The 119,675-nt window shown below is 41.2% G+C and overlaps 5 protein-coding genes across 12 annotated transcripts; 1 reads left to right on the top strand and 4 right to left on the bottom strand.

The window, feature by feature from the left end:
- Nucleotides 1–1,451: 1,451 nt before the first annotated feature.
- On the bottom strand, nucleotides 1,452–25,486 carry MARF1 (meiosis regulator and mRNA stability factor 1). 3 transcript variants are annotated; one of them, XM_033073662.1, is made up of 27 exons: nucleotides 25,460–25,486; nucleotides 24,108–24,315; nucleotides 21,988–22,656; nucleotides 20,824–20,998; nucleotides 19,261–19,487; nucleotides 18,344–18,461; nucleotides 17,476–17,648; nucleotides 16,265–16,699; nucleotides 15,577–15,746; nucleotides 15,316–15,477; nucleotides 14,873–15,062; nucleotides 14,009–14,187; nucleotides 13,022–13,102; nucleotides 12,445–12,681; nucleotides 11,541–11,660; nucleotides 11,027–11,202; nucleotides 10,569–10,789; nucleotides 9,798–9,940; nucleotides 8,435–8,568; nucleotides 7,741–7,943; nucleotides 7,034–7,261; nucleotides 6,052–6,282; nucleotides 5,733–5,945; nucleotides 4,941–5,001; nucleotides 4,713–4,853; nucleotides 4,024–4,194; nucleotides 1,452–3,886 (listed from the first exon to the last, which is right to left on the bottom strand). In XM_033073662.1, the coding sequence occupies exons 2-27, from the start codon at nucleotides 24,252–24,254 to the stop codon at nucleotides 3,654–3,656; spliced, it is 5,238 nt and encodes a 1,745-aa protein (XP_032929553.1). In that variant the 5' UTR covers nucleotides 24,255–24,315; nucleotides 25,460–25,486; the 3' UTR covers nucleotides 1,452–3,653. The 3 variants fall into 3 exon arrangements, with proteins under 3 accessions (XP_032929553.1, XP_032929555.1, XP_032929556.1); XM_033073664.2 differs by having other exon boundaries at nucleotides 24,108–24,312; nucleotides 25,460–25,475; XM_033073665.1 differs by lacking the exon at nucleotides 25,460–25,486 and having other exon boundaries at nucleotides 21,988–22,652; nucleotides 24,108–24,196.
- Nucleotides 25,487–29,872: 4,386 nt separating this feature from the next.
- NDE1 (nudE neurodevelopment protein 1) lies at nucleotides 29,873–51,931 on the top strand. Of its 3 annotated transcripts, none has more exons than XM_033074385.2 (9): nucleotides 29,873–29,910; nucleotides 42,283–42,410; nucleotides 42,961–43,114; nucleotides 46,222–46,370; nucleotides 46,686–46,822; nucleotides 47,864–48,040; nucleotides 48,466–48,557; nucleotides 49,549–49,685; nucleotides 50,759–51,931. In XM_033074385.2, the coding sequence occupies exons 2-9, from the start codon at nucleotides 42,325–42,327 to the stop codon at nucleotides 50,850–50,852; spliced, it is 1,026 nt and encodes a 341-aa protein (XP_032930276.1). In that variant the 5' UTR covers nucleotides 29,873–29,910; nucleotides 42,283–42,324; the 3' UTR covers nucleotides 50,853–51,931. The 3 variants fall into 3 exon arrangements, with proteins under 3 accessions (XP_032930276.1, XP_032930275.1, XP_032930277.1); XM_033074384.1 differs by lacking the exon at nucleotides 29,873–29,910 and adding an exon at nucleotides 29,925–30,027; XM_033074386.2 differs by lacking the exon at nucleotides 29,873–29,910 and adding an exon at nucleotides 30,068–30,169.
- LOC117003982 lies at nucleotides 30,825–38,131 on the bottom strand. 3 transcript variants are annotated; one of them, XM_033074382.1, is made up of 2 exons: nucleotides 37,757–38,131; nucleotides 30,825–33,208 (listed from the first exon to the last, which is right to left on the bottom strand). In XM_033074382.1, the coding sequence occupies exon 2, from the start codon at nucleotides 33,079–33,081 to the stop codon at nucleotides 31,156–31,158; it is 1,926 nt and encodes a 641-aa protein (XP_032930273.1). In that variant the 5' UTR covers nucleotides 33,082–33,208; nucleotides 37,757–38,131; the 3' UTR covers nucleotides 30,825–31,155. The 3 variants fall into 3 exon arrangements, with proteins under 3 accessions (XP_032930273.1, XP_032930272.1, XP_032930274.1); XM_033074381.1 differs by having other exon boundaries at nucleotides 36,731–38,131; XM_033074383.2 differs by having other exon boundaries at nucleotides 33,083–33,208; nucleotides 36,731–38,131.
- Nucleotides 51,932–53,304: 1,373 nt separating the features above from the next.
- On the bottom strand, nucleotides 53,305–108,737 carry MYH11 (myosin heavy chain 11). Its single transcript, XM_033073698.1, has 42 exons — nucleotides 108,677–108,737; nucleotides 101,814–102,172; nucleotides 97,366–97,522; nucleotides 90,646–90,673; nucleotides 83,604–83,706; nucleotides 81,948–81,968; nucleotides 79,637–79,729; nucleotides 78,646–78,709; nucleotides 77,366–77,464; nucleotides 76,249–76,392; nucleotides 74,767–74,862; nucleotides 74,267–74,385; nucleotides 73,952–74,104; nucleotides 73,619–73,792; nucleotides 73,277–73,450; nucleotides 72,736–72,850; nucleotides 71,936–72,129; nucleotides 71,656–71,777; nucleotides 71,482–71,551; nucleotides 71,178–71,338; nucleotides 70,260–70,368; nucleotides 69,235–69,366; nucleotides 68,746–68,952; nucleotides 68,218–68,355; nucleotides 67,449–67,572; nucleotides 66,839–67,010; nucleotides 66,054–66,266; nucleotides 65,784–65,928; nucleotides 65,483–65,689; nucleotides 64,572–64,676; nucleotides 64,317–64,469; nucleotides 63,643–63,891; nucleotides 63,192–63,404; nucleotides 62,325–62,537; nucleotides 61,518–61,679; nucleotides 60,652–60,780; nucleotides 60,044–60,132; nucleotides 59,691–59,814; nucleotides 59,308–59,516; nucleotides 58,665–58,773; nucleotides 57,918–58,090; nucleotides 53,305–53,990 (listed from the first exon to the last, which is right to left on the bottom strand). Exons 2-42 carry the CDS (start codon nucleotides 102,153–102,155, stop codon nucleotides 53,852–53,854), a joined length of 5,943 nt encoding a protein of 1,980 aa, XP_032929589.1. The 5' UTR covers nucleotides 102,156–102,172; nucleotides 108,677–108,737; the 3' UTR covers nucleotides 53,305–53,851.
- A 5,338-nt stretch (nucleotides 108,738–114,075) lies between these two features.
- On the bottom strand, nucleotides 114,076–118,438 carry CEP20 (centrosomal protein 20). Of its 2 annotated transcripts, none has more exons than XM_033073697.1 (5): nucleotides 118,383–118,438; nucleotides 117,776–117,973; nucleotides 117,090–117,174; nucleotides 116,092–116,231; nucleotides 114,076–114,513 (listed from the first exon to the last, which is right to left on the bottom strand). In XM_033073697.1, exons 1-5 carry the CDS (start codon nucleotides 118,408–118,410, stop codon nucleotides 114,437–114,439), a joined length of 528 nt encoding a protein of 175 aa, XP_032929588.1. In that variant the 5' UTR covers nucleotides 118,411–118,438; the 3' UTR covers nucleotides 114,076–114,436. The 2 variants fall into 2 exon arrangements, with proteins under 2 accessions (XP_032929588.1, XP_032929586.1); XM_033073695.1 differs by having other exon boundaries at nucleotides 116,092–116,234.
- Between the last annotated feature and the right edge of the window lie 1,237 nt (nucleotides 118,439–119,675).

Below are 119,675 nucleotides of genomic sequence, written 5' to 3' on the forward strand. Positions count from 1 at the left end.
GCCATGTCAAAGCATGCTTAAATAACATGCTGAAATAGCATTTCAGAAGTTTCTTGTAAAATGGCATTCTCTATTTAGATCAGTCTGCTTTCTGCAGCATACATATAGCACTACAAACCATTTTGATAATCACTTGAATTAGAACTTTTTGTCTTTATCCACCTAAGTAATACTAAACAAGCACAGTCATACAGGAAGACAGCATTGAAAGCAATGCTTGCTAGAAAAATGCTAATAGGAGTTAAACCATAGCTCACCTTGCAATTAGTCTGTCCTGTTACATTAGGACAAGCAAAACAAGCTATATTAATTTTAGAAAAAAATGAAAGCTATTTCCATCACAACTTCACTAATTTAAAGCAGATGGCTTAACATAAAATGAGAATGAAACAAGTGGAAATGTTTGCAGCACAAAACCAAAGCAGCATTTAAAACCAAACTCAGCTTTTGAAGGTAATAACATAGCAGGTGCTATAATGGATTTTACTCCTTCATTTACTTAAAAACATTCACAACTACCAAAAAATGAAATTACAGAGTGGTGATTATAGGGTCTGTGGTGCTGCTCTAGGAAGTTTTTACAAACCACCTGTTCCTCCTTTCAAAGAGGAATAGTCATTATTTTTGATATTACATATTTATTACACTGTTTATGAAGAGTTTCCTGCTAAGTTTTTTTAACTTGAAAATTGTTTACTGAACAAGTACTCTGTAAGGTCAAGTGATTGCTTATCTGCAGCAGGCCTGACATTTACTCCAGCAGACTCCACTTAACACTTCAGTTGAGTGAGACTATGTCACAAAACCAAAAAAAAAAAAAAAAAAACCCCAAACAAACTTTCCCCCAAAGTCTGGAGCAGCTCATCCAGTCTTTACTTTTGTCCATGAAGCTGTGAGATGACAAGAGTTCAGTTTAGTTGTATTTTTTTATTCTGTTAAGATGCTGAATTTCAAAACACTCCAGTGAAAGAAACTTGTCACATTTGTAGTTCTGGAATAATTACCATCTTCAAGCTGGAAAAAGCTATTTTAACTCATTAACTTTACTAATGGTCACATGACCTTATTTGCAACAATTTTAACTCTCAAAGGGAGAGACACCCAGAGGATAAACGCCTGACATCCACCTGCTGAATTTACACCCCTTTCCCCATTTTTTCTCTTTAGGCTGATAAACAGCACAGCTTCTTTTCAAAATGAACCCTACACATGACTTTGCATGAAGAGCAGTAAAAGACACTGACTGCATCTGCAAACAGCTCAATTGCAAAAACTGGGAAAGGCCTCAATATCCAGAATTTATGGTGTTTTTTTAGTCTTCATTGAAGCCCAGCTCTGTTTTTTCCTCAATACTTAAATCTAACATGACACAGCAAGTTAAGTATTCTAGCACAGGTTGGTTTGTTTTGTTGCTTTTCCACCCCCCACAGGTCTTGAGACAAGGACAAGAGTTATGCTTGCTTGAAAATTTTATTGACAACTGTTTGGTCCCAACACACAAAACAGCACTTGAGCCACAAAAGAAAGTGTCCAAACAAAGAAGACAGCTAAGAAAAGAAGTCTTTCTTCTCTCCCATTCCAAGGAAAAAAATAGTGCATAAATTGAGGGCTTCAGTGACATTTTTTCTTTTAAACAAACATGAATCTGAAGTAGTACATTTATTCGCTAAATTAAAGACTTTCATGGTTGCAATGCTTTTAAATCTGTAAGTCACATCATTCATTTAACCCTTTGGATAAAAAAATATATTGCAATTCAATTAGCTATTTTGTTACACTATGAACACAACTTCTCAAAAGTATTATTCTATTACTTTCAAACAGCAATTTCAGCAGAATCACACATGAATCCAGATAAGATATGCTGACCTCCATATGTGGTACAACCACCACATTACTTGGATAAACACATTTTCCTCTGAAGCAAAAACCTGGTTTTCTTTAGTACTCCAAATGACTTGTAGCTGCATCTCATGAAAATATTATTTCAGGCTGGTCTCTTCTTCAATACATGCTCTTCTGAAACAAAGATCTATACTGACCACTGTCAATCTTAAAGTTAAGGTGAAAGCAGATTTTCTTGCATTTGACTCACTAAAAACATTCCAAGAAAACTTAGTTCTAAATTTCTTCTTCTATAGCAGTATGTCTGTAGAGGTTTACTGTGGACTCAAAATACTGTGCCATAATGCTCAGAAAAACTTCCCAGTGTTTCTCTGCACTTACAATGGCTATAAACTCACTACTGGTAATAATTGCCTAAATATAAAAGATTTTATAACAAAATCTGACTAGTAAAATTCTGTCCATAGCCATTGTTCAGTGGCATTTCCTGTTGCTGGCTGAAAAATTAGAGCCTGTGTTCCATCCCTTGCATATTACAATAGAATCCATCTTAAAAAAATACTCAGTCAGTGGAAAACTTCTAGTATAGGTTCTTTCAATACTACAAGCATTTATTTGCTGCCTGGCAAATACAACCCATTGTAAATGCCATGGTTACCCAGAAAGGGTAGAAAGTCTCACACACTGGACACTTCTGCTAACTAGAGTTAAGATCATCCACTGACTTAGCCTCTCTCCCAAAGCTGGCCCTTGCAAAAGCCAACACAAGATACCACAAATTCAAAAAGCTGCCAACACTAGGAGTCAGTCTTAGAATAAAAACAGACACAGCTAAAAGAGAGCACATCAAAGAACAAGCTTCCCATTTACTGAACATGCTTAAAAAGAGAAAACAAGGTTAAGAAGAACAACCTTAGCATTTCCACATGTAGCTAGAACTTTCCTTACAGGTGGAAATAGCATCAGTACCTTCCATCACCAACCATTTTAATAAGACCTGCTCCACTATCTGTAATTTATGCATTAGATGCATATTTCAGAATCTTCCTAACTTGATTTCTAGACACAATGAAAATGTGTGTGTCTGTATCTTATACTCATGACATCAAGACAGTCTTTTCCTTAACCAAACTCATGCCAGACAAACTAAAGATGAGGGAAGCTTAAAGCATCAGTGTCCTAGAAAGCTCCTAAATAGAACTGAAAGCTACAGCAAAAAGCATTTAAAACAAGTTTTACACAAGACCCACATAATCTTCTACAGATACCTTTAGACAAGCATTTCCAATGCAGTTACAAATCATCTGAAAGGTCAGAACAAGTTTTCTCTCCAGAGGACAATCAGCTCCCCTCACTCTTGTCATCCCAGGTCAGCGAGTTAAAATTTCTCAACAGGCTTTTGAAAGACAAATCATGCATTTCATTAATACTGTCTGAAACAATACCAGTAAGCAACAGCCTATAGAATACAATATGCTACATGTATGATTACATCACCAACAAGGCTTAAAGAAAATAAAATCTGTTCCATGTTTGAATTAATATTTTGCTTTTACTGAACACATTTATGAAAAACTGTAAAATTTAAGAATAATTTAACAAACGCCAGATTTTTTTTTTCAAAATAATAGAAAAAAATCTGCTCTGCTAACAGCTGTGTTCAGTGTAAAAGGGGAACAAAATCTTCACAGAATACATTAAATACAAATTAATTCCTCTAGGTTTTCCATTAAAATACACATGGGTTAACAAACAGCTTTACTTTGTGCACAGTCCATAGGTATTTGTCTTTCACACTAAAAAGAAAGTTAAAGCTTGGTTACAGGTGCGAGTGAGAAGTTGGCTGCCAATTTGACCTTGTTTTTGTGTTGCTTTTTGGCTGGGCTGTCCGTTGTTTCTTTGTTTACTTGGGTTTCAGAGGACTGACAGGGAGGCACTGAAGCATTCTCTGTGGCATCAGACACCACAGAACCAGAGATCAGATTTTCTTGAGCTGTGGTAACAATTCTCTGTTTTTCTTCTTCTGTTAAAATCATTATCTCTAAAATCAATGAGAGAACTCAATTTACTGTTGCTCTGTTTTTGTAAAAAAAGAATATTTCTCTGCTGTTAGGCAATAAATACTTAAATAGTACTCATTAGCCTGATTTGAAGCAACAAAGGGAGGCAAACTCTTACCTGGGAGGGGTGCAGGACGTTCCTCAAACTGAATGAGGTCTGCAGACTCAAGAACCACAGGATCAGGTCTCAGCTGGGGGGATGGCAGGCAGGAAGGTACTGGCTCACACAGGAGATCAACAGGAGATGTGTTTGTGAGGCAAAGAAGTTCTTGCTCTGTTTGATTAGAAACTACAAAAAATAAGGGAACATCTTTCAGAGCATCTGTAAGCTGTGAAGGGGTCACTAAGGTCACAGGTAAATGTAAAGTCTCCAGATGCAAATCTGAGGATCTGAGAACTATGCTCAATTTGAAATATTAACATCAAACTGATTTAATTAATGCTAATTAATCTCAGGTTCATTTGCTGCATATCAAGAGCCACTAAGCAAATTCTCATCTGAATACAGGAGACACTGCTAGCAAAAGCTGCTGCTGGCCCTCCTTTCTCATTAACTCTATTAATTTCCACCAAATCCCCGGGAAGCAGCACCCAGCTCTCTCCCTCTCTATATACACACACATTTACAGACTAGCAGCTCAGGACACAAGCCTAAATACAAACTCAGAAGTTCAATAAGCCTTCAAGCCAAAATGCACATTTACACAAGTTCAGATTTACCAACTCGCCTTTCTCCCTGCTGCTTCAATTACTCTGCTTATTTTCCCCAAGACAGTAAGTTTCTTATATAAACCTATTTTGCATTACCATTGCTAGGCTTTCCTAGATCTAGCTCCATTGATGAACTGGGTCCTTGGGTCTCCATAATATGTCCATTATTGTCAGCAAGTTGATTTCCATGATCATCGACATGATCAGCAGGGGGAAAACTAGGTGAGCTAAAACGAGCTAAAAAAAGCAAGGTAATTTGGTTAGTTTACTCAAGCTGCCTTTTAAAATAAAACTAAGATACTGCTCAGAATTGAAATGGCTTACTTTTCATATCATTCTTCAGGACTACAATTCTCTTATGGCCGTGTCCTTTAATCCAGACCACCTTTTAAGAGGGAAGCAGAATTAAACATCAGCACATACTAAATTGAGAGGATTTGCTCACTGCCTTTCATCTAGCTTTGCACTGATATGATTTCTAACAGTAAACTAAATCACATAGCTGATTTGTACTACACTACCCAAGTAAAGGCTCAAAGTCACTGATACCAAAGGCAAACTACAGTGCCAGAAAGTATACTAAATAAACATGAATGAAATGAAATGTTTAAACATAGAGCTGAAAAATTCCTTTTTGTTACTCTTCAGATTGGCTTACTTTAAGGAAATATTATTGCCACAAACTAGGTCACAAAATTACCCCAGACATTTAGGATATGTGGATGAAAAGAACATGGCACTTCTGACAAGGTTCCAGAATTCTTCACTCCAACCCAATAATGCACTCTGATCAAAATGAGGGCTCAGTACTGCACAGCCATTCATCCATACAGACAGGAAATCAATTCTCTCACTCAGACACCAGGGATGTTTACAGCCTTACTAGGAACGGTTCTTAAGCAAAATTTCACCAGAGCATATGTGCTAGTTTATTCTTTTTCTTTTCCAGATTTCTCAGAAGCGTATAAAGATACAACTGGTATAAGCTTCCCTGAAGTAGGCAAATATTCCAGTAATTCACCTCAACTAAGAGAAACTGTGGTTGTGTAACTACTTTTAATCCATCTCAAAAAGCAGAAATCTCAATGCAATTGTGCAAAACTGAGTTCTTCACACCTGTGGAATTGCTCCCAAGAGCTCTTCTAAATTATTGCATCCATATGCTTTAGGCTGCAGCACTTCTCCTGTGTATTTGCTGTATGCTACTGGGAATTCATGAAGAAAAATTTGCTGATAATGGTAGGTGTGAAGTAAGGACCTCACATTCTTTGCAAAAACATACAGATTTGTAAGCCTGACATATTCTTCTGCCGTACCATTGGTAAAAACCTAGCAGGAAAAGAAAACAATTAAGGAGAAAGAATTAGAGCACATACTTGCATAGCCTCTAGACATAATGGCTTTTCAAACACATCAAAGACAAGAGCTCACACACCTCAACCAAGTAAGGCAGACTCTTCAGGAGTTCAGTTAAGGTCATAAATCCATATTCACATGGATTAAGTGAAGTACTGTGGACTGTTTCATAATGTTGCTTAAGCTGTTCAACCGAGAGCAAGGATGTTCCATCCCAGGACATCAGCAAGACCAGCAACTGGGCAGTCAGAGTCCGCAGAGATTTTCTATTTATCAGCTGAATTTGCTTGCCAGATTCTGTGTCAACCACCTAGAAAATTTTATTGGGAAAGAAGTTAGGGACACAGAAGAGACTGAATTCAAAAGATGTCTATCTGGGGTTTATTTGAGCATAGCTGTATCTGATATTCCCCTAGCCAAAACCACACAAAATCAAGCACCCTATTACATGGAAATATTTACTTTAAATATACAAAACCTGTACAGCTGTGCAGCAGTTTCTTTCCACTGGTAGATATGATCTTACTCTGTTTACAAGCCAGTTGGTCCTGACTGAACTCCAGCCTAAAATCAGCTGCTAAGTCAATAAAACTGGAGCAACTAAACCAATGTGCCCAAATTAATCTAACTGTAACCTCTCTTCTCCACTGGGTAGAAAACCACCTATATATTTACAGTCAGAGTCAAAGTCTCAAACTACAGTTAAAACAGAAAAAAGGAATTGAAAACATTAGAAAACTGAAAACTACTACTACATTATCAGAAAACTTGTTAACAGGTGGTGGGGAAAAAAAACCAATTTGTACCGTTAACATAAGTAACAGAATAGAATATTTTACTTATAATTTTCTAAATAAACATGAATATTCACAGAATGGCGCAAGGTGACAGAGAACATAACAGGAATATAGAAACTACTTAAAAACCCTTTTGGAATTTCCCCTTCCTGACTTAACACTGTACTCCAGAAACAACACTTCATTACGCATATTGGAGACAAAACTCCTTAACACAATCCCCACACGTTTCCAGAGGGAAGAGTGCCAGGGCCAAAGGGCTACCTTTACAACATGGCAGAGTTTCTGCATGAGGGCTGGCACGGAGCTGACATCGAAGTCGTGCAGGCGCAGGGCGTAGCCGAAGGTTTTGCTGTACTCGGGCAGCAGATCTGCCAGCAGCAGGGAATTGTCCTTCTGAGCCCGCAGCAGCTTCACAAACTGGGCAGCCACTGCCTTCACCTGCTCCACCTCTGTCAGGGTGAGAATCTTCTCCTCCCCACACTCCAGGACCTACAGAACACAAGGGACACTTGGCTGAGGGGATTGGTGCAGTCTGGATGAACAAAGTGTAAGCTGCAGCTCAAACTCAGGGCCTGCAGGCAGGCATTGGCTGTGCACCAGGGCTCAGCCACCTCACAGCAAGCAAAACCATCTAACTTCTGAAATACAACAAAACAAGCAGTGAAACAGTTAACTTTTAAAGTTAACCTTTTTAAAGTAAATTGAACAGAACTATAATAAGAGTCAGCTTCAATTTTGAGACACTGAATTTTGTTTGAATTTGTTAATAAACAGCCTCCTGAATATCCCCAAAAATCACAGACCATTTTACCAAAATGGCATTACTATTTTTTTAAATACAGTTATCCAAGCATCATAGGTGCAGAGTTTATAACTCATACTAAAGTTTGAGAAATATAACCTCTGCTGAAACACTTGTGTACATTCCAGAAAAATGCTTCAGTCCAGCTTATGATTTTGGAACTTACAACTAAGACATCTGGTATGGCTTCAAAGAGTTCAAGTAGTTTTGTAAACCCATAGTAAGCGAGTTTGCACTGGCGCCCAAAGTGGTGGTGGTAACAAGGAATAAATTTATTGAAGGGCATTCGAAAGTGGGGCTGGTGCCGCAGCAGATCCACCACCTCCTTGGAAAACTGCTTGGTTCTTTCAATTTCTTCCTGGGTACGTTCTAAAATGAAAAATAAAGCAAGAGCTACATCCCAAAGTGCTTATAAAATGTGGCAAAATGCAATAAGCAAATGTAGTGGCTCATTGTGAGCATGATCATGTATTATCCCAAGGTTTTCTTCTACCACTGAGACCTTCACCAGGCTTACATGTTCAAAAGCCCAAAATAGTTACCAGGCCTTTAGATGGTTTTTAAATAACCAAATATGTTGGCATTTTTTTCCTGTATAGAAACAATTCACAGCCTGATCAGAAAGCACAACTACATGCAGAAGCAGTAACATTATTTTATGCTTTTTGTCACCTGTTTTCCTGTCTGTTCTATTATAAGTGTTCAGGGAATCACATTCTTCATTTGCTAGAGCTTAGCAACTTATAATGGTAGAAACACAAATATAAAAAATCCAAGTCACTCCTACACACTGACTAAAGCTTTAAAACAGTCAAAGAACAATCTATTTAGAAATAGCACAAGTAGTTTCATGGACATACCTCTTTTAGGGATACAAATCACCATTTCATTGTCTTGCTGCGACAAACAGATGGTTGTATCTGGAATTTCTGATATAATATCAGCCAGTTCACACACTCCATACTCAGTAACATCCCAATCCTTAGAAAAACACCTGAAAGTTTTTAAAAATTGTGTGGAATACAAGCATTAATGCATGCAGAAAATAAATTTTTTTGAGAGTTGAGAAAGCCAGCCTCAAATTCTAAAAAACATAAGGACAATTTCCACATTGGCAATAACAGTATCCTGGGAAACAAAGGGACACTAGAAATCCATTCTAGCTAGAGAAATAAGATTTACTGTCATGTGAACAGCGTAACAAAGAACTGTATGTATCAACTAGTGGTTTTAAGTGCTTTAGGAAGAATGTAATTATCCTGTGTATACAGCTCCAGCTGGCTACACCTCTAATGGTCTGTATTTGCTTAACAGTTACAGCCATAGACTCTTAAGAGGTCTCAAGAGAAGGCAAAGACCATCTCCTGATAAACATTATATTAATCCTCCCAATACTGTGTAATATATGAAAATGCACTTCTCCAACCAAAACCTCTCAGGAGTGAGAACACTTCACAAACACTTACTCAACAAATAGCCTGTGCTGACTTTACATTAAGTAGATTTATAAACAACCAGTGGTGTATTTTTGCCAAGAGTGGAAATTGGAAAGTGCACTCCCCAGGAGGAGCTGTTGGCACATAATTTACAACAGTACATGCACATAAAGGTGGATTCACAGGTAGTTCCATGATGTCATGGTTTGTTTAAAGTACAGAACTATTACTTTCTATCTTCCTACTAAAAAAAAAAAAAAGCATCAATCTTTGTTCTTAAAAAAACCCAAATAAAGCCCTACTCTTTAGAATGCTAGCACAGAATATTTCAGATAAGCATTACTCATTTTTGCCACTGCTAGATCCAGTTAAAGCAGTAGAAGTAGCTCCTGACAGTTAATCTATTCATTTTATATTTCCTTCTGAAGAAAGTCTAGCACTAAGTTTTCCCTTTACTGTTCATGTTAATGTGCCATGAACTACTTGCTTAAATCCAACCTTGCAGTCAGAGCTTCAAAGAGAACTGATGAAATACAATAACCCATTTCCAACTCCAAAGAAGTTAAGTGAACCTAAAGTACTAAAGGAAGCAGTAAAATATGGCAGAGAGTTCTTAATGTTTGTTTTCATTGGAAGTGGAACTTCTATACTGCAATGAAAAAACAATGTAGTTGCCACAGTTTTGTACTGAAACTTTAAAGTGTTGACTCCTCTTACACTGGGTATTAAAATCATCATTAATACACAGGCCCTACACAGCTGTTCTTGTTTCATTAGGGTAACTTACCAGTGATAAGCCTGTAAGAATTCCCTCACAATAACTTGCTTACTGGCCTGGGATTTGAGCAGCTTCAGTAAATCCTGAGTGAAACGCTTCACCTGAGCTCTGTGTGTCAGTGTTAACAAGCGTTTGGAACCCATGCCAAGAATCTGAAAGAAAAATCAGATTTGGTCACTTACATCCAGCACCCTCAGTAAAAGGTATTCAAAAGCCAATATTAGTATAGGTAGGCTAGAAAAAACATGAGACACCATCTGGAATGGCAGCATCATGAGGCCACCCACTTGCTGCACTAAGAGCTATGCCTTGCAGAAATTCAGTATTTCACCCATGAGTGCTACTGCAACTTCTGCACATTTGTGTTGGTTATTTAAAAATCCTACAACCAACTGGTGCTCAAAATTGTAAGCAAATGTGACCAGAGGGGTTTTGTAATAAGGTCACATGACTTACTCCTCTAGAAATCCCTTCAAGCCACAGGCTACACATCTCAGCCCAACTCATGAGCACTCAGCATTTGCAGTGTTCTTACGCTGCACGCAGCACAACTAAAAGCTGCTTCCTGAGCACCAGCCATAGGTTAAAAGCTTTCCCTTTGAAAGGGTGGGCACAGAAACAGCATCTCAAAAAAGAACACACCCACCAAGGTTCAGTCAACCATCTCTTTCAAGAGGCACTAGGCAATTGCCCAGCATCTATTCTACAACAGCAAGCAGGAATTCAGTTGGCTGCAGCTACAATTCCCTAGGTCAGAGTGGCCAGTACCACATCCCTCACCTGCAGCACATGAGGCACTGCTTCCAGCAGCTCCATTAATTTGGAATAGCCATAGTCAGACACTCGGCATTGCTTTGCAAAGTGGTGGTGGTAGGTTGGGATGAATTTGCTGACAGGGATGACACAGGATGGTTGGCTCTTGAGCAGATCTATCACTTCTCGACTGAACTGAATGAGCTGGGGATTACCTACAGGGCTCTTGGAACGCAGAAGCCAAGGATCTACAAACAAAAAAAGTCATATTACTGTACCTCTCACAAGTATTCTACTAACACTGCACCTTACTTATGAATTGAAGCTACAGCATAGGATAAAAATATGAACATTCAAGCTGAAAGTTTCTCCTTATAAAAATTTTACAATTATACATTTTCATTTTATTAGCAGAACTTACTCGCTTAGTTTTTTAGCATTAAAAAAATGAGCTAGGAGAAAAGGTTTTAAACAGAAGTATTTACCTGCAGTAGGAGGTGGTGGTTTGTTATGTATCCATTTGATAACTTTAATGCCATTTTGGGCAGTGGCAATGTTAACTCCAGGAACACAGGTAATCAGATGTTCTAAGGGAACACCACCTTGGCCTTCTGGCACCATTTCAAGATCATTGAACTCTGACATGTAACAATCAGGAAAACTATGGAGAAAAAAAGAGCTTCCATTATACACTAAAATGCCACTACAATAATTGTCCTTAAAACATTATTTTGAGGTATTTCATGAATGAGAGATTTCAATAGCTTACTGATACATTACAGAAATCTTCATAAAATGTGTATTTTAAAGTGTGCATATATAAGTGTGCTTTTTTGGTAAACAAAAATTTTAAAAGTGATCACTTCATAGTGTATTCATTTATTATAAAGGATATCATTTTACGTAAGAACTGAGTTCATATACAACAGGTAATTTCCAAAAAGTTTTAAGTCTTCAACCTATCAGACCTTACTAAAAACAGAAATTGAAATACTTTACCTTAGTAAAGGCACAGTACCCTCATGTGTCTGTAGAAGACTGTGAACTTGGGGAGCAAATGTCTTCAGAGACAAAACCACAAAAGGAATTCGATAGGAATCTGGATCAAACTCATGTTCACTGCAAAAATGAGAGGCTCAGGTTTTTATGCTTCCTTTACACACAGTATCTGTGCTCACATAGATAATAAACATTATGCTATATGCACATAATGTACTGCTGGGAATAGCACTTGTATTACAGTACAAGCAACTTCTATGATTTTTCCCCAAAAGTAATACAGCTACAGCAAATTTCCAGAAGTATCATGTAGAAAGCCATATTTTTATTACCTATTAAAACTTCCAAATTAAATTTTAGCAGCACATGCCAGGCAGTTAACAGTGAACACCTAATAGCCTGCTCTACTACCATGACCTGGCAGCTGTTAAATTAAACAAAAAACATAATACTTGGCTTCAAGAAACCTGCAACTCACTATGAATCACATACTAAATATAGCTAGAGGACAAAGAAGAATGATCAGCTACAATCATGTAATGAAATTCAGGTAATAGAAGTCTCTAATATGTATAACCTTCCTACATAACCAGAGGAATGCAGGGAACCTTCCAGCTTCTATTAAAGAGGTGTTCAATCCTGGCAGCTGTGCTAGAACACAATCATCTTATCTGGAAACACCAACCAATGAGAACTGCATAGAAAATCCACTGGCACATCTCACTATTTTCTGCCTTATACTTGTAAACATATGAGGAGTGACTAGAGCACATTATGAGAACACACACCTCGACTTTACTATATAAATACACATATTTATGTATATAAATACACATATTACATGGTTCAGTATAAATGCCATTCAAATATTTGTAAGATTTATAGTATTTTATACACAGCTTACATAAAGTCTTTATTCAGGCAATGCTGCTTACAAACAGGCTCATGATATTCCAACTCTTCAAATATGATTGGACTGCAGTTTGCTGAGGAGCCATCGTGTGACTGTGAAGATCCCAGGGGGCTCTGCCTGGCTTGGCTGCTGGGCAGGAGGCACACGAGCCTCCCACTTCCCTGGTCACGGATGGCCACGGTGTCTGTGAGTTTGTACAGGTCTGACACAACCAGCTTACGGCCAAACCTAAAAGAGAGAGGAGATTGAAATAAAGGCACTTTATAAGGACAGGTAAGGCAATGCTGTAATCTGCCTTTTTTGTTAAATAAACCAGAAGGTGCCAGAAACCATTCAATGCAAACTGTTAAGGCAACTAACGTATTCAACCAATGCAGAAGAATTGAGTAAAATACTGAAAGCAGAACCCACCAAAAAAAGGCCAGTTTTGCCATCATTACCCCTGGATACAAAATATGCTGCAGCACCCAAGAACAAAAATGCGTAATTCTCCACTCTGCTACTCTAAGTCACTGCAAACAATCATATTTTTTTAGAAGCACTGGAGAAGAAACCACCAGGAACTTACTTTTTTTCATAGATTTCTGTGAATTTGAACACAGGCAAACAACAAGCAGGTGCATCCTGCAGAATGGACATTGCTTCTGAGCTGTAAAAGAAGTTTTGCAGCATTAGCACAAAATTAGTCTGTTGTAATTAGACTCCAGCCTAAATTAGTGAGATATTTACAGATGCAGTTTATGAACTACAAACAAAACAGGACAAAGGGTGTTCCATTCCAGCACTATAAAAGCTGTCATTTTAGGTCAGGAAGTGCAAGTAGTAACACTTCTGCTAATTCATCAGATCATGTCTCTGAAAGAGTTGCATCTTTCACAGGTAGTGCTAAAATCCAAACTTCCATAAAATGCAACATCAAAGCTGCAGCATTAGAAGTTACCAGTCTGATCATTACATCACAAACTTTGATCAGGCAAGAATGAAATAAAGCTGTAAATTATACAATGGCAAGTAGCACACAATTATAAAATACTCCACAGTCTCAGAACTACTTTCCTTCTGTGAATAAATGATGACAACTCGTTTCCTAATGCTTTGATTTGGTAAGAAAAAAATTCCCAAACTTGTATTCTCACTAGCATCAGCACTCCTAAGTTGTATCATATGAAATGCTGCTGGTGTTTCCAACTATGTACCACCCTCAAAAACTAAACTCATACACACTTGCTGGGAAGAAAGAAGAAATAAAGATGCCCAGTGTAATCTTAACTCAGAAGCACACATTAAGTTAAAGGTATATCAGTATTATGCAAGAGTAATACAGCAGCTATTATACCCTCTTAAACAGATCCAGGAGTCCTCAGATGGACCTCAGAATATAAGCAGTGTAGAAATGCTAAACTAAAAACTAGCCTAGTTGTATTTAACACATTCATCAGGTCATACAACAGATTTTACTTTACTTCCCTAATACCCCTTTAAGCAGTATTTTAAATCATCTTTTAGCTACTAATACATGCTAGGACAATTAAGAAGATGCCGAAGGGCTTATTACCTAAGTAGAGAGAGTGATTTACTAGCAGCTCCCGTTGCTAATGAGACCTGGATCCTCTTACTGCCAATTTTGTATCTGTGCAGACTGTTGACAGCACTGATAGCTTCTTGCAGATTTTCCATCTGAACCATAGCCTTCAGCTGGTAGTCTGTATGGGGACTGAGCTCCACACTTTTTACCTGAGAGGAAGAACACACCTCATACATTTACATCTCATACATTTAACCCAAGGCAAATCACCACTAGAGCAGTCTTGCTTTGGCCAAGGGCCAAACACAACAAAAGGAAAAGGAGTGTGATGAACCACAGCCATCAGGGCAATGCCAACAAGAGCCAAGGAGATCCTGGACTCAGGCAAGCCCATGGTATTTCATTAACACAAACATCATCTTCTCGTGTAAAGATTATGCCAGAAAAATGTCATCCACAGATCAGACAGAAATAGGACATCTGACCTCACCTTCTATAATTGCTTTTTACCAATTCACACTTCCCCTACTTCTGACTCTGAGACAGTTTTTAATGGGATTAAGTTGACATTACGAATTCAGCTTTACAGTTTAAAAAGGTTAACCTGTTAAAGCTTACATCCCTACATACTAATGAGCCACTTAGTAAGAATTTTATATACTAAACTTCAAAATACCAGCTCTGTGAAGACCACACACAAATTAAAAACCTAGTACAAGTGGCTATTTGGTCCTTTTAAAGAAAACAAAATACAGCACATCTTTTTAATAAGGTTTAAAAGTCCTGCTCCAATACCCTCCTCTTTCTGCTCATCTGAAACCACAAACGTGCCCCTAAATACATAACTAGGAACTATTTTAAAAACAGATTTAATACAAGAATTTGAGCCTTTACCTTGCCATGTCTTGAGAAGACTTCTTGTAAGTTTTGCTGCAACTCTTTTCTGGATAATCTGTAATCTATGTTGCTGATCTGAATGTCTGCACCATTTGCAAAGGGATCAGGACAATCTGTACCACTGGCATGATTCACTACATTGAATGTGAGTGGAGATGATCTATTTGAAAGGTTGGGAGACATACTCCTGGGTAAAATAAAAACATTTATGAGCTGAAGCAACTGCACAGCTCCAATATATACATCTCAAAGTCAGATAAGACACAGATCAAGTGCATACACATCTCCAAGTCAGATAATAAGACACAGTATTTAAAAGGGATTTTCCCAGTACACGTGCACAGGTTAAATAAATTCCAGCATATGCAAGTCAGCTGTGAATAATCAATGTATACATGGTTGTAGTGTCACTTCCCCTCCCAAGACAGAGGGACACTTACCGAGATGACCAGCAACTCTGAGACATGAGTAAAGGACTGAGCTGTCTTGAAGCTGTCAGCTTACTGAAAGCAGAGGGATAGCTGACCTGAAATACAGTTTCATCTTTATCTTTTTTATCTACAGGGGAATTGGTAATGCTCCTGGAAGCAGAGGTCTCTTTTCTATTTACAAATAGATAGAAGAAAAAGAAAAAAACATTGTGTTGCAGAACTTGCATTAAAAACTACGTAACTAAGATCAGCATATATTTTTAAACATACTTCTGACTGTTTTTGGAGGATGATTCTCCTGCTCCCATTTTTTTGGCTGCCAGAGACACAGAAATTGCTGCATTAGAGTTACTCTGAGGAGAAGGTATTTGTTCTCTTAAACGTTCTTGCTGGTTTTCAGTATTTTTACTGATGTTCTTCGATTCAAGGCGGCACAGCTCCTATATGAAACAGATAAAAGGTCAGTATAAAAGTACCAGACATCCTTGCCAGAGGCCTTCTTCGTCATGGAAGGCTAGAGGACTGACCATTTTTTCTTTAATAGTGTTTTCATTGGTTTTTCATAACAAGGAATTTTTGATTTTCTGTGGCAGAAGACAGACTTAATTAGTTGAAATGTTTTGGCACACTGTAGGTCTAACCCCGCTTCTCTTTGAAAGGATGAAAATGGATCACTCTAGATGTTACTCATCACCAGATCAAAAGTCAAAAGTGGCTAGGATTTGAGAGCAAGTATCAGCAGTATTTCCAAATTGACAAAAACAGGGCAGGGAGGGGGAACAACCACCACCCTCACATGAATTGTCTGCTTCCCAAGCAGATGAACACAGCTCTCATTCAGCAATGTCAACACACATTAAACTTATTCATTTATTAGGACTGACAAGTTAAAGCAGTAACAGAAACAATCCTCAGAACACAAAGAAAAGCAAGAACACAGAACAAGGTAGAACAATACCTGTAAACTTTTGACATTTGTGGGTTTGATGACAGATCCATGAACCTGGAATCCTCTCCCAGCAGGGCCTTTGGTACCAGCAGACTGATCATTTGAGTCTTTGTTGAGGAGGCACAGCTTCGTGCTCTTGCTAACTTTTTTGGGAGACTTGACCTTGTCAGTTCCCACAAAGTTGGAGCTTTTTGTTTCATTGAGTTCTTTGTTTTTGGGAGTAAAAGACACTACAATCCTGTTACCAAAAACATCTTCATTTTCCATTCGCTTGCGAGCCCGCTCCGCACTCTCCTGGTTTAAGAAGCGGAGAATTGCGCTGCTTCCAGAAATGCTCAGCACCTTCCCTCCACAGTTGTCTGACAGACGCCTCAGGCGATTGCTGACACTTTTGCTGTCTCTGTTTGTTGGCAGATTATAGACATATAACAGTGTATGACAAGCCTGTTAAAAGGGAGGAAGATTTTAATTTGATTATGCCAGAACACCCTCTGGTTCAAAACCAGTAGCTCTAACACTGGTTCTGGTGATTGTGCCCTCCTCCCACCACCCCCATCCCATCATCAACTCATTCCTTCTGCAGCACTCAACTTGTTTGAAAAGCTCTCATATCAAGGTACATTCCTCAAACTTCCATCTCCAATATAATTTAAAGTTAAAATAGACTACAGAGTCCTTGATCAAGGGATCAATACCTGATCAACTCTCCAGATGAGAAAGCACCATTAACTATTTAATAACCTAATATTCTAAACATGCATGTGAAAGCATAAGTCAGGAAGTTATTTCAAGACACCACAACATATCCAGAGGGAATAACCAAGGAAGGCAAAAATCCAAGGAAAGGTTAAGAAAACTTAAGAGTGCATCACTAGGATGTCTTAATGCACAACTAAGTTCTTACCCAAACTTTCTGCAAGGGAAAGATGTAAACATATAAGATAATGTATCTGGTAAAATATTTATTGGTAAGAATGTGCCTTTATTATTTCAATTTTTAGTTAACTACTTTTTCTGTTTAGTATTTCATTCTTCCTGCCTGAAAGCAGAAAGCAAACATTCACATGGTAATGACTGAAATAGACAGTGGCCAAACACACAGCAGACATCAGACCCCATCATAATTAACAAAATTTCCACCTGTTCTCCTCCTAACTTACAACAAAAACTGCAATTTGACACTTGGAAATGTCTACTGCATCAAGAATTAAAATCTTTACCGGCATTTTCAGTGGTAACCTTGGTGGCAAGTCTGAAATAAACTCTTCAAAACAAATAAGTTCATGGGCATGATGTAAGAGTGCTTCTGAAGCTTGGTTTTTATGTACCAAAATGATTCGGAAACCATGTCGATGTCTCAGGTCACTCAGCTCCAAAGCAAAGTTCACATCCGCTGGAGGGGAAAAAAATTAAATAGGTAAGGAAACACTTAACATCTAAAAAATGATTGAAGGAAAAAACTCCACAAATCTCACTCAAGTTGTGTTCTCATTGGAAATTTCAAATGAAAAACAAGCAACAGCAACAAGCCTTCTCAGACATTATTTAAATCAGCAGTTCACATTCAGTCTCAAGACAAGGGCTTCCTTTTAACAGCAGCTTGCAGCAATTCATCAGCAGGGCATTGGACTGGTACTGGGTATTTCTATAGCAAGCATTTATTTAGCTTTAGGGAGAAAGCCAAGGCCAACACATGGCAATTCAATAGTTCAGTGGATGGCAGATTTAACTGTGTAATACATAAAATGCTGTTAAGATAATTAAAAATATACATTTTGCTCAGACCATAAATACAACTCCATGAGTTTTAATTTATGAGCTTCCTGCTGAAGCTAACTTTAGACAGTCACACACATACCTACTGACACTCAAAAAAGCATCAAGTCATAACAGTGACTGAACTGAGCCAAGTTCTCATCTTACTGTCCCTGCTTTTTCTTTGCTGCCACTGACACTAAGAATTCTTCAACAGTCCAGTTAAAGCTGGTTCTAAACACCACCCTTGGAAATCAAAGTAGTGCCATATGTAAAAATAGTATGTAAGAGGAACTGAATCCAGCACTGTAGCTGAGTACCACAAAGACTTACTTGACACAAGAACCACAGTGGCAGGTGCAGTGTGTGTATCAGCAAATCTCCTCAAACTCTGTCTGAGTTTGTCATCAGCAGCATTCTTGGCTGTAGCATTGATGTGTGCAACAGTCACCTGTGGAAATACAGATACACTTTGAAGAAAAGCTTCAGTGTGAACTGTGCTTACTTCAGTGAAATTTAAAAATAATATACAAGCTATCACATGCACTTTTAATTTAGTTAAATTAATGCACAGATGCATAGAATAGAACATATAGGAATCAAAAACTGCTCTGTGAGCAGTAAACTTCAACCCTAGTAGTTCAGCAATGTCTTAGGGGTGACTTCTGCTATTGTGTTAGGGATCACAATTCATACACTTCAAAAACATTCCAAAAAACTGTCAACCTGTTATATCTGCTATTTAGAGGGTGGACATTTCTGACATAGAAACCAGCACAAAAGTTATTAAAAAATACTAAGAAACAGAAGGTATTGATGGAAAATGTAGCGTTTAAAAGATGCTCCAAACAATACCACTGATCTACAGGTGTCCTTACCAATCAAAACAGTATTCACTAAAGTAAAAAAGTTATTTTCACAGAATCGTAATTCTTTTAGGTTAATCATCTGATCACAGATTTGAAGGATAATAAAAACTCCACCACATTTTACTGGGTGAGATAAAGACACTCTTGTGAACACTAAAACTAAAGTGAAACCCATTACCTACAGATAACAGAATGCAGATTCACTTCTAAAAACCATCAAGGTAGCAAAAATAGAAGAAATCAACTTTAGAGGCCCCACCCATAAACTAAAGATGCACTAAACCCACAGAAGCAAACAAAGTTTTAATGAACATTAATCAATCTTGTCTCAAAGTACACAAATTCTCAAGCAAGAACATCAAGCTGGTGCAGGTTGGATACCTGGCAGTTGTTCAGCTCCTGAATAACTTCTTTATTTTCTTTACTGATGTCACACACACAGATGAACTCTGCCTCTCTGTGACCTTTAAAAAACTTCTCCCGAATCCTCTGCACAACTGCTATAGCTGAACGGCCAGTGGGAACTGAGCAGTTCTCAATATCCCAGAAGACTCCAATGGGGGGCAAATTTTCCAGAACTTGGCCTGTTATTGCAACTTCTGGGGACCCTGTACAGGTGTAAGAAGACAGTTCATTTTTATCTCCAAATTACAAAAATGTTGAATTTGGCACAGTGTGATCGTTGTATGTGGGAAGCCTTATGAACAATATGCCCAGGAATGCAAGTTCAGTTTTACTTTAAGAAATCCAACCAACTATCAGTCTTAGACAAAAAATTTAGTCACTGTCAGATTAGGATAAAGATGCAAGAAAACTTTGACTTTATTTTTAAGCTCTGAAACAATCAAGTACTGTATTTAAAAAAAAAGCCAAAAAAACCCTGTCTAAAGTTGTGCAACACTTGGTGCTGTATCAGTAACAGAAGCAAAACATGGAAGTTGCTGAAATTTACACTGTGGATTAGGTAAGAAATCTAAACAAAACTGGATAAGATGAACCAGTACCATGACTGTGTTAGTTCTACACTGCCTTGATTTTCTGTATCCTACAGCTCAGGACAGTGAGCTATAGAGTTTTTGCTATTGCAGGCTAAGCTGGTGTTTCAGCACTCTGAAAATCTACTTTGATTTCAAGTAATACTATACAACCATTCCATCCCCACGAAACAACTTGAAAAAAAAACCATGAGGAATGACACAGAATCCTCACAGCTCAAAAACAAACTACAAATTAATGTTACCTGAGAATTTAAAATAAGGCATGTCTGATAATCATAATTGTTTGTGTGTATGTTGGTTGGTTACCCAAAAGATTCACTGAAATTGCATTGGTAAAAGACACTTGACTGGGGTGTCTCACCTTAAAAACCTTAAAATGGATGTAGCTTTAACATAACAGTAAAACTATCAATTTCTTAATATTTTGTGACTTTATAACTTTTATACTAGTTTTGCAGTTGAAACAGTACTAACATTGTAGAAAGACCATGCAATTATCTAACACCATATTTTCCTCTTAAGAGTACTTGAGAAAGTTCTACTGTAATTATAAATGTTACACCTTTACTGCATATAGAGTAACAGACACTCGACTATAAAGATGCTCTTCAAATATGGCTGAAGATGATTTCTTTACACATCACCAGAACAAAATAGCTTCCAAGTCTGTAGAATTTTTTTCCTAGTTCTTCAAACAGTAAAAACAATAATAGTAAAATCAAAACTCTATGTAAACAATACAGTAAGTTACCTAAGTAGTCAAAACATGTAAAGCCAAGTAATGAATTTTCAAAACAGAGACAAGGTATTTTTTTTTACTGTTTAGTCTTCTACAACTTTATAGAAGTTTCCAGATAATAGTGCAATCTAAGAGAACTCTTGCTGCACAACAGTATCTAAAATGAGAACATCCACTAAATGGAATTTTCAAACAAATGTGGTTTACCATATTTCTGTGGTGATTTGCCAAGGCTGCTTGCCAGTATCAAACTCTTCTCATTTCCTGTTCCTTTGGTTCCACAGCCATTACAGATTGGGATAGGAACAGGTGCAGTCTGTGCACTTGGAGGAGGAATATTTGGCCAGATTTTAGCAGCATCAACTAGGCTGTTTCTGGTTGGCTGTTGGGACAATTTTTCAGAACACATGTTCATTTAGTATACAATATTATCACATGCTATTCCATGCTAGAAACACTCAGCTTCCCTTCTGCAACAAATGCTAGTTCAGATGTGCTTTACAAAGCTAATTAACAACAGTACAATGGCATGAAGGAAGTTTCTATCCTTCTATCACAGTATATTCAGCTTTACATGCAAGGAAAGACTCTCCTAAACTCAACTTATCAAGACATGCCACCTTTAAGTAGTACTAATAGGTTTCCTTTAAAAAAAACCAAAAAACAAAGCAGAAGCCTAGGACACAGAACCTGCACATGAAGAATAGAAGGTGTGGTAATTCCCAAATATATTGAATTCACCATTGAATTCATTCAACTGACATTTCACTTTTATATTGGAAACTTAAACTTAGAAGTTTGAGTAACAGATCTTGCAAAGTTGAGTACATTATTTCACAAGAAATTCCTAGTAATATTCAAGCACAGTTCTAACAAGTCCTGGATTTTACTAAATTGGTACTAAAGTATAACTTACAAATTTGGGAAGACTGAACTAAGACCTATCAAACCAAACCAAGACTAAAATATCCTTGTAGCATAAGACATATTGCCTGACTTACAAATGGGTCTTTACTGATCAGCTGCTCAAGGGTACATCTTAACTGCTGTTAGCCTTTTCTCAGAGTCCCTACCATGGAACAGTTTAATTGGAGCTGTAAAGAAGAGATTACTAGATTTGAAAGAAGTTAAAACTCCACTTGAGTACATTACAGATCCCCTGTAGGCTGAACATGGTGATAGCTCTTTTGTCTTCCCATTGCCCTGAACATTACCCCAAAAAAGAGCTCAGCTTCATAAAGGCTGTCACACACTTGGGACTGTGCATCACCAACCAGGGGGACACAAGCTGCACCCACAGCAACACACAATTCCAACACGAACCCCACACACACACCAGAGAAAGGAAGGGGAAGGGTGGGGTGTACAAACCTTGCTCAAGCAGTCAGTGCAGTAGTGAGAGCCCTTCAGACACACGGGGGGCACCACGTTTAGGTGCAGAGGGTTGGCGCACACGCGTGGCGGCAGCTCCGGCTGTGCAATGTGCTCGTCCAAGTGCCCCGCAGCCCCGCTCGTGAACTCGGGACAGGGGAAATAGCCAGAGGATGGGCAGCTCGGCAGGGCTGGGAACTGATGCAGTTTGTGCACGTTACCATGACAGGGCTGGAAATGGAGTTTTCCACAACAGGCCAGATGCTGACAGGAAGATACACTGTTTTCTACGCACATACCAGAGAACTCACTGGAAATTCCTGCCAAATTGCTTCTAGCTGGAGGGTTCTTCAGTGAAGATGCAGACTGATAAGCAAATCCTGACCCTACTTGACAAGTTATCGTCCCAGTGCTTTTTGAGTCTAATATTGTGCCAGGGTGAATCAGGTTCCCACCTCCACCACCACCACAATGCATTTGTGGAGTACAAGAAGAGTCAGAGCCATGAGCACAGCAGCTTACTTTGGGGCCAGGGGAAAGCTGTAATTGCTGTTGCTGAAGAGGATGAACATCGGGAAGCGGCACTGCTGGAAACAATTTAGAGCCAGCATGAGGAGATGAAGCATCCTTCAATCCTACAGCAGCTTTCTTGTTCTCCATGTAATCTTTCTGGAAAATGAAATCTCAGTTACATTCATGGACATGAATAAAACAATTTTAAAGGGTAAGAAGCACATATTTTTAGACTAGTATGATTTTACATTTCAAGTGCTATCTACTATGAGAACTGTGTCAGTTACATGTGCCAGCCTCAGGTATACTGGTATCAGTGGATTTTGGAAGCAACAATCCCAAAGAGCTATAAACCAAATAGCAATGAGAATCAGAAAAGCAAAAAAACTGTAAGGCTAAAGCTGAGAGATCCCTATTTCTTATAAGGACAAACACAAATGAATGCGACAGAGCTTCAAAGTCTGCAGATATGTAAGTAGTCAAATCTTAGTTTGAATGAAGATTTTAAAATTGTAATAAAATTCTGAAAGTAACATATTAAAAGAGTATGACAAATTTTAAATTACATCAAGCAGGTAATATAGCAGGGGGCAAAGAAGGCTAAAATTTCACAACAAAGGGAGTTTTGTCTACGCTGATTTAAGATATCAAGATTACAAACAGACACAGAGAGAAAGATGAAGTTTTTTAAAATGCCAGCTGTGAAAACCAAGTAAGGTTAAAAGAAGCACAGAATAGTCAAGGTCAGTAGAAGTAACCTGCACAGAACACTGCTACCAAACTTCTAAACAACTTATTTTCCAAATTGAATTTAATGCATTTCTTACTACACATAAATGATTAATTAATTACTCATTCCTCTCCACTTGATGCTGCAATCTCATGAAGATGAACATGCCAAAAATCTGTCTGGAACTGATTTACATACTGAATTCCAGATTATATGGCAGCTCCCTTGCTAACTCCCAACACATGAAAACAGCAACATGCTCATGTGTTTCTCTTGTGTCTTTAGTCAGATTAAACCTGTCTAAATGAGTGTTACTGAATGGCTGGAGCTCACTTGCTCAAGTACCTAATTGTGTAGTACTACTCCTTCTAATCCTTGCATCTTAAATGTATAGAATTATGTATGTGACAGAAAAGGAACATTTAAAAAAATGGAAACAAAGAAAAAGTAAGACATTGTGAACAAGAGTATCCACAACTGCTGTAGCTACTACATAATAATAACTCAATTTGCCTCCAAACTAAACAGATAAATTGGAAGCATGACTTCCCTACTCTACTCTTCAGCAATAACTTGGCAGAGCTCCCCAGAAGCTCCTTACACACCTTTCAGGCAGCCACCTGCATTACCCCAAACAGCTATGGAGAGTAAAGCCTGACAAGCAAAGCAGCTTGCCTGTTCTCACCAACACTGGTGTGAGTGCTGTGAACACAACTGAAGGTTCTAAATCCCCAGGCAGGTTTTGTACTTACCTTGGTAGCTGTTGCCTCCTCTTCCTTCCCTCCCCACCCCTTTCAGTCAGTAACACCACTGGAGTCAGGCTCCCGTGCCCTCTGCACTGGGAGCCCAACCATCTCTTGGGGAAGGCAGAAATTACCGTTTTCGCACCACAAGGCAAAGCCTTCTCAGCAGCAGAAAAGCAATTGGAAAGTTTCCAGAGCCATGGCTTAGCATCATTCTCTTGTCTCTGAAGCCATCCCAATGATCTATTGCAGAGGTTCTCCGTCCTGTTTCCTTCCATCATACAGCCAAACAAAAAGGTTCAACATCCTTTCATCCCCCCTTCCTTTCATTCTTCCCACCTGCTAAGAGGAAAAAACCAAGAAGCACACTTTAAATAACTTTTAAAGCAAGACAGAGAAAAATCAGGGAGGTCTTAAGAATTCCATGACTGCTCTATCAGTACACCTGCATTGATTATGTTAAATTTAATTATGCCTATGGCCAAGGCCTTAACTACCCCTTTTAATACAGGCATGCTCCTCATGACCCACAGCACAGAATAACTAGTCTGAAGAGAAACCACCTTGAAGTTTATGGCATTAGCAGGAGTCACACAGCTGCTAACATGAAAAAATACCCCCAAACTTTCAGTCCACGCTCCTAGAAAGCGAGCCCAGGAGGCAAGACAGCTCAGCTGTAAATACACAACAGGTGCAACCAAACTCAGCTGAAAAAATTGAGCTATATATTCACTGTTTTTCCATTGGCTAAGAAAACCTATATACAACACAGTATTTAGCATTTAAACAGAGCTTCAAATTATTAAAATAATTTACAAATACTTCTGCTAACCCTCAAGCTACCCCACCGCACATCAATTTAGCTTTACAGAGCCAGGAAGCAACCTAAGGCTCAGTACCAGAAAAGCTATGGTTAGCAATGAAGCTTTCTCACCCTCCAACTACGTGCTGGATTCATTAGACTACACTCCTTCCAGTTCTTTTGTATTTAATGTTAAACACTGTAACCATAGAACACATTACATAGCACTACATTCACCTCTGCATTGTCTTTAACCTCAAAAGAAGTTTCACTATTTTTTGCTTAAAGCAGAAATGTTTATTCGCGCGAATCCTAGATTTTCAAGAATCATACTGTACACAATATCAAGTTCATCAAGTTTTACAACTCTAGAGTACGTTACTTTTAAGTGTGTCTGATAGCAGCGGTTACTTCAGAATTAAAACGGTAACTGAGAAGAGTAAGCGTTACATTAACCACACATGCCCGCGCCTTGCCCTCTGCGTCCTGAGGCTCCCGGGCGCTCCCAGCCCGACCCTCCCCACACCGTCCCACCGGCCCCAGAGCGCTGCGGGGCTCCGGCCGCTCCGGGCCGAGGCCGCCAAGGCTCCGGCCGGACAGCCCGTGCCGTGCGGGGCCGGTCCTTGGCTACCGCAGCAGCACCGCGCTGCCGGGAGCCCGGTCGTGCCCCCCCGGCCGCCTCACCTGCGCCGGCCCCGCCGCCCCGCGCCCGCCGCCGCCGCGGCCCCTCCGGCCCTTTGTTGTCCTCCCTCCTCCCGCTCCGCTCCTTCTGCCGTCAAGCGCCGCCCCGCGCCGCAAAGCAGCGCGCTGCCGCAAAGCCGGCTGTCGTAACGCCCGCGCCCGCCTCCTTTAAGCGGCGGCCTTGAGGCGGGCCCGGAGCGGTGCGAGGGCGGTAAAACACACACAGGTTAAAAAAACTCACGAACTCCTCATGAAGCAATGCTGAAGCCGTGACATGAACGTGTAAAAGTGTCTGCAGGGCGGGCTCAGAGCAGGGACCGGGCTCTGCTTCCTGAGGCCCAGCAATGGACAGGAGGAACGGGCAGGAACTGATGCCCAGAATTTCCACATGAACACGAGGAAGAACTTCCCTGTGATTGCCGAGCACTCGGACAGAATGTCCAGGGAGGCTGTGGAGTCTCCCTGGCTGGAGGTGGGACCAGGTCACCTCCTGTGGTCCCTTCCAAGCTGACCCATTGTGGTTTGGTGACAGCGGAGTGTGGGAGGAACGCAGAGTCCCCAGGTGCAGAACGCTACAAATCCTTATTTCCTGACAACTGATTGATTGTTCAAACACATTCAAGCAGAAACTAACAGAGTATAAGGTTAAATAACAACTTGGTGGCAGCTGTTAGGATTAAATAATATCTCAAATTAAGCTATTATAATGCTAAAAAAGGTCCTTGACTTTAGACAAAAATGTCTTAGCAAAAACCCAAACATCAGTGTGTTATCGGCACCATTCACATTCCAAATCCAAAACACAGCACTGTACTAGCTACTGAGAAGAAATTAACCCTATCCCAGCTGAAACCAGGACAGTGACCAATCCCCTGTTTCTGTATCATTCTTTCTTTGTTGCCATTTTCTATAAAACACTGTGCTGCTTTCCTCAAAGGTGCAGCACTTGACACCCTGTTCTGCAGATTGGTAACAAAACCGAGTATGCCTCAGTGCCTTGGTGTTGCTTGGTTCTTGCACACTGGATGAAAGAACAAAGGGGTAACAAAAGGGGTCTCCAGGAAATCCTGTGGAGTGGCCTGGCCACCCAGCAGGTCCTTGAGCAGGTGTGGTCATGGCTCAGACATGTGGCAGGCAATAAGGGAATTACCAGGGTTCTGAATTGGGCTCTTGTAAGTAACAATTTTGAACACCTTGCACAGAATTTAAGGTTTCACACAGAACTTAATTCACACACAAAAAAATCCGGGTAGGTTGTCAGGGACATGCACTGTTAAGTATTTTTAGAAGCCTGTTCCCTTAAAGGCAGTTTATAGTCCCAAGAACAAGGACAGCAGTTAAATGTCAATACAGTTCAGAAATCTGCTGTTTGCTTATTTTAACAGACATGTCTGACCTCTCTGTACTTTCTCTGGGTGCCTTGGGCATCATTAGCTATTCCCCAAGTCAGATGTACACAGCTTGAAAATACAAAGCAATAACTGGCTAACAAAAAAAGAGCAACCCTCTAAGAACCCACTGGATTAGGCATTAGTGTGTCCCCATCCCTTGACAAAACACCTGAAGTCTGCTGGCCAAAGAAGCATCAAGAAAGCTGTGGGCATCCACTCATGGGTCACTGGTCTGTTGATGTGGTGACACTGGCAACTCACGAGAGGCAACTGGGCTTTCTCACTTTAGGATTGTGTATCTTTCCACATTGGTATTTTTCCTCGTGAATCCTTGTGCTGCTAATAGTCCTTGTGTCAACACCCCTACCTCTATTTTTAATTTTCCTGTTCTCTTTCTACAGACACGGCTCTGTCTCGCAGTTTATCAGCTCCCTCAGAAGGCTGGCCCAAAGTCATGCAGCCAATCCATGTGATCCAGGCTGGGCCTGCTCCTCAGCTGGTGGCTGAGCGCCCTAGGAGGGAGGTTAGTGACAGCACAGGGTGGGGATCTGCTTTTTGGTGCCTCAGTATCTTTTGATCATAATCGTGGTTTTAGGCTAGGCTGGAACTGACTTGTACCTTTGCCTAAGAGACTGCAGCCAGCAACACGGACAAGCTGTAGTGACAAAGCTCAGAGCCACAGCCAGGCTTGCCAGCCAGGGTCACTGGGGGGGTCACTGCTGTGTGCCAAGGCTGGGAGAGCTGCTGTGTTCTGCTCTGCTTAATAAACCAGTGCTATTAATGAGCATTTGACAGTGTCATCAAAAATGTGTCAGCTCAAGATATCAGAAGGTTTTTAAAGTAGTGAGAATCTGTTTCTTGCTTAAGCATGTGCAAATCTGATTCTGTATATATAGACTGCAGAGAATTATGTAACATCTTTAAAGAGATGGAAAAATGGTTTTATTGATGTTAAATACTTGCTCTTCAGTGATAGCAATATTTCCATATGATATTCACATGTCACATTTTATGGATGTCAGTAATCTATTTGAAAAAAATAAAAAAGCAGTTCAGTAGTTGGTAATGACAATTGGTGAGCAGTTCCTGTTCCACCCATAGAGTAGGGGGTGTGATGAGTTATTTAATTCTCTAAGCAAAGCAAATATATTTTCTCAACAGAAGCTTATTGCCAAAAGATAAGGTGTTACTTGCCAGAACTTACAGTGGATGAATTTTTGTCCACTTAGTTTTCTTGAAAGAATCAGTGAGGCCTTCTCATTAAAACAACCAGCACATGAATCCTAGCACCATAAAGATCTGCCAGTTATTAATTATTAATCAGCAAACTAAAAATAAATGCATAAAATAATTTTTCCTCCTCTGCTAATTTTAAAATAGACAAGTGTTCTTGTTCTTCTTGAAAACAAGACATTCACAGTGATTACAGTAACCTTTTTTAAAGAATATTTATTGCTTGTGTACAGTAGTGTCTCCGGTAGTGCGTCTGACCCTGGCATTTGTTAGGGTGCTGTTTCCCTGTTTCAGAATTGGATGAGAGGCTCTCTTCTTCCTCTGAACTCTCAGAAATTTTGATGTGTTTTACAAGTATTTCAAGATGAGAAATATTAAAAATACTCAGGTGTACCTTTGACATAATCTGTATAGTCATACTATCCTCAAAAATTTGCTTGAAGTGTTGAAGTAAAATGTCCTTTGTCCCAAACTTGTGAACGATGCATAATTTGTTTTAATTACTGGGAACATACTACAATAGTATGTGGTTTATTTTCTGCAACTTATCTGATAATAAAAACATTCTTGGGTAATGACAGAACTGCAAATGCTATTAACCCAATTTTTGAAACGCCTTATTTAGTTTTCTCTTCATAGTTGTATGATAGTTAGTCTCCATTTATTTCTGCTGAACATCTGACCTGAAAATATAGTTATTTTGCTGAATGCCTGACAAGAAAGTAGAATAGTTTTGCTCACCCTTTTCAGTTAAAGTTATTTGAGTTATGGACAGATTCCTTCTAGTGCAATATTTATAGAAAAGCATCCATCCTCTTCCTTACAGTCCAGCCTTACAAAGCCTTTGGGAGAGGCGTATTTCCAGATTACACAAGTCTTTTCAGAGCCAGACTGTGCTCCAGGCCTGGTGCTACATCAGAGTAAATGAAACAGACTGCAGCACGTGGGTGCCATCAGCAGCATTTTGGGAGGCGCTGCCGGGCTGTGAGGTGACACCCGGTGACACACAGCCCTGCCTGTGCGGGCTGCAGTGATACACGTGTGATAATTTGTGTTTTTGTTTTGGCTCCGGGAGCTAATGCCAGGCAGCACTAATGAGCGAGTGTTTGTGTGCACGGCTGGCAGGAACACACCCGGGGCGCTTGAGAAAGCCCTGCAGAGCTCGGGTCCCTTCTACCGACCCTGCCTGCGAGGAAACCACGGCTGCAGCGAGCTCTGCCCCATTGTCTGCGGGAGCTCCGCTGCCCTGCGGATGCCAGGGATTGTTTTCTGGAGTGATGACATCATGCTGGGATGGAGATGAGTGGAAGTGTCTAATATTTCATAGACTGCGGCACAGAAACCTGTCCTTGCTTGGGAGAAGGGCACTTTGGTCTGAAGATGTTGGGCTGGCGTTAAAAATAGATACGGGCTGCTTGCTTTTGCAGCAGAGAAAAAAAAAAAAGAATTAATGTAAAGCTTTTTCTCTTTCAGATAATTTTAAGGTAAATCACGCCTTTAAAATTATATGCTGGTTTACACGCTTAACACCTCAGAAGATGAGGAGCCTTGTGTGTGTGAGTGTAGGTCATTGAGCGTGGCCAGGGTGTTTAGCGAGGCTGACGAGGGAATGGGAACGGGAACAGGAATGAGAATGGGTACGGGAATGGCAAGGGGCCCGGGAGCGGCCGCAGCCGCCGCCCCTCGGCGCCGTTTGAAAGTCACCAAAGTTTCCGAGGCGCGTTCCGGCGGCGCTGATTGGCGGAGCGCCCCGCGGCACGTGACCGGCAGCCAATGGGGCGGCGGCACCGGCCGGGCCGGGAGCGGCGGTGCGGGAGCGGCGGGAGCGCGGTGAGAGCTCGGCACGGCCGGGGCAGCGGCACCGGGGAGCACGGGATAGGAACGCGGGACTCTGCCCGGCTGCGGCCCCGCGCAGACCTGAACCCCCTCCATCTTCTGGAGTTGTTGGTGCGGGCGCTGGTGGGGCGGGGAGCGGAGCGTGGGAGCCGTAGCCGCTGGGTTACCCCCGCCCAGCTGCGTGCTCCGCATGGGAATGGGGCTCGGGAGCGCTGCCCCGCTGACCTCCCGGCTTGCAGCTGGAACCAGCAAGGTCAGGCGTTTCAGCGGAGAAAAGTGCGGAGTTTCCTTAGGAGTCGCTGGAAAGTTGGAAGTATCGGAGCTGGACTGGTCACTGGGAAGAGCAGGGTTTTGCTGAAATCAGCGCTTTGGTAGAGGAGCCCCGGAGAAGCTGATAACTTTCCAGTGCTGGCTGTGGGATTCTGTAGTGATCCTGGTGTTGCCCGACAGAGAGACACGAAACAACTAGGTTGTTTAGTGCGGTGCTTTATTGAGGGCCCTGGGGTCTGAGGACTAGTGTCCAAAGTCAGAGCCCACCATACCCCTTTTCCGACAGGTTTTTATATCCTTTACAAAGTGATTTACATACAATAGTACAATAGCATATATTCTTCAAGACAATACAGTTACGTAAATCTCATAGATATTATTTCTATAAAGTCATAAATTCTACACGCTTGTTTACTCAAAACTATAGGTTACCCCCCTTTAATCCCCCTTGCTTGTCATCCCACCACCAGAACCCTTTATCATTGATTATACATTAACCTTTATCATTTATTTATTTTACTGTGTTCTACATGCCCTGCTAGATCCTTTAATTATTTATTTTGCTGTGTTCTGCATGCCCTACTAGATCCTTTAATTATCAGTTTGTGGTTCTTAGTACATTCCCAGGGCCTGCTTGTGAACTGCTGCTTTCTAAGCCTTAGCATAACTACTGCTATTGCTATATCTACATTAGCTCTTTTCTTGTTATTTTTGGTATCAACTCCCCCCTTTTGAGCATTCTTCAGATTTTCTGCAAGGATGCTCAATTCTTCAAGTAATGGTTTCTAAGTAGGATGGTGAGTCTTCTCTTTGACTTGGTAGAATTACTTCTTTCCGGGTTAGTGCTCTCATGACACGTCGAGTATGAGTTCCTTCTCTAGCAATCATTCCTAAAAGACATCTATACATAATCATGCAGACTACAATAATCAATACAATCATTATTACATATTGTACAATTGATGATATTCAACCAGAGACCTGGATTCCTAGGGAGCTAAATAGTGCTCCTACCCAATTATGTTGAGCTTCTTCCTGGACTTCATGCACTTTTATTTCAATTTGTTCCAATTGACTTATATCCTTTTCTACTTCTTCTGTGACATTTGGGATATGTACACAGCAATGATCAACCTTTTCTTGGAGGTATCCACAGACTCCGTGTTCTTTTAATAAGAGCAAATCTAATGCCATTCTATTTTGGACTGTCATTCTTGTTGTTGCTTGCAACTGTAAGTTTAGATCCCTAAATCCTTTCTTTGTAACTGCGGCTAACCTCTCAGTTTGTCCCAATAATTTATACAGCATCTCCCGGTTTCTATATGTAGAAATTTGTGCAAACAGGGATTCCAGTACCCATCCAAATTTAACTCCTGATGAGGGTTCATGCCACTCATCTTCATCTCCCAATCCTAGTTCTTCTGCCACCTCATTTGTTTCTCTCTTTGTTCGTGGCTGTATCTCTCTTTGTGTTAATTTAGACTGTTTCCAGAGAGGGCAGAGGGTAGGGACCCCTAACGTAATCTGTGTGACTGGGCCGTTAATGGGCATATGGGTAGTCCATTGTCCATGCCCCATTACCCACACCGAATGCCCTGGACTCCTGACGGTAGTCGCCTGACAATCTTTCCAAGCCCCCTTTATTTCTCCTGTTATTGTATGATTATATCTTTGACATTCACAGCCCCATTTTAGTAGTATCCGGACTGGCACTAAACCAATTTGGGATTCAGGGGTATCACATGTGATGATTTTGCTACAATTCCAGCTAGGTGTAGGGGTCATTCGATCCCGTCTTACTGCTTCGGTCCCTAGCATTCTTAAATGTTTTTGTTCCCTTTGGCCTGACCATTCGATACACCAATGTACTGGTCCTATGTAGCTATAAGATTCTAACAAGCTGGGACCCCAAATCGTTTTCCACTGTTCCCATTCTTCCTTCCCTTCTTGACATACTATCTCATAAGAATATTCAGTGACTGGTTTTTGTCTTTTTTTCTTTATGTCATAAGAACACCATCCTACATCCTTGAACCGCCCAATTTTTGAAAAAACTGCATTTGGTAATTTTTGGCATTCACTCCTTTGTCCTGGTGATGACCATTGCCCTCGAACTGTATAGGTTTCCTCTACCATCTTAGTATGGTTCTGCATTACTTTATTACATCTTTTTGTCCCATTTATGGTTTCTGGAGGCATTTCCCCAACGGGAATAATGCCCCATGGTATTGGATCTCCCGCTGCTTTAGGTAGAGGTAAACATGCAGTGATGGACGTAATATTTTGTACTTGCCCAAAATCTCTAACTAATCCCACTATTAAATTTTCTTGTCCCAATTCTTGTTGTGTTTTTCCAACTTCTGTCACCTGTCGTACTCTCCTATTCTTTTTTAGAATATCTACATTTATTTCTCCGTAGTCAAAGCTTTCTCTAATCCACACAACACATGAGAATTGTCCTACCTGGTCAGCTTGCATATGAGATATCATCAATGTGGTGCTACCTCTTTGCTGTTTCATATCCCAAAGTGTCACGATCCCTTCTGTAAATACTTCGTCTGTGGTGATTTGTCTCCAAGCTGTATTTACTTCTTTTAATCCAGCTCTCTGGTTGCTAGAAAACAGACAGGTTAAATTTACTCCCACACCTTCCGGCACTATTACATCTGGCTCTGGAACTATGATTTTAACAAACGCTTCTCCCACCTGCATTATACAGACTAATGTTAAAAGAACTAAGGCCTTGCCCTGAACACCATTTTTGTTGCTGACAGAGGCTGTACTTCCCATCTTGGCTGGACCTTCTTGATTCGAGTGTAGTGAATCCAATTTTCGATCCCTTGGACTTTCACTGCCGTGTAGGTGGTCATGATCACCTGGTGAGGACCGTCCCATACTTCTTTCAAGGGTTCCGTATTCCAGTTCTTCACATATACTTGATCTCCTGGCTGGATGTCATGGACAGGATTTTCCAAGGGCAGAGGCCGGTTCCACTGCAATGCTCCTCGCAGTGCTGTAAGGACTTTATTTAGAGACAAAACATAACTTAGCAATACTTGATCTCCTACTAAGTGAGGGTCCCCTTTGTAGGTTGCAGCATGATATGGCTTGCCATACAAAATTTCGTATGGACTTACTCCTATCCTTTCTCTGGGTTTAATCCTGACTCTTAGCAAGGCTAGAGGTAGTGCCTGAGGCCACTGTATCTTTGCTTCCTGACAAATTTTCTTAATCTGCCCTTTTAATGTCTGATTCATCCGTTCTACCTGGCCGCTAGATTGTGGTCTCCAGGGCGTATGGAGATCCCAGGCTATCCCTAATACTCTGGCTACCTCTTGGACTACTCCAGCTACAAAGTGAGGTCCCCTATCTGAGGACATTCCTAATGGGATCCCAAATCTAGGAATAATCTCCCGTAGTAAGGTTTTAATTACTTCCTTTGCCTGGTTAGTCCTGCATGGGAAAGCTTCTGGCCATCCTGAAAAGGTACACACATACACCAGTAAATAACGGTACCCTTGTGCTTTTGGTAGCTCTGAGAAATCTATTTGCCAATAGTCTCCCGGTTGCGGCCCAACTCGTAGCTTTCCTAATTGTATTTGCCTTCGTGTCACTGGATTGTTTTTAATACAGACTGGACACGTGGCATTAATCCGTTTTGCCATTGTTAACATCTGGTTGGAAATCACCTCATGTTTTAAGAATTGTACTAATGCGTCTGCCCCCCAATGGCACTTGTTATGTTCGATTTCTAAAATTGTTTTCATTACCTTTGTTGGCAACACAACTTGACCTACAGCTGTGACATACCATCCTTTTTCATTCTTCTGGGCCTGGAGAAATTGAGCAAGTTTCTCATCTTCAGGTGTATAGCATGGTTTCTGCTCAAGAAAGGAAGTGGCAGGGTTAAATCGTGCTGGTAATAAAGCTAATTGTGTCCATACCTCTCGGGCAACCTGTTTGGCAACTCTGTCAGCCAACTGGTTTCCTTGGAACGCTTTTCCTTCTTCGTTTTGATGTCCTCTTACATGCATCACTGCTACTGCCTGAGGTTTATGCACTGCTTCCAATAGTGCTAATATTTGTTCTTTGTGCTTAATTTCTGATCCTTGAGAATTTAACAGTCCTCTTTCTTTCCACAGAGCTCCATGTACATGTATTACTCCAAAGGCATATTTTGAATCAGTCCAAATATTTACTCTTTTCCCTTGGCTCAATTCTAAGGCTCTTACCAGAGCTTGTATCTCGGCCTTCTGGGCTGAAGTTCCCGGGGTTAAGGCTCGAGCTTCTATTATTTGTGTCAAAGTCACTACTGCGTATCCCGCATACCTGGTTCCGTTTTCCACAAAGCTGGATCCATCTGTAAACAGTTCCCATTCCGGATTTTCCAAAGGCTCGTCTTTCAGGTCTTTCCGGCTGGCATACACCTGTTCAATGATTTCCACGCAATCATGCGTCAATTCGCCTCCTTCTTCCTGGCTGCTGCTCCTAAGAAATTCTGCTGAGTCCTTACCAGCTGAGCTTTTTCTTTCGATACTCGGTATCCAGCTTGTCCCAGCATATTAAGTAATCCGATAGTGAGTCTGAGGCAAACATCCTTTTCTGTGGAAGCTATAAAGATGTCATCAACATATTGTAGGAGAGCAAATGAGAAAGGTGGTTCTTTTACCTGAGTCGTCTTCCATTCTTCTAACTCTCGAGCCAATTGATTTCCAAAAATAGTTGGTGAGTTTTTAAATCCCTGTGGTAGACGCGTCCAGGTGAGCTGCTTCTTGCGTCCTGTGTCTGGGCTCTCCCACTCAAAGGCAAAGTATTTCCTACTTTCAAGTGCCAAAGGGATACAGAAAAATGCATCTTTCAAATCAATCACTGTGAACCACTTAAACTTTTCCGACACAGCTGTCAACAATGTATACGGATTAGCTACAACTGGGTGTATATCTTTAGTGATGTTATTAATTGCTCTTAAATCTTGAACTAATCTATACTTACCATTTGGCTTTCTGACTGGGAATATCGGAGTATTGAATTCTGACTCACATTCCTGTAAAATTCCCAAGCTAAGAAATTGTTCAATCATGGGTGCTATTCTTATTCGTGCTTCCAATTTCAAAGGGTATTGTCTTACCCTTACTGGGGAGGCTCCTTCCTTTAGTTCTATTACGGCTGGTTGTGCCGCCTTTGATTTTCCAGGTACTCCTGTTTCCCATACCCATGGTACTACAGCTTGCTCTATTTCTTGTGGTATTTCTGCTGCCTCAACTTCTTTTATTACAAACAACTTAGCAATATTCTCCTCGGGAAATTCCAATCTTACTCTACCCTTTTCAAATATTATCCTTGCCTGTAACATTGACAATAGATCCCTCCCGAATAGCGATTCTGGGCTATTTGGCATATATAAAAATTGATGGTCAAATTCTTTCCCCCCAAATTTTATATCTAATGGACGCAAAAATGTTCGTTCCTCAACTTGTCCCGTAACCCCCACTACTTGGATAGTAGAATCACTCAAAGGTCCTAGCTTAGTGTTAACAGCTGAGTGTGATGCCCCCGTATCTACTCTAAATTCTAACTGTTCCCCATCTACTTCCATTACTACTTTCAGATCCTCATCTAGTCAACTTGAATTTTGATAATTCCCCATCATAAAGGCCTGGGCGACACCTTGCGGATTTCCCGGGAAAGCACCTGTATTATTCATCATTCCCTGATTTCCATCCCCACTAGCTATAATTCCTCCCCCAGAATTCATTCCTTGGTTGAGAGGACACTCATTTTTCCAGTGCCCTCTGTTTTTACATATAGCACATTGATCTATCCCTAGCTGCATTCTTCCTCTTCCCACGTTCAATTGACCCATAAGTTCTCCCGTACCCATCAGCCTCCCCCCCCTTGCCATCCCTCTTCCCCCTCTTAGTCCACGTCCTCCTCGGCTCCCTCCTCTCATATTGTTTCCAGCCACTTGCTGTAACGCTGCTAACATAGTAGCCTGCTGTTTCCTAGCCGTTTCTTTTTCCCTATTATTATATACCTTCCACGCAACTTCCAATAGCTTATCTAAATTCCGAGTATCTTCTCCCTCCAATTTTTGTAGTTTCTTTCTAATATCTTCCTGAGACTGCCCCATAAAAATTAATGCTAGCTGTAATTTTCCCGACTCTCTTTCAACTTCTAAATTAGTGTATCTACGAGCTGTCTCCTTAAGCCGCTCTAAAAAAGTTGACGGAGACTCATTCTTTTCCTGCCTGACCGAATACAACTTAGACCAATTCAAAGTTTTTGGTATTCCATTCCGTATCCCTTCCGTTAACAATTCCTGATAAGCTTTAAGTCTCCGAGACCCGCTCGTCGAGTTGGGATCCCACTCCGGATCTTCCCTAGGTACTAAATCATTTACTGTACCATCCACAAGCCGTAACCTAATCATTTCTCGTGCTTTCTCTGTCATAGCTTTAAACACCATTTCCTTTTCAGTAGAATCCATTATTGTGTCTAACAAAACTTGTAAATCATTCCAGTCCGGGTTCTGAGTCTTAATTACCATCTTTACCACCCGCGCAGTCCGTTCAGGGTCCTCCCGATACGCCCCCGCTGATTGTTTCCAGATTAGCAAATCATTCGGAGAAAAGGGAACTTTCACTATGACTCGTTCCCCCTGCGGCCCGACTGCTTCACGCAGTGGGACCATTAAATGGGCACCCTCCTCCTTTTTCTTTCTTTCTACCTCCCACCGCCCTCTCCGAGTTCTTTCACTTAAGGGGGTTCGTGGTATATCTGCGGTTTCTACTTTTGCTTCCCGATCCTCCCTTTCTACTTCTGGCATGCTTTCTCCAAAGTCACGTTCCTCCATTGGAGGGGCACTAGGGGCTACCAACAAAGAAACATCCTCCTCAGGTTCCGAAAACCTAACCGAGCATTCCTTCTCTTTTTGCCATCCCTTACATCCTTCACAATTCACCTTTAATGTTTTCAAAACCATGATCCCGCACTCCTTTTGCCACTCTGGTTTGTCTTTCAAATAATAAAAGAGGTCTAAATACGGTATTTCATCCCATTTTTCATTACTTTGTAGGAAATGCATCAAAGGTGTAATAATGTCAGAATTCAGTGTACCATTTCTAGGCCATTGCATACCATCGGGTTCATATAAAGGCCACACATTATTACAGAAATCAATCAATTTCCTTTTACTTAGTTCTTGACCAAAATTCCCCGCATTCCAATGTTGTAATAAGCAGCCCAAAGGCGAATCGTCCGGGATTTCTATCCCGGAACTTGCTAGAGTTTTAAACGTTTTCAAAGGCATCATTCCTAAACAGAATAGACAGAAAAAGAAAGAAAATCTATACAGATAGAAGGATAGACCAACCAACCAACCAACTTGTCACCCTCCGACGCCGCGGGGGAACAAGTGCCGGACCAGCGCAGCTTTCGCCGCGTCTTACAGCCGGCGCCTAGGCTTTACCCAATTACCCAAGACGTCTTTAGCCCAACCCAGCGGAGCCGATGCTTCGTCTTACGGGCAGGCACCCAATACCACAAAAAAATAAAGCACCTTCGGGCTTACCTCCTGCAGTTGTCCGACAGGCGCGGGGTCGGGCACGAACTGATGACTCCCCGAGAATCACTCGGTGCCGGCGTGGAGTGGATCAGGACGCGAACCGCCCCAGCAGCCCTCGGAGTCCTGCCGCGGTCGCCAGAAAACTGTTGCCCGACAGAGAGACACGAAACAACTAGGTTGTTTAGTGCGGTGCTTTATTGAGGGCCCTGGGGTCTGAGGACTAGTGTCCAAAGTCAGAGCCCACCATACCCCTTTTCCGACAGGTTTTTATATCCTTTACAAAGTGATTTACATACAATAGTACAATAGCATATATTCTTCAAGACAATACAGTTACGTAAATCTCATAGATATTATTTCTATAAAGTCATAAATTCTACACGCTTGTTTACTCAAAACTATAGGTTACCCCCCTTTAATCCCCCTTGCTTGTCATCCCACCACCAGAACCCTTTATCATTGATTATACATTAACCTTTATCATTTATTTATTTTACTGTGTTCTACATGCCCTGCTAGATCCTTTAATTATTTATTTTGCTGTGTTCTGCATGCCCTACTAGATCCTTTAATTATCAGTTTGTGGTTCTTAGTACATTCCCAGGGCCTGCTTGTGAACTGCTGCTTTCTAAGCCTTAGCATAACTACTGCTATTGCTATATCTACATTAGCTCTTTTCTTGTTATTTTTGGTATCACTGGTGCTCCCGTGACCTCTCCCTTCTCTTTCTCTTTTGTGGTGATTTTCTTTTGTATGGCTTAAACAAAAGAAAGGCCCATGTGTTACAGGAAGACCCCTTCAAGGGGAATATTTTAAGCAAATCTGATTTTCATAGGATGGGATAGCTACTTTTTGGGAGTAAAGAGGTGGTTTGTTTTGCTTTACATTTAGGAAAAAAATGTTCTAATAGGAGCTTCATCACCTCTGTTATGGATATTTCAGTAGTTGTGGTACTGTTTTACTTTTTGTTACAATACTAATTTCTTTGACTTGGACTATAAGGTAGGCCGACATTGTTCACCGAGCTAAATGTTATTTTGTGACGAAAAAAGTTCAGTATCAGGGTTGTTTTGAGTCCTTTGTTCTAGGATTGTTTCAATCTAGATTGGGGCCCTCATGAGTTTGGGTGAATTCAGACTGATTCCCAAATTGAAGTTCCTTCAATAATTTAGTGTGTTGCTTTTCTTGATACTTGCTTTTTTTCTTAGGAATTTTGCAATTCTGCTCTCACTGGTGCGAAATTGTTTTCCGCAGCATTTATGCTGCCGTGTTTTTGTCATTGCTAAATTCCAGTCCCCACCCATGATCGCTTCCACTTCCTGCATGATGTGGAGGTTTGTAATGCCTGTGACCAGTTCGTGCTGCCTGCACGCAGGAAGCCTGGCCAGATGTTTCTTCTGGCTGCATGTGTGTGAAAACAAGCAAGGTGCAGCCAGTGTGTGCCTCTTACAGACTCTTTCTCTCCTTTTCCAGCGTTTAAACAAACATTTCTAAAACCTCCTTTAACCCCTTTGCTCTCTCTGCTTTTGTAGTGAGCCCAGACAATGAGGAGTTCCTGATTAATTTCTCTTCAGGCATTTTGCATCTTGTTTCCAAGTTATTAAAAGTCAAGTGGAGAAAGCAACTGGGGAAAACCAGTCATAGCCCTAGCCTTTCTACAGGTAGTTTAACAGGACTTACATGGTTTTTATTTGCACTCTTCTTAGACAAATTTCAGAAAAAAAAATTAAAAAGCTTTAATACTTTGTCTCAAACTTGGAGTTTTTCTTTTCAGCTTAAGTTTGTATTTTTCATCTTTGGTTAGTTTGAAAATCCCAGCTTAGCTTGAGCTAAGATGTAGTGCAGGGAAGGAAACTATCAGGTCTCCCTTGAATATTGCTGCAAAAAATGTGTGCCTGAACAGTAGCCACATCTCTGGAATAAGTACAGGTCCAGTGTCCTTCCATGTATTTGCAGTTGAACAATTAATTTTAAATTACAAGTACTGTTTATTAATGGTAACCATGAAGCAGAGTGAACTCTTAGTGGATGATGTCCTCAGTGGGCCCATAATCTCATGTTCACAAAGACAAACCTGGCACTGAAGGGTGCAGCACCTTTGTGCTGCTGGGAACATTCACAGGGCTCTCTGGAGGCCTTATGGATCAGTTAAGGAAAATTTTACTCTATGCAGCCCTACAATCTCAAAAAATGCCAATTACTACAGTCTTTTAGGTCTTTCAAAGTGCACCATGAGAACACAGGAGCCAGATCTGAGCATATTCAAGATTTTGAAGCTGATCAAGCTGTCCCTTGGTTCCAAAGCATTGTTTGAAAGCTTTTCAGAGCAAGATGTCTTGCAGTTCATCTTTCCTGAATCCTTCATTTTTATCTTTCCTGAATTACTTTTGTTGACTGTCCAAACACAGATACTGGATTTATTATGGTGATTGTGTCAGAAAAAATCCTTTTTGGATTTTTTTTTTCTTCACAAGTGTCTGCAAGGATTGGTGTGTGTTTACACAGTGCCTTGTGCAGAAGGACATGCTTATTAACATCAAAGGCATTTTCAGTTCACTTAAAAATAACAGAGTAGATGTGACATAAACTATCCTAGGTCAAGAATGTTAATTATGCTTGGTCATGATTTTCTTTTTAATGGGCAAGAGTACTGTTTGGAAAATCACTCCTTGCTCACACTCCTTTTCCTTTTTTTTTTTTTGCCCAGTGCATTCTTTAGCCTTGAGACCTAATGCTGGAAATGTGTCAATAGATTATATAGTGATTTTTTTTTTGTTTGAAGGAACACATGTAGCTTTGTCTAATTAATATTTTGTGTCAAACTCAGTTATAAAAACTAAAGCTTAGTAACTTTTCTCCTCAGTTGCCAACTCCCCTTTTAAATAACACTGTGATTTCTGTCAGTGAGTAGCTGATACTGCACTGAGGTATGCAGGCACAGCCCACAGCTGTGCTGTGACTCTGCTTGTTCCTTGCTCAATAATCTGGTAATTACTTGGGCTGTGAAGAGGAATTGGGCTTTGTGGTATTGCTTGGGTATGTAAGAATTGGCCTTTAGATTGCCAGACTACTTTGAGTAGTTTTGTCCATGGTAGAGGTAAGAACTACTTGGGTTTGTCTCAGTAGAGTTTCTAAATAGGTGGCTGTTACTCAATCCTGTTTATACCTGATGGTTTTTTGGAGAGGAAAGTCTTGACACAGGTTAAAGGTATTTTCTTCCCTAGAGTTCAGAAGATGTGCAGTGTATGCTCATTTTCTTTAGGTAAGACCTGCTGCTCAGAGGGTCTACTCTACTATTTTATGAGTATCATAAATAGAGTAGAAGGCAGGGCTGGCATCTGAGTTGTCTTTCAAGGCTTCAACCATCCCTTCTTTGTTCCATGAGAATTCCCTCTAGGAAATGTTTTGCTCAGCAGAACTGGAGTTGGAACTTGGTAGAACTATTTCTTCAGTCATTAGATTTCCATGATGCAGTATTTTGACAACTGCCACTGTCATGAATTGTTCAATTCCACCTCTGTTGTTCTTGATCTTATTTGGTATGAGTTTGGTTAAATTGATAATGTCTGAGTGGCATCTTTGCCTCACCTAGGGCTGGACATAGGCAAATTATGTAGAGCACTAGGTTTGATGTTTTTCCATTGTCAAGACTTAACTCATATGAAATTATGTTTGCTGCTGACCCGTTTGACAGAGTGTGTCATGCACATCACAGAGTGTTTATTTTATTAAATTGTGGTGTTTAGATACTTAAGTCCTCAAGTGGGAGTGACCAACTTAAGGTTCTTGATTCCCTTGTGGCTCTTTCATGTGTCCCATTTGGGACTGTGTCCTGTGCCCGGGTTTGTGCTGGCACAGGGACAGCTGTATTGCTGCAATTTTATCTGCATACTTAACCCAGCACTGGTATCCTGCTAAAACCTCTGGGGAGCTTTTACCCTCCCTTCTCCCAAGGCTCTCTGAGGTATCCAGATATATTGTAGCCGTACAAGGATTTTGGTATTTCAGGTTTAAAGTTGGGTAGCTTTGTCTATGTTGACCTAGGAAGAAATTTTTCGCGTGTCCAGCAGTTATGTCCATAAAAAGTTCATGTGGTCCTTGAAATGTTAACTCAGGGAATCAGTATCTTGAGTACCTAATCTCTGTCTCTTTGAAGTTTCTCTTTAATTTCATGATAGGTGTCTTTAGGGCTGTTGAATGCAGTGTGTTTGGAGCTAGAGTTGTGCCTGAGATGTCTTCTTTCCCTTGTGTTCTCTGTGCATTGGCACAGCTGCAGCTCAGGTTTGGAGTTTTGTGTAGTTCGAGGTGCTGAAGGTGCTCGTTGCTGGGAATGTGGTGTAAGCCTGCAGCAGCCTTGGGAGAGCTGGGGAAAGTGACTTTCACATTTATGGTCTGACAGAGCCCTGTCAAGGCTGATCTGTAGTTTGGTCTCCAGGCGAGCAGTGTGTGGGAGGAGGGGTGTTCTGCTCTGCAGCAGGAGGGTGAGGCTGCCCACTGCCTTTGTTCTTATGCTTGACCCTTTAATCTTTCAGGGGAGAAAATGAAACAGGAGTTTTAGACTTTGAGGACTCATTATGGAAGACTCAGAAGGACATCACTTTAGCTCAGTAGAAGAGGAAACGAGATACTGGAAGGAGTTGGCTATGAAATACAAGCAGTGGTAAGGCAGTAGCTTCATTCCTCCAAGTGGGTGGATAAGGTGCATAACACTTCATGCAAAGACACAGATCTTTCATTGTTGCTTGTTTAGTTTGCTGGAGTATTTTTTCAATAGAATTGTTCATGAATATAAAACACTTCTTTCATCTTCCTCTCTGTTCCTCACTTTTTGTTGCTAATCAATAACAGCTTTGTTGATATTTCCAAATAAATAATAAGAATTGAATAGTAGAATAAATGTGCGATGGCAGTGGACAATTGGCAAACTAAAGAGTTGCCACATATCCTCAACATCTACAGTGTGAAGACAGATTCTGGGGTTTTTCTGTTTATTTGGATTTTTTAGTTTGTTTGCCAGTTTGCTATGGGGTGACTTCCCATGCATGGCAGGAAACATTTGCATGTATCTCTCTTCCTGTTGAATACATATTTTGGAGGAGGATATATAGCCTTCTGTGTTCAAGAACAGTGTTGTTTTTACCTTGAGTGTACAAGGGATGTTTTTTTCATTGTTCATGATGATGAGTTCTGTTGCTGCAATTTCTCTCTAGTGCTGAGAATACACAGGAGGAATTGCGTGAATTCCAAGAGGGGAGCCGAGAGTATGAAGCTGAACTGGAGACTCAGCTGCAGCAAACAGAGTCCAGGAACAGAGACCTCCTGTCAGAAAACAACCGTCTGCGCATGGAGCTGGAGTCAGTGAAGGTGAGAGCTGCAGGTGCACGTGTGTGCACATCCTCAGTGCACAGGTGAACAGGGCAGGGGTTTGCAACCTCTGCCCTGTGGTGTCAGCTCAGCATTGTAGAAAAATTGACCAGGAGACTGCAGAAAGGAAAGTCTTGAAAAGTAAAGAAATGCCAACCTGTTGTCTGCCCTGAGGATTCTGTATTCCTTGGTAGTGTCCCTGGAGCCCTTTCACAGGCTGTGGCTGTGTCTCAGGATAGATTTCAGATGGGAGAAAATTGTCCACAGTGGAGTAGAGACTAAGTGTGAACACAAGAGAGCTGCTGTTCTATTCCTTCTTCCATCTATTTAGTGCTTTTGTTCATAGCTTTCTTGCTGTGTGCATCATGCAGTCACAGATAATATTGCAGAACAGTCAAAGCACAAACACTGCAGCTGTGTTTTTGCATTACGTAAGGAAACTCAGTTTTAAACCCTTTTTACATAGTTGTATATTTATTATCTGATATTCCAGATAAGCTGGCAAGCAGCAGCCCGTGGGTAACACATAGAATTGAGAGTTATAAAACAGTTTCAGTCCTGGTTTTGTTATTGAATCTGTGTATCCTTAGGAAAAAATGAGTTATCCTCTTTGCACTTGGTTAGCATTCTGTAAAACTAAGAACCAGCAGAAAGGCATTAACTTCCAGAATTATAAAACATAAAGGATATGAACCTATTGAGATGGGGCTTCTTAACACAATAGCTTGAGAAACAATGAAGCTTTCCAGAGTGTGAAGAGTGGCAAGTGCCTCGTTTCAGTCTCTCAAAGATGGTGCTGTGCTGACTGAGAGGTTCAGGAAATACTGGTGAGTTCTCTTAAATTTGGAAAAAAAAAGTCACTGAAATTGGTGTGACTTTTTAGTTTTAGTTTAGGCCTTTTGTTTACAGATGAGTTACAGTCACCCAAGAAATACTACAATGTGTTTTGTAGGGCTAGCTCAATCTCTGTGGAAGCAGAGATTAGTGTAATTACACTTCTTCTATTCAATTGCTTGCAATAATGAGCTAATGGGAGTGAAGGTATTTGTATAAGTGATTAATCACCAGATGAATCCAGGTTTGCAATGCCTTTTGTTCAAACTGATGTCCAAATTATTGTCTTAAGGAAATACTCTTCTGTGCCAGGCAGATGTCTGTCCCTCTAGCACCAGCATAACCATTTCCTCCACTCCCTGCTTTTTGAAAGCAAAACCTCCAAGACTTTAATTGTATTTACATTGCTTTAATCCTTGTTGTTCTTTCTTAGCACCTTAGAAATATTAAATGTTGTACATGTTATATGCACTACTGGTTTGCTGTTCCAGGTAGCCACATAAACCCATGGAAACTGATGGGTTTGGAGAGAAGATAAAAGTTTTAAAGATAAAATCCATAGATCATTTAATTGAGGGGTGTGTAGACTATTTTCTTTCTCTAGAGTAGCTGGAATGAGAGGAAGGGCCAGTGAGCCAGGCAAAACAGTGAAGAATGAACATAGCAGAAGCAATACTGAGCCTAAAAAAGTGGAGGGTAACCATGTTTTAGAAAATCTGAAATTGTTCTTCACAGTAGATAACTTTCTTAAAATATATTCTGCTTAAAATAAACCATTCAACAATTGGCTATTCATGCAGCCTGAAAACTGCTGTAGCAGCCTGCAGTTAAGGAACAGAGCGACCATTGAGGGCCAGATCAGCTGATAGTTTATTACAATTGGCTAAAAACAAAGACTCAGACCTTGCAGTTCTGGTCTTTTATCTGAATCAATTCAAGAGCAAAGCATTAATCTCATGAAGCTATTGAACAGCAGTGTTAACTGAGCCCATCAGGGGTTGGGATCTGCATCTAGGTCAACACCAGTGAACTTTGCCAGGCCCACACAACTTGTGGCTCTGAGCTGACCAAGCCAGTGTGTGTGTCTGCTCCCCCTCAGAAATCAGAGCTCACACTATCCAAAAACTGATGGGAATACTGCTTTGGAGGGTTAGTTTAGAGACTCCTGAGAAACTAAATGAAAGCAAAAGGTGCCCCTTGAAGCTTAGAGGCTCTTAACTGTGTCTCAGAGATTTGGAATTATAGCAGTGTTACCACACTGCAGTCAAATAAGGATTTCTTAGTTCAGGATGGATCTCCCTCCCTCTGTGCACTTCATGTGCTAAAATAGCTGTCTTCACATAATTATTCACACTAGACTACTTGCCATAGTTCTCAAATTCCAGTGCATGGATTTGTTTCCTGTGACTTAAGTGTTTTGTACTTGAATTCTGTCTGGAGAGCACTTCAGGAATGTTGCTTACACAGCAATCTTGGAGTTTCCAAGAAACCTCTGGCATGTTGAAGTGGTCTGGTAGCAAGGTGGTTGAGTATAAAGCATTGTAATAGTGTGCTGTGGAGCTTTCCCTGTCACATGGGAGAGCTTTTCACGTCACATACTGTGGAACTAACTCTGCGTTTAGTGACAGTGCAGGAGAGAGAGATCTGATGTGGAAATAAGTCTTCCTCCCTGCCTATGCCTGTCTTGAATGTACCCTTGTGTATGCGGTGTAGAGGGAGACAGAGTTTGGTTCCCATCCAAAGTGTACCTGTACCTGAAGTGTTCTGTCATCTTGAATTCTGAACCTGCTTTGGGCTAATAAAACCACATGGGCAGTGCAGAATCTTCCTGATTTAAACACACCAGCATTTAACAGTGTCACACTTGGAATTTTTAAAAAATTCTTGTTGCTTTGGCTCTTAAATACTGCCTGACTTCATATTAGGGTTGAAAATAAATGGCTTCTCTTGTACTCTGCTTTGTGTATTGTTAAATTATGCTCAATCAGGCTGTCTGGGAGAGGGAAGGAATGGCCCTGTGCTGTGAGTGTTGGGAACTGTTCCCCAGCACTTTCGGTTGATAAGGAGTGACAGGAAGAGCTCTTGTCTGCTGGCAGCCCAGAAGTATGTGAGCAATTGAATTTGAATTTGTTGGCATTTTACCATATATAAAGTCACATTTCTCAAAAATCTTCAGAGCATCTGTCTTTGCTTTTGACGGGGCTCTGACAATGCTGCAAAAAGAGAACGTGTTGTTAAGTACCTGCTGTGCTGTTTGATTTGCCTTTGAGTAGGAAAAGATTGAGATGCAACATTCAGAAGGATACAGGCAGATCTCTGCACTGGAAGATGACTTGGCACAGACAAGAGCTATTAAAGAGCAGCTTCAGAAATACATTCGAGAACTCGAGCAAGAAAATGATGATTTGGAAAGAGCAAAAAGGTGATCTGCTTTTTGTGGTTTTTTATTTATTTTTCACCTCTATTCTGTCCTGCAAGCATGGTGGCACTGTTTGTGACACTACTTGTTAGCGTTACCATTCTGAACTATCACTTGTCTGATGATTGTGTTGAAGATTTGTTGCAGATGGGCAATGTGATACTTTTTTTTTTACCTCTTCTACTCCCCTGACTACACTCTTTCATATCTTACAAACTAAAATAAATAATAATAATAAAACATAGCAAACCAAACAAAAATCCTAGTGTCCATTTTCTTGAAGGATCTGATAGTGACACCTAATGCACTCTTTTTCAGAGCCACTATAATGTCCCTGGAGGATTTTGAACAGCGTTTAAACCAGGCTATTGAAAGAAATGCTTTTCTGGAGAGTGAGCTGGATGAGAAAGAAAACCTTCTGGAGTCTGTGCAGCGCCTGAAAGATGAAGCTAGAGGTTAAACAGAAGTTACTTGTATATTTTCCTTTCTCTCCCATTACCTTGTAGCTGTTCAGTGCTCTCCATATTCCCTAGAGCTGGGCTTTTAACTTTGCTTATTTAAAACCTGCTATCTGAAATGTAGAAACAAGTAAGAAAACGTAAGAATGTTCTGTCCCCAGTCCCTGAACTCCTGGCATTGTTCCAGAGCACTCTCAGAAACAAAAGTTTGTTCCAGCCTTTTCCTAATCAGGGCTTCAGGGAGTCGAGCCAGTCCAGCTGGGGCATGTGCTGGTGTGACTTCCCATGAAGGTCAGCTTTAATACGCACTAACCTCATTGTTTCCTGGCCTTGGAAAGTAGAGTCAGTTAAGCACTAATAGGGAAGTAAAACAGGAGGGCTCTGAATTCTGGTTGCCTTGGAATGCACTGGCTTTTTGCTGTCTGTCAACAAGGCCCAGTGAGAAGAGAGACCCTCCAGCTGGATAAATATCTGTTTTCAGATCTTGGATTCTGTGCCCTTCGGTGATACATAAGCTGCAGCCAGGCTGTAGGGACATAAGTCCTGTAGGGTTGTGGGACAGAAGTGCTCTATCCCTTGGCCACATAATGATGTGGGTTCCACCTGGCCTCAGCTCAAGTTCATGTGGAAACCAGCATAGAAAAGGGCACAGCAGGTAGGATCTCAACCTTGCAGGGAGCCAGAATGTAGCCAAGGTGTCCAACTGCCAAGCCTCAGACTTGATATGCTTTGTCTACCAACCTGTGACATTTGGAAAGGAGTTAATTCCCTGTCTGAAGGGGAACTTTGTGGAAGGGCTTGAAAATGAAAGCCAGGTAATACAACTGAACTAACACTACTAAAACATCTTGAGTTACAATCTTAGAAAGATCTTTAGCTTTCTGGATTTGAAGGTATGCCTGGAGTAATCTTTTACAAGGATAAGTGACTTTACCTCACCTCTGTGAGGAGAAAAATCTTTGAAGCAAAAGATTACCTCCTGTTTTTATTTTAGTGTTTGCATACTCCAGCATTTGCTATGTGTTGCTTCCTTCATAGATCTACGACAAGAGCTTGCAGTGCAGCAGAAACAGGAGAAACCCAAGACACCAATGAGAGCTCCCCTGGAAGCAGAAAGAACAGACACTGCAGTCCAGGCCTCCTTATCTGTGCCCTCAACACCTGCAATGCGCCGGACACCCATGAGCATACCCACCTCTGGGATGTATAGGAGAGGTGACTGCCAGGGAACCAGCTCACAAATACCATTTGATACTCCTGTTTTTGCTATAGTTTGGTCTCTTCTTTCCATTCCTCCTTTAGCCACAGAATCAAGTGTGTAGTGTAGTGTCATCTAAATCAAATCACCATGGTTTTTGTATTCATAGACTGGGACTTTTGTAATTTATTCATAGTTTGTTCTTTTCAAGTTGACTTGAACTGTCTGGTAATAGTGAGGGATAAGATGAGCTGTTGGGGTTTTCTGTTAATTCACAACTGTCCTAGAGATGTTGGTCTAATTTAGGGGAAAGGTTTTAAAAACCTGTATGATCTTTAATTGTGTTCCTTGAATTGTCTTCTCCAAGACAGTAGGGTCAATCTTATTTTATTTTTTCTTTTCTTTCCATGAGTAACATATCCTTCTTTAACCTGCAATATAGGTCTTGAGGACAGTTATGGTGCAACCCCTCTCACACCAGCTGCAAGAATATCTGCACTTAATATTGTGGGAGACTTGCTGCGAAAAGTAGGGGTGAGTGATTACCTGCCAGGCAATGCTTTTGGAAAGCTCTTGGAAACTGTGGCCAGCACTACTTGTCCTGCTGTTCAGGGCAGACTGAAAACAGTCTCTGTCCCCTAGGTTAGTTAAGTGTGGCCTTGGGATTGGTCTGGACTCCAGATGTTTCTGACCAACCCCCAAATAAAAATGGACCATGCTTGTTTTTCTAAGTTCTAGTCCAGATGGGGATAAGATCTCTCTCTGTGAATTTCTGGAAGTGTATGTGCAGAAAAAATAAGTCAGCATGAGTAAATTGAGAAGGGATCTGTTCCCATGAAAAGCAGAGAAGTCAGCAGGCTGGTACCTGGTGTCCAAAAGGCTTCTGGTGAAGCTTGCCTTAAGGGTCCAGTGGTCTTTTGAGCAAGGCCTAATGTCCTGCTGAGCTGTAGTGCTGATGCTGGGAAAGTTATCCCATTACTTGTGTATCCCATTCCTTATCCCTCAGTGCTGTGTTGTTACAAGCATTTGTATGAGACTTTGATGGGCTGAGCTGCAGAACTGATACAGCCAAAAAGCAACTCAGTAAAGGTGGAGTGATCTAGAATGGGAGCATATGATGGAGAATAAGATATCTGTGACTCATTCCCTCTGGTGTACCACCTAATACATATCTAGGGAAGCTGACAGCTCATATGAATGTTTAGTAATCTAAAAATTTATTCCTGTAAGAAAGATGTAAAAATCAATCTGAGGAAAGTGAAGGTTTTGTGTTCCTGCTGATGAAGAGCATCAGCTCCCTAGAGAAACAAAGATTCATCTTTAGAGAGATGACTGTCTTCATATCTTCACAAATTCAGAACTCATGTGGCACTAGGGTCCAACAGGTTCCTCTACTGGACAGCTCACTCTTAAAGAAAGAAAAATGTCCCAAACCCACACACTTCAATGCCATTTTGGTGGGCCATGATCCCATCTTCTGAAAGAGAATGGTCAATCTGACACTTGCCTCATCTGTTTACTTCAGGCTTTGGAGTCCAAGCTTGCATCTTGCCGAAACTTTGTGTATGACCAGTCTCCAAACAGACCTTCAGTGTCCATGTACATGAACAGAGATGTCCTTGAAACACGCCTGGGTCCTCATCAGCCTCTTTGTGATACAGGGTGAGTGCTGGGCTCTACTGGGGTCTTAGTGACAGCTGTTGCTGTTGGAACTTGAGGACTGATATTTAGTATAGAAGTCTTTGTTTTGGTGGAGACAGATTTGTTTTCAAAGTATGTGAATTTCAGTTATTCAAGATTATGATTTGAATGTTTCAGGTCTGTTTAAAATTTGGAGTTGCTAGTGGCTGAAATTTGAAGGCTAGCTGCTATCAAGTTTAAAATATCTCAAATCTGAAGCAAGTGCAAGACGTGCTTTGTTATAAATCAGTGTTTAAATGGGACAAAGTACAACAGTTCTTGCTTATTGGTTCAATATGTTCTTGTACAAGTGGTGTCTCAGGAATGTTATGGCATTCCCTTATCATAGTTAAGATTCTCACTTATGGGAGAACTTGAAAAAAGGTGAGTAGTGAGTCCATTTAAAATGCTTTAGAGTTGCTAAGATGTGTTTTTAAGTAGCAACTGACAGGAAGTTATCTTACTCAACGTACAAATTTCTCTGAATGATTGAACCAGTTGTCTTTTTTTAATCAAATGAAGAAAAATCAGCAAGGTTATTGCAAGTTGCCATTCAGTGTCTCCTTAAACTCTGTCAATCCTGTACTGCACATTCTTTAGGTTCTGTGTAAGTTATGTGCCTATAGTACATTATGTTTCAGACTTAATTATTTAGCCAGAGCCTTGTGCTGGTTTGTGCTGGTACTCAGTGTCCAGTGGTATTGTTTAGGAGTGTTCCACATTGTACTTGCTCTCCTAGCCTGGGAAGAAACCTCATAAAAGCTCCTGCAAGAAAGCCTCAGGGGCCATATATTTACATATTCATGCAGCTCATTATCGATCTACTTCTGCAATGCTGAGCTGAAATTCCAACACCTGTAAAAGATGTGTTCAGTACTCAAAGGGAAATGGAGCCCTGTGCTACAGTGAAAACTCTGCCAGTTAAGGAATGGGTTCATGCAGTGCTCAGAGTGATGTTCCCTGATCCCAGCTGAGTGATTTGTTCTGGAAGTGAGAAGTTCTGAGCATGGTTACACTGAGTGAGAAGTGCCCTGACTTCAGTTTTGCATTTGCAGGTTGGTGAAACGCCTGGAGTTTGGATCACGGCCTTCACACATTCCAGGACCCGTGAGCCATCCCTCACAAAGTGTTGTCAAGATGCTGCTATGAAAAGCCTGGCTGGCTTTGAGAAAAGAGAAGAAATGTGTATTTCAAGCTTTAGTTTTAAAGAGAGTATCAATGAGCAAGCAGACAGCAGTGTCAGGGTAGGTGAGAACTGAACAAGAAGTCACAGCTGACAGTGGCTTCCAGTGTGGCCTCTGGGCAAGTTCTCTGGGTGACAAAGTGTGACAAAGCAATGCTGTCTGTGGCAGTGCAGGACTGGGAATTGCTTCCTGCATCAGCTGCTGTAAATAGCTCCTTGAAGATTGCTTTTGACACTGCCAAAGCCATTGTCCTTCTGCCTACAACGCAGCAATATTCACTATGCAGCTCCTCAGGCTTTGGCTTTTGGTGTTAATACGCCACCAGTGGTGGCTGGAATTCTGCTTTCTACCATGGGTATTGTGTGCTGAAGTCACCCAAATTAAAGGAGTGTTTTTATGTGGAGAAAGGTGTATTTCTGCAGGGAAGCTACTGAGCTCCTCATGGGATGTTTGCTGACCAGGGTGTTGCTGCACAAAATCCTGCCTCTGTAGTGGCAAGATGTTTCTGTAAGCAATGATTTCTCGCTCAGAACAGGTCATGGTTAAAGGTGAGACATGTCTAGTGCTGAGAGTGCTCAGGAGATCCCAGAGCTAATAGCATGTAGACATAATCTTTTAAATTTTTTTTAACCCCATAGTGGCTGGTGACTGTAGGAGGCCAAACCTGGTCAAGTTTCTAGTTCTAACATCTTGATAGGTGGGTTTTACTGCTTTACAAACCTCCCTTCACTAAGGTGCCTTGGGTGTTAGTGATTTTTAAATTGTTTTATTTTTCATTATGAATGTATCAGCTGTTACTAATTTAGAAATGCTTGTTTAACCTGAAAAGCCCTTTATGTTAGAGAAGTGTATATGAGTAGAGAATTATTTTCAAATAATTTTTCCCCCTGTAGAATATTACTGCATTTGTTTTTAAATGGAGTAGATTCATTCCCAGTGTTAATGTATTTTATGGAAGCCTGAACTTGTAAAACTTATCATGACTAAACAATTTTTATGTTTTATTTTTTGTGGCAGGAGGTGGGTAGAGCTTTCTTGATAAAAGAATACATAAATTGATTTGGTTTTTTGGTTTTTTGTTTTTTTTAAGGAAGAGCTGTGAAAACAGCCACTTCCTTAAAAGGAGGCATCTCTTTCTCTAGAATGTGTAAACCACAGATGATTTCCATTTCTCAGTCTACCTATGAAGTTGGTTTAACTGAGGAGCAGAATAAAGCTTATTTTGAATGGGAGTTGTTGATGCTTTTTAAGTTTTTTTGCATTATTACTGTGGTGTATGGTGTATATGTGTTCGGTTTGCTGGTTCTGCTCCAAGCACTGGTGCTTAAGACCATTTAATATGAAGTCTGACTAACTTGTCTCCTTGTTCCCACACATGCAGCCTCACAAACTGTGTTGACAACCAGCTCTTGAACATCTTTACATAGCTGGGTTCTGTGCTTGATCAAGCAATGACCAAGTCTTATCCAGTAACTCCTAACTCCTCTCTGCTCAGCTTGTCATCTTAATTGCTCTAAATGGATTCTTCTTTTACTCTTTCATGAGCAAAGAGCATTCTCTGGGCTCTGGTTCTGCTTGCTGAATGGTAGCTAGTCTGAATCCCTGGTTCATGATCTCTGCACTTGTCAAACAATGCTTAGATTTACATAATTGCTTTAGCTGTCAAGGTGGATGTTTGTGCTTGATTTGCCCTCCCTGTAGTCACAGTACTTCAGGTTCACTTGCTGTTCAATTAAAGGCATCAAGTAAGCTCTCTGCACTGGATTTAGAGTGATTTTACGTCCTGCTTTGCTGTGCATGGCTCCCTACTGCCCCTCTGTGACCACAGAGATGCTGCTGTCTGAAAGTGCTTGAGCTGCATGGCTTTGTGGTAGGTTCTAGTAGCTCCCAAGAGTAGGTTGTGGTCTTGCTGGAGTGCTCCAAAAATAAAAAGCAACTGCATGCTGATCCCTTAGTGCAGAATAGCTTGGCTTGGATCCCTGCATTCAGTGTGGGCTGCTGTTTCTAATGGTTTCAGCCTGCTCTAGAGGCTTTGGTTGGGAATGTTTCTGCATGTAACAGACATCAAAGGGTGTGCTCATTGCCCACACACAGGTTGGGCCCTCACTGCTACCCAGCTCCTGCACCTGAGTGCTGTGAGTCTCTGCAGGTCCTGTGTCTGTCAGCTCTTGGAGGCATCCCGGGGCACCTCAGCACCACCATTCCCTGATGGAATCAAACCTGTTCCATGTGGTTATGCTGTTTTATTTCCAGCTCAGTGTAGAGACTTTTTTGTATATCTTCAAAAGCATTACTTTGAAAAAAATCAGGATTTTGTTCTAATGATTACAGATGAACTTTTGTAAGAAGTGTTTCAGTTTTAGAGAAGTTCTGCTGCATCCCCCCTTCAAGTGACAACTGTACACAAGAATAGTGGAGTCATTTTTATAGCCTTTTATTAGTGTGTAAGCACATCCATGGTGCATATAAAACTGTAACAGTTGACTTAATTTGAACAAATGATATTTTTCAGTAAGTGATTAAAAAGGCACTTCCACCTTGTGAATTGTGCATCAGGGGTGTAGTAACCAGGAGAAAACCCTATATTAATTGAATACTCAAAACAAAATGAAAGTTTAAGAAAAGATTAACTGACCAATGCCTTTTTTCCCCCTGCAACAATCTCACAAATCCTCTGTAGACTATAGTTTACTGGGATTTAAATCATTTGAGCTACTGGAACTCACTTTCTGCAAGATTCACAAAGTGAATTACTCTGTTAGAAATCCCCACCTTTTACGCTTCACGGTAAGAAAAGTTTTGGAGTACTTTTAGCGTCAGTCTATACATTGGAGACAAGGCAGTTGTGCTTTTATCTGTCAGAGGAGTGGGTGTATGTGACCTTGACACTAAGAGTAGACTTACACAGTGCTAAATATCGTCCTCCCTCCCTTCCCTTGCTGCAGTGCAATTTTTTAAGCGTGTTTATTCACTGGCTTTTGTTCCATTGAAATCTCCGTCTCTTGCATCCATTTCGTCATCACCTCCATCTGTTGCATTCTCAATTATCCTTCTGCCTCCAGATCTACGGGGTGGGGCAAAAGATGCGGGCTCATTTCCCCTCCTGCAGTAAGAGGGGAAAAAATAGAAAAAAAAATCAGGTGTTAGGTCAGTGGGAATCCTCATAAATAAGCAGGGTTTTGTAACAGGACCTGTGGGGCTGATGGTTCTAAATGCAGAAAACCCAAGAGCTGTGAGCCTCTAATTCCACTTTCTGTTCTGTAACTTGTAATAGTAATTTGTGAACAGACTGAGATTCCCAGTTGTTTGGAAATGAGGTGGGTTTCCTGTTCTTGTGCTTGTGTCCTTGTCCTCTAAACAGTCTCATCAGCCCCAAATCACCCCCACTCTTCCTTCATTTCATTGTTTTCCCCTATGGGAACTGCAACTGGAGATACTGGAAAGGAGTGGAGAGAGAGCTGCTCATACATCACAGCAGAGGAGTGTCCCTCCTGTCCCTCTGGAGGAGCAAGCAGTTTGTACAGAATTTCTGCCCACCAGTTCCTGAAGGGCAGTGAGCCCTGGGGCTGGGGCAGTGCTGTTGATTCAGCAGACATTTCTGAGCTCACAGCTCCTCTCTGCACAGAGCACCACAGGTGCTGTGACAGGTGTGACACCCAGCTTCTAAGTAACTCCAATCTCTTTCCCAACAGAGAGAGGAAACAGTCATTGCTTTGGAACCGTTGTAACCCAGGGACTGGTGCTTAGCAGTGCAAGTGTGCTACAGGAAATGCTTTTCCCACTTTATCCCCTTTTCCTCTCCCATCTCCCTCCCATCCCCATATACTTCACAGGCACATCCCAAGGCAGGGACACTTTGGTCCTCAAGGTTAATTTTTGAGGAGGTGTGAGCAAGTGAGACAGACAATGGGTTTGTCCCATGGCCTCCATTGCTGATGTGCTACAAAGCATTTCAGTTTTGTGACATGGCCTCTCACTTGCCCCTCATTAAGCAAACCTTTGTAAAGGCTTGAGACCACAGATTTAAGCAATAAAATAAATTAATGATCACTGGATATTGTGTCAAAAATACTAATTTGGTGTTAAATAGATCCGAGACTGCACTTTTGGGTACCAGCAATCATGCATAAATATTTAAAGGCTTGTCTTGTCCTTGCAAAAGACTAAGCCAGTGCCCTTTCTGAAGCAGCTACCAGAACTTTTCACTTAATCTTCCATATGAGGGAAGAGGGGAGGAACATTGGCTGGACTAACTTAGTTCAGAGGCATGAATGTGCATTTCCAAGATGGAAATATGACGTGTAGTCTGTTTTCCATAATTCTGCCCTTAAACTTCAGTGTGAGCAGGCACTTAGCTAGCTAATAAAGCTTCATGTAAGATCTGCTGATAATTAACCATGGGTGTTCTGGTGCTGCTGACATGTATTGAACACAAGGGTGTGTCATTTCTGTCCTGGTGTGTGCTTGGCAGGGTCTAACAGCAGGGTCTCTTGTTTTACATCAGCAGAGATTTGTTATTATTATTTAGCAAAAAAGTTCTAATGAAGTTAATAAATTTGTTAATTCTTGTTAATAAAGGAAGAGCTCTCCACCCCCGTGGACTTGTGCTGTCTAGACTCAGTTACTCACAAATCATTTGTGATGCAGTATTTCACTGCAGTGCTGTAAGAGAACACGGGACTGGGGGGATAACAGCAAGAGTGTCCAAAACTGCACTACAGTTTTGGCTACAAAGTGAACTCCATATCATACACTACTAACTAAACTGCAGTATGCATGAACTTACCAGTACTTTTAACTGGTATTGGTCCTGTGGGTAAAAACCTTTTGTTTATATCTGTTCCTCTTAAAGAAGTTTATGTGTTGTAATATTCATGTGGTCATTGGTATTAGTACCTTTAGAATAATGTATCTGGGACAAGCCTTCAGCACCAGTGTTTGCTTAGCACCTCTGTATTTAATCTGCCTTTGAACAAGTGCTACTGGAGTGGTGCTTGAGTAACAGTCTGACTGGAAATATGACTAAAGGGCACATGCAAGGACAAGACATCATCTTTAAATATTTGTGTATTCACAGCAAAATCCAGCATATGTAAAATAGAAAATATACAAATATTACAAGGCAATAGCTCTTTAATTTTTGCAGTGCAGGTATTATTCCTATCTCCAGAGAATGTGCTAATAAGTGTAACATAATGCTGTGCTAGGTTACAGTGTCAGCTTTAATGTCCGTGCTCTATGCTTTAACACAGTAAACAAGCAATGTAATATCTGTAAAATAGCTCTAAAAGCCTCAGTAATAACTCTTTGTAAGCAATACAGGCACAGAGTGCTCTGTAATGAAAGGCAAGACTTTCTTTTTTGTCTGTGATTGTGTGGTGTGTGATAAATCACATGCAAGTAAGGTCTTCCCAAATCTCAGGTGAATTAGATGGGCTCTTACCTTAGGTCAGCATTACAGTAGGCACCAGAAATACTGTGACATTCTAATGACATGCTGTGACACTCCATATTCATTAGTCCTTTTAATCAATTTTACTAATCAATGGTGTATTTTATTTGAAAAAAAAAACTACTCTTCGTGGCAGTGCACAAAGATGATGTGCAAAAAAAATTCATGCAAAAAAAATCAGAGCACTTGCTTAGGTACTCTGTTGGTAGAGCTTGTGAGAATGCAACGTTGGTAAGTCTATGTCAGTACATAACCTACTTGTAAGAAAGATGTATCACTGATGGACAGCTGATGGTAGCTAGATTATTGTAATATTTGTCTTTTTTGATAAAACAAATTAATGCCAAGATATCCAAGCCTTCACAGTTTGCAGAAACCTCACATAATTTTAACCAGGGCCAAAGAAAATGGAAATTTGTGCAATACAAGCTAGCTGCAAAGTTGAAGGCATGGTACCTGCTTAGTCATGCGAAGGTTCCTGTGTCCCTCTGAAACAGAGATAAAGAGTCCTGGGCAGTTAAACTATGCACATGGTCATGATCAGAGGTAGGTAATTACTTTTAATTAATTAAACAAAGTACATTACAGCCAATTACATTACATTTAGATAAAACAAAAATGAGCTGTATGGTGTTCTATGTAAAAGGGCTGGACACAGCCACTGCTTCATAAAGCAGCCAGAAGCATGTAACTACCCAAGGTAATGGAAAAGGCTGCTACACCCACAACTCTTCACTTGGAAGGGAATCCACATCCAGTAACAATGAGGATTGCTACTGGTAAATACTCTGGCAAACTACTTAGAGAACACAAGTAGCTGGGTAGCTTTTTTTTCATCTGACATACTGTTGGTATTAGAAGGCAAAATTTTATGGTCCAGTGATGCAGATAGTGCAATTTCTTAGTAACTCTTATTTCAGTAAGTTCATGTTTTCAAACCCAGTGGGTGCAGAACTCAGGGATGTAGCTGACTGATCACAGCTTTATCTTTTTCCCATGCAATTTTAACAAGAAAATGCAAAGGGATGTTTTAATCTTTTCCTTAGTCTGATGATACTGAATCCCACAGTGCTGAAGTCCAAAGAGACTTCTGAATAAGAATAAATTAATGTGCTTTGCTTTTTACTGCCTGTGATGTCCAAGACTGTTTGCAGTCGTTACATGTGAGTTGTGCATGTGTGAAAGTGTGAAAAGCACAAGCATTTCTACACTTTTGTGACTGCTTCTGTACAAATAGATACAGCCATTATATAAGGGGTGTTGTCAAAAGCAACCAAGCCTAATCCTGTTCCAATTGAAGCCAGAAGGATTTTGGTTAGAGAAGAGTAAGGCCTGTGCCATGGTATCACAGTTCAGCCCAGCTGAAATCCTGAGGCTGCTGCAGTCTGTGAAATGCCCTTCACTCCTGACTTCAGCCTTTTGTTCTGAGTGCCAAGCTAACACAAGGAGTGAGTAACTTTGCAGCATTGTCTCTGTCTGTTCTTCACCTGACAGATTTTTTTCCACTTTTGTAGTTCAGCTCTAAATTTCAGGGCTGTCAGTGAGTGGGAAGGGCTATCCCAAACAAGGGTTCTCTACCTGAGCTTGCTCTTTAGTGCTGCAACCTCACGGCCCAGGGCTTCATTGCTCTCAGTGGCTTCATCCAGCTCCCTCTGCAGCTTCCTGCGGTTTGCGTTGATGCGCTGGGACTCCTCCTCAGCCTCCTCCAGCTGCCTTTTCAGCTGCTTGAGCCGTGTGTTGCCCTTCTCAGCCTAAGGGAAATTTCAGAGTAATGCTTTAATTTAAAATGGATCTATGAGCTTTACATTCCTCTTTTTAATTTCATGCTTCGATTGAGAGTTGTACTGAAACATGACCCAAATCAAAGATGGAAACTTATAGCCTGAAAATAACTTTGCTTTGTGGGAGTTCATTTTGCTGATAGCTATTGTATTCAGACACAGCCTCATTGTTTCTTTTTTATAGTCCTACCTTTTTGGGCTTTCAGATGGATTTGCATTAGCTAATGCTAAAATTTTGATGTAAAATACGTTCAGCATCTCTATTCATGTAGTACCAAAGGTGTTGTGCACAGTCCTGTATACTGCTGTGCAGTCACACTGTTGCTTCTGGCTGATTAACAAGGACTTGTGCTTTGGCACTTGATGTAGCATGGGAGAATTATACTGTCCCATCCTTTAGTAATGGACTGTATGGCTCTCCCAGATCCAAGCATACAGTCTGCTTTCTGGAAGTGCATTTGCTTGAGACACAACATGGAATTTTCCTTTTTTAGGGCAAAACCTAAAAACTCCTTGACTAAGACCCTTGTGCCACAGTCTGTACCTGATCTTTGTACTGCTCTGCTTGCTTCCTCTCGTCCTCCACCTGCAGCAGTGCATCCTTCAGCTTCTTGTCCTTCTGGCGCAGCGTCTTGGCTGCTGCCTGCTTCTCTCTGCAATGACAGGGCAGTGTTTATTATGTGGAACTCTACTCTCCACCTGCCTTGGGCTTGTGGCTCATGCAACTGGCACCAAGGACCCCTGTGTTAAAGGTCTTACTGAACTTAACAGGTGAATTCTAAGGAGAACTTTAAGGCATGTTCTGATCAAAACAAAACCAAATGTATGACTCTGCTGTATGCTAGATGTGCTCCAGGAGATGTGTTCTGAAACACAAGGTGATTTCCTCAAGGAGTAATCCAACAAGTGGCACAATGTGTTATGGCAATTATTGTGGCAGAGTCATAGGGCAGTTACTCTAAAATGTAGGGGAGCAGATCCTTGCCTGTGGTACCAGTAGAACTTTTCAGCAAAAAACCAGATCTTAATCAGAAACTGTAGCAACTCCAGTTATTTGTTAAATGAGAAAGAGACTTTACCAAGTTTAGTGGCACTGAGAGCCTGATGACAAATCCTGCTTGCCTTTATTTTCTAGCTCATTAACTGGAACAATAAATGGACAGCTGTGCCCTCTGGGAGACCAGTACCTGGCTTCCTGTTCCAATTGCTCTTCGAGAGATGCAATTTTGGCCTCCAGAGCAGCAATTGTGGCTTTGAATTTGTTCTTCACAGCTCCCTCCATCTCCTGCAGCTTGCTCTTTAGCTCTTTGTTCTGCCTCTCCAGTTGCTGCCGAGCGTTTTCGTTCTTCTGTGCAGTTGAGCGCTCTGTTGCCAGCTCATTGTTCAGCTGCTCTGCCTGCAAGATGGGAATGGATGCTGTCACAAGTGCTGCATGCTCTCAGAAGTGCTGCATGCTTTCAGACAAATGACAGGTGGCAATTTGGGGTGGCAATCCTCCAGATATTCAGAACCACAAGTAGCTTTTGCTGGAACATGAACAGAAAGTGCTGTATGCTGGAATGAGCTGTACCTGCTGTACTGCTTTCCTCATGCGGTCACCCATTGCCTCTATGTTGCTTTGCTCCTCTTCCAGCTCTTCCTCCAGTTGGGCAATTCTTGCCTCCAGGCGCCGTTTCTCATCCTGAAGGCTTGTCCTGGAAATTTAAATTTAAAAAGTGAGTAGTTATGGCTCTCACCATATGTTATGATTGTATGATGAACTGCCAATAATTCAGAAAGAGAGCTGGATATTTCAGTGAAAGTAGTCATATGTGTGCATGTTGTCTTGTCAAGACCAGATGGCTGTTGGGAACAGAACAAAACTTCTCTTGGAAGCATTAGTAGCACATTCAGAGCCTTGTGTGTAATTTGGTGTATCCCTACCTTCCAGAGGCAGCACTGGCAAGTTCCTCTGCCATCTCTTCTTTCTCCTGGTCTGCTTGTTTGCGAGCTCTTTCTGCAGCAGCCAGATCCTAGAGAAATGGAAAAAGCATAGTAAAGAAATGAGTAAATGTTCAAATAGTTATAGTATCATTCAGAGGACTGTAAATTTTCTAAAGCTGGTTTGAGATGGGTTGTCTTGTTACAGAATAAATTCTTTTCATGTCATAAATCCTAGGAAAGTACAATGAAATACACTTTATCCAGCCTGTCAGTGGGTTTCTATTTTATTTGTTTTAGTCACAAGATGGCCATTTAATACAGGTAGGAATAATAGCACTAAGCCCTCAAGAATTTATTGCTATTGAAAACAATTTGTTTTAGATTGTACAGATCATTTCCCTTTAAGGCTGGCGAGCTGTACCTTTTTCCAAGGTGATTTTTTTCAGCTCAGTCTGTGCTCAGATGTAGATCCAACAGCTTTAGTGGAGTGCATGGAACACATGGAACTTGTTACAAGTTCAGTCCCTAAATTAGATCATTGCAGCTCTGTTTTGATTCTTAAGGCCATGTGTAATCGCCTTCATTCTGCTGTAGGTTTCCCACTTTACCTCCTGAAGCTGCATGAGTTCTGCTTCCAGACTCTTTGCTTTCTTCTCATTTTCTCTGGCTGTTGCAAATATTTCTTCTCTGGCAGCTCGTGCATCATCCAGCTCCCGTTGGTAGTCCTTCATCTGAGCCTTGTTGAAAAGAATAACAAATTTGTTACAATTTCAGTGGAACTGAATGTGAACAAAAGAGAACACATACATATTTAGATTGTCATAATGCTGCTGAAGTTATATTTTCTGCAGAGGTCTGGTAGCACATGTTGGAAAGATCTGAAATGCTGTTCCAGGGAGGGCAATCCTTCCACTTGAACACTGCATCTTATGTAATGCCTATTGTCCATATGTCCTCTGAATATTTGAGTACATGTACAGTCTTAATGTTTCTGATCAAGAAAATTTTTATTGTTTAGTTGTTAGCATGTGACAATAGTTGATGCAGAGATTTAAAATATAAACAGGAATCTGCTAATTCAGAGACAACCTGATTTGTGAACTTGAGTCTCAAGTATTAGAACCCAGATTGAAGCCCTGTAATAGATTTTTTTATTACAGTACTTTCTCTTCATGTGAATCTTGGTTTTCCTCCATGTGGGTAAGTCAGTAGCAGATGAGTGTTGGCTAGAGAATTCTGGAAGCTCTCTACCATGATGAAATTTAAGATTTTAATCACTTGCCCTGTGAATTTTTCCACTGTCATTCAAACTGAGTGTTCAAATACTGATACTTGAATGTGGCAGTCTAGTTGAATTTCTCCCTCTGATCAATCATCTTTAATGGACATCAAGTTCATGAATGTCACCTAACTTTTGTATTGTGGCTGTGTAAGACACAGCAGTAGGAAAAACTGTACTGTTGGGCTTGCATACCTGTAATTTGCGGAGTTGTTTGATGGCTTCTTCCCGGCCTTTGTTAGCAGAGTCAGCCTGGCTCTCCAGATCTTTAACATCCATCTCCAGCTTCTTTTTGGCAGCAGCTGCCAGGGCACGTTGCTTCCGCTCATCTTCCAGTTCCGTTTCATATTCATGGAGCTGATCATTAAGGAAAACAAGTTCAGTTTAGGAAAGTCCTTGGGCACTCTTAAATACTGAATATGTCTGAATAGTGTATGCAGACCCCACATCTCTGTTAACTGAGATTTCCATTTTGCCCCCAAATTAAAGGTTTTTAAAAGGACTCAGCAATTGGGGTTCTCTATTCATGGAAATATGTGTATTACAAGATGATGACTACAGGAGTTGTCCTTGCTGTCACAACACTTCTGTACAAACAAGTTTTATCCTGTTTTCATCTCCAATGCTTTTGTATGCATTTGTGTACCTTGGGAAGACAGATGTGTTAGAAGCTGTCTTTTTTCATTTGTACTGAGAGTACAGGGAAGGTGGTTCTGACTGTGTCAAAAATAACAATTCATATGTTTTATATTATATGGGCTGTAGAGTTAAATATCTACATTTGTTGTAACTGTGCACCTGCTACTGAAACAGGGACCCCCCTGCTTTTTTTCCATACAATATCCCTTTTTTCTTTTTTTTTTTTTTTTTTATCACCAAGTAAAAGGCAATATAATGTTTTTTTTTCATTATAGTTAGTAAGGTGCTTTAATAATGGCATTGGGCTGGGCCTTGCAACTGGCTGTGTTAGATATTTACAAAGGCAATAGTAGGGAATGGTACCTGTCTGAGGAGTTGTCTTTTCTTCTCCTCATTCTGTTCATCTCTGGCTTGTAAATCTCTTTCAAACTGGCCTTTCAGGGCCTGCATATTAACTTCCAACCTGAGTTTGGCATCTTCTGCAGCCTGTAGCTCATCCTCTAGCTCTTCTAATTGTGTCTTCATCTCTTCTACTTGCTGTTCAAGGGTCCGTTTAGATTTCTCCAATTCATGGACCTTTCAAACAATGAGAATTTAATAGACTTGTTATGAGAAATAAGAATAATTCTAGTTATACAGTGTAGGCCACATTTGAAACTATCAGGTGTGGACAACGAATAAACTAATTTACACTGAAAATGCTAAATTAGCTTTACTTTGTACACATGCAAAACTGTCTTAAAATAATGAGATTATCCCAATCTTTTGTTCTTAATCTAGTCAAATATCATAATTTAATGTATTTAGTGTTAGAAGTGATATAATCATATCCCTGCAATAAAAGAAGTGAGTGGCAATGCAGAAGTGGAAATTTTCTGCAGATATGTGAGTAAATACAAGGCAGGTAGCAAAGTCAAATATGACTATTAAAATAAGATTTGCAGAGTTTACAATTTCAAAGAACTGTAATAGTACATTATTTAGAAATCAATTAGAATCTTCTTCATGCTTGGAAGTTATGTTAAAAATAAACATAGCCTGCAGTTACTTTTTCAAGTCCCTTGGAAGTTTGGACACATGGAATAATCTTTGAATTTTATATGAAATATCTGATCTTGCTGAATGGATTTGTTTGCTGCAGAGAATTTCCCACACTGAAAACAATTATCTCTTTTTTTAGCAGCTATTTTAAGTTATTTTTGTGGAGATTGTTCTTAGGCCAAAACTTACATTCTTGCCAACATCATCTTTGGAGCTAACAAGATCTTCCATTTCAGCTTTCAACATTTTGTTTGTTCTCTCCAGTTCTTCTTTGGCTTCCAAAGCCTCTTCAAGTGCTCGAGCCAATGACAGAGCCTTTGTTTCCTTTTCTCTAGCTTCAGCTTCTGCTCTGTCCCTTTCATCTGCATATTTTGAGGAGATGTTCTTCTCTTCAGCTAGCATCTGTAAAAAGGTAGTGTCAGTACAGAAGGTCATTAGTGACAGGGCTTTTCTGTCGCAGCTGTCTTGTCAGTTGGTAATGACAGAGAAGAATCTCTGTTTTGATAAAGGCATATAAACACAAAATTAACCATTTTTTGTATAATTGAATTTTAGTTAATATTTTTGTCCCTTTGTCCCAGTGGACACTGTGGGTTCCAGACAGGTGATAACACAGCAGGAGAGAATCTAAAATCCATACCTGATCAAACTTCTTCTGTTTCTTCTCCAGGTTGGAGACCAGTTGACGCTGGTTGTCCAAGTCCACCACCAGGTCATCCAGCTCCTGCTGGAGTCTGTTCTTGGTTTTTTCCAGTTTGTCATAAGAAGCAGCCTTTTCCTCAAACTGTTGTGTGAGACTTTCAATTTCTTTTTGAAGTTTCTTTTTGCCTTCTTCCATGAATTCTACTGTGGTGGTAAATTCCTGTATCTTCTTCTTAGAGTCAGAGAGCTGAAATTTAAATTCAGAGGACAAATCTTTGTAGCTGTGACAACAAAACTTGGCAGGGAGTCAAAAACTTGGGCAGGAGACAGCCAAGTTGAGCTTTCCTAGTCTGACCTGTGTGAAGCTGGTGGCAGTTACCCATCACCCAGCCTTCATAGAATGAGGCAGGGCACAGACCCAGGATGCACATACAGGCCTTGTGTGCAAGACTATGTGTGGAGCTACCTTGCATTTGTGCCTGTCCTAGGGATGACACTTTAAAGGACAGGGAGACTGCTGCCTGCATTGTGGAGCACTACTGGTGCCATCTGGCTAGCAGCATGAATTCCCTGAAGGTCCATGTGCTGTGCCAGGATCATTCTACAGATCCTCTTCAACTGCTGACACAGCTCTCAGTGATGGAGCTAATGATTTAACTATGGCACTGATACCTGTATTGTCAGTGTTGAAATATGTCTCTCCAGATTTTGTTTTGCTTCTACTTCTTCATCCAACTGCTCCTGCAAGCTGTTCCTCTCATCCTCCAGCTGGCGGAGCTTGGTGGACACATTTAGCTTCTGCCGCGTTTCTTCCTGAAGCAGCTCCTACAGTCACCACATCAATTGGCAAGACAGTCATTAGTTTAGGTCTTTTTATTGTGCATTTTATGAATATTGTAGGTGAGCTGATCTTGGATGCGAGTTTACCTGTGTGTCTTGTAGCTGAGATCCCAAGGCTGCAACATCTTTGGTCAATTTGATATTTTTGCTTTCTGCTTCATTGAGCAAACTGGTGACATTTTCAACCTCCACCTGTGAGATGCCACAGAGAATAAACTCAGTTATTTTGCAAAGCTTCAAAATCTTCCTTAAACTTTAGTTTCCTTGGATTTGTCTGAAATCTTATCTAATGCCATTTTTGTCCAGTTTCCCATAGTATTTATTCCTCTGTATCACAACCTAGTCATATTCATAAAGCAATAATAGTATGTTCCTGGCAATGAATTGCAAAGGAGAATGGGGATTTTGGATGAATTTTCCTTCCTCTTCCCAAGTTTATCAGAAGTTGATACATTTGGTGATATTTTCTTATTTATCCACCAGCTTAAAATAATAAAGCAAAGCTTACTGCAGGTATGAACAAGATGTAACAATAAGCTTGATTAACATCTACCAATGAACCATTTTAAATGATCTTTAGTTATTTCTTTAACTGTAGATAAGTGAGCATTCTCCTTTCATTGTCATCTTTTCTGAGCATGTTTTTAATAGCTGTCTAATACATTTTAAAAAGCCACATACCTGTCAATCTTTCCCACCACCCAAAAATGAACAAACAGAAAGAAACTGTCAGATCTGCATCATGGTCACTGAGTCAGTGATGGCATTACAGACTGCAACATGTACAAAGGAGTGGTGAGACTACAAGCTCCCAGTTCCATGAGGTGGGGTGGTTGTAATTGATTAATTGTGTGATAATTGAGGTAGGAGTTTAAGGTGACAAAAAATGAACATTTTGGCTGCAGGGCCAAAATCCTGTAGATACACCCTCACAGAACAGTATAAACTGGGCTTCTCAGTCCCACAGTGTCACAGCAAAGCACTGAACTCCTTCCTACCTGTAATTTATGGACTTTTTCATTGAGTTCTGTCCGAACACGCTCTCCCTCAGTGTATTTGGACTGTAAATCCTGCAGCTGCACTTCCAGCTTCTTCTTCTTGTGCTCCACATCTTGTTTGGCCTGATTCAGGCTCCTGACTTCATTAGCCAGATCAGCATTGTCTTTCTCCAGTGACTGTTTGGTCTTATCCAAGTTTGCTTTAGCCTACAAGCATGTGAAGAAATGAATAAAGGTGATTTCTAAGAGGAAAATTGTGTTATCTAGAAGATAGTTTTCTAGAGGATGGATTTCTGTTTACCCGTTTAAATTGTTCCAGCTGCTCTGTGAGCTCTTCCACAGCCTGAGTGTGCTTTTGCCTCATCTCCTGGACCTGGGCTTCATGAGTTCGAGTCTCCTCCTCCAGAGCTCTCTTCAGCACTGTGACCTCCTGCTCACGCTTTGCTCTGGAAGGTGAAACACATCAGTGGAGCAGCAGGTAAGAGCATCCAGCCCTACTGCAGTGCCAGTGGGCAGGATTCTACTGAGCTTGGTGACATTCCTTTTTGGCCCTTGTGCTCCATCTCCATACCTGAGCTCCTGCTGGGTGGCTGTGGTATCCAAAGTATCCTCAAGCTCTGTCTTAAGAGCCTCCAGCTCTTCACCAAGGTCTCTCTTTTGCTTTTCTGCTTTGTTTCTTGCAGCTTTTTCAGACTCCAAGTCCTCTTGGAGATCAGAAATTACAGATTCCAATTCACGGATCTTCTTGAGTGCATTGTTCTTCTGAGTAGTTTCATCTTCAAGCCTTTTTGAAAAAAGAAAGTTTCATTGTATAAATTAAAAAAAGTAATAATGATTTCACTTTGAGGAAGTCAGTATACACTAAAGATTTATAAGTCTGTGCAAGAAAGTGCCAAAGAAAGGGAGGACGGATGCAAAAAAGATCAGACAGCTGGATGCAACATCTAGAGATGCTAATTAGTTGATTCAGTAAGTTTTGGTTGAGTGTTTTCCCTGTTAAATTTATAGAGAAAATCCTCGGAGAATCTGGAGTAGATCAAGGTCAGGCTCTTAATTAATTTTTGCCTATTGCCTATGAAGTAGATCTTTACATTCCATCGTACTTGACAGCACTGCCCTTGCTTATGGGAACAGGAGTTTTCATTGATACCTGGAGGTAATTCAATAACATGAATTATTTGTCTGTGGACAAGCAATAGTGTAATTATTTTACAAGGACATGTGGAAAATGGGGAAGCACATGGAGGGGATGAACTGAGAGATGAGATTCATGGCTGGAGCTTCTCAGTGTCTGGGAGGGGGCAAGTTATGTTCCAGCCTGGGCTTTCCACCATGTGCAGAGCCAGGAGTGAGTACCTGGCCAGAGCAGCCTGCAGCTCTTCCTCCTTCTTGGCCAGTTGTGCCTTCAGGTCAGCAATTTGTGCCTGGAGCTCTGCAATCTGCTCGTGTAGATCGTTTGCCTCCCCTTCCAGCTTCCTCTTAACTTTATCCAGTTCTTGTCTGCTCTTCTCTTCCTTCTTCAGCCGCACTGAAAAGGAGGGATTGTGGTCACCAGACTATGGTTGTGCCAGGAGTCCTTAATCTGATCTCAAGCTTTGGCCAGAAATGGTTCTGGCCTCCAGTGTGGCCGTGCATTTAACTGCAAGCCACTGTGGTTTTGCAGCAGCATGCCATGCCTTACTTCTAGCTATCCTAAAGAAGAATTTCTTTAACTTTCTCTACCATAAGCATTTTTCCCCCTCATTTTTCTCTCTACTCTTTTATATATAACAAATAACAGGTTTCTGTTGTTTGGCACCGTGGGGATTTGGTGATTATCACCAAACTGGCTTCAGCATAAAAAATTTGGAAATACCCCACAGATTTTTAAAAAGTTCTCTCCAGATTCTGTTTATATTTTTCTGTTCTGTGGCAAGGAAAAAGAAGAAATTCTACAAAACCCCCAATAAACTATTGTTCATGTTACCTTCAAGTTCAGAGATCATAGATTCATGTTTGTTCTTGAGCTTTGTAAGATTTTTGGCTTTTTCTTCTTCTTCTGCGAGATTTGTTGTTAGATCACTTATTCTTTCCTCAAGTTGTTTTCTTTCCTTAAGAAAAATAAAACACTTCTGTTAGCAAACGTGTCTGTTATTGGTGACCATACATCAACTCTTTGCCAACCAAAAATGTCCAAGAGACTGTCTTTTTATGCTGTATTTCTCAAGATTGTAGTGATACATTTCAATTTTTCAGTTACAGAGAAGCTATGGAGTGGTGTCTATGACTTCCATGTTCCCTAAGCTGCTGCTCTTAGAATCTTGTGCTCTCTCTGATGGCTGCTAAGTACAGAGCCCAGTTAACAGGAGCATTCCCTTTTAAAAAGTACTGGAAGACATTCTTACTCCCAGTTTTAATCATGAGGTTTGATTGAAATTAGTTGAAAACCAAGAGAATTATTTAGTCTGCTCTTGGACAAGAAGACATGTCTTCCACTGATTGTGTTTGACTGCTGTAAATATTTTGCTTGGAGATATTTTTACTACAGCAGCTCTCACACACAGTAGTTTTACACAATTTTGAATGAGCACTGAAAAGTTATCAGAAATGCATTTGGTACAGGCAGGACTGATGGCCTGGTGTAACTGTATATCCATGAGATTAGATAGTCAAGAGTATTTGTGTTCCAGTGGAAGAGAAGTCTTCTCTTAACTTTCACTATTTTCAGAGTAAGAAAGTGGACCCAGAATACTCACCTTACTTAGTTTGTTGTTTTGATCTTCCATTATCAGAATATCATCTTCCATTTTCTTTATCTTGCTATCTGCTGCTACTTTTTCAAGTTGCAGTTTCTGCCTAGCAGCTTCTTCTTCTTCCAGCTGTTCCTCAAGGTCCTTTAGGGGGGGAAAAAGAAACCCACAGAACATGAATTCTGTAAATAAAATACTACTTATGTAATTCTTAAGAAATGCTTAATGTTCATTACTGTATGCTGTAAACTTTGTTGTTTTTGTTAAGAACTAGACAATCTGTAATACTTGACAACATAGAAGGAAAGATTCGTTAAAATAATGTTTTAGAGAAAAGATTAGGATTGAGATGAGGAAGAAGAGAACTCTGGAGGAAAGAGCATCAATTGATTGTCCTTTCTACAGTAGCACAGCTATATATCCAACAGAGGATGGTGCAGCAAGCACTGTCCTAGGATCTGAGGTTTTCCAGTTTCTGTTGTGTCTCAGTGACATCCAAATTATTGTCTGTATTTGTCACTTATCCCTCCTTACCAGCATTTGTTGTTGCATCTTTTTCTTCTCTGCCTGCAGCTGCTGGCTGCGCTCCTCCTCCTCCTCAATTCTGGCTTCCATCTCATGCAGGATCTCTTCCAGCTCTTGTTTCTTAGCAGCTAAACGGACTCTCATCTCCTCAGCCTCAGCATACAGCTCAGTTTCTGCCTGAAGCTGCTCTGCCAGGAGGTTCTTCTCTTCAACAAGCTGCACAAATAAAATGGAGAGGAAGTTAAGGCTTGGAGTGCAAGTTGGTTGTTTTACTGGACATTTCTGAGGTACAGGCAGGCAGCTCCACCACACATTCTTGTGTGGATGTTGGGCCTTTACTGAAGTTATTGGGAGCTCGTCTGCACTGACCTTCTGCTCTGGACCATTGCTATGAAGACAATCATGAGGGCAAAGGAGAGAGACACCTTTATTGTAACAGCTTCTAGACATGATAAGAGAACTCCTAGTGTTTCCTAAAGGTTCAGAACTGTAAATCACCTGTGAGTGTTTCTGTTCCAGCTCCTTCAATTCACTCTCTGCTTTTTGTTGTCTTTCCTTAGTTTTTTGTAGTTCTTCATCCTTGGCCTGCATTTCTTCCTCCTGGCGGGTGACTTGCAGCAGTGGTTTCACCTGGAAATGGAAAGGTTTTTTTAAGAATGTTTCCTGTCAGTATTTGTGTTGCTGAGCATGGTGCTTCAAGGACTGACTGGCACTAATGGTAGAGCTGTCATTGCTCAAGATGGGACAGATACTGTCCAGCCAAGCTTTGATGGGGATATCTTTAAAGCCCCAAGCCTCAGCAGTATTGCTCTTGGTGTCTCTGTGTTAATTCCTGGGGCCTTGTGAACACCTCTACCTCTAATAGTGTCACTTTTGAAATGCCTCCAGGGCTATTTTTGTCCCTTGATAATGTACAAAAATGACACTGCATAGACAGGCAATGTGCACACAGGTGTGTGTTACTGCCTATTTCTGGTTGCAGAAGGGATTGCTATCAATCCAAGTAGGAAAAGTTTTCTGAATCCAAACTGAAGGCCATTCTTGAAACACCCTAGCTCCTTTAATGGGAAAATAGATTTAATTTGCATGGGTGCCTAGCCAAGAAGATGTTTGTGTCCCAGTTAGGAATTCCCAAGATACTTGGTTCCCCGTAGAAATGTTACTCTGGTTGTTTGGAAAATTCAGTTTTACTCAGTGTTCTAACTATCCACTCCTGTGAAATGATTTCATTTTGTGGCAATTTAAAAAGTCTTCAAACATGCAAAATCTTTTATGAATTTCTGCTTAACTTGTTTTCTTCTCAAGCTAGAACTACCTTTAATATTAATTGCATTCTAGAACTATCCAGAGTATCTCTAACCCCGAATTTTGTGAAACTATTGATGTTCTTGCCACCAGCTGCAATGGGCTTTGGAAGAAGGAGTGTTCCAGAGTGTTCAAGCCTGACAAGATGTACCTTGGTATCATATGCATTTCATTTCTTTTGGAAAACTGAGGAAGATTTACTGATAGCAGTCACTCACTTTAGTAAACAGTCTCCACCACTGCCAGTTCCTCAGCTTCAGGTAGGCAGCACAATTTCTTTGGATGACCTTCATTGCAGTCAACTGTTGCTGTCTCTTGGCAAAGGCTCTGCGATTAAAAACATAAAGCAAATTGGTTCAGGTGTTTGCAAGGTGCACACATTAAGCAAAGAAACTCTGGCATGAGAGTCTGCTGATGAGCCACATATGGTTTGGGGAGTCTGGCACAAATTCTTTTGTTGCTTGAACAGTGTGTGTGCTTTCCTAAGGAAGGGTGATAACTCTGGTTAGCTGTCTGTTTTTTTTTTTTTTTTTTTGCTGTTTGCATTCCATGGATAGGCACAGACGTATAGATCTAGTTTTGGGTGTGAACATCTTTCCAGAGTACACAGGCATTCAGATCTTGTGCTGATTATTATTCTTGAAACATATTTCTTTGGCAATTTGAAAGCCTTGACAGTTTGCAGGAAAAAAAGGGCATTCTTGTTGATAGTTTTGTGGTGCACATTAACTGAGATCATGCTAGATGATCATTGCTCCACACTGAAGCTGTGGAAGAAATTATTTTGTGTTTTATAGATGCTAGGGTGCTGCTATTTGTAGTGCATAAGACTCAGTCATGGTGTAGGATGCTCCTTTTCCTGCTGGTACAAACATATAAATGTTTAAATGATGGGTCATTGTCTCAGCTTATTGTACCAGAGGGGTGTGAGCAGCCTCACAGTGTAACTGCTTCCCTGTAATTACACTAATCAGCCTTTCCTGGGCTGGAAGGGAAACCTTCATTGGACACAAGTTCTAATGCAATATAAATAATAATGAAACATCTCAGTATCTTCACTTTGTTCTGTGGAACACTAAAGGCCCTGCAGATACTCTGCTGCAGAAAACACTCTATTTGTTAGCACATATTCTTACTTTCTTGCTAGGTAGCCTCGGGACATAGCTTGGAAGGTGATAATAACGTCTGTGATCTTCAGGTCTCTCTCTTCTTCCAGGTGAGCCAGAACACCAGTTCTGAAGAAGATTTTACTCTGTCCAATTCTGTACAAGTTGGGATCAAGCTCTAGTGCTTTGATCTGGAGGAAAACAGGGATATTTGTTAACTCCAGTGCTGAGGTTTAGGGTACTAAAAATCACTTCTCATTTCTATTTAGTCTCAACAGTTTTATGTAAGAAGTATGGGCCTGATTATCAATAGGATCAAAAATGCTTCTCTCACCATGAGTATGCAAGCCTGCTTCCCATCCATGAATCCTTTAGGAATGGCATTTGCAGCGAGAATTTCATACCTGCCAAAAGATGCTTATGTTAGGGAGGCTGAAGCACACAGGGTGGTTTTGTGCAGACAGACAGCAGTGAGAGCACTGCTAGAGGCAGGGCTGGGGGCTCGTACCGCTGGCGGAACTCCTGGAAGACGATTCTGTTGGGGAATCCCTGCCGGCAGATACGGATCCCTTCCAGGACACCATTGCAGCGCAACTGCTCCAGCACTAAATGGGCGTCAAGTTTGCCAGACTGAAGAGGGAACAGAAGGTATTTTTAGCACAAATTTACAAAAATGTTACCGTCCACATATCTGTGTTTGAAGACATCGTTCAGCTCTGCCACGTGCAGCGAGCAGCTCAACAGGAGTAATGTGCCAGGAGTCTGAAATCTGAGCATGTGAAATTTACCCTTTTTTCATGATTTGGAATGATGCAGCGGACAAAGTTGGGATTGGTGTTCCTTAGGGTGGTCATCAGTTTGGTCAGCTGCTCCTTATAGAGTTGTCCAACAGTACGGAACATGCCTTTCTTGGTTTTTGAAGCACTGGGGAGTGAGCTTTCACTCATCTTGGCCATTTGGTCCAGCCCAACTATACGATCCACTGAAATAGGAAAGAATAGAACAGTTTATACAAACTATCCTTGCCTCACATCAAGCCCATCACTGGCATTGTTACACTGCAGCTTGCTAAAGAGGACAGGTATATTTTTTATGCAATAGAAACATTGTGACAAACGTACTAGGAGCCCTTCTGGGTAAACAGTCTGCTTCTGTCAAAGATGAAAATGGGGATTTTGTTAAGTAGGGACAGAATGGAGCAATGAATATCCAGAATATATTTTATTATGTCAATGAATTAAATGGAACTCCACAGAACTTACATGAGAGGCTTCATCAAATCCAACAATAACCTCTATTAAATGAGGTCTACAATTTTACATATTCAGCAACATTTTAATAGTGTAATGAATAATTTTTATTCTGTTGCTGAATAATATTGAGGAAATTTTTTTATAGTGCTCGCAACTCTCTAATGAAGTTTTTCATTAATGATGTATTTAGAACACATTCTTATATCTTAGTTCAGTCTCTTCTATGCTTATCACATTCACACTTGTGTACTGCCAGCAAGGGATGGCTGTCAAAAAGTTCTGGTAGGATTTTCTCCCTTTAAACCTCATCACTGATTTAAAGTGGTGATTCATACCATCCTTCCAAAGGTCTGCTACAAATTTGTCTGAAGACTGGTTCAGCAGAGAAGTCACATTGTCATTTAGTGGATCCATGTTCTTTGTCAGCCAGGCAATTGCATTGTAGGTAACCTGCAGGGAACAGTGAGCACTATATCAAAATTTTGTTCTTGATAAGAAATCTGGAGTGACCAAGAACACAGGGCATTGTATTAACACAAAATCAGACAAATAATGTGCAGAGGTTTCTAGGGTTGAGAGTTGAGTATTTATTCTCACGTGTACTAATGTCTTTAAAATTCTGCTTGCTAGAAAAGAATCCAAAGTATTTGGATTTTCAATAACCTTGGTAATGGTAATTTTTGTTTTCTTGTGAGCTTAGCACAACCATGATTTTCAAATCTTATTTTATGTGTTGTGTAATTAAAGCATTAATAAGCACATTTCGTAATTAAAGCCATGTCTCATCAGTGCAGGTACCAGAATGTTTCTCTTTGATCCTTTGGGTATCAAAGAACTGAAGTTCCCTAAGTCAAAATATCTCAATCTGTCCAGTACCTTTCCTGCATAGTGCATTATACAGAACTCTGTTTTGTCCTTGAGTTGCTTGGGCTTCTGGAATTTGGGATGGTTGCCTTGTTCTGTTATTAGTTTCTCCACAAAGGACGTGTCAGTAGCCTTGGGGAACCAGCACTCTTCATCCAGCAGGGCCAGGACACCGGGAGGGTTGGTCTGCAATGGGAGCAGTGACAGATCAGAATCATCACAAGCAGAGGCACATTCAGAGCACCACCTTCTTCACCCCTGAGCTTACTGATCCTTCCAGGAAATAAAGGATCTCTTGTACTGACACATAACTGATAGCTCTGTAGTATCCCACATACAGAGAGAGAATCTTACTGGTCTTTCGATCAGCTCAATGCAAGGTTGCAGGTCAAGGCCAAAGTCGATGAAATTCCATTCAATGCCCTCTCGCTGGTATTCCTCTTGCTCCAGTATAAACATTGTGTGGTTGAAAAGCTGCTGAAGTTTCTCATTAGTGTAGTTGATGCACAGCTGCTCGAAGGAATTGATCTGTGAAGAGGAAAGAAGTGAATTCATAACATTAAACCTTCAAGAGTGAACTTAAATGACAAGATGGTATTTGCTATTTGTATTTCTTTTTGCATATTAAAATAATTAAAATTTAAGGATCTCTATGAGTTTAATCAGCTTGTGTCCCATAGTACATACCTCAAAAATCTCAAATCCAGCAATGTCAAGGATTCCCAAGAAAGAAGCTCCTTGTCTTTTTGTTTTATCAAGAGCTTTGTTCACGCGAGCCAGGATCCAACGGAAAAGACGCTCAAATTTCGCCTTGGCCAAAGCTTCTATGGCAAAGTCTGCCTGGAAGAGGTAAGAGGAGATTTTGAGTGAAAGAGGAAACTCACTTAGCTGTTAAGTTAAGAAATGAGACAGAAGACAGATTTTTCCCTTTAGACAAGATGTAAGGAGAAATAGTAAAAGGGAGAATAGCTTCAGGAGAGCTGAGCAGAGTGCATGTGGTACCTGCTCTTTGGTCTGAGCTTTCTGGACAACATCTCGTCCAACCTTGATCCTTGGAGTCAGAATAGATCTTGTGAAATCTGTCACGTTAATCCCCATCAGGTGGCACACTTTTTGTGCAGCTAGAATTAAAAAGTGAGCTTTTATTCAGACTGAATTGCCTCTGAGCTGGTCAGTAAGTGTGAATATGAGTAGCTCAGCAAGTATGCAGAATTATTTATCTTCCTTAAAAGCTCCTGTATTGTACTTGCAAGAGATTACACTTGCCATAAAAGTAACATTTGTGATCCAAGCAACAAGTTCACCATTAATCAATTTATGGATTCAATATTACTAGAAAAGGTAATGATAATTGAGCTGATTTTAACCATGGTTTATATTTTAACGCCTGAGAGCTACATAGATAATAGCAATTAAATAAAAATATTGATAAAGAGTGCTTATTCAGTCACTGTTTTATTAATTTCTTAATGTTAACTGAATTCTGAAGTGGAATATCATACCAGTATCATCTGGCATAGAAGCTTGATCAGTGTTTCTCTCCTTCTTGAAGACAATATTACCCAGTTGTAGGACAGATGAAACGACCCTCAGTATAGCTGTAACAGAAACAGATAGTATAAATGAGGAACAGAATGGCCACATTTTGAAAACTCTGTTCTCTGCAATTAAATTCTATTGCCTGTGATGGTCTGTACTTCTCTAGAAAGAGTAAGGCTTGTTTTAAAGGGCTGTGCCATAAACTGCAGGAGTTTTAAAACTGATTGAGCAAAAATCTCCACAATCTGTGCAGTGGAGAAAATGGGCCATTCTGGGAACACCAGCACCTCAAACTGAGCTATGCTGGCTCCCCAGGCAGATCCCCACATCTCAGGAATTGGTCTCCCACTCACAGTGCCAGCAGCATCTTCCCTGCTCAGTCACTCAAGAGTATTTCTGTCTTTAAAATAAAAAATATATCTGAATTACCAGCAGCTTCAAAAATGTGTGGCACTTCTGAATGTCCAGTTATTCAGGGACATGAGGATATTTAGTTGTGCAACTAAAATCTAATGTATACATATCTTTAAAGGATTACTGTCAAAATACAGAAAAGGTATTTATTAATGTTTGATTACTAAAATATACATAAATGTAATGCCACCTAATCTTGAGTAGTAAAATCTACCCAAGATACATTATGGATGAGGTTGTATAAATCTGGGGAGTTCTATTTGTTATCTCTAAATTTATCTAATCTACACAGGAGAAGAATACTGTCCTAATGGCAGTATCCTTCTATTTTAGAGCATGAAATCAGAAGGGTTCAGACAGTAAAATAATGACTCCTGTTGCTGCAGTGGAGAATGCTGCTGTCCACACCAGCACTGTGCACTGGCCTGCACCATCCAGACTGACCAAGGCTGGAGTTTTGCTCAGCATCCACGGGTCACTGATGCAGGTGAGGGATGTTCTCTTCTGCTTCTGCAGCTGCAGCAGGGCTCAGGCAATGGGAGGACGCTGCTTTTGCCACCAGGTGTCACTTGGGACATGGCAATTTGCATCCAAGGGCCTGCACACTCCCAGCAACACTGGGAGGTGAAAGCTGGGCAGGTGGATGGGTGTCTCTGTTTTCAAGACAGTTCAGTTGTTTTTCATGCTCTTTGTTTTTATTTCTCTTTTTGCTGAATTAGTGAGTACTTATGAGCTATTTCAGCTTGTTCAGCTTGTTCTTGTTTCTTTCAAAAAGAAATCAGATTATTTTGCAACTTTTTTGTGCTAGTTGTTGGAAAGTTCTGAAAATTACTTTAAATGGTCATTACTGTTGATAGAGCTGGCTTAGACTGAGTCTCTTTTTGGACATGTAGGGGGTTCCAATGAGAAATATTGCCTTTCATAAACAAAAATGAGCTTTGCAAAGTGATTATTTTGGACAGAATTAACCTCTGCATTTGCACCTCTATGTAAATGTGTATCATGAATACAGTGTTGATAAAAATTCTCACATGTCTGTTCCTCATCAGTAAAGCCCATAATTTTCATGGCTTCCAAGGTCTCCTGGAACATTTCATCATCTTGTTGAGAAGGAATAGGCACATAGCCACTGGATAGAAAGGTGTAATTGTTGAAGCCTTCCAGCAACAAGTCATCTAAAAAGAAGAAAAGCTTTATTTAAGTGCATCTACTTAATGCTCTTGGTTCATGAATTCTCCTAAGGAACAACAGGAAAACCCCCAACATTATCACCAAAGGAAGATTCTGCTTTTATCAGGAGTTCAGGGTTTTGTAAATATTTTCAATATAACTATTTAGCAAGCTTGGTGGTATTAAGGTTTCAGTTTTCATTAGTGGCTGGGGAAATCTCTGCACTTTGGGGCAATTTTGTGTCCTATGGACTCAATCTGATTTGTTCTTCCCAAAATTCTTCTCTTTAGTGCCATATGTAACCTGCTAAGAATTATGTTCCTCCCTAGGGGCATTCATAGCCCATAATAATAAGAATGGAACAAGGTAACAACGAAAGTGGGCCAAACTAACAGACTATTTAACCCTATTCTATGGCAAACAACAGATACTTAGATAAGGAACATAAAAGCCGGGGGAAATATAGAGTTACTCATTGCTTTATACATTCTTATCAAGGAGTGATTTAGGGAAATGTCATAATTGAACTATGATGTTCTAATACATCTGAAGCTGTGGCTTTCACAGTGTAAAAATGTGCTGTGGCAAAGTCATTCTCTTAATTTATTTTAAAACAATGAGTTGATATTCTTGTTGGAACCCCCAATTTCTTTTGTGTAAAGCAATTAATAACTCTTCCCAATTTATCTTCTTGATATTATTCGAGATGGGATCTGAATAGGTCTACATCTCCTGTAAATTAAAATACTCTGTAAACTGCAAACAACCTGCCTAAAACAGGTGGATATGAATTAATGCTTTCTTATAATTCACTTGAGAAAATTGTTTGCTACAGTTAAAATACATAGCTATTTCTATGGCTGTTTATTTATAGTAAGGATTGAATGACATGTAATTACAGAAATTAAGATAGATACTTAGGCAAGCCATTGCTCAGACTAGTCAAAGAGATGAGAGAATGATTAGTAGGGAACTTACTTCTCATTTGTTCAGAAGCTCCAGCAATCAGATAGTAAAAGATGTGAAACGTTCTTTCATCTTTAGCCTGACGAATTGCACGGGATTTTTCAAGCAAATCTGTTTGCAAAGTGTGTTAAAAAAATCAATAACATGATTCAGTCCTTTCTTAATTGTGCCATCAGCCTCAGAACCATCAACAGCATTTTTGGAATATTTGCCATGAACTTGTCTAACATGAATATGTGTCCAATTCTGTGACAGGAGCTCTGGTATTGGTATAAGCCTTACCACAATAAGCAGATCAATTTCCTACTTCCTATTGCAGGGTAAATGCTGTTAATCATGGCAGTAAGCACAACAGAGCTAAATTATTCTAAAATCCAAGATGTGAAACGAATAGTCACAGTATAACTCATACCACTTTGAAAATGAAGCACCAATATAATTCATTCAACATACAGTGAGGCTGCTAGAAAATAAGAGTTGTTGAGGTGAGTATTGTAGGTATAAAAGAAATAAAATCATGTTTTATTTCTGGACCATTTTTGTGACTATAAGCTAATAAAAATGAAGTTATCAATAGTGTAAGTATTTCAATACCAGTCAGTGATTCACTCTTTAAAAGCTAAAGTGCTGTAGATAAAAACTTCAGTTAAGACCAGAAATGTTAAAACTGGATTTTTTCTGAAGATCAGTTGTCAAAATAAGAGCAACCTGTTTGTTGCTTGATGCTACACTCAAGGAATAAGGTATTTTATAGCTGCATTTTTCTTTCTCATTTATTGGAGCAAGAAGCTCCTTCTGCAAAGATGAGCAGTGCAACACTGAGGAAACCACCTAAATATTAATATGTTCATTAAAACATACCAGCTCATAAACATAGCCAAGGGAAAAGGCAACATACACTTGACAAGCAAGGTCAGACTGAGCTGAATTTCTCTGAAAAAATACATCAAGGTTATTGATACACAGCTCCCTGCTCTGGGTGTGTGATTTGACATAGCAATTAGTATTTAGCATCCAGGCAAGACAAGTCCTCTGGATATGAAAAGGTCCCTTGCCATTGCCTTAGGTATGGGCTATCCAGTTTCTGAAGCTGTAATTGGGGAATAGCTCCCTTTCCTATGGGAAAGAGAAAACAGCCCTGAAAACATAAACCTGAGAGCAGGACACAAATGGGGCCACTTCCCTCTCTCTTTGTTTATAGCAGCCTCAGCAATATTTGCCTTTCTTAGACATGCAATGAGCTTGTTTATCTTGCTTCCTCTCAGCCTGCTGCAGCTCAGTGCAAAGGATACAAGTCTCTATGTTTGCTCCCACTATGTAGCCCGTCACGTCGAAGTTGATGCGGATGAATTTGCCCTGTGAATGAAAAGAAGATCTAAATTGGGCTGTTCTTTCAGGTTATGCCAGGTTGTCCAATACTAGCCAGTGTTTAGCCTGTTTCATAAGCTGTGTACATCACCCTCCCAAGAATAAGGTGCTTGACTCCCTCCTGCTGGGATAATCAGTGGAAGAGCTGAAAGGAAGTGAAGGTCTCTGATACTCCCCCTGTACAGATTCTGTACAGATCCCCCCTCACATTTTGTTCAGGGACTTAGAGGGATAAGAGTTCTCCCTACTGGACTAGGCTTTAGAAGTGGGGGTAGGACATTTTTGTTCTACTCCATTTCCACAAGATCAGTGAGGAAACAGGGTTGGATCTGTGAAACTGCTAAAGTTGACCCACATGGATCCCTGACTTGGCAGGGAGGGAGCAGAGGAGGAAGAGGAGGGTCTGCAGGGAAAAAAGGCATCTGCCAGCACTCCCAGAAAGAGGTGTCATCAGATAGTGACAGCTCTCAGCTCACAATATTCTAACTCCAATCTGTATAACTGGTTTTTCATTTTTTTCCTTTTTTCTCCATTTTCAATTTAAAATCTTAAGCATGACATGACAGTCACTCCGAGATATGTACACTCAACAATGGTGCAAAGAAAATGGAAGTACAGATTTGGTTTGCAAATATTCTGAAGGTGGGTATGTGCTAGAGGAGGGAGTGACTCCATAAGGTGGCACATAGACTGCTAAATTGTGAGAGACAATGTCACTGTCAATTGTCAGTCTGATCTTTATTCTTCTATTAGGCCAAATTCCTGTTTCAGAGGGGAATTCTAAACTATTTCAATGGATCAATTTTAAGGCTGTCTTTAGAGAGAAGCACTGATGGGGGCTGCTGTCTGTACACTGGTTTTAAAAGTTGTTTTACCTCCCCCCAACAAAGACCAAACTGGATTTCTCCTACTTACGAATCTGGAGGAGTTGTCATTCTTCACAGTTTTGGCATTTCCAAAAGCTTCAAGAATAGGGTTTGCCTGGAGAAGCTGTTTTTCCAGCTCACCCTAAAATTCATTCAGAAGCAGTTAACACTAAACTTCATAATTACTTAGCTGAAACTAACACCCGTACATGGGAAAGGTGAAATCTAATTTAAGTCTCTAATTTTTTTTTTGCTGAATATTGCATATCATGTGGATTTTTTTCATTATCTATTAATCTTTGTGTTTTTCTGTTTGTGCAATTTACTACTGCCCTGTGTACATGACCCTTTCCCAGTCTTGTTGCCTGTGACAGATCAAACTCTATTAATCTGTTTAGCATCAAGACTGGCCTTCCTTAAAAAAAAAAAAGTTATTCAATGTCAATTATTTTTTCCAGTTTAATATAATTTTAAAAGGCATATTCTTAAAGGAACCTCATGTCTTTTCCAAGTTAGTTTATTTAGACCCTTTGCTAGCAAAGGACAATGTAATTAGAATAACTTGCTGAGAATAATTTTAATGTAATGCAGCACAAAGCTACAAAGCAGATTTCATCAAGTCTATTAATAATGATCCATGCAAGGCTATGTAGGTTAAATATGGAATTGCATTGATTTATTTCAAACTAGGATAACAAATTCTCATGCAAACACACAAACTTCATATTATATTGTTAATTGTGATTGGTAATTGCTAAGGAAACAAATCATGCAATGATACAAGCATGCATTTAATTCTATATATTTACCTAATCTTGTTTCTAAGCAATCAATGAAGTTGAAAAAATACTTTGCATATGTATACAGCTTTTTAGAACTTTTAATTCAACTCTTTCCTGTGAGATCATTTACATTTACATTTACTTTGCCACATTATTCTTTGAGTACTACTCTGTAGTAGTATGCATTATTTCAAATAACTTACCCTGAAAGGGAAAAAGTCCTTGATAGATAATAAGATATAATTTAAATAATTTTAATTAGAAATCAAGGCAATATTTTGTTTGGATCTAGAAAATAATTTGGAAAATGAAAGCACTTCCCAATTAGTGTGCAAATCTGGTAACCTTTTTCTAAATGTCACTCTTGAATGCTTTGTAACTTCTGTGTCAATAGTGAGAGTTACTTCAAAAATATCATTAAAAAGCTTACTGCCCAAGAGCTGGAGGAAGAGGAAAGGAAGATTTCCTAACAAGTTCATACAGGAATCCCAGAATAAGAAATGAATTCCTAAAAATCCCTGAAGATTCTCTGTCCTGGGCAGCTCTGTCCAGTTACACTCTGTACATTTAGAAACTCCAGTATAAGCAGAGTGTTGCTGCAGTCAGATGGTGCCATCTAAAATGCAACCTTGTCTGTAAAAATGAGACAGACACCACCTGCTTCTCCTGAGAACTGAACTATAAACCTGGGTATAAAACTTTGGCTCCAGGTGGCCAGCACTGTGTGCAGCTGTAAGTCCACCAAACTCCACAGAGCTGCCCATGCCAACCATGAAATAATTTTTTTTTTGCACAAAGATTGTTGAAGGGAGTACTGAATTAACTAAGGGGCAACACTGTCATAGCTGAAGTCTGAGAGGCAGCAGTCAGAATGGGGTAAAAAAGACTGCATGAAAGGAAATAAATCCCATTTGCCTGGCACAGAAACACCAAGAATGTGCCAACAAACCTGCCTGTATTCCCAAAGCATTTCTATGTGGTATGGCACACAGAGAGGAGGGCCTGTAACACACCTGCAGACAGGTGCTGCAGTGGGAATTGCTCTGTTACACATCACAGCAGCAAGCTAAGAACATGCTAACTCTTGTGGGGGTGAACAATTCTCAACAGTTACATGGAAATGTAAAATTCCAAGCAGTAACAAACAGAAAACATGCAGCCAAACAAATCAAACACCGTGAGGTTTAGGAATTATTTCACAACAATCCTAAAAAGTTCAACCTGAAGCACGGAAAGCATTTGGGTATTTCATTCAGAAACCACACTGTTTAATTTCAGGAGTGGCTCTTCCAAGATTGTGGGAAATTTAATTCAAACTATGGCAATTTGAACACACACAGAGATATAGAAGAGGGTGATGTTTGAAAGATGACCCTGCCTGTGTCAGACCTCATTCTTTACCATGGAGCCTGACACAGTTAGGGTTGATTTGTGAGAGCATTTGGTGCTATTGTTGCTTTTTATCATATCATACAACATATTTCAACAAAATCTCTCTTAAATTTTTGGGGTGCAACAATAGCATGCAGATCTACACTCAGTGCCTTAAACACACATCAAACAGTCTAAGTTACTCACGTAGGCAAAAGATGGACCTTGCTGTGTTGAATAACATGGTACAAAACAAGTGTCAGTATAATTTCCATTAGACAGACATTTTTATTGTTTTTCCTGTATTTAAATAACCAGCACACAGTTTCCATGCAAATAAACCAGGAATACAGATATGAACAATCTACTGCAGACATCCAAGGGTAGAAATACTATTAACATACACAGAACATTTTAACTGAAGGAAAGAAAAAAACCTGAAGTAAAGAGATGGGATTTGGATCCACTCCCAGGTTAGTCTCTCAGGACCAGACAAGGGCAAATATTTTTATGATAAATCCCTGGATTTTCTTTGGTGTATTTTCTTACTAATTATATTTTAATGACTGAAATTGCAGTGTCAGTAGTCCTAATCACTGAATTACTATTTGTCAGCATGATATAGAACAAATTAGACTTTTTCTCAGCTCCTCTCTGATGGATATTTGCCTTCAGGTCTGTCTCAGAGCAAATTTGGTCCTGAGACTCACATAATTCCCCAGAGGAGTCAGCAGCAACTACAGTTAGGGATGGCCTTGGCACCCCAAGTTCATTTCTCCCAGCTACTGAGCAGGGACTCAATAGGAAGAAATTACTTTTTTTGCATAAATATTAAACATTAGTCTTGGACTATTTCCACTAAATTTAATCATTTCTAGAAAATATGACTCAAAAGGACATCTACTCCCTCCCTTACTCCAAATTAGAATCCACTGTACATAAGAGCCCAGTTCTTTGTGGAGGAAGAGGGAGGGCAGCACACCTTGTGCTCTGCTGGCACATGGGCAGGGCCAGCTGTGACACCCAGCACAGGTGGCCATGAGATTCTTACTCTATTTCCCACTTCCCTACTAATTACTTATCTTGTTCCCAATCTTGTATTTGAGACACAATAAAATGTCTTCCTGAATTAAGCCTGTTTTCTCATAAAAGTGAATTGCTTCATTTTTTTTCAAAAGTTTTGAGTTAGATTCGAAAGGCTGGAAATGATGCAGAGCCTGGAGTTGTATCACTGAGACAGCTGATACCCTCAGGTAATGATCTCCAGGAGCTAGGCAGATATATGGTTCAAAGTAAGAAAATCAACTTTAGTCTCTCAGGCAAGACTATTACAAATCCTGAAGGAACAAAGCACTTAGAAAAATTTGTGCCTTCCAAAATTGTTACCTCTGACAGTGCAGTAAAAAAAAAAACAAACCAACAAGTTTTATACTGGGATTCTTTGCTAGCTAGTAAGAAAACTTACTAACAAATCCAATCAAAACTTTGGAAGTTTAAATGCTGGTATACATTTTTGTGATGCATTTGGACAATGTGTTAGTGACAGGCTTTCCCAAACTTCTCAGTTGCCAGAGGTCAAGGGTAAAACAAGGACTTGAGCCCTTGCAGACTTCCAAGCCTTCATGCTGGGATATAAATAGGTGCTATGCCTATGGAAAGCTATGAATATTTCTGTACTCCCTAAGTACATTCTGATTTGACGCCTAAGATGGTGTCAAACAAATTTTTTTTCTTCCATAAACATAGAGCTATGACATAATTGTGTACTCCTAATTGCCAACTGTTTGAGAAGCCCCAGTCCCTGACGTGCAGAGACACCTGAGCACAGCCTGGGGACAGCTGGGGATGGGAGAGCTCACTTACAGTGACACTGGTGTCCTTCTTGCCCTTATGTGATGAAGCAACAACAGCCAGGTACTGAATCACCTTTTTGGTATTTTCTGTCTTGCCAGCACCAGATTCACCTCTGAGGGGAAAGAAAATAACATAAAAGAAGGTAGGTAACCAGTGGAGTCCTTCTGCCATGTAGATGTACATAGTGTATAAAAACAGGACTGGAAACTGCCCAGCTCAGTTCTTATTTACCCCATAACACCACCTCCCAAATCCACCTGACTTCAGCCTGCAAAGAATGCATTATCAGAGTTATATCTCTGTCCTGGTAGTATTTTGAGTGGATTTTGGACCATTTAAGGGAATTCTAAAGCATGATGCATTTTTGAACAGCAGTTCATCCTGCTTTGGCAGCATCTGAACACTTATGAGAAGTGGAGTTGGCAGGGAGACTGCTTATGTTTTAAGGTCAAAAAATACAACATTAACTATGGTGTGATACAGCAGTAAAAGAAAACATCAGCAGTAATACAATGGTTTTCTCTTCTGAAACTCTGGCATTAAAACAGACTAACAGCTTGATCCTGCCTCATCTGAACTTTGTGTTCAGATGCTCCTTGAATTCAGTGGGAGCAGGAATGGAAGTGCCTGAGGTGTGCCTGCTCCCTGGTAATACAGAACATGGTGGGGAGATGTCTGACCAGCAGAACTGGCATCCCAGCTCTGCTCCATGCACTGTCCCTGGGGAAGCAGGAGGGCAGTGGTAACTTTTTCTCTCTTGGAAGACTTCCAGGTTAAGTTTATTTACAACTCTTAAATCCTCTCTTAAAGTGAAAGAGTGGTTTTCAAGGTACAGATTGAAACAGTCTTTTCTCAATAGAAACTTCCAGCCAATTTTCCTCTCTAATTGTTACATTACATCATCTTATGTCTTTCAGATACCTCTGGCTCTAATGATTATATGGACAAAAATATTTTCATGCTGTCCTGCTCAGCAGTCAGAAAGGGTGGCAAAGTGGGTGTGGATGTAACAAATGAGTTCTTTCAACTGAGCTGGTGCTGTGAGGAGAGCATCCATCTAAGTTGGACCTCTTTTGTCTTTGGTTCTATAAATATATGGATTTAAAAAAAATAAAAGAACAAACAATACTTTCAAAAATCCCAGAGATATTTATCAGCTCTTTTGAGCCTGAAACTGTTTAGCTGAATCCTCCGCAGTTCTGCTTCTTTTCCTAATTAGGAAATACAGGAGTTAATTTTCCCTACTAAAGGACCAGTGATAAATGGACATAAAAATATGGAGAAGTGCTGGACAGAACTTTCAATACTGAATGACATTGGTATAAACCTTAGGAAACCAGAAACAATTCCTGCCTGAGGTATGACATGATAAGAACTGTTTCTTCTGGCTTTTAGAGTTTGAACCACAAATAATTGAGATTAATAGATTCCTTTTCACAAGACCTGGGTTAATTTGCACAGTTTAGAGATTGGATTCATCTCTGTCTGGGCTTCAGTGCTAAAACATTTCTATGTTTTATTGATAAAAATTAAGTGTCCTGGGAACAATTCCAAACCAAGCACACCAATTTGAAGACGTATGCATACAAACTTTTCAAATAAATCTACCTTACAGCTTTGTTTCTTTGGAAAAAAAACAACCAAAACAACTTTTTTCAAACAAACTCTGGGCTTTGAACTATTCCATTTTATTAAGGGTTATTTGTAGTTCATCACATCATCATTGCATTTCCTGTCTCCCAGGGCAACAGTGCCCATCTTTTGGCTTTTCCCTGAATCCCTGTGAGTATTACCATTTATGGCATCATTTTACTTGTAATTATCCCATCATACTGTAATGCTCCTTAACTCTTTACTTCTGCACAGGCTGAGGGCTTTTCTGTTCTCTGCAGACAGATTTTGGGGCTTTAATTTCCTTTTGTAATAAACAATAAAAAAGTTCCTCAACATGAAATAGAAAACACGTAGCACCTCAACTGCTTTAGGTTAATTAGGAAAAAAGTCTCCAAGGTCAATAAGTAATGAAGAATAATGTCTCTAGACAATGAATACATCTGATTTTCAACATATCAGATCAGTCATAAATGTCCAAGACAACAGACAGGTCTGACAAACAAGTCTCCATTTATCCTTAGCAGCCTTCATACTCTGAAGGATGTATCCCATCCATATGACATCTGATTTCACCTGAGTGAAGAAATGCCATGTATTTATAGATGTACTAATGGGGAGGGATGGCTAGGTCAGGTCAATGCCTCTAAAGAGCAAGAAGTGTACCAAGGCAGACCCAGGAGGAGGAGAGCATGTGAATATCTTAGTTCATAGGTGAATGAAATTCTTCCTAGAGCTATTGAGTTACCACAGAATTGGTCATGCAGAACAGGTTTTTTGTCTGCGTCTGCCTTGAAGTACTATTATATCTGAGGGGGCAGAAACTTCCACTGTGAGGTGGTATGAGAAATCCTGTTCTCCTGAGCTCAGTACTGAATTTTTAAAGAGGGGATTTTTCCTGCAAGCATCTTCTGGTGGTTTTGGCATGGACATACACAATGGTGTTCCTCCCAGGAAGTATCTCCTCCTTTTATCTGAGTGCCCATTTTCCTGAGACTTAATTATGTTCCAAGTAGGTGTTCACCATATAAATGCTGCTACCACTCTTCTAACCATCATCTTTAGGAGGCAGAATGACCATTTGTTTCATTGAAACCTCTCAAATAATTCTTTTTCCTGCCATACCTGAGGGAGCACATTTAATAATAGTGCTGTTTTTTGCACCCAGCTCAGATGGCAATGCAAAAAAACAGACCAGAAGCAAGTCCCATTGCCCAGTTCTGAGCAGCTCAACAGCAGTACTTCACTCAACAGCAATACTTCCTCCTAGGCAAGTTTTCCTCCTAAGAAACCCTTTGGCTTTCCCAGAACAGAGGGCTCCACTAGGCTAACAGGCTTGCTCTGTTAAAAATACCACTCTCACATCATGGGGTATAATTTAAACTTATCCTTCCCTTGTTGCTTGCCAGGCATTGTTTTAGGACCTCAGTACAGGATTTAAAGTGCATAAACTCACATACATAGTGCTCAGCTCAGTTTTTGTACCTCTTGAGCTACAAAATCCTCCATGGTGCCATTACCTTCACCTTAAATGAAAATTCTCCCAGCTAGAATAGGTTTCCAAAGAAGAACAAGGTGACACTGGAAAACTGGCCCCACTGTTGGAGTTGAGCCTGTGGTGTAACTAGGACTCTTGCACATTTGAGAACAACTGAGAAAAATTAGTTAAGTGTATTTTCTTTTATTGTTGTTGTTGAAACTTTGAAAGCTTTCCATGTTAGTATTATGATATGAGACTTAGCTTAATTCCACTTTTGGAAACATCAGAAAAGCAACAGCAGGATTTATTTTCAGTTTGTTTCAGGAAGCAGTGGTGCAGAAGAATTGCCCGTTCACACATCCCTTAATCCCGCTGTGCTGGCACTGTGGGGAGCCCCTGTGTGCAGGGTGAGCTGCTCTAAATCACATCAGGCCTTGGCAGCCTTTGTCCTGCACCAGGAGATGTGCAAACATAATGGAAAGCTTTGTCCTAGACCAGCTGTACCCCACTGCAGACCTGTCTCAGAAGCCAGCCCGCTGATCCTAAGGGTTTATTTACAAAACAATTCCCAAAGGAGACGGAGCAGGGTCAGCACTGAGCAGGGCTGGAGATATCTGTGTGGGAGAGGGGCCAGGCAGCAGCTGCCAGCCCCAGCGTTGGAGATTTACTGAGCTGGGAAAGAGGAGTTCAGCTCCCTCATGGAGCAGTCTTTTGACTAATGGGGCTCTGCAGTTTGGAGAGGTTCTGGGTGATCTTGCTTCTTGATGGACATCAGGGAAGAAAATGGGCTGGAGTCCCATGGCTGGGTGAGGCTCTGGAGAGTTGGCCCAGAGAGAAAGGGGAGGAAGGGGAAAAGGGCAGGATGGTGATTGCCCACTCAATGTTTTGTCTGTTCCCATATCAAATTAAGTGGAAATATGATTCTGCTACTTCCCTGTTTTTATAGAAGCTATTCAAACTGAATGCATGTTTTAAAAGCCAGACAGGTAATGAAAAAGTACTTTGATAATAGGTACAGGTGTTTCACAAGTATTTGCTTCCATGAACTTCACAATACCAAACACTCAGAAATTTGATCAGATTTTCTCATTCATTTAAGGTGGTTTTTTTTCCTTAACTGAAGCTTGTGCACAGTCCTCTAAACCACATTACCTTTCTAGAAAAAACTGCTCTTTTCAGGAAGGGGCTAAAATATGATAACCCCAAAATCAGACAGGTTTATGAGGAAATTGTTGAAACTCTCATGTGGTTAGCTATGCACATAGGCACTTGTGGAATTTTTGGTAAAAAACATTTTGAAAACTCCAGGAGACTCCCCTTGTGTCTTTAGAAATCAAACAAGAGGTCAGAAGTCTCCTTTGAGTGCTTGTGCCTCTACTAACATTGGAGGAAGCTTGAAAAGCCACACATGGCTGTTCACTGGCCATGGCTAGCTCAAGTGATGCTTCACTGCTGATGCACTGAGCTTGCTCAGCTCTCTGAGTACCTGGGCAGATTTCTTGGGACTTTTCCTTCAGCAAAATGTGTGTGCTGGTCAGTATGGGCTAAGAGGGAATACAGATTATTTCGTGGCCAACTCAGATGTCAAACAGGAGAGAGCACAGTGGGGAGGCCTGAGCAGGAATTTCAGGAAATCCCAATAGCCATGCAGAGCAGGGAAGGCTGCTCAGAACAGTACAGAGACCAAGATACAAGGTGGAAAAGTCTTACCTGCCCTGGTTTTCAGACACATGAAAGAGTAAGATTTCATATTTCATACCTTTAGTGCAATATTAGGGATTGTATATGTATTATATATGTCATGCTATGTTGTGTTATGTTACAATAATGCAGCTGCAGATATATTAGTAAACACAAGCATGGTATAAAGTTTTTAGTGCTGTAAATGTGCATGATAAGAGGTGGGATTTTGAGGCTGACTGTAAAGTGCTAGAGAGCAACTGGCAGAGAATGACACCAGAGGATGTTCAGTAATGCTACCCATGGGAAAGAGCTAATGGCAAAAAGATGTTTGTGCACAGAAGAGAGGAGGCCAAAGGCAAGTATGAGTGTAGTTATTAATGAAATGTAGAGAAAATAATGAAATCTGGAAAGACAGAATTCTGAGGAAGCACTGGAAGCCATGAGCATTGAAGACAGATGGAGATTTTAAACATACCATGGTTAATCACACAAAGGGTAGGGATTGAAAAAGAATGCAAACATGACTTAACCACATGGGGGTAGGTTTAATGAGCTGAGGGGAAGTCCTGAGAATGGGTATATTTATAGTCAGAAACACAGAATCAGGCTCAGTTCTCAGATCTGTCCCCCTCCTGTGTCCCAGGAGCATTCCAGGGGTTCCACATGAACCCTTACAGCTATTGTTTTACAATTTAGGTACCAGGCCTTGGAAAGTTCAAGCCTGTAGCTATTTCAAGAAAAAATCCCGACTGATCAATGCTGTGAAGTCTTCAATTATTGTTACATATTTTAGGCCAAAAGATAATTTCTTATAATTTCTAACAATTCTATAAAATACTGCAAATTGCTTCAACTTGACCACTGCCAAGCTGAAAGCCAAATGAACTTTCCTCTTTCTGCACAGCCAAAAAAGGCCAACAAGAAAGTTAAACCAGCAGTGCTGAAAGTTTCAGCATTGGTTTTAACTTGGCCAATCTTTTTGCTTTAGAAGGACTGGTTTAAGCTATGGGTTGTGATGCACATCCAACATACAGCAATTACTCCAAACATCTTGGGGTGCTCCAAATAACTTGCTGTGCTGTTTTGAAAATGTTTTCAATTTCATTCTCTCTACTTTATATATTACAGGATGGAAAATGCATTTAATTTTCTCTATTTTATGTATTATTGGTGTGAAACACTTTAGTTTCCAGCAAGATGGCCAGGTAATTTCAATAAATGGTAGCTACAAGAAGTGGATCCTTTAACAGATTTTCATGAACAAAAAGGCATAGATTTGCAAGAGAAACTCCCTTTCTTGAAAGTACCAATGTTCCAAAGTTAAAAGAAGATTTACTAGTGGAAAAATAAACTAAAGTACAGAAATAGAAGGAGGAAATGCATATTGTAAATTAGTCTTCATAATCATGACATGTTTCATCCTGGGAAGAATGTGATGGTCAATTTTTACTTTATCATTGCAGGAATTTTAGATTTCTTTTTAGCATTAATGCATTTGGGGACAGATTTTTCATCAGTATACTTACAAATACTGAAGTCTTGTTGTAACAGGAGGTAGAGCTATGACAGCCCTCATGGTACCAGGCAGAGTATACAACTTTTATTAGGTGATAATTTTTTTTCAATCAGCACTGGCATTCAAAAGTAATGTTATGGCTGGTGATCAGTAGCAGCTTTTTTGAGGGTAAATATATATTCAGTCAATAGCAACGTTTTCTCAGATAACCTAAACTGACAGATTACAGCATCACTGCATGAACCTGCTCTAATAGCACACATGGCAGCTCTGCCAATGTATTAGCATTTACAGAGAATCAAATCTGATATTTTATCAGGAAAACTGGAAAATGCCTTATTTAACAAAGATAAAAAATTGTCAAAAGTATTCTTGATGGCATTCAAGCAAATAAAACCAACTAATTAGCAACAGAAGAATGGAAAGAGAGTTAAAGCTGAGGGTCAAGCAGGAGATCCTTGTCCAGTTCAACATTGTGAGTGATTTTTCAAAGCAGGCAGGAATGGCAAACCAGTTGTTCACTGTAAACTGTTAAATTTCTAAGTTCAGAAAGTCAAGTTAAAGAAATAATTTTATGCATTCCTGTGACACTGATACCTTCTCTTTATCTTATGAACAGGTCTATCAGCTGAATTAGGTTTGGGACTGGAGTTCAAGCTTACTGAAGGTGAGGAGAATGTGTCCATTCCATCAGAATTTAAATCAATTTTGAATAAAGGCAGTGTGACATTGAGATATACTAAATAGATTCATTTACTTACGTGCATAGGATAGACTGGTCTTCTCTATCTGTGAATAAAGAAAAAGAATCCATTAATTAGGGAAAATGGCTTTTCTGACAGAAGCACTTATATCTATAAGGATTTACATTGAACAGCCTAGACCTTCTAAAACTTGGCAGACCATGATTAGTAAAAAGAACTGGGTTCACATCTTATTCAATTTATCCTTGAATTTAAATGACCATCTCTAATGGAAATATTTTGTACAAAAAAAATGAACAAAAGGTTAAGAGGTCAAAAATATTTTTTGTAAATTCCATTTGAGATGAACTGTAATGAGGACAGCAAAAAAGATCAGGCTCTCTGTAAGAAGATTATAACAAAATTTCAAACCTGAAACTCAAGTTTTTACTATGCTTATGAACTATGGCCAGCAGCCCACTCGAAACAAAGTCTGGACAGATAAGGCATCAACAACGAAAATGATTTAAGCTGGTCATGCAAAGCTTTGACTTTTGAAGGCAAAGCAGTTCAAATACCTGAATAATTTAGCCTGGATTTCATTTCAGACTGAGAAACAACTTTTATCAAGACAACAAGTAATTTCTTTGGGAGATCTTCCAAAGAATAAGATAAACAAGATACTTTAGATTATACAAGATCATGTCAACAAGTATGTAAGTATTCTTCATGTTTTTTACTATGAACAGATCATCAAACACATTTTGGATTAAGATTTATAACAAGGAGGACCAAGTTTCCATTTCTGCTATGTGAGGCATGTGAGAGGTTTCAGCACACCAGTGTTCAGTGTTCTGTAATGCTGCAGGAAGGGTTAGGATTGCATCCCATCTCCATGGCCTGTTCTTGGAGCAATCCTCTCTGCTTATTCAGTTGCAGTTGGGGTTTCTCTCTACCTTCAGAACTTTTACACAGATTTTTCTGCCAAAAGGCATGATGAGTATGTTTGCTGTGATCCATTCTAAAGTACAACTGTCTCCTTCACTTGTCAAACAGCAGGAAAAGTTTCCCAGAGAGGTGTGGTATTTCCAGCCCTGGAACTACTTGGAAGACTTAAACAAGGCCTTGAACAACCAGCCCCAACACTGAAGTTTGTCCTTCTTGACTGAGACTGTCAGTTTGCCTTTACAGACTGTAAAACAATCTTCTGACTTGGGAAAATAATTCCCAGGCAGGTGAAATACATTTTTGAAAAGTGTGCTTAGTTTATACATCTGATCCTTGAGGCAGATAATTAGGCAGAATCCAGTGCTTCTGTAGGTTTGGCATTATTTATCCAAAGCAGAGCCAGCACCAACCTTTGCTCAGAGGTTCAGATGTGAGCTCCTTTGCTCAGTGTGTGGGGTCTGCAGGGGGATTTCTGGGGTTTGGGGGGGATTGCAGGAATACCTGTCTGGTTGCTCACCCCTATTGCTGACCCTGTATGTCATAAATACAGTGAGATAATTTAAACCTATTTAAGCCAATTTATTAAGCTTTCAAATTGTAAGTGCTGCTTGGCCCACAGCCAGCCTAGGAAAAGCATTAGAGGATTCTGCAATGACTTGGATTGATATTGAACAACTGTTTTACTCCCAGTTCCTCAATAGCAATAATATTAACTTCATTATTGATCACCACCAACAAATGGTGCCACTTAACTGCTTTGTTTGGTAAATTGGTACAAAATGACTCATTCCTCATTTTTATTGGAGGCATTTGTCAGCAATCAGCACTGCAGGACTCTTCCACATAAACATTTGGGAGGAGAGGAGCTGTGAGCCATGTTTGTTTTTCACTGTAAGGTATCAGCTAGGCTTTCTTTAAAGTTAAAAAAGTGAGAGCATGGAAGAAATTTTGCTAAAAATACATTGTTGTGTAAATAGAAACCATGGGCATATATTGATATTGCATCACTAACCCATAAATACCATAAAGAAAATAAGAGTGACTCTTGATACTGAGTTGCCAGGGGAATTTCTGAGCTCAGGGAACATTAGAAAAAGCTGATCTTCAAGCCAAGTATTTTCTCACTACTCTTTGCTGCCCATTGCTGCCCTTCTTTTGCTCCTCAGTAGGAGAACACTCCCAAAGGTGTCACAGACTGACCCACCATGGGTTAGGTGTGTGAGTGCCTGTGAAGGGCAGCTTGGGGATATGTAAGAGCAGAGAAAGGATTAGGAAGGTCAGAAGTTGCACCAAATGTCTTCAGGGATAGGTTAATGATGGGAGAAACCTCATGCTGGCAAACTGTGCTGTGCACACTCACAGAGGGAGAATTCCAGATGTTCTTCTGTCTCCTCCATCAGTTCTAACTGCAGCTCTAAGGATGAAATGTTCCAAAAAGTCCAGTCCTATTCTGTTCTGACCTGAGCTGCAGACACTGGTCTTATTAACTTTCAAAGGTACTCACATTAAATTAATCCTATTTCTGTTCTGGAATGTTTCATTCTATATAGAAAAGACTGTGCTCTATTTTGTGAGTCTGCAACTTCATGTGGTTAGATCTATCAGAAGAGAAAGAACTGTATAAATAAACCCCCTTAAATATAATTCTTGGGGCTTGAAAAGCAAAAAAATAAGTCTTCTAGATTCCAATATCTTTTTGGCTAATGCCTTTTAAGATAATTTCACCCTACCTGGAAGAGTATCATCCACCTCCTGTATGTCTATATTAGATGTTTAAACAGTTTTTTTTTTTTATAATTTTCTCCTCAGTTTATAATAGAGACCTACACTTGCATTATAAACCTCACCAGCTTTCCTAAACATGCAGCAGAGTTGTTTTTTTTTCTTTCTGGAATCTGCTTACTTTTTTCACCAAACACCTCTAGTTTGCCTGTAAGAATTTTTGCCCCTCTGTTCTTGATAGACCAGTTAGCTCTGCTTAATCACAAACAAAATCAGATGGTTTATCACAATGAAGCAGCAAGTTGGCAGCTTTACCATAAAAGGAAAAAAACCAGACTGAAACCATGTTCCCCCACTCACTTACTGCTTCTTTACATTTGTTAATAACTGCACTGCCTAAAGGGGACATTTCTGTACAGTGCTGCTGAGGACACAGTAAACAGATGGCTTCTCACAGCAGCCTCCTTTTCTAAGACCTTGGGAACTGTGTTTCCCTCCCATACCTCCAAGTAACAACCAGGTTGTTTGTTTTTCCATTTTTAACTCAAGCTTGCATAAAAGTGGCTCCACAGAAAATAATCTCCTTAAATCTGCAGAAAGCTGTAATATATCTTCTCCATGATTATTTACTACCAGAAAACTTAATAAAGGCCTAACCAACTAACAAAAACTTTGTTACTATTTCTACATAACATGACTTTTCACATTTGTATTGTCTATCACTTATTTTTTGTTTCTGCAGGGAGATGACAGAAGGCAGCAGAATGACTCCTCCTTGCTAAGCAGTCTCAGCTTCACCACCACTGGAAGCTGGCAGTGCTGCAGGAAGGGTCATCCACCACCTCTGGCTCCTCTTCCCTGCACTGCCTCCTCCTTGCTGCTGTGACCAGCATTCACAGTGCCTAGGAGGGGGGCCCACTCCAGCACAGCAAAAACCAGGGATGGCTTTCACTTGGAGCAGATTTGCGTCATGGCTGCATGAAGAATCCTGCTGGCAGTGCAGGAGCTGGGATGGGGATCAAGCCCTCTGTATGGGAGCTACTTCATCCCCAACACAGGAGAGAGCAGAGAGAAATGTTTTATGGTTGCAGGCTCCAAGTGGAGCAGTAATCATCTCTAGCTGTCTCTAAACACAGCCAGGAGGGCCAGTTCAGTGTGGTAACTCCAGGGGACACACACACAAATGCTTGTGTAGAATTCTCAGCCTTTGAGAGTAAAGAAATTTGAAGTCTATTCTCCTTCTGGCTGGAAATGAGCATCCATAGTGACATGGTAATCAGCAGATTCAACAAGGCACCCAGCACTCCTGGCTGAGCATGAGACTGCATGACTGTGATTTACAAAAGGATTTTAGGTGCTCACAACCACTTAAAACAAGTGGAAATTTTATCTTTGCCCAGCCAACATCTTTGATAATTCCTGTGTCCTGTGGGATGTCGGCTTTTCTGCATATTTGGAAGAAAGTCTGGTTATCTGATTGCTGCTAGCTGTGGCTGTTTTTATCAGAAGAGCTTTGATGGGAGTTAAACATCAATACATTAACCAAGTAAGTCTCTGAAGCAGAGGAGGAATGCAGTGTGCACAGCTCATGTTTTCTGCTGCATGTTTGTGCCAACACAGGGGAGGGTGAGAATGTGGAGGGCTGTGATTCCCAGCTGATGAACCTGCAGTAGGACCAGGGATCTGCAGACACAGAGGCTTGGTTCACCAAGAGATAAAGGATCCCTCAGACATCTGAACAAGCTGATTGCTCGGGGCCAAGTGCCCTGGTCATGAAATGCCAGAATATAATTCCTCAGCCTCATGAATCTAAGACATATTTTACTTTGGCAAGCACAAACTATGCAAGTTTCCAGATAAGGAGCAGTACTGACTTTTCACAGGGAAAAAAAATAGTGCTCTGATCCATGTTTATGAGTAAGGACTTTTGTTTATAATCCATTTGGAAATCTGCTCACAGCCCCCTGAAGCTCTCTGCTATATGTGTTGTGTGCTCACACAGAACTGTGTTGACGCCCACTTTCACCACCCCAATAGAACAGAATTTTGGCTGAATAACCAGAGTTATTTTGAGGGTTGGTTTAGTTTTATGCACAAAACACGAGTAGGTTTTTACAAACAAAAGCACAGCTTTAAAAGTAGCTGGGGCCCTCTTCAGAGATGGAGAAACTCCAAGATGACATGTGCAAGTAAAACGTGGGTGTCCTGTGCTTGTGCTGGGAGCTCTGGTGGTTCCACTGGCGGCTGCCGTGCCAGCTGTGCGTGGTTGGGGTGGGAAGCAGTGAAAGAGCATTCCCTTAAAGGTTCAGCTAATCACCTACTCCCTCCCTCTCTGCTCTCCCCCTCCTCTCTGCTGCCAGGAGGAATTGCAGTAGGGGCACATGAATAATGAGGAGTAGCTCCCTGAGAGCTAGTAGGGCCAGGAAATTATTCTGAGCACCGAAAGAAGTGAATTGATGAGAGCCTGAACACTTGCTGCCTCTTTCCTCCAGCACCCAGTCAGAGAGGCACAGCTGAACCCACGCTGTTCTAAGTGCAGTTAATGGCCACAGTGGGGGCAAACCAGCCCCAGTGACTTCCCACTGCTCAGGAGAATGTGCTGGGAGGGACAGAGACAGTCAGAGAGAGTAGGAGGAGTGGGAGACATCCCTGAGCTGCTTGGATCAGGCTCATCTGTGCTGAGACTAGTTTCACTTTAGGCAGAAAACTCTTGTATTGTCAGGAAAAGGCAATTCTGTTTCAGCATAGACTGCAGGTTTTTTTTTTTCTTTCCTTTCCTACAGATAACTTATAGCCCTTTTCTATTTCCCGCCCCCTCCACCTAATTTCTAGAGACAAGTACAGCACCCTGCACAACTGCTGATGCTCTGCAGGAGCCAGGAGCTTCTTCCAGATCTCTCCTCAAGGCTTGCTGCTTAAATAAAGGATCAGAGGGAGGAATGGCTTCAGGGCCTGCTTGGACAGTGCTGGATGCAGAGCACAGGGTTCAGGAGGGAAGCTGGAGCACAGATATGTGACTGTGGCTTAGTGGGATGACCTTCTGCCAAGTAAGTTTTTTATAACTATGATTATATCATATAGTGTGTAGGAAGGTCTGTTTTCAGGATATTTTTGTTGCTTTATTGGTCCTCCTCTGCTGCACTGTAGCTCTGCCCTCTGGGATGCACTTAAAGGAATTGAAATTGCTCCAGAAAAGAAATGTCCTTGAATCCACAGGAAGGAAAAAAGTCCTAGTCCTGTGAAGCCCTAAACTTTAGGGTCAAGCCTATGAATCTTGCTGAGCCACAGTTGTCAGTCAGAATTTCTCAGGGTCAGGGTCCTTATGAGGGCATACAAACTACAAAATATTTTGTAGAACTCCTGAATTCCTAGCACCCAAGGGTGATATGAGAAGGCACCTGGTCATGCCCTGTAGTCTGGAGGTGTTGCAGCCTCCTACATTCCATCACTTTAGCTTTTTCACCCCTAAATGATGGTTTTCCTTAGAGCAAAATTCTGTCAGTCTGTCAGAAGTGACTGCAGGAGGAGGAGAGCACTGTGAATTTTGGGGGGTTGTTTGCACCCTTTGGGGCCCGACTGCTTTCCCACTGCCCACTGCCATCCTTGGTGGAAAACAGAGCACATCTCAACTCAGGGTTCAGGCATCAGGCTGTAGGGAAAGTAGCCCCAAACCACTGTTTGAGTCTGCTTTGCTGGGGGAGAAAGCAGCAATGCTGGCAGATCCAGCAGCACTCACAGCTAACTTTGGAATAGTCTCCAGTAGTGGAGAGGGAGCATTTTCCATGCCCGTATTTGCCAAAACTATTTGCGTGACTTTGAAACCTTCCCACATGCCTCAACACAGATGGGTGAAAGGATTGTTTTTCCTTTTTGAGTCACAGCGTTTGTGGACTGCTGCTCCTGCCAAAGAATTCCTCTGAAACTTCTAGAAAGGCAGTGCTGCCCTCTGTGAGAGCTCTTTGCTGGCAGGGCGTTTGCAGCAGCCCACGAGGAGCTCCCAGGTGTTTCTGCCCAGCCCAGGAGGAGTTCCCAGGTGTTTGTGCCCAGCCCAGGAGGAGTTCCCAGATGTTTTGAGGAGTTCCCAGGTGTTTGTGCCCCCCAGGGCAGGGTGCTCCCGGGCTGTCCTACCTTGCAGCATGCTCCTGTAGGCTGTGTCGGCGATGGCGTAGATGTGTGGGGGCATCTCGTGCCTCTTCTTGCCCTTGTACATGTCAATGATCTTCTCTGAGTAGATGGGCAGCTGCTTGTAGGGGTTGATCACAACGCAGAAGAGACCCGAGTAAGTCTGCAAGGGAATTCAAAGAAAAGCTGGACTTAACCTCACACACCATGTCCAGCCTGGGAAACGCCAGCCTGGGCTGCATGGAGTTAATGGGATTTGAGTGAGCAGCACTCCTTTGTGCTCTGCCCAGGGTTAACAAATCAGAGACTTTCTGAATTGCTGTTCAATATGGGTGGTTTGCAAGTGCACAAATCACTATTTCTAATAAGTGAGCTGCTGGAAAGTAGGTGAATTTATCAATCTGTAGAAACACTGTAACGTGATGTTAGAGCTCTTTAACTTCAGCTATTTTCAGTACATAATCCATACCCTTATCACACATAGGGGTATGGTAATAACTGCAATAATGAATATTTCTTTATATGTGTATTTTCTTATCAGAATATTATATAAATATCTGCTCAGGTAGGCATCAAATGTTGTAAATTGAATTCCTAGGTAAAAAGCTTGGATTGATGTTTGAGCATTTTTTTTTAAAAAAAAGCTTCTATGAACACCATGTAATACTGGTGATTGATGAGAGTCCTTAAATAAAATTGCTCAAGTTCTAAATACATGCCTTGAGAGACTAACCATGCCTTCACTGCATGACTGTTTCTGCGGGAAACTTAAGGAAAAATCTGATTTGTTTAGAATTCAATGGAGGTATTAATATAAAAACATATACATAAACAAACAAGAATATTGGTTGCCAGCTGATACGTATTCATCCATGATTTCTTGGTTTTTGGTGATTTGGGATTTGTTTGGTTGGGGTTTTTTAAATTTTTAAATTTTTTTCCTTTATTTCTAAATATTGCAGGTATTTCTGGACCAGAAATAATACCATACAATAATAGATGAAGAGCCATATTTCACCGTTGCTAAAAGTAAGAAATTTGCAAGGGTATTTAATTTTAAAAAGCCAATTTAAACCCCCAAAATAAAAACAAACAACCAAACCACCCAAGCTATGAGACCATAACAGCAAGAGTATTGTGATATTTAAACTGACTGGTGGGAGAAGAAAGAAATTATGAAACTGTGCTGTTTCTGACGTAGGCAGAAGTGGTTTGGTTTAAAAAAAATTAAAAAAAAAATTATTATTGATTTGATTGAGCTCTGTGGGGTGCAGCACCCTCAGTGTCCCGGCAGGGCTGGAGCTGTCCCTGCTCCCCCAGTGACACCGGGAGGCTCCGGGCACAGGGATTTCCCTTTCCTGACCATAATAGGCAAGGGCGCAGCACGGCCGGGCACAGCCCGAGCGCTCTATATGGCATTGTGCACCGGGGCAGAGCCCCTGCCAGCTGCGGGCTGCTGCTCCAGCTGTGCACAACAGCTGGGCTGCTCCGGGAGCTGCGGGCACCCACAGCCCGAGAAAGCCCAGCTCAAATCCCCACCGTTCTCACATCCCACCTCGTGTGGAAGGGTTGGATTTTCACTGACGTGGGATATCTGAATGCAACTGTGCTGCTCATGTCAAAATGAATTTTGGTGTTGCCAGGATAACACATTGAAAGTGACAGTTTTATCCCAGAATGGGCACCAAGGTCCTTATGGAAAGGACAGCAAGACATTTTTTAATAGTATAAATAGATTTACTGTACACACTCAATTAATCATCCCCACTCAAGTAAAAAATTAGGAGAGGAAATCAAGGAAATTTAGGCCTCCCTTCCCTGACATTTTCAGGCATTTCCTGACTTGCCACATGCAGGGCTGTTTGCACACCCAGGCACACAGTAGCATTTCTTTGAAGAGCTGATTTTGAGGCACAAGAAGCAGTCTCTTAAGGCAGAGCAAAAGCTGAAGCTGATGAAGTTCAGGAATCCTTATTTCTAACTGGACTGTGACTAATATGATCCTGTCACCCCAGGAAATTTAATGAAGCCCTCTTATTCTGGCTGATTGTAGCTCAAGGTGTCTGCTTTGCAAGGATTTGGGGGAGCTAGATTAATACAGATGATGTTTTGACATGGCCAAGTCTGTGATTGAAAGCCTCTCTAGAGAGGGGCTGAATCTCTCCCCAGAGGGTCTGGGGGAAGAACATAATCTGAAATATTTTAGGGATACTTCCATGGGTGTGCTGAGCTTGTGTCCCTCATACAGCTGCTGCTGCTGGGTGTTTACAAGAGACTGGCACAAATACACATCTGCATTGTAAGTACCTAGGCTTGGGCAGAAGAGTCCAACTTGGTTCCATTATGCATATTTAGCTTTATATACCAAAGACAGCATTTTTCACTGTGAAGTGAAGACTGAACAAGTAGTGCCTATGAATACCACAGGCAGCTTGATTCTTCTCTCAAATCCATTGAAGTTGCATTGCTGTGTTTTTCATGCTTATATAATAATTTTTGGTGTAATTTTTGTGTGGATAAAGCAGATTCTTTTTGCTCTGAGCAATGTGAAACATGACTTAGTGGTTCATGTTTCTTCTTGCCCTTCTATCTTAATTATCTGTGATGAAGCAAAAGGCCAGGGTGTTTTTTTAGTGTGCAGTCACCCTGTGAATTTATGCACTGAAACTTTTTATTTAATAGTATTTAATATAAATGCAATGGGTACATGATTTCTTTTTCCAGCTGGATTGATTATTTTTCTTTAGCAAATTTGGGAATCCCCATTTGCGTCAGTGATGCTCTGGAGAGAAAAATGTTGAGGTCATGTTTTCTTTGAATGTGTGGGACTCCAAGGGATGCAAATTTGGCAACAAATGGCAGCCAGGAGATGGTTGTTTACAGTTAGTTTTGCAAGTGGGTGAGATTCAAATTCTCTTTAGAAGCCCCCCAAGAAAACGTAATTTCAGGTACACTTCCAATTTGCCTCCATGAAAAGCTCTTTGATTTTTAATTGCATTGTCCATTCTTGGAAATTAATTTCCTCTTTCTGTAGAAAGTGAAAATTCCATAAAGTAAACATAATGGAAACCCTGGGACAGCTATGCAGAGCGTTGTTGAGAACAACAACAAAGAAATACCCAATCCTCCATTTTATTCCACTAACCTTCTACTAATTCTTTTAAATCTTGCAGCAATGCAGAACACTTCCAGAAAAAGTCTATTGTAATAATTAAGGATTCATGTTCTGATATTATAGCATGTGGGTCTACATGTTCATCTGCAAACTTAAAATCCAATAAACTCAAATAACAAAAAGATGGGAAGTCTAGCTTCTTTCAGGAACTTGGTAATGTGCATTTTAGTGCATTCCTGAAGGAAAGATCTTGAACTTTGTTTGCTCTTTGAAGTTATGTCTAACAAGTAATTCCTTTGTTGTAGTCCATATAACTATCTTATTTTCTGCTTCATTTCCTGCTTTCCAATTCAGCATTCCTCATATTAGTAATAAGACCTTGACTACTGTTTCTACTTAAGCGCTGTACTTTCTTTTACTCATCAGTGGTCTGTCATGCAAATAAAATTTTCATCGATTGAAACTGTAGATAACTTTTCTGCAGCACAGCAGAGAGATCCTTCATGTAAAATCAAAGATAACAGCTAAATTCCTTGGAAAAGTTCTGGGCTTTCTTACTGTGCTGTTTGCTAACTGTTGATGTGGCTAGATTATCAATGGCAAAATATTCTTGTGTTAATGTACTTGTGAGGACTGGAAGACAGAATAATCTTTACTTACATGACTCACATGAACATAGAGAAATTAAAATTTGTCCAGGTTTGTCTGATCTGTAACTTGATCAACATGAGGGACAAAAGGGTTTAGTGGATGCATGACTTTGCTTCAGTGACACACTGGTACATGCAAGTATTCTTGTCTGAATTCCCAGTGGGTTTGTCCCTTTATCCACACACAACTCCAGCACCACCAAAACAGAACTTTTCAGCTGCCTTTCAGTGGGAGTTTTGCCTGAGAAAAACAGCATGATTTCCCTTTTCTGTATGCTCTTTTTACAAGTTACTGGAAAGTTGTTTAGGTTTACATTGAATTAATTTAAAAGTCCCTATCATTTCTTTCCCCCCCAAACACAGGACTCAGATTTTGTTCACCTATCAGAGAATACTTTCCAAGCCAACAGTACTCTTTCAGAATCTGTAAATTTTGTGGAAGAAACCTTTATGTGTTTTAATTTAGTCAAGTAAAGAAGGAATCATCAAAGAAGCAGGAGAGTCATGTGGAGTAAAGTGAATTTAAAACCTTTTTGGGTTAGGATGGGGTTACTGGTGTTAGCACTTGCATGGCAGTGTTGCACAAAGCCTGTACCCCAGGCAGTGGCTGGGGTCCCCCTCGTTGTCAGTGGGACACATGCAATGGGAAAGCAATGGGAAATGCTCTGTGTGTGTTTGGGTCTACTCACATAAATTAGACCTGAGAAGTATCTCTCCCTTAGATTGTGCAGCACAGAAGCTTCATTGAGGCAAGTCAGCTCTGCCATGTCCTCCACTTTGGAGAACTTGGGAGGGTTCATCTTCTGGATGTCATCCTTGCTCAGTGTCACTTTCTTTCCATTTTCTGCCAGTTCAACTACCACCTCATCCCCTTTCTCTTCCTTGATACTTGCTGCTTCAAATCCATGTTTCTCTGATGGAATCCAAACCAGTTTTTTTGCTGACCAGTCAGCCTGAGCAAGTGGGTTGTTGATGAAGTTTTTGTCCACAAAGAGGAATTTCTCATCATCGCTGAGAGGTTTTTGAGCCATTTTGATTCAACAGACACCTGTTGAGGAAGCAAAATATTCTGTTTTAAAGAGATAAAGGAAGGCAAATGTGGAGACCAGACAAAACACATTTGTCAAATCTGCCATGCAGTAGGTCCAAAGCACTATAGGCCCTGTGTCATAGGTTACATTTCCATGTGGATACTTAGTGCCTGTGCAATGAGACTGTCAAAGCTGGACCACGACCACCAGCTGAACACCTTCCTGCAGCCTCAGCTCTTGCCCACCACAAAGTTGACTGAATTCAGACAAATACAAAATTTCCCATCACCCAAATGCTGTTGGGTGCATACTGAAATATCAGTGCAATAATGAAATAAGAAGTAGAAGGATGGTTCCCAGACTGTATTCCAGCAAGGACAGAAATGCACCTTTCTTGCAAAGGGCTATTTCCAATCACTTAATACCATTTCATTTGGAGAAGAATAAGATTAAGATGAGGTCAACAGAAAAAGCAGAAGAAAAAAATGTTGTCAATACAGCTGGTGAAGAAGGAGTACTTTAGAGTTAGCCCCTCCCCTTGGGTCAGGCAGTAGGAGCTGATCATTCATGAAGGGTAAATGTCCATCACATGAGAGAGAAGAAATGAAACAAGCCTGGAAATTGCCCCAGCTAAAAGATACTCTGAACCATGGTGCTCAGACTTGAAGGATGATGCAGTTGTGTAATGAGTGACATATGGGTAAAGCAGGTGGATGTGTCTGCCCCGCAGGTGAGAGCCAGGGGAGGGTTCAGGCTGCTTTGCACTGTGCTGAGACAGGAGCCAGCTGCTCTCCTGCTCTGGCCACTGAGTTTGGATGTGGCTGCAAGATCAGTGCTGACAGTGCTGCAGCTTTGCAAGAGTCCTGCTCTATCCCATGGGGGCACAGGTCTAAATGAAGGAAGCACACAGAGGATTTGTGGTTTGCTCCAGGGCAGAAAGAGTGTGCTGGTTGGGAAACCTGCTGTGCACTGGAGCAGAGAGGAGAGCTGGGAGGAGCTACAAACGAGCATGTGCCCAAGAAAAACATCTCTAGCAGACAGAGGCTGTTTCATTTCCTTATTGAGAATCAATTTAATATTTAGAGCATTCAAACAAACATGAATCTGGAGGGAGCTTGGAGAACCGACTGCTAAACATGTCAGCAGTCAACCCATAAGCGTAACGACCAAGCTCTGTGGTATGCACCCAAATGGACACCCTGTGCTCTGGGACTATCAGAGCTTGCTTTCCAAATATTTGTCCCTGAAGCCTTCCCACAGATTAAGGTTTTTTTGCAAGGCCACACTCTCTGAGAGGTCTGAGAAGGAAACATGGATCATGCAGAAGATGACATAAAGCTTTAAAACAAAGCTAGGATTTTTAGAAGGTTAGATGATATCCCACTGAAATCCAGTGAAATTAGATGCCCCAGCTCTTTAAACTCCTTTGACAATTGTCTTGCCTTAAAAAAAAAAAAAAAAAAAAAAAAAAAAAGAAAAGAAAAGAAGCTAAATGTCGTTGTTCTAGAGCCTTGCCCGGAAATCCCAAAGAGGAAAATTTGCCCAGATAATCCATGAACGTGCAATGTGTGAGGAAGAGCCTGTGCACTACCACTGGCCCCTGAGCAGTGCTCCCCACTGCCAAGGCTCTGGGAGGGAGCATCTGTAGGATGTGTCCCTCCGCTCGCTCCCAGGAGATTCTTGGAAGAGAGCAAAAGGAAACTATTTGACCTCTGTGTGGATTAAGGCAGAAAATGGTCTCTGGCTGCCAAGAGGGCTGGTAGAGCTGCACAGTTCCAATAATGGAGATGGTATTCTCTCCAGCTGAGCTCTCCAGCAGGCAGCTGCAGGGGGAAGCTGCTGCACAGGGAGCCATGGGAGCACTGCCCTGCACAGGGAGCCATGGAAGCACTGCCCTGCACAGGGAGCCATGGGAGCACTGCCCTGCACAGCACAGCCATGGGAGCACTGCCCTGCACAGGGAGCTATGGAAACACTGCCCTTGTCCTGCACAGCCATGGCAGCACTGCCCTGCACAGGGAGCCATGGGAGCACTGCCCTTGTCCTGCACAGCCATGGCAGCACTGCCCTGCACAGGGAGCCATGGCAGCACTGCCCTGCACAGGGAGCCATGGAATCACTGCCCTGCACAGGGAGCCATGGGAGCACTGCCCTGCACAGCTCAGCCATGGAAGCACTGCCCTGTACAGCACAGCCATGGGAGCACTGCCCTGCACAGCCATGGAATCACTGCCCTGCACAGCTCAGCCATGGGAGCACTGCCCTGCACAGCACAGCCATGGGAGCACTGCCCTGCACAGCACAGCCATGGCAGCACTGCCCTGCACAGCACAGCCATGGGAGCACTGCCCTGCACAGGGAGCCATGGAATCACTGCCCTGCACAGCCATGGGAGCACTGCCCTGCATAGCCATGGCAGCACTGCCCTGCACAGGGAGCCATGGGAGCACTGCCCTGCACAGCACAGCCATGGCAGCACTGCCCTGCACAGGGAGCCATGGGAGCACTGCCCTGCACAGCCATGGGAGCACTGCACAGCACAGCCATGGGAGCACTGCCCTGCACAGGGAGCCATGGGAGCACTGCCCTGCACAGCCATGGGAGCACTGCCCCATCCCAGAGCTGCACCTCCCAGGCCATGGGGCTCAGGGAGCAGCAGGAGCTGCCCTGGTCTCTTCCATTCTGTGGTATCAGGCAAGGCACGTTCTCCACCCCAGTGCCCCAGCAGAATGAGTGGAACTGCTGTGCAGATGGGGATTTCAGCCCATTCTGTGCCCAGAAGAGAGCTGTATGGCCATGCTGAAGCATCAGAAAGGTTTGAGACTGCTGCCTGTGGCTAAATGCCAGGTGGCAGCACTTTTATATCAATAGGAATCAGGTACTGCTGTCAGAAACACCAAAAGTGAGACTGAACTGCAGAGCTGAGCTTCATGGGGTCAAATCCTGCTACTCTGCCCATAGAAAATGATGGATATCAAACTGCTGGATCTTCCTGACCATCCACCTCAAAAACCCAACCCTAGCTGAAACTGTTGGCCTGTGCCAGAGGTTTGTCATTTCTGTTGCTGAAAGACCAAGGAAAAGTTTCCTTTCTTTGTTACATGCTAAGTCAAAAACATCTTCCACAGATTTTAACACGAAACTGAGAGCTGGTCTGTCTTGTATTTGACTCTGTTCTCCTGCTTCTTCCTTTATGTACATAGCAAGGTGCAGAAAGTTTTCAATTCAATCTTTTCCAAGGCAAGCTCCATTTGGAAGGTATATAAGGTGGAATGAACTGTAGAACTTGGAAATACAGGTTCTTATTCCCTAGATCCAAACACTAGGACTAGTTTGGATGTGGTAAGAATAGATCCCCTACAAGAACTAGTGAATAGACAGTGTGAGCTGGATCCCAGAATTCCTCTGAAACACAATGAGGAGAAAACATGGGTTTATGTGAAAAGAACTTTTCATAAGTGAACCTTGGGAATCTAAGGATAAAATTTTAGCAGCTTCACTGCAGTAAAAAAGGAAATGCAGTTACGAAGTGTGGATTAATGGCTATTAATAATTGAATTTGTTTATTAATGTGCACTAATAATTTTCATTATAAAGGAAGGTCTTCCATCTGAATGGAAGGGGTACAATATAAGCTCCACAAATTCAACTAAATTTGTCCTAGTGATGATTAATGAGCTGCTAATAAGATGCTGAAGCTTTCTGATTAATAATTGGCTCTATATCTTCTGGTCCATCTCTGATCAAGACTGCACTGCACCGGGCCAGTATGTGATTGGTACTGGGGAAAAGAGCCAAGGGAAAAGACTCCTTACTGCCTGCTGGACATTCCCTGAAAGGCAAAACTGATCCTGTATCCAGTTCCTGGGTTTCACCCATAGGACTGGCTCAGAGAAATGGAGACCCCCCTGTCCATGTGCAAGAGGTTCTCATCCATTCAGCCCAAATCATGTACAAGAGGATACACTTTATAGCCAGAGATGAGTTATCCTGAGAATGGGAGGAGGAAAAGCAAGCACAGCAACACTATTGATAGGAAGTTTCTTGCCTTAGAATTGTGCCAAATTACACCTAGCCTGATCCATTTGTTATACTTGTCTAACATGCAGACATGCACAGATCCTTCCTCAGCTCACTCTGTTTCTCTGCCTGCTGTCCCACTATGGAGATATCTGGCTACTCTTCACTGTCTTTTCCCTTCTCATGTTAGTGACAGAAGCTGAATGCTGTCTTGATAACTAGTTTATCCTGAGTATATTATTTCAAGGATGAAATATAAATATTCTCAGGAAGTGCACTTTAATTAGAAGGTTATTGGCCAAGCAGAATTGCCTTCTGAGTCAGAGCTTGGAGGGACTGCTTTTCTCCTAAGGAAAAAATAAAGGACACTTCTCCCTTCCTCTGCAGGATGTGCACATCAATATAAAGCCTTATCACATCTGTACAGGGAATAATTATTGCAACAGAGGAACTCCTGCTGTCTGAGTAGTTTCTGATGGAAGAGTGTAGCAGTAACCTGCTCTTGACTCAAACTCCATTTCTTGGGCTACAGTAATTCTTGACTAAGATCTTTCCAGCTTCCTTTTACTTTTCCAATACTTAACTGAATCATCCAACTGAGCACTGCTTGGAAAGAAAGATAATCAAAAGATAATCTAGGGGTGAATCCTAACCTTGTGAGCTTCATTTAGGAACTGGAATTCCCCAGCATTGACAGCTTTATTATGAGTGCTGCTATCAATCCCTCCTAACCTTTCTCCTTTTTTTGGAAATGCATTCTTCATATACTTCAATCAAATTGTCTGTAAGTTCCTCAATTTATAAAAAAGTCTTCTCACCTTTGTTAATGGGAGTCACTACATAACTCTGACTAAACACTTGATTTGTTTTCTAATTTTCAAAAGAAATTGGCCCCAGTTATTACCAGTGTTATAAATTGTAAAAATCAGAAAAGAAGGGGAAAAAAGGAATAGATCCCCTTTATCTAGAAAATACCAGCTATTTCAAATTCTTTTAGATGTCATTCTATTAACTCAATAAAATTCTTTGTATTGATTATAATTCACAAATAATCCATAATTTAACTGGACCTTGCACAAGTTGGAAAGCTGTCTCTAGCTCTTGGCTTCTCCTAAAATTAACATACTCAAAAGCCATCAGATTTTCATCTAATAAGTCTCCGTGATTTCCAAAGCATTGGGATCTCTGCATACATCCCCACGCTGCCTTTTATGGAGATGTTCTGCTCAATACTCGCCGTTCCGCAAAAATGTAATGATAACAAATTCAAAACAAATACCTTTTAGGGACTAGTGTGTCAATTGCAAATGAGATAATAAAATTCATTGTTTACATCCAAGCGAACACAGCCAGGGCAGGATCGGGCACTAAACTGAAGTGACAACTTAATCAGAGCTTTGCTCTCAGAGGGTTCATCAGCTCAGCCCTGCCTGAGGGGGCTCAGCACGTCAGTCCAACCAGACAGTCCTGCTGCAAACTCCCTGTCAGGGCAAGCTGGGAGGGAAGGACAAGTGGGCTTGTTTTTCAACAAGTGTATTTCAGAAAAGGTTTTACTAGTATGTATGTATTCGATCATGACGAGCCTTCTGATTTATATTGAAAATATCTCATGTTGCTTCTTAATTATGCAAACATATATGCCTTTCACATAAATACCAACATTTTTAAAGGTGTGCATGCACACAGACACAGACACATACAGGTAAAAGAAGCCCATGAACATTTGGGATGGCGCTGAAGCTGCTTTCTGCACTGCCATCTACTGTCTTAATTTACTTATGGGATGTTCTCAGAAGTTTGCTGCTTTATTTTCCGTTTTATAAAAGGCATGTCACCTTTGAAATTACTGTAGTTCAGTAAATTGTCAGATTAGTTTTGCTTCAAATTTGTTCCCAGCATATTGAAAACATATATATATATGTAATGCTGGGACATTTATGTAAAAGCAATTCCACTCCTTCTTCTAATTTTTAAACATTTTTCCTGTTTAAAGAACAAGTTACTGATGAACTGATTATTTTACTTGGTTGCACTTTCTTTCATCAGTCCTTTATTAGGACTGAGAGGTTAGGAGCAGTTAAAGATGATCAGCAGCTGAGGTTTTTCATTCCCAAATGCAGGAGTGGTGGTTGTCTGCAGCAGGTACCTGTGACCACCTGCCCTGCCCTGCCCTGCACCTTGTGGCAGCATTGCTGCTGGCTCAGAGCACAAGTTCCCCTCTGCAGCCGCTGTCTTTCAGCAATGGCAGTGTCAGCAGTGACTAGAAGCAGGCTAGAACATCTGTCCCCACTTTCAGGCATGCACAGTCTCTATGCATTTTAAGCAGAACCCAACCAGTAACACACAAACCAGGATAAATCTGACAGGTCTGTGCCCATCCCCAGGTTAATTCTGTGCATGTGTTTGCAGAGCAGAGTAAGAGTTAACATGCCAGGGTCCCCATCCCCAAGTGTGACCCCCAGCACGGTCCCCAGCAGGGTCCTCTCCCCCCTGGTACTTACAGGTGTCCGATGGGGAGCACAGGGAGTTGGAGATACAGCCACCAGCCGGGACAGCCCAGTCCTTGCTGCCTCTGCAGCCTCCCTATATAGAGGAGGAGAATCTTGGCAGTGGGGAGGGGCCCTGGAAACCACGTCCTGCTGGAAAATCCTTTTGGTACCTGGCTTAAAAAGCACAGCCTGAGCCAAGGACCTCGTTCCCAGCAGGGCCTAACCCTGGGCTGTGGCCCCTGCCCCGAGCCACTTTTTAGGGAAGCAGGCTGGTTCTGGCTTTCAGAAGGATGTATGAAAGGGGTGCCCCTAATCACAAGTTCAGGGTTTCACCCTTTTTTCCTGTTATTTGACAAAGCAGATGGACCTTTAACTCCTTCCTGCCTTGGCAGTATCCCTGTCCCTCATGGCCCTGTGCCTAGAAGGGCAAAGGACAGGTCACGGCCTGTGTGGCACAGGATGTTTCCTACCCACTGCCCGTGCATTTTGGAGCCAAGTCCCTGAGTTCAGGGGTTGGGTAAAGAGGGTTATTCCTAACACAGCAGGACTGTAGGGGTGGAGGTGGCTCTGGGTCTCCCTGTGTTTATGTGACATTTGGAGCCTGGGGCTGGTTTAAGCCTCCTTTGCCCCTGGGGCTGTTTGCCACCTTCCTAGCAGATTTGCCAAAGTTTCTTTTGCGATCCAGTGTGCAGCTCAGTTCTTGGGAAAGGACTGAAAGTACTTGTTCATATATAAGAAATACCCCCCTGTGTCTGTAAAAGCAGAAGGGAAGTGCTGAGGAGCTGGGGCAGATCCCTGGGATGCACGGACAGAACAGGGAGCAGGCACCGTGTGCTGGCAGGGACAGGACGAGGACAGGGAGCTGGCAGCCGGACCTGCCGGGGTTAGGGAGTGATCTGGTCCTCATCAAACCTTCCTCACAGCCCCCAAACCTTCAGTCCCCAGCTGTCCCCCCTCCTTCCTCCCCTAGTAGCCAACAGCCTTGTGCAGTAGGACCTGTGGATGGAGATATCCCAAAAAGGGAAAGCTAGGATACTCTAGGAATTCCCATCAACGTGCCAAATACAAAATACCGAAACAACCCCCTCTCAGCAACAGACTAAATATGGTGTATACCCAAAGGATCAGAGCACAGGCCTGAGGGAAATTATTTCTCTTGACATCAACAGCTTTGTCTTCTCTGGAAAATAAACCCTCCTGGGGAAGATGGATGGAGCTCATATTGGTCTCATCATCCTAAAGAAATACCTATGAGGGGAGGCTGGCTGAAAACCTCTGCTGTCACTGGGTCAGGAATTTGCAGGTGTGATAAACCTGTAGCCCCTTCTTCTAGTTCTGGCCAGTGGTGAAAAAATTTGGACAAAGAGGAGAGAGGGAAAGAGCCCTGGGGTTTCTGCTCGACAACATTTCAGAAATAGCAGATGCAGGGTCAAGTTTGGGACTCAGCTGGAGAAGACCAGATTTTCAGGGCAGTGACACAGTCCCAGAGGTCACAGACCGTCCTGCCAGAGGGAGGGTTGGTGTCTGCAGGGGTGTGGGGCTGCACGGAGCCATGCAGAGCCTTCCAGGACCCAGCAGTGCCCTATCAGACCTGTGCATGTGTGACTCTGTTGGAGCAAAGCCAGGGGAATGATCACCACGACATAAATCCAAGAAACTTGTCCTTGTTAGCAGAAAGTCCCTCACAGGGCAGGGTAGTTCACCCTATTTTACTTTTCCCCCTGCAGTTTCTTGATTGCAAACTTAACTTTTAATTAGAAACACAATGAAATGCAAGGGAATCCTCTGAAAAGTATGATCATTTTAACATTCATCAAAGTTATTCTAAGAAGCTCCTTTTAAACACATGCAGCTGTTTCACAAAACCAGACACATTATAATAGTAGCTTAAAAAGGAGTGGAAATTATTCTGGCTGGTCTGCAAACCACTGCACACGCAGGCTTACTGCCCGAGGAGGGAGTTTAACAGCAGCAGTGCTGGAGGGTGATATATGATGTGACATTAAATGGAGCTGGAAAGTCCAAAAAAATATTACTGCTGGGACTGAAAGAGTTGCACTCTCAAGCCATGGGGGGTAGGAACTGATTAATGTAAGCATGGCTTCCAACCTTCACTTAAAAGCAAATGTAAGGATATATTAATCTGATAGTCTGGTTGGGGGTTCCTGAAAGTTGTGGTGGTTGTTTCAAACCAAAGTTGCCTCAAAATGAAAGCTGTGGATTCCCAGTGGATAATGACTTTGTGACAAGAAAATAAGCTTTGTTTAAAGCCCCTTGATTTGTTTATTTATTTGTTTTAATTACTTTTCTGGAAAAAAAAATAAAGCATTGAGCAGCCTACCCTTAAATATCTCCTTACTGAATTTGCTCTGTAAATATTGTACTTGGGGAAAAGAAAGAGGACCCAAGAAGGAAAGAAGTGAACTTTTAACTGCTTTACCATGGTGTAACCTGAACACAAGAGATGGGAAGAAAAAAAAAAAAAGCACAGATAGTGATGTTAGTTTGCTAGATAAAGCATCAGGTAAGCAATTTTTGTTTTGTTTGAAAATGTTTTTACGTAAGTTTTACCAACCATGTTTCTCTAAGATGACAAATGTAATTAGAACAGGTAACTGTACTGGTGGATCACCACCTGTGCCAAGCTGTGCCCTTGCAGCAGGAGGGACAGTCTGTGTCCAAGCCAGGACAATCAATCTTGAGAACAGTCTGATGAGAGAAAATAATCGCCAGCCACTTGATGTTTGTGCCACGGGCTGCAGTGGTCAGGTGAAGGGTACAGAGCAGGTCTGAGTCAGCTGCTGCTGAAAGGGTGTCTTTGCAAGCGTGAACAAACCTTTTGGGGTTTCTTTTCCTCAAGGTGATTACCCAGGGCTAATCAGTCCTCCGGAAAAGTGATCCAGTGACACTGAGATTGGGTGCCTGACGCGAGGGCGCTCAGGAAGGAGAACGTAACTGACTCCTCAGAGAGAGCTGATAAAGCTTCAAAAATCTCCCCTGTGCAGGACAGAAACTAAAACCTCTGAAACAGCACAGCTGCCCTGCAGTCGAGAGACACAGTTTGCTCTCATTGGAGGAGAGAGCAAAAATTTGGTCTTAAAGAATTTTTTATTTTTAAAACGTGGGTTAAGTTCTTCCAAAGTACTTTCCAGATCTGATATCCACACCAGACTGCACTGGCTCCTTGTCACCTTCACTTGTGATAACGTGCTTAGACAACAAACAGCCTCTTTTAATGGAATTCCCTCCATTATGCTCTTGGTTAATGTTCTATCTCCAATAAAATTCACAAATGCATTTTGCTGTTTAAAGACCCTAAACTTCCATATACTTGTATCTTTGGGTTTTTTTCATTTTCTGTTGTCAGTAGAAAGAGTAAGGACAGTTAGTACAAGACATCCCAGGCTGCAATTACACAACTTCTGAAGTTAAGAAAATAATTTTTGTGTATGCTCACCTATTTGGCAATTTCTTCTAAAACATGAACCTGTGAAATATTTTGATCTAAATATTGATCTCACCTTAAAATTTTAAGGGATGCTAAGTGCATTCATGTGGGACAGATTTTGCAGTTCTTTTCACCCAGTTACAAGGCAGGCAGTTTGTCATTCAGAGGACTTGCTGTATGTCAGCATCTTGAAAGATACTCATATTTCATGTACTGTTCAGATAAATGCTAGACAATTAATAATATGACTAGGCCAGTATGTTTTCACAGATATATTTCAAAGCTTTGTTGTAAATAAACATCACTGGAAATACACTGTAATTTGCCTTTAGTTTGCTTGTACAGTGACTATACTTTGAAACAAGAGATTGTTTCTAACCCCAGATATGGCTGTGAGGGTATTGGAGAATTAGATGAAATGCAAGTTGCACCCAGAGCAAACAGCCAAATTCCACCCACTGTCCCTACAGAGTGTCTGTACAATGGGTGAATCCCCAGAGAAAATAGTCCAAAGATTCCTTTTGTTTTAAATGTATTTTGTCTCTGATTTCAGACATAGACCTTTACCTCAAAGCTCAGTGAAGGGCCCTTGTAGCAGCCACTGCTTTCCTGACTGTGGAGAGAGGAGCCTGCTGAGCTGTGTGCTTGGGAAAGGACAGGTACCAAACATTCCTTTGCCTTCTTCAACCTAAGGAAATTTTTTTTAAATTTCTACCATTAAAAATTAATTTCCCAGGGAGCTCCATGGCACCTGGGCAGCATCTGAATGATCTATGGTGGGAAGACAGAAAGCAGAAGCAGTGGCTGTTTACACTGAAACATTTGCATAGCAGAGAAGGTTTGAGCTTTTGTTTTCACAGCCTTTTTCTTTGCTGTTGCAAAGATAATTCAGAATCCAAATATGCATAACAATTTGATCTGCTGCTTCATGGAAATGCATGGGTCTAGCACTGAACTTCTAGAAAATCAAATTAAAAATTCAGGGATGGCTCTTCAGCCCAGCAGCTGAAGGTGACAGAGGTGTGAGCACAGAGATTCCCTCTCCTGGTCCAGTGGTCAGCTGCCACTGCTGCAGAGGGCTCACAGATGGATTTGATTGAGGTTTATTTGCAAACACATGTCCTCCCCTCCTGGCAGCAGTCCTGAGACACTCAGATCAGCCAAGGAGGAGCTGCCAGCACTGCCAGTCACAGGGAGGAGATGAGCTCACTGCCGAGGCTTCAAAGGGTAAGTGCAGCCTCTCTGCAGCTCCATGTTAGAGTACAGATTGCTTGTAGAAATAAAAGTACCCTGCAACACCAACTGGGTCAAATCAAGATAAAGGCAGAATTTCACACTGTGCACAACCTGGGGTCCTTTCAACTTCACAAACTGCAGGTTTTCTTCCTCTCTTCCCCCCTGCACTGTACCAGTTATCTAACAATAAAGATTTTTAAGGACCTGACTCTAGAGATTTATTTATACAAAACTCCTCTCGGTACCACTGGTATATTTAGCATTTATGCATTTTGTGAAAATGAGAAGAGAAAAAAATAGATGTTATTTTTTATGTACAAGTCTGGCTTTTAAAATAAATTACCATTTCAAAACATGTAAATACCTCAGCTAAAAAAGAGTTCTGGGAATCAGTAATCTACTATCAACTTTATTTTTAGCTTTTCCTGACTTTGGGTTTCATGCTGTTTGGGAAAAAAACCCAGAAGTTCCTTCCCCTCCCATATACCCAGTGTTACACCATACAATTTATAGCAACTCCAGATGGAAAAAACTTACTCTTGTTTGTTTGCTGGCATGAAGATAAATATAGTCCCCATTTCTGGAGAATTAAAAACAACTATCCTTCTAAACCACTTCAATTTTCCAATAGAATTTATTTTCCCTTACTTATCTCAAAGTTGCAGCCTGTTTTTAAAAATAATTATTAAAATGTATAGTTTGAACACTCTCAAAATACCACACAGAATAAAACTGAAAAAATTTTATTTAGAAACATAGGAAAAACACACAAAGATCTAAGTGCAGAGATGATAAGTTATTATATAAAAATGTATTGGATAAACTCAGTATATTCAGGTGCAATTCTGGACACAGAATTCACTGGTGTGACTCTCTATACAGTTTTCCTTCCATCAGGGGATAGAGAGAGAGAGCTTTGCTAACATTTTTTAAATTGACAGTAAGCATGACCTTGTCATCCTGTCTCATGAGTAGACATTACAAGCTAAAATGGTCCCACTGGATTTATTGGAGAAATTTATGCAATGAAGAATGTCCTAAATTAAATCTGACAGACCTTGAAATGAGAAATTAGAAAATGAAAGATATCATCTCTTTATACTTTGTAAAATAAGAGGCTCTTCGATGTTCATGCCAGCCATCCTTCCAGGTTCTGGAATTCTGTCTGAAAATGAAACACAGACAAAAATATTCTCATGCATCTGGAGGTGCACAGTGTGTTGTCTTCTACTATTGCCAACTTTGATGCACAGTATCATCACAGGGAATTTAGGAAATTTACAGATAAATGTTTCCATGCAGCTGTAGGAGAGAAAAGCTTTTACATCTCTAAGATTAGATTTCAGACAACTTCCAACTCAGCTGTAGTGAATGAGGTAAAGAAACACCATATTCCATACTTTGGAATTATTTGTGGAAATATTCCATATTTCCACACTATATTTTATCAGGATCTCCAGTCTGCTGGAATACTCATACATCTAAATAAACAAGGTAATTTCTAAGGTGAAAAGCAAGCTAGATGTTAAATAAGAGACTTGAAAGGTTGAGTTCATGAATGGACTTGATTACCTGAATATGCAGCCTAATGAAAAGAGTTGAATAATTAGTATTTTAAACTCACTGCCTTTAGGTCTCCACTAACATACTCCACAAACACATGCAGAAAGTAATTTCAGAATATATTTACTTAAAGGTTCAAAGCCTTAAAACTTCTATGTTTTTGTTTAGTTCTTAAAAAAGCAATGTGCTGTTGTGTCTTATGGTTGATACTGAGTTCTGTAACTAACTGTAACCAATTAAATCTCCATGTGAAGTTATATTGGAGTCAACAGGGCAGGGTGACCCTGTGGAGTCAGCAGAAACAAAAATATACTTTAAAAACAATTCTCCTATACACTCAGGTTGTTTTAAAAATGGAGAAATTTCTGAAAGGAATAACTGTTTTCTAACAAAGGTAATTTATAGCAGTTTTGGTATGGAAATTTTGTTTCTTCAGCCCCCTCTTCTGGCAGAAGAAAAACATCATTGTCTCAATGAATTATCTGTTAAGAAACCGTTAGTACTTCTCACCCTTTTAGATGTCACTAAGATCTCAGGCTTCATACTTTGGAACTTCTTGGATACAAACCAAACAGTTCATAGTATTAACAGGAGAGTAATAAATATTCACAATAAAAAATGAAGCAATAAGCCAAGCAGACTCTTAGAAGGAAAAAGCTGGACCAATGAACCTTTTCATTCTCTAGTAGGTGGTATTAATTGTAACCAGTCCAAAAGCAGACCAGAAAAGGCAAGTAAGATTTAGCAGTGTAGAGCAATGAACTTTGGGCTTAAGCTTTTGTGACAAATAGGGTATGAATTATGGTCTCAGAAAAGGTTTATGCCCATGTAAAGAACTGACAGCTAAAGAGTTAAGAACTTGCTATAGAAATTAGGTTAGACCAGATAAGAAACAGAGATATACCCATCATTTAATAAATTTTATTGAGAATTTAGATTAAAATCTTGTGTTGAATTCCCAATATAGTGAGACTGTGTCTAGCTGACCCTTTTCAGGTTTGTATTACTAGGGAGTACAATTTGACCAGGTGAACTTTTAGGGAAATGGTAAAGCCATTTGGTGTCAGATGAAAGCATTCCTTGCACAGGGAAGGAGGTACAGTGTCCAGCTGCATGTTTATGCATGGTGTAAGAAATCTGGTCACAGACAAAAGTTCAGCAAAAATGACATTGCACCCACCTTTCTGATTTCTCTCAGCAGGTGGTTTGCCAAGGGTCTGCTTTGGATAATTCAATAAAGACACTTTTGGAGGGATGTTCTGGATACCTTCTTCTTTACCACCATGTAAGAAATGACAGAGAATTCCATACAGGAGAGGTCTGCTTAAGGAGAAATTAAAAAGTAGTCTGTAAAGTCTATGAAATAATGAGCATTAAAAGTACACCCTTCCTCCAGGACTTCTTATATCTTAGTATTTACTTCTACAATAGGTATGGATATCTTTAATGACACAAAACACATCCAAGTAACATTACATAAATAAACACAGACTTAAGCTTCCCCTGAACACCAACACTGCCCTAAAAAGCTCAGACTAAGAGACACTCTCCACTGAACTCCAGCTCTCCTGGCAGGTGAAGAACTGGAGCATGTTTAGCACAGGAGCACATTCTCACCCATGGATCAGAAGGATGCACACACACACAAATCAGACACTGGTGGGCTACAGGCCAGCCCACCACAGCACATCTCCAGCTTGGCTCTTCCTAAGCCCAGCAGGCTCAGACAGCACAAGATACAGAGAATGCTGAACGTGTCCGAACCTGCTTCAGCCCTCAGGTCATTAATGCAGTTTTATTGGAGCACTCTGATTTTATATCTAATCTCACTGTAATATTTTTATTGCTCCACACAGCAATTCCCAGATATGCAAAGAGCAGATCTACTTTCTGTAGAAAGCAGACTGTTCTGGTGAGAGAGCTGTGTTTTGGTGCACAAGGGCCCTAGCTGGAGAATGCCACTGTGTTGGCAGAATTCAGTGTTAGTTTGGAGTATGTCTGAAAATGGCTCCATGTTTGCCATCATGAAGCTGAATCCAGCATATCAGAACAGGCCTGGGATCAGCCACGTTTCAGTTGGTGAGAACATTTACATGTGATTTATACTAACACTACAGAGAAAAATACACTGGTATACAGAATAAAGAATATACTGTGCATTCCAAAATTCCTCCTTACACTGACTTTCCACTTGCATCTTCAACTACATTCAGCTCCTTGGCAAGAAATTGTCTATCCAAGGGTACTTCAGGCTGGCCGGATTCTGGAAAACAAAATCCCTGAATCTTAAGACCAGTAAGAAAAATGTCACCAATTAACAAATCACTTCAAAAGATCATGAGAGCATGCACCTCCCTTTTAGACTATTAATACCTAACAGTGGATTGCAATTCCAGGGAACTCACTTAAGCATTAGTGATTCACACTGGTATAATTTACAATACCACATTAAAATTTTTATCTTCACTCTTAAAAAATCTAAGAAAACTATTAAAGAAATCTTACAGTATAATGATAAATTCATCAGGCAAACAACTTTATCTAAACTAGTACTCCCAGCCATTTCAAGAAATTTGAATTTGCAGGCTGTTACCAAGTTTTCTTGCTCTTGCATCACCAATGTGTCAAACAAATTACCTCAAGGGTAAAGGAGCAGAGAATAAGTTTTCTTAAATCTAATGGAGTTATTTAGCTTAATGCTGCAAGCAGAGCTGTGCAGAGGTTGTTTGTACCCTGTTATTTCTCGAGGGAAGACAAGATTATGCAGCTTGTCACACTTACTAATTCCATAATATCAACGGAATTATCCAACCAAACAATTACTGATTACTGTTACAGCGATGACACACATTCACGGCCAATACCTGCCGTGAGAACAGACGCTGTGTATTTGTACTTGTTGTACTCCAGGTACTCCCGAATGAGCTCGTTGATCAGCAGGTTCTCCCGGGACAGCGTCGGCCGCGGCTCGCTCTGGTCGTCCAGGGCATTGAACACCTCAGCTCTGATCCTCGCTTTGATCTGGGCAAGAGCTCCTCTTTTTTCCAGTGTGTCCTTTAAAACTATCCCCACAAAAGCCAAACAGCATTAATTAGCCCCGATACAAACAGGGTTTCGGCGTACGGCACTGCGACAGCGATAAGGTATCAGCACGGGCCGGTACCCACCAGTCCAGGCACCACACAGATAAGAGTTAAGCCTTCACAGAAGTCACAAATACAATTTCGTTTTTCAGTCGCAAGCATACATTCTGGCAATTTAAGAAGCAGGATGTTACTGCACCAAGATGCGTTTAATATTGAAGTATACTGAAATACAGCCCACGGTATATGACGGGGGCAGCGCCGAGGAACGGCAGCGCCCGTCAGCGCCCGCAGCAGCCCTGAGACCCATCCGGGTGGCCGCGGAACCTGGGCCGCCCTCCCGCCCTCCGGTGACCCGAGAGATCCCCGGCCCCGGCCCGGCCCCGACCTGCTTTGAGCTCCGCCACCGTCGCCATGGCCGCGCCGCGACCCGGATGGAGCCGCGCGCACTGCGCAGGCGCGGGGCTGGGCGGGAGAGAGCGCCCTGAGGGAACAGCGCGGGATGGGAGAGAGCTCCATGAGGGAACAGCGCGGGGATGGGAGAGAGCTCCATGAGGGAACAGCGCGGGGCTGGGCGGGAGAGAGCGCCCTGAGGGAGCAGCGCGGGGATGGGAGAGAGCTCAGTGAGGGAACAGCGCGGGGCTGGGCGGGAGAGAGCTCAGTGAGGGAACAGCGCGGGGATGGGAGAGAGCTCCATGAGGGAACAGCGCGGGGATGGGAGCGTCCTGAGGGAACAGCGCGGGGATGGGAGAGAGCTCCTTCAGGAGACAGCGCGGAGCCGGGCGGGCGCTCCTGCAGGGACAGCGCCGCTACCGCCCGGCCCCTCATGGAGCGGGAGCCCCGGGGATCCCTCTGCTGCCAGCGGCCCGCGGGCAAGGTCGTGCCGGGATAGAACGAGCGGCATCAACAGCGCCTCCGTGCAGCTCCCGCTCGGTGTCCTGCTGTGCCCGCCCGCAGTCCAGCCCTGTCAGCTGGGCGGAGTGTCAGGGCTGCCGTGCTTTCTCCGTCTCTAATTTCAGAGGTTGGCAAAGATCGGGGAAGGAAACATTGAAAATGAGCGAGAATTTCTCCCATGTGTGTGGCGGAGCAGTTTTGCACAGGGCCCCTGACAGACGTGCAGTTGATTAAAAGGACTCGCCAAAGCTGAGCTTCTAATGAACAGGCCTTGCCAAAATGTAACTGTATACGGGGTGTTTTGCAACCCTGGCGTGTCTGGAGGCTGCTGTGTGTGCTCCGTGTTGCTGGGATGAGTCAAGTGTTTATTTTGTCAATGCATTAAGTATTTCCCAAAGGAAATGCAGCCGGTGTGGGTGAACAAACTGGAGTTGCTATTGTCTGGATGGAGCAGCGTGCTGGGGCTTGAAGGAAAATGTGAGTCCTCTTAGGCAGTAAAGCCTAAGACAAGGCTTAAGTGTGGGGGTTGGGGAGGTTGTTAGATTGTTTTGTTTTGTTTGTTTTTTACATTTCCTCTCAAAGCAAATATTTATATGACAATCTTCCAAGGAATCTCTGGTAGAGGTCAGTAAATAAAATTTAGTAAAATCCGAAGTGCTGGTGAGGTCAATGTATTTCTTTAGCCCAGCAGTCGCTGTCAGTGAGTCAGAGCAGTGCTTGCCCTGGCTACCCTGAGCCCACTGATCCGCAGGGTGACTCTGGGGACAAACAGCTGCTTATGTTTAAT

Source organism: Catharus ustulatus, chromosome 16 (assembly GCF_009819885.2).
Source record: "Catharus ustulatus isolate bCatUst1 chromosome 16, bCatUst1.pri.v2, whole genome shotgun sequence".
Taxonomy (NCBI): Eukaryota; Metazoa; Chordata; class Aves; order Passeriformes; family Turdidae; genus Catharus; species Catharus ustulatus.

Bases quoted from the DNA above. Each gene is read 5' to 3' on its own strand.
- MARF1 (XM_033073662.1), bottom strand. From the start codon at position 24,254: ATGATGGAAGGAAACAGGACGGAGAACCTCTGCAATAGATCATTGGGA. The intron at 16,700-17,475 runs GTAAAGATTTTA...CCCTTTTAACAG, and splicing joins GGTTACCACTGAAAATGCCG to GCTTGTCATACACTGTTATA. The intron at 9,941-10,568 runs GTGAGGGATGTG...TTTTTCTTTCAG, and splicing joins CAGTGCCTCATGTGCTGCAG to ATTCTTGGCATGGGTTCCAA.
- NDE1 (XM_033074385.2), top strand. From the start codon at position 42,325: ATGGAAGACTCAGAAGGACATCACTTTAGCTCAGTAGAAGAGGAAACG. The intron at 43,115-46,221 runs GTGAGAGCTGCA...GCCTTTGAGTAG, and splicing joins TGGAGCTGGAGTCAGTGAAG to GAAAAGATTGAGATGCAACA. The intron at 46,823-47,863 runs GTTAAACAGAAG...CTTCCTTCATAG, and splicing joins CCTGAAAGATGAAGCTAGAG to ATCTACGACAAGAGCTTGCA.
- LOC117003982 (XM_033074382.1), bottom strand. From the start codon at position 33,081: ATGGGACGGTCCTCACCAGGTGATCATGACCACCTACACGGCAGTGAA.
- CEP20 (XM_033073695.1), bottom strand. From the start codon at position 118,410: ATGGCGACGGTGGCGGAGCTCAAAGCAG. The intron at 117,974-118,382 runs GTCGGGGCCGGG...TTGTGGGGATAG, and splicing joins GGTGGCGGAGCTCAAAGCAG to TTTTAAAGGACACACTGGAA. The intron at 114,514-116,091 runs GTGGGTGCAATG...TTTCATTTTCAG, and splicing joins TGCTGAGAGAAATCAGAAAG to ACAGAATTCCAGAACCTGGA.
- MYH11 (XM_033073698.1), bottom strand. From the start codon at position 102,155: ATGGCTCAAAAACCTCTCAGCGATGATGAGAAATTCCTCTTTGTGGAC. The intron at 97,523-101,813 runs GTGAGTAGACCC...ATTCCCTTGCAG, and splicing joins ACTTCTCAGGTCTAATTTAT to ACTTACTCGGGTCTCTTCTG. The intron at 63,405-63,642 runs GTATGGATTTTA...ACCTTTTTACAG, and splicing joins AACAGAAGAAGTTTGATCAG to ATGCTAGCTGAAGAGAAGAA.